The sequence below is a fragment of the Jaculus jaculus genome, chromosome 4, assembly GCF_020740685.1.
Source record: "Jaculus jaculus isolate mJacJac1 chromosome 4, mJacJac1.mat.Y.cur, whole genome shotgun sequence".
Classification (NCBI taxonomy): domain Eukaryota; kingdom Metazoa; phylum Chordata; class Mammalia; order Rodentia; family Dipodidae; genus Jaculus; species Jaculus jaculus.
Window position 1 is genome coordinate 159,791,364 of NC_059105.1, and position 142,529 is coordinate 159,933,892.

At 43.2% G+C, this 142,529-nt stretch overlaps 5 protein-coding genes, 1 non-coding gene and 1 pseudogene across 8 annotated transcripts in view; 4 read left to right on the plus strand and 3 right to left on the minus strand.

Moving 5' to 3' along the window:
* The window catches only part of Kpna1 (karyopherin subunit alpha 1), a 58,520-nt gene extending 12,046 nt beyond the window's left edge, over positions 1 to 46,474 (plus strand). For all 3 annotated transcript variants that reach the window (XM_045147097.1, XM_045147098.1, XM_045147099.1), the window contains exons 2-14: positions 3,863 to 3,996; positions 10,858 to 10,965; positions 14,864 to 14,963; positions 18,086 to 18,180; positions 26,068 to 26,199; positions 28,093 to 28,181; positions 28,465 to 28,564; positions 29,532 to 29,695; positions 31,826 to 31,904; positions 37,191 to 37,316; positions 39,371 to 39,498; positions 42,164 to 42,342; positions 42,664 to 46,474. In XM_045147097.1, coding sequence (XP_045003032.1) covers positions 3,868 to 3,996; positions 10,858 to 10,965; positions 14,864 to 14,963; positions 18,086 to 18,180; positions 26,068 to 26,199; positions 28,093 to 28,181; positions 28,465 to 28,564; positions 29,532 to 29,695; positions 31,826 to 31,904; positions 37,191 to 37,316; positions 39,371 to 39,498; positions 42,164 to 42,342; positions 42,664 to 42,851 — 1,617 coding nt within the window. In that variant the 5' untranslated portion in view covers positions 3,863 to 3,867 and the 3' untranslated portion in view covers positions 42,852 to 46,474. The remainder of the gene's footprint in view (positions 1 to 3,862; positions 3,997 to 10,857; positions 10,966 to 14,863; positions 14,964 to 18,085; positions 18,181 to 26,067; positions 26,200 to 28,092; positions 28,182 to 28,464; positions 28,565 to 29,531; positions 29,696 to 31,825; positions 31,905 to 37,190; positions 37,317 to 39,370; positions 39,499 to 42,163; positions 42,343 to 42,663) is intronic.
* On the minus strand, positions 30,400 to 30,507 carry LOC123460448. The gene has a single exon (XR_006637009.1). It is a non-coding gene; the product is annotated as a U6 spliceosomal RNA (small nuclear RNA).
* On the plus strand, positions 31,616 to 31,756 carry LOC123460563 (annotated as a pseudogene).
* A 4,477-nt stretch (positions 46,475 to 50,951) lies between the features above and the next one.
* On the plus strand, positions 50,952 to 53,073 carry Wdr5b (WD repeat domain 5B). Its single transcript, XM_004666838.2, has one exon. The coding sequence runs from the start codon at positions 51,032 to 51,034 to the stop codon at positions 52,022 to 52,024; it is 993 nt and encodes a 330-aa protein (XP_004666895.2). The 5' UTR covers positions 50,952 to 51,031; the 3' UTR covers positions 52,025 to 53,073.
* A 3,588-nt stretch (positions 53,074 to 56,661) lies between these two features.
* Positions 56,662 to 82,680, minus strand: Fam162a (family with sequence similarity 162 member A). The gene is made up of 5 exons (XM_045148135.1): positions 82,556 to 82,680; positions 67,149 to 67,271; positions 61,710 to 61,818; positions 58,264 to 58,372; positions 56,662 to 56,916 (listed from the first exon to the last, which is right to left on the minus strand). Exons 1-5 carry the CDS (start codon positions 82,587 to 82,589, stop codon positions 56,821 to 56,823), a joined length of 471 nt encoding a protein of 156 aa, XP_045004070.1. The 5' UTR covers positions 82,590 to 82,680; the 3' UTR covers positions 56,662 to 56,820.
* A 1,692-nt stretch (positions 82,681 to 84,372) lies between these two features.
* Mix23 (mitochondrial matrix import factor 23) lies at positions 84,373 to 114,370 on the plus strand. The gene is made up of 5 exons (XM_045148136.1): positions 84,373 to 84,503; positions 99,844 to 99,969; positions 103,626 to 103,772; positions 112,405 to 112,464; positions 114,080 to 114,370. Exons 1-5 carry the CDS (start codon positions 84,453 to 84,455, stop codon positions 114,128 to 114,130), a joined length of 435 nt encoding a protein of 144 aa, XP_045004071.1. The 5' UTR covers positions 84,373 to 84,452; the 3' UTR covers positions 114,131 to 114,370.
* A 7,872-nt stretch (positions 114,371 to 122,242) lies between these two features.
* Positions 122,243 to 142,298, minus strand: Csta (cystatin A). The gene is made up of 3 exons (XM_045146665.1): positions 142,176 to 142,298; positions 126,020 to 126,121; positions 122,243 to 122,371 (listed from the first exon to the last, which is right to left on the minus strand). The coding sequence occupies exons 1-3, from the start codon at positions 142,239 to 142,241 to the stop codon at positions 122,243 to 122,245; spliced, it is 297 nt and encodes a 98-aa protein (XP_045002600.1). The 5' UTR covers positions 142,242 to 142,298.
* Between the last annotated feature and the right edge of the window lie 231 nt (positions 142,299 to 142,529).

The window sequence follows — 142,529 nt, forward strand, 5'->3', positions numbered from 1 at the left end:
GACAGAGAAAAAGCACTTGACAAAATTCATTATGTTTTAGTAATAAAGTCACTCAATTAGGAATAGAAGGGGCCAGGTGTGGTGGCATATGCCTTTAATCCTAACAGAGGTAGGAGGATTGCTGTGAGTTCGAGGCCACCCTGAGACTACATAGTGAATTCCAGGTCAGCCTGAGTTAGCGAGACCCTACCTTGAAAAACAACAACAACGAAAAGGAATAGAAGGGAATGTCTTCAAGATAAGTTATACCCATGAAAAACTCATACAAGGTAACATTATGCTTATTGGTAAATGGTTGCCTTTCTTGAATAATGTAAAATATGACAAAGATGTCTGTTCACTTTTGTTTAGCTTTATAATAAAGATTTTTCACCAGGAAATTAAGCAGAAATAAAGTAAATAACATTAAGATTATTAAGTACAAGGGCTGGGGTATTAGCTTAGTTGGTAAAGTTCTTAGCTTATAAGTGTGAAGACCTGAATTTGTTCTCCAGAGTGCCACTAAAAAGTAGCTGTGCTGGGCGTGGTGGCGCACGCCTTTTAATTAATCTCAGTACTTGTGAGGCACAGGTAGGAGGATCACTGTGAGTTTGAGGCCACCCTGAGACTACATAGTGAGTTTCAGGTCAGCCTGGGCTAGAGTGAGACCCTCCCTTGAAAAGCCAAAAAGAAAAAAAATTAATGGGGGGGGGGGCTGAAAAGATGGATTAGCAGTTAAGACACTTGCCTGTGAAGCATAAAGTTCCAGGTTCGATTCTCCAGGGCCCACGTAAGCCAGATGCACAAGCTGGTACATGCATCTGATATTTATTTGCAATGGCTATCTGCCTCTCTCATTCTATAAAATAAATAATAAAATGAAATTGACTATTTGCTTTTAAAAAAAAAAAAAAGCAAAAGAAAAAAAATACCCTAGCTGAGGCTGGGCATGGTGGCTCATGTCTTTAATCCCAGCACTCAGGAGGTTGAGGTAGGAGGATCAATGTGAGTTTGAGGTCAGCCTGAGATTACATAGTGAATTCCAGGTCAGCCTGGCCTACAAAAAAGGGGGAAGAAAATGCTGGCAAATTCACTTGTAATCCCAGAACTAGGGAGATGGAGACAGGCTGATCCCTGGGACTTGCCAGTAAATTTCAGACCATTGAGAAGCCCTGCTTCCGCAAAGAGCTAGCCCCTGAAGGAATGATACCTGTAGTTGTCCGTTGCTCCCCACGTGTGTGCACATGTGAATATCACACACACACACACACACGAGTAAGTACAAAGTAAAGCTACCTGTATGTGAAATGATCTTGTATATCTACTAAAAGAGGCCAACACCAATACCCAAATGAGATTGGAGAACATAAATTCAATATATATATTTACATATGAATCATTTGGGGGCTAGAGAGATGGCTTAGCAGTTAAGGTGCTTGCCTGCAGTGCCTAACAACCCTGGTTCGATTACCCAGTACCCAAGTAAAGCCAAATGTACAAAGAGGTACGTGCATATAGAGTTTGTTTGCAGTGGGCAGGGGCCCTTGTGCACCTATTCTGTGCCCCCACTTTCTCCTTGCAAATAATTACACTCCCCCAATCATTTGAAGCTTGGTGTGGTGGTGCACACCTGTTATTGTAGGTTTGGGGAAGTAGAGGCAGAAGGATTGAGAGTTTGAGGTCAGCCTTGGCTACATACCCTATTTTAAAGTAAAACAAACAAAATTCTAGGCTAGAGAGGTGGCTCAGTTGTTAAGGTACTTGCCCCAGCTTTTTGAGTGCTGGGATTAATGGTGTGCACTCACCACGTCTAGCAGGTTTTATATTTTAATAAAACTATGAAAATGACCATTTAAAACTTTATATATATTTTGGGGGATTTTAAAAATTAATTCTTTTTGAGGTAGGGCTCTAGCCCAGGCCGAACTGGAATTCACTATGTAGTTTCAGGCTGGCCTCGAGCTCACGGTGATCCTGTTAACCTCTTCCTCCAGAGTTCTGGGATTAAAGGCGTGTGCCACCACTCCCTGCTAAAAATATATTTTTTAAATATATTTTTAGTATTTTTTGTTCATTTTTAATTTATTTATTTGAGAGTGACAGACACAGAGAGAAAGACAGATAGAGGGAGAGAGAGAGAGAATGGGCGCGCCAGGGCTTCCAGTCCCTGCAAACGAACTCCAGACACGTGCGCCCCCTTGTGCATCTGGCTAATGTGGGACCTGGGGAACCGAGCCTTGAACCGGGGTCCTTAGGCTTCACAGGCAAGCGCTTAACCGCTAAGCCATCTCTCCAGCCCTTAAATATATTTTTAAAAATATTTATTTATTGGAGAGAGAGAGGGAGGGAGAAAAAGGCAAATAGAGAGAATGGTGCACCAGGACCTCCAGTCCCTACAAACTCCATAATCATGCTCCATCCACCATGTGCATCTGGCTCACATGTGTCCTGCGGAATTAAACCTGGGTTATTAGGCTTCACGGGCAAGAGCCGTCACTCTCTCCAGTCCTGAAGATATTTATTTATTTGCAAGCAATGAGAGGTAAAAGAGAAACAGAATAGGCATGCCATGGCCTCCAGCTGTTGCAAACAAATTCCAGACACTTGTCTTGTGCATCTGGCTCTCTATGGGAACTGAGGAATTGAACTGGGAGTCCTTAGGCTTTGCAAGCAAGAGCTGTAACTGCTGAGCCATCTTTCCAGGCCCTGTTTAAAACTCTTTCTTTATTCACAGCTTCCCTAAGTGTAGACAACAATGATAATTCCCACCTTCACTCCATTCTCCACCTCTCAAATCCACTACAGCCCTCCTTTCCAATTTCTCTCTTATTTTGATGACATCATCTTTCCCTCCTATTCAGGTCTTGTGTTGGTAGTGTCAGGCACTGCGAGCTCATGATATCAGGGGTATTCTGCATAGGTCTTTCCAGCATTCTGACAGCTAGTTGCAGGGAGGAGGTTTCTAGCTCAGCTCCAGCTTGGTTTCTCAGTGACCTGCAGTCCAAGCACATAGAATCTTCAGCAATAGGAGGGTCTTACCATCTATTTCCTGTGGGCAACCAAGTGACTTTGCAATGGGTTGTAATGATTTTGGGGAACATCAGGCACTTCCCTGGCCAACAGTTCATTGGAAGATATCCCTGGTACTGATAAAAAAACCATTTTTTGTAAAATATATTTTACTATTTTATTTGAGAGCTTGTTTGGAGGTTCTAGCAGGGGAGTGCAGCTAACTCATGCACCCTTGACCGAAGACTGGTGCTCTGTTCGGGGAAGGTGGTCCTCTTTAACATGGAGCGGTGAGGGAGGGCGGGTCAGCCCCCTAGCCAGCCGGATAAGCCAGATCAGCCCTGACGGTCAGTGGTGTGACAATCAGATTGCCCTCACATCTGTTATTTTATTTGTAAGCAGAGAGAGAAAGAGAATTGAGTGCACTAGGGCCTCTTGGCACTGCAAATGAATTCCAGATGCATGGACAACTTTGTGTATCTGGCTTTACATGAATACTGGGGAATTGAACCCAGGCCATGAGGCTTTGCAAGCAAGCACCTTTAACCATTGAGCAGTCTCTCCAGCCTGGGCATATATATAAGACCGAGCTTGCAGAATAACAGAATTCTTTTTATTTATTTTTTAAATTTTATTTATTTATTTATTTGAGAGAGTAAGAGAGAGAAAGAGAGAAAGAATGGACGTGTCAGGGCCTCCAGCCACTGCAAACAAACTCTAGACACATGTGCCACCTTATGTATCTGGCTTATGTGGGTCCTGGAGAGTTGAACCAAGGTCCTTTGGCTTTACAAGGCAAGCGCCTTAACTGCTAAGCCATCTCTCCAGCCCAACAGAATTCTTTAAAGCAAACATGTTCTTTCTGCTCCTTTAGAAATCATGACCACTCCAGGAAAAGAAAATTTTCGCCTAAAAAGTTACAAGAACAAATCTCTGAATCCTGATGAGATGCGCAGGAGGAGGGAGGAGGAAGGACTGCAGTTAAGGAAGCAGAAAAGAGAAGAGCAAGTAAGTCCATTATCTTTGTTCTTTTGTTTGTTTTTGTCTGAGGCCAGGTATTACTCTATTCTGGACCTGGAATTTACTTTATAACCCCAGGCTGTGATCCTCACAGTGAGCCTTCTACTGTAGCCCCACATTTTATTGTATGAGGCAGGGTCTCAACTTTAGCCCAGGCTGACCTGAAACTCAACTCTGTAGTTCCTGAATGACCTTGAACTCACAGTGATATTTATACCTCTGCTGGGATTAACAACATGCATCACTATGTCTGGTTTATCCTGTTTTTGTTTTTGTTTTTGTTTTTTTTTTTTTTTGAAGATTCTGAGGGACTGGTTGAGGAGCCACTTCTATTTTTTTGTTGTTGTTGTTTATTTTTATTTATTGATTTGAGAGCAGCAGACCACAGAGAGAGAATGGGCATGCCAAGGCCTCCAGCCACTGCAAATGAAGTCCAGACTCATGCTCCACCTTGTGCATCTGGTTTACGTGGGTCTTGGGTAATCAAGGCTCGAACTGGGGTCTTTAGGGTTCACAGGCAAGCACATAAACCATCTCTCCAGCCTGACTTACACTGTTTTAACTGATTTTCAGTCACTGTTTTGAATTTGCCTAAACCCAAGTGGGTTTATATGAGAGAAAGATACAGATAGAGAAGGAATGGGCTTGCTAGGGCCTTTTAGCCTCTGCCACCTATGTATCTGGCTTACGTGGGGAATTGAACCTAGGTGCTTAGGCTTTGCAGGCAAGTTTCTTAATCGCTAAGCCTTCTCTCCAGCCCAAGACTTTTTTCCCCCCCCAAGATAGCATCTCTCTCCAGCTCAGGCTGACCTGGAATTCACTGTGTAGTCTCAGGGTGGCCTTGAACTCATGGCAGTCCTCCTACCTCTGCCTCCCAAGTGCTGGGATTAAAGCCAAGACTTTTATTTTTGCTGAAAGAGAACCTTTTGAACTTGGAATGATCATATCATTTAACTCCCACTCCATAAAGGAAGGAGCCAGAACTCTTCAGGTCTGAGAAATAAGGCAATATGCTTTATGTAATTTCATATGTTTTGTTTTGTATGCAGGGAGCTGGTAAAACTAATCAGGCTTCCTAAGAGTGATACTGGATTTTGGGGTTCAGGAGGGCTCCCCCAAATTTATGAGCCCCAAGTTTAGGTTTTGGCCTACCTTTAACAAAACAATTGATAAAGACAAACTCAAGAAGGATACATTATTAAGTTTATTTTGGGAGAAACCACAAATTGTGGGGCTTAAGGGGGAAATCAAAAATTGTGGAGCTTATTTAAGGAAGGTTGTGATCTAGGAAGGCCAGAGCAGAGTCACAAACATGTGGGAAACACACACTCATGTGGAGACACTGCGTAGTCTATAAGATACATTTAAGAGAAATTGAGGTTTTTGGAAAGAAAACTGGAGTAGAGCTGCAAGCACATGGAGGGAGTTAAACCGAGGCTTTCAAGGAAAGATGTAGGTAGAGCTATGAGTACGTGGAGGGGCCGTTAAGAGGGTAGACAGTGAGGCTCAAGGGAAAATACCAAAGCAGAGACCAAGAAATTCAGAGGTGAAATGAGTGATGAAGAAAGCTACCCTCACAGCTTCCCTGACTATAAACAAATCACACAAGTAGCACACCTAGAGTTAACGAAAGCACCCAGTGATAGATCTGGCGTGTGTCGGGGAAATGCACATGTGGTAGATTCAGAGACCAGAGGGAAATCACAATACATGTAATAAGAGTGAGAAGTTATACCAAACTATCGAGCAGAGGCATACAGAAGAGTTCCCCAGACCAAGAAATACTGTTAAGCTCAACCCTCCACCCAGCCAAGCTCAGTGAGGGGGAAGCCAGACTCACATGAATCCCTGAGGCTCAAGTGAAGGCAGGCAGAGCAGAGCAGCCTTTATAGGCAAGGGGAAGACCTGTCTGGATCCCACAGCCAGCCCACCTGAGCCAACGCACTAGGCTATGGCAGAAGGGGGCACTGTAGACCAATCTGTCAGACAGGAGTTACATGTCTGCCAAGTGTTTCCTTCCTGTGCCAGGGTGGGGTGGCATCTCCTGGTTCTCTCTGGGCCTCAGTCTCTAATTGAAACTGTCTATAAGAAGCTGATAAACTAGCCTTGTCAGTGTTTCCCAAAAGTAGTAGATTTGTATTTCCTATAAGTTAACTTGACTGATGAAGCATATTGTGTATAAATAGGATAGTCTACAAATGATGACTTTGGGAAATTTTGTTTTTTTTTCCTCTTTTTGGTTTTTTTCAAGGTAAGATCTCACTCTAGGTCAAGCTGACCTGGAATTCACTGTCATCTCAGGGTAGTCTCGAACTCATGGCAATCCTCCTACCTTTGCCTCCCGAGTGCTGGGATTAAAGGTGTGTGCCACCAGGCCCAGCTAAAACATACTGTTTTACAGTAATTTTTAAAATTTATTCATGAAAGAGAGACAATGATTGATTGATTGAATGAACAAATGAATATATGGGCATGCCAGGGCCTCTTGCCATGGCAAACAAACTCCAGACACACATGCCACACTTAGGGCATCTGGTTTTTTGTGGGTACTGGCAATCAAACCCAGGCTATCAGGCTTCTCAAGCAAGTGCCTTTAATTGCTGAGTCATCTTTCCAGCCCATATTTTGTTGCAAAAAAAATGACTTTACAGATTTGTTTTTATAGTTGTGTGTATGTACATATGGGTGTGCCAGGCACTCTTGCTATTAACCAAATATTAGACAACTTGTGTGACTTTCTGTGTCTGGCTTGCCTGGGTTGTTGAATTGAACACTGGGCTGGCAGACTTTGCAAGAAAGCATCTTAACAGGGCTAGAGTGATGGCTTAGTGGTAAGGTGCTTACCTGTGAAGTCTAAGGACCTAGGTTTGATACCTCAGAACCCATGTAAGCCACTTGCACATTTTGGCACATGTAACTGGAGTTCATTCGCAGTGGCTAGAGGCGGTGGCATGCCATTTTTAACCCTTCTCATAAATAAAAAAAAAAAATTTAAAAAGAAAAAAAGAACCCCTTAACAGCTGATTTATCTTCTCCAGCTCCCTATATTTCCTAGTAATGTATGTACGATATTGTGTGTCATTTTCAAATCCTATTGATGTTCTCTTGTGGTTGGTATAGAGTTTAGTTCTTACTCCACTCTTTGCATTCATTGATCTGAGTACTATGGTTAACGCACATGCGCGTGTGCATGCACACACACTCTCACACATTTGCATAGCTGCATAATAAGGTGAATAGCACACTACAGTTGCATTTCCTTTAAGATACTTTGTGTTTCCTGGAGTTGTTTCATTTCTTTTTTTTTTTCTTCTTTTTTTTTTGTTTTTTTTTTTGAGGTAGGGTCTCACTCTGGCTCAGGCTAACCTGGAATTCACTATGTAGTCTCAGGGTGGCCTCGAACTCACGGCAATCCTCCTACCTCTGCCTCCCGAGTGCTGGGATTAAAGGCGTGCGCCACCACGCCCGGCTTTCATTTCTTAACTGTTTGGCTTTCTGACATTATTCATTCCCTCTTGTAGTGAGCTGCCTTCTTTTTTTTTTTTTTAACTTCAGCTAATGTTTTTGGTCTAGTTTCCCATTTGTAACCTTATTGGTGAGTTCCTGTATTTTTTTTTATTTGGCTGGACATGGTGGTGCATGCTTTTGATCCTAGTATGTGCAGTGTAAACCAGAGACCCTGGCTAAACAAGGTGAAATGCGAGAACTGACACTTGTGCTTTTTCTGTGACGTCCACACCTTGGTACATGTACGTTTGCACACTCCCTCACACCCAGTCCAAAGAAAGGGACACATTCATGGAGACTTTTTTTTTTTTACATTTTATTTTTAATTACATGACCAACCTTAAGTTTTGCATACTATATGAAATGTAGGTTGTTACGTATATATACACACATGAGGCAAGATAACAACAGTGAAGAGAAAGGAATCTCTCACTCTGGAGTCTTGTCAGAGACTCTCCCCAGCTGGGAATTGAAAACACTTCTATGGAGGTTGCCAACATGAAGATAATGTTTCTTTATGGATGTATGTACGTAGGTATGTGTGTGTGTTTGTACACATGTGTAGGCATATATATTCAAATACAAATGTTAAAATAGCTATGAATTATGCCTAAGGTCTAAGCGTAGATAGACGTTCTCATGGAGACTTTTTTTTAAAGAAGTAAGCTGGGCATGGTTGTATACTTCTTTATTCCCATCTCTAGGGAGGCAGAAGCAGGAGAATCACTGAGTTCAAGGCCAACCTGGGACTACAGAGTGAGTTCCAGGTCAGCCTGGGCTAGAGTGAAAACAAGCAACAACAGCAGCAACAAAAAAAGCCCCTCTCCTCCTCCTTTAAGTTTGAACAAACTTACCAAGCTTAGAGAAAATGTTATCTGAAAGGTTAAGAGGAACAGTGTCTGGCATTTGCATGGAACTGAGAAAGATTAATCCGGACATGGTGGCATGCATAGACCTATGAGCCCGACACTCCGGGGCCTGCAGGGTCTTGTTGCAAGTTGAAGGCCATCCTGGTTACTTAGTAGTAGTACCAGGCTAGCTTGCGCTACACATAGCAAGACTTGAAAAATCAAATGGGCTGGGGAGCTGGTTCAGCATTAAAGGTGCTTTATTGCAAGCTTGCTGCTAGAGTTAAGTTATCCAAGATCTGTGTGGAGCCTGATACAAAGCTCATCTCTAATCCCAGAACCCTACGACAATGAGAGGCATAGTCAGAACAACTTGGAAGCTTGCAGGTCCACTAGCCTTGATTCATAGACACAGTAGAAAAAACAAGGGTGACCCTGTCTTACCAAGCTTGAGAAGAAAAACACTCTGAGGTGGTTCTCAAATCTTGTACATGTGCAACAAAAATATATCCAAAACAGAATCACTGAGAAACAAACACTAGGTCCAAAAGGATCAAATGATTTCAGTGTTTAGCTGAATTCCAGAACATAGCTCAAGACTACTGACAGGCATACAGAAATATCTGATATCATCATAAAAAAATATAAAGGCAAGAAAATGCAACCCATAGCTGGGAGTGGTGGTGCACACCTTTAATCTCAGCACTCAGGAGGCAGAGGTAGGAAGATCACCATGAGTTCAAGGCCAGCCTGAGACTGCATATGCATTCCAGGTCAGTTTGGGCTTAAGTGAAACCCTACCTGGAAAAACCAGAAAAAAAAAAAAAAAATGCAACCCATCACGAGAGTGGTCATTTGAAGCTGGCACAGAACTTACATTTAGCAAAAGAATGACAACAAAATGGTTATCCTTTCCATATGGAAAAGAATCAAATTGAAGTTCTGGAGTTGAAAACTGATGTTTAAGATGAAAAATAGACTCAGTAGTAAGTTAGAAAACATAGAAATAAAAGTTAATGAACTTAAAGGCATGGGAATAGAAAGTATTACAATGAAGAAAAAAGGTACAAGAACACCCACCATACATCTTAAATAAGCTGAATGTTTGAACAGTTGGAGTTTGTAAAGAATTGGGGATAGAAGAGAAATACAAAAAGAAATGCTACCCGGGCCTCAGGTAGATTGCTTAGTGCAAAAGGTACAAGGCTTAGGGGGTGATCCTTACCACCCCGGAATGAAAATAAGCCATTGACAACTTTTCAGGTGCTACATGGTACCACTTTGCATCCTCCTTAGGTGGAGCCTGGGGAATTGGTCCCTGGTCTGACAACAGACTTTGCAAGCAAGTACCTTTAACCACTGATCTATCTCTATAGCTCCAGATTGTAGTTTCTATGAGTTCCCTTTCAGAAGAGAAATTCTGGTTTCTTTTGCCTGTCTTGGAGAAGAACTTTAAGACCAGAAAGCAGCATTGGTAAAAGTAATACTTTTTTTTTTTTTTTTTTTTCTTGAGGTAGGGTTTCACTCTAGTCCAGGCTGACCTGGAAGTCACTGTGTAGTCAGTCTTAGGGTGGCCTTGAACCCATGGTGATCCTTCTGTCTCTACCTCCAGAATGCTGGGATCAAAGGCGTGTCTCCCCACGCCTGGCTATTTGCTTTTTAAAATATATTCATATACTTTTATACATTTATGTATGTATTTATGAAACACAGAGAAGAAGAGGTAGGAATAGGCTCCCCAATACCCTGTTGTTGTTTTTTTTTTTTTTATTGTTTGTTTTCATGGTAGGGTCTCACTCTAGCTCAGGCTGACGTGGACTTCAGTATGTATAGTCTCAGGGTGGCCTTGAATTCACAGCAGTCTTCCTATCTCTGCCTCTCCAGTGCTGGGATTAAAAGTATGTGCCATTATGTCTGTCCTTATTCTCCCCTGACTATTTTGGTGCAGATTTCATTCTTGGTTGGTTGTTTTGTTTTGTTTTTACCCGTGTTGTTGTTGTTTTGTTGTGTGTGTGTGGGCGTCAGCTGCTTGCTGTAGCCCATTCTGACCTGGAATTCACTATGTAGTCTCAGGGTGGCCTCAAACTCACAGCAGTCTTCCTATCTCTGCCTCTCCAGTGCTGGGATTAAAGGTGTGCGCCACCACGCCTGGCTCTTGGTGTCTATTTCATACAAAGAGATGAAGTAATGGGCAAGCACGTCCAGGTCCTTTTTCCATCTGTACAGTTTTTTTTTAATGTCATACTGTATCAGTTTTAGTGAACTCTTCATTAAGTTATATGTCTTCATATATTGGTTATACATGTTGTGATAATTTATGCGATTATGAAACTGGAGAGGTCTGACAATGTTTTGCAAGGAAACAATTAAGGCAGCACAAGTTTTGGGATTTGTAAGATGAGTTTGGAAGAGCTCTATCCCTTAGTCTTCTAAATTGGATGCTGAATTCCCTTGTATTAGAATTGTATCACTAATGGTCTTTTTTACTTTTCAGTTATTCAAACGAAGAAATGTTGCTACAGCAGAAGAAGAAACAGAAGAAGAAGTTATGTCAGATGGGGGCTTTCACGAAGCCCAGACTAATAACATGGAGATGGCACCAGTAAGTGAGATAGTAAAAAGAGCTTTTTTCTGGTGTGTTGGTGAAAATATAAGAGAATGGAATGCTTTCTTGTCATTTCCCACCACCCCAGTTTTTCTTTTTTCTCGAGGCAGGGTGTCACTGTAGCCCAGGGTGACCTTGAACTCACTCTGTAGCTCCAAGGGTAGCCTTGAAGCTATGGCAGTCCTCATACATCTTCCTCCCAAGTGCTGGGATTAAGGGCATGTGCCACTGGGCAGAGTGGATTAGGGTTGCTGGCCCTGGTTGGTAGTGCATGCCTGTAATCCCTGTACTAGGCAGTCAGAACTAGGAGGGTAACAAGTAAGAGGCCTGCCTGGTCCTTTGTACAATGTCTTATAAAGAATATATGTATTGATACAAAAGTTATGCTTTATTTAAGTGGAACTGATATGCTTGGATTTCTCATGTATTCTAATTATAACATAGTTTAAGTTGATTATATGCATTTATGAAAATGTTTCCCCCTCCTTTTCCTGTGTAGAGGGTGGCATATGATGCACTGAATTTTGTAGCTGTTTTTTTGGGGAGGGGTGGAGGGGTCAAGGTATGATGTCACTGTAGCCCAGGCTGACCTGGAACTTACTATATAGTCTCAGGTTGGCCTGGAACTCATTGCAATCCTCCTACCTCAGCCTCCTGAGTGCTGCGATTAAAGGCTTATACCACCACACCTGGAAAATTGACATTCTTGCTAAACTTAGAACTGTGGGTTCCATGATAGAGAGTTCAAGCTCCGCGTTCTGATAAACACTTCTTGGGAGCAGATAGGAATGGATTTAGAAATAGTGAGGAGTTTAAGTTCCCTCTTGTTAGTTGGTAGGGATGGAAACTAGGAAGAAGTGATTTAGTCACTAAGATGAAGGAACTCTGAATAAAGAGGAGCTTAGTTGTCCATGAGATAACTGTGCTCGAGTTTGCCACTGAAGACTGGGTAGTGATACACTAGCCCAGTTACATCTTCTGTTGTGCAAAAATCAAACCTTCAAATAAATATAAATAAGAAATTTGAAATAACTAAATTTAAGGGATGAAAAAGTGCGGATTGTAATACTGCCTTCTGTCATAAAACAAATTCAAATTGTACCCATACCATGGAGTAAGCTCAATGCCAATCACTATTTGGAATATGTACTATCTTAATAAGGTGGGAAAATGAGATAGAAAAGCCACCAGGCCTGGCTTTGTGGACTACTAGTCACATATAGAGGGGCTGGAGAGATGGCTTAGTCGTTAAGGCATTTGCCTGCAAAGCCAAAGGACCCAGGTTCAGTTCCCTAGGACCTAAGTAAGCCAGATGCACAAGTATCTGGAGTTAGTTTGCAGTGGCTAGAGACCCAGGTGTGCTTATTCTCTGTCTGTCTGTCTGTCTGTCTTCTCTCCTCCCCCCCCCCCCCCCCCCCGCTTGCAAATAAATAAAAGTCTTTAGAGAAACAGAACCGATGAGAGTGGGGATTTTCAGGGTGCTGGCTCTAGTGTAGTGGGTAGGAAAAGTTGGCAATATAATCTGGTATAGGTTGATATTGTAGTCTGAAGGCTGAATTCCCTTTTCTTCTATCCAGGACACTGGCCTTTGCTCTCAAGAATTAAGTCAACTCATATTTTAACTCAAATGCACTGATTCCATGTAGTGTCGGACGACAATCTACTCCTTGTCTGTGAGGCATCCATATATATCTTATTCCATACTCAGTCTCAAAGACAACAAAATTGTGCCTTCACCTAAAATGTCACAGCTTGCCTACATATAAATAAAATTTAAACAGCTCTTTCCCTAGGAGAGGGTGCAGGCATCCTTGGATATTTAATCCTCTTATTGATTCCTGCAATGTAAATGCCATGATATGAACCTGTATAGCGTATATGATAGAGGACTTGAGAGGAAAGAAGAAAAGTTGCTTATCATTTGCACTAGTACATTTACTAGCATGTACACATGGGGGGTGCATCTGTTTGTGTGTTGTGTGTGTGTGTGTGTGTGTGTGTGTGTGTGTGTGTGTATAGACATTTATAGACGTCGCTTAGATACCTTTGTTCATTGAGGAGTTAGCTTTGTAGTGTTGAAAATGTTGCGTGGAAGAGAGACAGGCAGCATGGGCTGAGCAGGGCCTTCAGCTGCTGCAGGTGGACTCCCGCTACATGAGCTACTTTGTGCGCTTGCCTTTTATGTGGGTCCTGGGGAATCAAATTTGGGTTATTAGGCTCTGTAGGCAAGGTCATTAACTGCTAAGCCATTTCTCCAGCCACAATCTATCTCATTGACTGTAACCTTTCTCTTTATTGATTGATTTGAGAGAGAAAGAAAGACACAGAGAGAGAATGAATGGACCTCTAGCTGTTGTAAATGAACTCCAGACATGTGCCACCTTGTGCATCTGGTTTACGTGGGTCTTGGGGAATTGAGCCCTTGCTAGGGGTCCTTTGGCATTGTAGGCAACTGCCTTAATGGCTAAGCCATCTCTCCAGCCTAACTGTAACCTTTCTTAATGTAGGATCTTTTTGGGTTTTTTTTTTTTTGCATTTTTCTTTTTCAGTGTAGGGTCTCGCTGTAGCGCAGGCTGACCTGGAATTCACTATGTAGTCTCAGGGTGGCCTGGAACTCATGGCGATCCTACCTTTGCCTCCCCAGTGTGGGATTAAATATGTGTGACACCACGCCTGGCCTTAATGTAGAATATTAATTTCCTTGTGATGAATGATAGTGATAACTTGGAAATAAAGTTCTGTTTGTGTGTGTGCATGCATGCGTGCATGCACGCGTTTGTGTATACACTTGGTTTCTTGCTACTGCTGATACCTGTCCAGTTTTACATGGGCTGCTGGGAAATTGAACCCCGGCTCGCAGGCTTTGCAAGCAGATACCTGGAAATAGAAGCAGTTCTAATAAAGTAAGAAGATAGTGAGAAACTGAAAAGACAGCAAGAAAATAAGGATTCAGCTATTGGATTGAATGTGGCTGTAATCTGTGATTTATGCTAGGATCACCATCTATATCTTTAGCAATTGTTAGTTGGGCATCTACTTTGGGACTTTAGGAAGACTGCTGTGAGTTTGAGGCCACCCTCAGACTAGTGAATTCCAGGTCAGCCTGAGCTAGAGTGAGACCCTACCTTGAAAAAACAACAAAAAAAGAAATGTTGGTGGTACATTACTAATGTGCGCAGTTTTCTTGTATCAAGTAAAATAAAGTAAAAACAAATAAGTGGTCTGGAATGTGGGATCATGGACGCATGTGCCACTATGTCCAATTTTACGTGGGAATCATTTTGAAGGTCGTGGGGCCAGCTAGTCTGGCATGAAGACTGTCTCAAGAAAAGGAGCCATCACCAGTCCTGTCTCAAAAGAAGGAACTGCCTGTCATTGTCACACAGGTCTTTGATTGTAGCACTCTTGAGGTTTAGGTAGGAGGATCACCATGAGCTCCAGGAGAGCCTTGATTACTGAGAGAGTTCCGGGTCGTCCTAGGGCTAGAGTGAGACCCTGCTTCCAAAAAAAAAAAAAAAGAAAGAAAGAAAGAAAGAAATATTAATATGTAATTATTAATTATGGAATTTGGAGGTCCATGACTTCCACATGCACACACAAATGCACACACCTAAACTTTTATTTTTTTATTTATTTATTTATTTTTTTGGTTTTTCGAGGTAGGGTCTCACTCTGGTCCAGGCTGACCTGGAATTAACTCTGTAGTCTCAGGGTGGCCTTGAACTCACGGCGATCCTCCTACCTCTGCCTCCCGAGTGCTGGGATTAAAGGCGTGCGCCACCACGCCCGGCAAACTTTTGAAGATCTATCATTAAAATGTGGACATACTTGCTATCTTTGCTTTTCTCTAAGTTAAGGCTAATACTGTGTTCTGTTTTATTTTTGTTTGATTCAGGGTGGTGTCATTACTTCTGACATGATTGAAATGATATTTTCCAATAGTCCAGAACAACAGCTTTCTGCAACACAGAAATTCAGAAAATTGCTTTCAAAAGGTAAGTTCTGAATACATTGAGTTTATTATTTCTGCATGAACTATTTCTTTTCCATAATCTTTAAAATATATAACTTAATTTATTTACTTGAGTGAGGAAAGAGAGAGGCAGATGGGGGTTTGGAGGATAGAGATGGGCCCACCCAGACCTCTAGCTGCTGCAAACAAACTCCAGATGCTTGTACCACCTTGTGCATCTGGCTTACATGGGTACTGGGGAGTCAAGCCTGGGTCCTTTGGCTTTGCAGGCAAACGCCTTAAACACTAAGCCATCTCTCCAGCCCGTAATCTTTTTTCTTTTTAAAATACCTTCGAGTAATTTGTGGAGTGTGTTTTACTAGTCTAAAATGTGAATTAGCTGGGTGTGGTATCACACGCCTTTAATTTGTGCACTTGGGAGGCAGAGGTAGGAGGATCGCTGTGAGTTTGAGGCCACCCTGAAATTATATAGTGAATTCCAGATCAGCCTAGAGTGAACAACAACAATAACAAAAAGTGAATTTTGCAGGCTTGTGTAGTTGTGAGCACTACCCTTTTATTTTCTGTTTTATTTATGGAATCTTACCATGACCAGAAAGGCACAATATTTTGTGGGCTTTCATATAAGGAACCTTATGTGGGCTAGGGAGATGGCTCAGCAGTTAATGATACTTACAGGCAAAGTCGGCCAGCCTAGGTTCAGTACCTCAATATCTACCTAAAGCCAAATGCCAAAAGTGGTGCATGCATCTGGAGTTCTTTTTGCAGTTACAAGAATCCTTGGCACACCTGTACTTGGTCACTTTGTCTCTCTGAAATAAGTAACACAATATATAAGAAAGAGACCTTATAGTGTGATTGATATGGAGAAATTCCAAAAACTTGCTTGAAAGAGCAGCCATCATTTATTTATTTGTTTGTTTATTTTTTCACATAGGGTCTTGCTCTAGCCCACTCTGAACGAAACTCACTATGTAGTCCCAAGGTGACCTCAAACTCACAGCTATCCTTCTATCTCTGCCTCCCAAGTGCTGAGATTAAAACTGTGGGCTACCATGTCTGGCCCAGCTAATATTGGTGGTTGGAAAGAAAAAAATATTTCCTGGGCTGGAGGAATGGCTTAGCAGTTAAGGCACTTGCCTGCAAAGTCAAAGGACCCAGGTTCGATTACTCAGGACCTGTGTAAGTAAGATGCACAAGGTGGTACGTGTATCTGGAATTTGTTTGTATGGCTGGAAGCCATAGCACACTCATTCTGTCTCTCTCAAATAAATAAAATTTAAAAATAGGGCTGGAGGAATGGCTTAGCAGTTAAGGAGTTTGCCTGCAAAGTCGAAGGACCCTGGTTTGATTCCCCAGGACCCACGTTAGCCAGATGTACAAGAGGGTGCATGCATCTGGAGTTAGTTTGCAGTGGCTGGAGGCCCTGGTGAACCCATTCTCCTCTTCTCTCTCTGTCTGTCAAATAAATAAAAATAAATACATAAATTAATTTAAAAAAAAACGGGAGAGAAGTAAAGACAACTGAACATTACACAGGCACCATGAAGAGATGGAAGAGTAAAATAAAAATATTTATATATTTCTTGAAGTTTACTGGAATAAATACCACCATACCACAAAAATTGTCTGTTGCATGAGAACTTACTATTCTGTGTTCATTGTCCCTTTTCAGCAAGCTGAGCCTAATGATTTTCTCGTAAGTGTGGCTTTCTAAGCAACCTGAACCACTTTTGATGTGTTTTTTTTTTTTAAACAAGGTCTCACTTTAGGCTCACCTGGGACTGTATAGCCCAAATCTCTACCAAAATTATTACTCTGATTATCTAACACTTACTGTACTCACCAAATAAGCACTTATTGAAAGAACATTATAAAATCTTAAAAGAATTATGTTAATTTGAGAAGTAAATCTTCAAATTTTTTCTGGCATCTTATTATTACCACATGGTATTAAATTCTGCAATTCAGTTTCTCTAGGCAGTATATATAGGCTATAGCAGACAGACTGAATGCTCCTGTACTGAAAATTTGGCCAGAATAAAGTACTAATAATGGTTGTCTTTGGATATTTTACCCCTCTTTCTCAGTTTTCTAATCAGAGGTCGTGGGTTCTTTTTTTTTTTTTTTTCCATGTAGGGTCTCACTCTATCCCACGCTGACCTGGAATTCATTATGTAGCATCAGGGTGGCCCCAAACTCAAGGTGATCCTCCTATCTCAGACCTCTGCCTTCAGAGTGCTGGGCTTAAAAGGCGTGCACCACCACACCAGGCTAGTAGTTTTCATTTTAAAACTTATCGGGCTGGAGGTGTAATTCAGTAATGGTAGCATTATTTACTCACGTCCCAGATATAGTCATACACACAGACACACAGCCTACCCTGAGGAATTCTGCCCTTTATTTTCATATTAAATATTTTTATAAACATACAATATTTTCATACTGTAGTTACTTTCTTGTTGCTGGGATGAACACCTGACCAGAAGCAGCTTCTGGGAGGAAGGGGTTCATTTCAGGCTGACAATTCAGGGGAGGCTTCATCATGGTGGAAGAAGGTGGCACACTTCCATAGATCCATAGCAGAGAGACATCACCAAACAACCAGCAAACACCAAAAATCAGAGCTCAAAACCTGCTCTCTGCACACCTTTGGGCTGGACTAAAGATCTGTCCCCAGTGATACCTCCTCCAGTAGGCTGCTCAAGACATAAGGAAGCCTACGGCTGGAGAGATGGCTTAGCAGTTAGAGTGCTTGTCTGCGAAGTCCAAGGACCTAGGTTGGATTCCCCAGTAGCCCCACAAGCCAGATTTACAAGGTGGTGTGGAGTTTGTTTGCAGTAGCTATAGGCCTTGGCATGCCCATTCTGTCTCTCTCACACACAAATAAATTTTTTTTTAAATGGAAGCTTAATCAAAAATACCTCAGATTATGTGGGACATATATTTGCATTCAAACCACCTCATCTTAGTGTGAAATATTTCAAACTGTTCTCAAAAAAGCCAAACTCAAACCTTATTCGGGGGAGGTATAGATTTTCAGTGTGAAAGCTGATTAAGGGAAGGTTATTATGAAGTAATTGTGATAAAGTGTTTACCTCCAAAATAAAACAAATTTTTTCTTTCATTTTATGTGGAAAACAGAACCTAATCCTCCTATTGATGAAGTAATCAGCACACCAGGAGTTGTGGCCAGGTTTGTGGAGTTCCTCAAACGCAAAGAGAATTGTACTCTGCAGGTACGGAAATTTCTATTGCTTGACTCATAATTTACTTCTTTGAAAGTTTTGTATATATGAATTTACTTACTTCATTTAGATAAAGGTATTTTTGTTCTTAATGATATTCTTCCACCTATCTTGTAAGCTGTTTCATAACTTTGTTAACATACAGACCTTGCTTATACTCTCCAAAATTATGTCATGAATCATTTAAAGCTTTTTATGATTATTGTAGGTAATACCTAATAGAAAAATGTTATACTAACAGAATTGTTCTAAATGGATGTTTATGTGGGCTGAGTACAGTGTTTAAGAAAATTAATTATTTTTGTTGGCTTATTTGTTTTCGAGATAGTGTCTCACTCTAGCTTAGGATGTCTTAGAATTCACTATTTAATCTCAGGGTGGCCTCAACTTCTATCTCAGCTTCCCAAGTGCTGGGATAAGGTGTGCGCCCGGCAAAGTGCAGTTCTTTTAAGGAGTTATTGCACTTGTTGGCTTTCTCAGAAGGCTGTAACATGGGCCAGATCAGTTACTGAGTGATTCTTTGATCTCAATACAGTTGATGAGTCCGGATGTGGTGGTGTATGCCTTTAATTTTAGCACTCAGGAGGCCAAGATAGGATTGCTGTGACTTGGAGGCCAGCCTGAGACTACATAGTGAATTCCAGGTCAGCCTGGCTAGAGTGAGACCCTACCTCAAAAACAACAACAACAAAAAAAGCTGATGAGGATAACTCAGGAATCTATGTGCTTTCAGTTTAGTGTTTTACTACATAGGGAATTTAAAAGTAAATAAAGATTATAGCCTGGATAGGATAAATAGCTCAGTAAGCCCATTGCCAACTGACTAACATGCTTCAAATACTTTTTCTTCAAATACTTTTTTTCTGAATTAAGTTGGATTTTTACTAATATTAATATTTTTCAGTAGCTATACTTCCATGTACCAAACTAATTTAGTATCTGAATCTCTAACAAATACCTCTGTTCAGACCTTTTTGCGATACCCTGCAACTGTAGAGTTTGGTTAGATCACAAGTAGATCATGAGATGGGATTATTTGCGAATTACACATTAACTCCCCTTTGTTTATTCTTTCTTTAAGCTTGTGTCATGTAAGGACAGGGGATTTTTATCAATGATAATGCCTGCCCCTAGGCTCCTTACTGTCCAGGTCATTGTAGATTATTTGTAAGTCTTTCTTCTTTGTCTTGATATTTTTCTCTCCTTTGCTCCTACCCATCTTTTTCTTTCTTACACATCTATATTGCGGTGATGAGTTTCTTCCAGAGGAAAAGCAAGAAATCCAGAAAAGGTAGAGTACTTTGCTTTCCCATCAATTTTTCTTCTCCAGCTTGACAATTTACCAATCCCTGTGTTTATTTGAATTAAGATTCTGTTTTGCTGGCCGCGTCCTGGATTGTAATTCTGGTCCCCATTGTATGTCCAGAATGACCAAACCTGGAAGAGGGAAAAAAAAAAAAAAAAAACTTGAGCAAGGAAAGCAAGACATTTTCAGAGGGGGGAAAAAAAAAGGAAATCCAGACAACTAACACTGCAGAGAACAGAGCCTGAGCCCATAAGCAGTCTACCAAGAGACCAGAGGGACCAAATAAGGAGCCTTACTGCAGTTTATCATTTGAAATGCTTTGTAGGAAAAGGGAGGGAGGGACAATTACCATTGTTCATGATGAAGAAAAGGGTTGCTCTTGCTGACCAGTATCTGGGAACCAATGTAGTGAAGAGAACCTGATTGCACCCTGGATCCAGCAGGATTTACTAGGTGATCACAGGCATCCACTCCCTAATGCACTAATGAAAGAAGCCTTTATTAAGGGGGAAAGGTCACAGAATTGAGTTTTCTCCCTGTCTTTGTATGCTCCTGTGCTCTATGAGTACAGTATTTTCTTATACAGTGCCCATTCCTGGCTGACACTTGTTAATTCTGTGTCCTTTTTTGATTCAGTGCTCTGTTAGGGCCTAGATCTTAGTACATCTGAAGATGAAAGCCTTCAAAAATGACTAATTTGATTTTATCTAAATTTTCAGATTCCACCCTTGTCCAAATTAATAATTAGGCTGAAAGACTAAAAAATAATTCCGCTGGAAGGGACCACTTTGTATTTTTTTCACCTTAGCTGTTTTATAACTGAGAAAGTAATGAATACCCTGATGTCTACTTAGGCAGACCATAGCAGCCAGGAGACTTATGGCTCTGCTATGTCATCAGATTCTTACGTGTGCTCTGGGAAGCTGGAGGACATTCCTTCCTTTGTGTTTTTGGAGAGCACCAGAAAATAATGTAGCTCAGGTATACCCACCTGCTTACTGGAGATAAGAACAAAGCTGCTTTGGAATAGGGCTTTTGACATTTTTGTTCTGGAGAGACTCAATGCTGTATGGTACTAAGAAGAAATTTCTAGTGAGAATCTCAGCATTACCTGTTTATCTTCACACATTAGTGAGATATCTCAAATAAGGGTAAAAATGCCTGCTTAGTGAAGAGCATTTCTCAAGCTTAGTACCATACTTGGCATGAGACCAGTCTTCTTTTAAGTTATGTTCTCAGGGCCTATTTTGTTTGGTTCATTGAGTACAGGTCCAGCATCTTACACTGTCTTTGCAGTGCTAAGATGTTGTATTCACAACTTTTAAATTAAAAATTATAATAATAGAAATAACACATTATTTCCTGCTTCTAAACATTAGACAGATATCTGGCTTAGTTTTTCCTTTTCTTGTCTTTCTTGTCCCCTGTAAAAGCATAATGTGATAAACTGCAGTAAACCTTCCTCCTCCTCTCCCTTTTCTGATCGTCATTAATCTCTGCTTTTCCTGAAAGGTTGCTCAGATGAAGCAGGCACTGTTCTCTGCAGAGTTTGATATCTGGGTTTATTTTTCTGATGTGAGCCTTTTTTTTTTTTTTTTTTTTACTTGCTCTCCAGGTGAGCCTGGCATTTGCTAGGAACCAGAGTGGAACCGGCAAAGTGGCCAGCAACAGAGTCCTGATCCAAATGGAGAAAGGGAACCCAGGCGTACCTCAACCTGGAGTGGGAAACTTGATAGGAGGTCAGAAGTACTTCAGCTTTGCATTCTCATTTTCCTTATCAAGGAACTGAGCGCCAGAAGGTAGAGCCTCAGAAAAGGGGAGCTATAGGAAATGGTGCAGTTTAGCCGTAGCCTTATTTCTAGCAAGTTTGAGACAGTAAAAACTGAGTGGAGTGACCACGTGTAAGCAGCGCAGCTGCGTGAGAGGTTGTTCCCACGGTGCCTTGTTGGGACAGTGAGGAGTGCAGTCGTTTTAACCAAGGAGGAGGCATGACGAGAAAGTTGTAGTTTCTCTGGCCATTGTTAGATACCTGTGGTGTTAACATTTCTTACGTTACTTTCCTCCCTTCTCCCAAGTGGTTATTTTTTTCTTTTAATTTACATGATCCCTTAAGTTAATTGCTTAGTTCTGTATCTTTTTTTGTGTCACCATCATTTCTGGACATTGTAATCTCATAATTTTTTCTAGTATTCTCGAGTAGTCCCCAGGGCTGAAACAAGAAAGAGCAGGCTATGACTGTTAGGGAAGTGTAGCTCGCAGTGTAGACTGACGAAGGAAAGCAAGGCAGCAGAGCGCCGCTTGTAAAGAATGTGGCAGCGCGCTGAACACGCGCAGTAGCGGCCTTGTCCAGCTTTAGCAGAGCCCTACGGTAATGAGGGAGATTCGGCTTTTTATTTTTTAAATATTTCATGTATTTATTTGAGAGACAAGAGGTAGCGAAAGAGGCAGAGAGAGAGAGAATGGGCGTGCCAGGTCCTCGCCACTGCAAACAAACTCCAGACGTGTGCGCCCCCTTGTGCATCTGGCTTACGTGGGTCCTGGGGAATCAAACCAGGGTTCTTAGGCATTGCAGGCACACGCCTTAACCACTAAGCCCAAAATTCTGTTTTTTTTTTATTTTGGTTTTGGCTTTTTTGAGGAAGAGTCTCACTCTAGCCCAGGCTGACCTGGAATTCACTATGTAGTGTCAGGCTGGCCTCGAACTCACAGCAATCCTCCTACCTCTGCCTTCTGAGTGCTGGGGTTAAAGGCGTGCACCACCACACCGAACTTGAAATTCTGTTTTTCTTATTCCCGCTAAAACAGAGTAGCCTCGCTCACATGAAGCTTGATGAATGTCGCTGAAGTAATTGGTGCCTTCATGTTTTTGTATTCCAGTGTTTACTAATGCATAGTTAGGGTTGTGCCTTCAGAGGTGCTCTCCTTGCTTCTCTCCCTGACAATTTCAAAACTACATTTTGATTTTAGTTCTTTTTTGTTTGTTTGTTTTTGAGGTAGGGTCTTGCTGTAGGCCAGGCTGACCTGGAATTCACTATGTAGCTTCAGGTTGGCCTTGAATTCACACTGATCCTCCTACATGCTGGGATTAAAGGCATGCTCCACCATGTCCGCCTTGGTTTTAGTGTTTTCATTTTATAGCGTGTCATCATGATGATACTCAGTTCTTGGTGATAAACAGCCCTCGCACATTAAGTTTTGGCTAAAGTATATTAGCTTCTAATTTTTCCTTTCCCATGTTAAGCAGTTACTAACTTTTCTAGTTATTATTGTTCTGTTTCTCTATTTTCTTCATTTGAGTAGACTCTGTAGTCTGCTGTCATTTTCTCTGAGACCTTTTGTGATAAACTCAGCCAGCATTTTTTTTTTTTAATTTTTATTAACATTTTCCATGATTATAAAATATATCCCATGGTAATTCCCTCCCTCCCCACCCCCACACTTTCCCTTTGAAATTCCATTCTCCATCATACTACCTCCCCATCACAATCATTGTACTTACATATATACAATATCAACCTATTCAGTACCCTCCTCCCTTCCTTTCTCCACCCTTTATGTCTCCTTTTCAACTTACTGTCAGCCAGCATTTTGAACACTGGCACCATTTACTGTTCAAAAGTTTTTCCCCTACTATCACTGTAATTCTTTATTCAGGTTACTGTGAAAACTCACTACTATCCTTTTCTCTTGCTTATGTATCCTTACATGACTTTTTCATTCAAAATACTTATTTTTCTTTTAGATGTTTTTCAAGGCAGGGTCTCACTTCCATCCAGTTTGATTTGGAGCTCACGCTGTAACCCCAGGCTGGCGTCAAACTCACAGCAGTCCCCTTATCTCTACACCACACCTAGCTCCAAATAGTGCTCACACCGTTTCACTTCTTCTGTCTTGACCTCTGTAGTGTCAGGTGAAAGTCTCTCTCGTCTGTGGTGCTCGTCATTTGGCACTCTCCAGTGCTGTGACCTCCAGGTACCCTGGCAAACAGTTACACCTGTCTCTGTCACCCTTCGTTATGGGCTTCTCTCAGCTTCACCTTGTTGGTTTTCTCCTGTGAATTTGCTGCCTTTCATACAGCTTTGACTTGTGCTGATCAGATTGCTCATTTTTTTTTTTTATGTTTCTCTACCCCAATGGTGGTTGGCTTAGTTTTTCTATAATATTTGCCATGTAAAAAATCACAAATATGTATTGGGGATTGCATGATGTTGAGCTCTTCTAACCTCTGCACTTACATATTGCACTTCTGGGTTGATAATGGATAAAAATTTTCACTGTTAAGCTAGGTTGCAAACAATGGCATAAGTATTATCTAGATTATTTTTATCCACATTGTCAAGACTTCAAGTACATTTTTTGATGGTCAAAATGTTATAGTCACTCTCCCCCCAACACCCCTTTGTATGTGCTTCATTAAAGGATAATGAAATGACAGAATGGGAGAAGGAGTTAACCTAAACGTTAGCTAAGAACTCTTGACTAAATGGAACATAAGCTTTTATTCTTGGATTTCTCAATATTAAGCTAAAGAAAAGGTTCCTGTTGGGCTGGGGAGATAGCTTAGTGGTTAAGAGCTTGCTTGTGAAGCCTAAGGACACCAGTTCGAGGCTCAACTCCTCAGGTCCCACATTAGCCAGATGCACAAGGGGGCACTCGCGTCTGGAGTTTGTTTGCAGTGACTGGAGGCCCTGGGGTGGCCATTTTCTCTCTCTCTCTGCCTCTTTCTCTGTCGTTCTCAAATAAATGAATGAAAAAAAAAGAAAAGGTTCCTGTTAATAATTAGTAACATGCCCTATTTTTTTGTTTGCTGTAATTTTCTTCATATAGTCTATTACTGCTGCAGTGCCTGCTCAGCCTTTCTTCAATTAACCTTTTCTTTGTTTCCTCCCTTTTTTTAAAAAAATTATTTACTTATTTGAGAGCGACAGACACAGAGAGAAAGACAGATAGAGGGAGAGAGAGAGAATGGGCGCGCCAGGGCTTCCAGCCTCTGCAAACGAACTCCAGACGCATGCGCCCCCTTGTGCATCTGGCTAACGTGGGACCTGGGGAAGCGAGCCTCGAACTGGGGTCCTTAGGCTTCACAGGCAAGCACTTAACCGCTAAGCCATCTCTCCAGCCCTTTCCTCCCCCCCCTTTTTTTTTTTTGTGGGCAAAAGAGGTTTATTTTGGCTTACAGGCTCGAGGGGAAGCTCCATGATAGCAGGGGAAAACAATGGCACGAGCAGAAGGTGGACATCACCCCCTGACCAACATAAGGAGGACCATAGAAACAGGAGATTGTGCCAAACACTGGCATGGTGAAACTGGATATAACACCCATAAGCTCACCCTGAACAATACACTACCTCCAGGAAGCATTAATTTCCAATTGCCATCAGCTGGGGAACCTAGCATCCAGAACACCTAAGTTTAGGATTCCTCCCTTTTTTTGACAGAGCATTCAAAAAGCTTATCTTTTAAAGTTTTTTTTTTCTTGATTTATTTTTTTTAATTTATTTATTAGAGATAGAGAGAATGGGTGTGCCAGGGCCTCTAGCCCATTGCAAACGAACTCCAGATACATGCACAACCATGTGCATCTGGCTTACATGAGACCTGAAGACTTGAACCTTGGTCCTTAGGCTTCGCAGGCATGAGCCTTAACTGCTAAACCATCTCTCCAGCCCCAAAAACTTATCTTTAAAAGGACCTTAGTTTGCCTCCTAGCCGTTCATTATTAGCTGCTCTTATATGACTTAATTTATTTTGGCTCATTTAATACTTAAAATAGTTGTTTCCTTTTCATTGATACTACATTGTATATGTTTTATACTAACATCCTCTATTCATTTTGTTAGTCCCTTAAAAATTATTGTATTCTTAGAAATAGGTCATGGACATTATACAAGGCCAAAGGAACATGGATTGTCCATTGAAAATATTCTTTTTTAACTTTTCGTTTATTTATTTGAGAGTGACACGGGGGGCGGGGGAGAGAATGGGTGTGCCAGAGCCTTTAGTCACTACAGATGAACTCCAGACGCGTGCGCCCCTTTGTGCATCTGGCTGACGTGGGTCCTGGGGAATTGAGCCTCAAACCGGGGTCCTTAGGCTTCACAGGCAGATGCTTAACAGCAATCTCTCCAACCTGGAAGTAATTCTTTATCATTTCCCAGTTATCTGGACCCCTACATAAATAGTGGTACTTTCTGTCCAGAGAATATCTGTGCAATAATAATAAGTTAATTCATTTATTCTTGTTCAGTCTTCATTAATATGGTACGGTACCATGTTATATACATTGGCTCTTTTTTTAATGGTTCTTTTCATTTAAATCATTATATCCCAGATTATGGAACACTTTTTTTTTTTAATGGATTCATGTTCATTCTACCTTGTCTGAAGTCTTAGACACTGAATATTCCTCAAGGATGGGGAATTTCTTCCGAGAATTCTTTTAAAATTAATATGGTGTTTGGCTGATAAGCAAATATTGATCTTAGGTACTTCCTTATATGCAGAAAACTTTATTATTATAAGTAAACCTTTCAATTCTAGTAAAATAATGAAAATTGTTTTTATTTTCATAGTTTGAATCAGCTTGGGTACTGACAAATATTGCTTCAGGAAATTCTCTTCAGACCCGGATTGTAATTCAGGCAGGAGCAGTACCCATCTTCATAGAGTTGCTCAGCTCAGAGTTTGAAGATGTCCAGGAACAGGTAAAAAATTACCATAAATAACGAGAAGCAGATGAAATTTCTTCTTCAGTCATATTTGGAACCTGAGTTTTAAACATGGGAATTTTATAATCCATAGCTTGTCTCAGGTGTTAGAAGTATAAATTTAACCAAAACAGAAAAAGGTTTAATGAAATAATTCATTTATTTAGTCACAGTTCCTTGTAGGCATTTAATTTTTTTTTCTTTTTGAAAATGGGTAGGCCTGAGTGTCTAGCCACTGCACATTTACTCCAGACGCATGTACCACCTTGTGCATCTGGCATTATGTGGGTACTGAGGAGCTGAACCTTGGTCCTTAGGCTTTTTAGGCAAGTGCCTGAACCCCTGAGCCATCTCTCTAGTCCCCACAGCCACTTACAGTTTATTTTTTCCTCCCAGCCCTGGAGTGCTACATTTTCAAAAAAACTTTCTTTCTTTCATCTGCCTCTTATTAATATATTTGTAATCAGAGAGAGAGAGAAAGAACAGGCATACCAGGTCTCTTGTTACTGCAAAGGAATTGCAGATGTATGCATGTGACATTGTGCACCTTGCTTTACATGCTGTGGCAGACAGCTTAGATGAATTTCCAGACCAGACACAGTTATGGAATAAGGGATTTATTGAAGCTTACAGATCTAGGGGAAGTTCCATAATGGCAGAAGAAGCTGGCCCTGCTTTCACAGGTCCAAACAGAGAGAGAAGCTACAAGTGATATCACTCAGCACACTTCATGAAGTCCAGGTGAAACTAAGGTACACTTTGTGTATCTTTAGATTGGAATTTCAAACCCACTACCACACCATTTGCCCTGCAACCCTCCTCCAGCCAGGTGGCTGCAGATCCAAACTACAAACTAATAAAACACTGAATATATTGGGGGCCATGTACTCAAACTACCATACATAGGCACTGGGGAATTGAACCCAGGCTGTTAGGCTCTGCAAGCAATCACCTTAACTGCAGAGCTATCTCTCCAGCCCAGTCCTTCAGTTCTTACCTTACATAAGTATTCTTTCTCTTTATCTCTTTTCTCTTTACCTCCCTCCCTTCCTTCTTCCTTTCTCTTTTTTTATTGAGGTAGAGTATAACTCTAGCCCAGGCTGTCCTAGAAAACTCTATAGTTGCAGACAGGCCTCAAATTTACAGGGATCTTTCTAACTGCCTCCTTAGTGTTGGGATTAAAGGTGTACACCACCACACCTGACCTTATAGCTATATTTTTATTTATTCTTTATTTTTAAATTATTTTCAAGGAGGGAGGGAGGGAGGAGAGAGCGTGTGCCAGGATTTATAGCCTCTAAACAAAACTCCAGATGCATGTGCCACTTTGTGCTTACTGGCTTCATAGTACTGGGGAATTGAACCTAAGGCTTTGCAGTCAAGTACCCTAACAGCTGAGCCATTTCTCTAGCCACTAGCTGTACTTTTATAACTCTGGGTGCATGTATGTATGTGTATATATATGTGTGTGTGTGTGTTTCCTTGTATTTTATAGAAGTATTTTACTATTTGAGAGAAAGAGGCTGAGGGGGGGAGGAAAATATGGGTATGCCAGGATGTCTAGCCACTGCAAATGAACTCTAGATGCATGTGCCACCTTGTTCACCTGGCCCCTCTTTGTATTAATCTCTAGTGTTACTATTGGAGTATTCATTGCTATTTCAGAAAAAGATAGCAAACTTAAGTTTTTTATTACTGCCAGCCTTAGCAAATCTGTAAGGACAAATTGCTATGAAATAAGTTTGATTTTTTTTTTCTTTTATGGTTTTATTGAGGTATAATTGACATAAATTGCTTATAAAGTGTTACTTTGGTATGCTACCATATTTTAAAAGGTACTATGAATAAATTAAATTATAAAATTGTCATTAATGAATAATTGTTTCATAGGCAGTCTGGGCTCTTGGCAACATTGCTGGAGATAGTACCATGTGCCGGGACTATGTATTAGACTGCAATATCCTCCCCCCTCTTTTGCAGTAAGTTTTTCGTTTTCTTGTTTTTGAAAGTAATAAAGCTATGGGAAATATTATCATTGAAAGTTGATTTGGGTTTCCTTTCTTGTTAACTTGTTAAATTATTTCTGCAAGCAAGTGACCTATTTTACTACAACACAAAAATTCTGAATTAGTTGTTTGGAATTAGTAATGTATTATTGTCCTACAAAAAAGTCTCCTTTAGTAATCTTAATTTAGCATCTATCTTATGTGATCAGAGAACTATTATTTTATTTAATTTACCTTTGGAACATTATACTTACAGGTTATTTTCAAAGCAAAATCGCTTGACTATGACACGGAATGCAGTATGGGCGTTATCTAATCTCTGTAGAGGGAAAAGTCCACCTCCAGAATTTGCAAAGGTAAACACTATGCTTGTGGGAAATTGGCAGGGGAAAAAAAAAGCAAACTTTTTTTCTTTTAAGAGAAAGCAAGAGGGAGAGAATTGTCATGCCAGGGCCTCAGTTACTAGTTGAACTCCACATGTGCCACCTATTGGGCATGTATAACTTTGCGCTTGCCTCACCTTTGTGCATCTGGCCTATGTGGGATCTGAAGAGAGTTCAAACATTGGTTCTTAGGTTTTGCAGGCAGGTGACTTAACCACTAAGCAATTTCTCCAGCCCTTTTTTGTTTGTTTGTTTACAAGTTTGTTTTGTTTTTGAGGTTAGGGTCTCACTATAGCCCAGCATGATCCTCCTACTTTTGCCTCCCAAGTTCTGGGATTAAAGGTGTGCACCACCATGCCCCGATAAAAATACTCTTACAATGTTCATGGAAAGATAGTTGTATTTATTTATTTGCAAGTAGACAGAGACAGAATGGGTACACCAGGGTCTTTCAGCTGCTGCAAACAAACTCCAAATGGGTGTGCATTAGGCTTTGCAGGCTAGCGCCTTAACTGCTGAGCTGTTGGCTCAACCCTGGAAAGATACTTTGTAATAAAGTTTTTTTTTAGAGTTAGAAATTGTACTGGTTTGCAGAGAGTGGACTTTTGATAGTTTGCTTTCAGTTTCATTATCCATCAAAAGTTCCATATTAATCCTAGAGCCTTTGCTCTTTTTTTTTGAGAGAGAGAAAGATAGATGAGAGAGAATGGGCTTGCTGGGCCTCCAGTCCCTGCAAATGAACTCCAGATGCATGTGCCACCTTGTGCATCTGGCTTATGTGGGTCCTGGGGAATTGAACCTGTTTGGTTTTCGGAGGTAGGGTCACACTCTAGTACAGTTTGACCTTCTGAGTGTGCTGGGATTAAAGGTTTGCACCACTGAACCTCGCTCACTTTTCTTTTTTGATTCTGTTGAATTTATAGCCATTTTTCTTTTATAGGTTTCTCCCTGCCTGAATGTCCTTTCCTGGTTGCTGTTTGTGAGTGATACCGATGTACTGGCTGATGCTTGTTGGGCCCTTTCCTATCTATCAGATGGCCCCAACGATAAGATCCAAGCAGTCATCGATGCAGGAGTATGCAGGAGGCTTGTGGAGCTATTGATGTAAGTTACCTTTTAAGAGAGTACATCTGATTTCCATCTAGTTTCTTTTTTTGGTTTTTCGAAGTAAGGTCTTGCTATAGCCCAGGCTGACTTGGAACTCATATGAAGTCTCAGATGCCCTTAGACTACATGGTGATCTTCCTGCCTCTACCTCCTGAGTGCTGGGATTAAAGGTGTGTGTCACCACACCCAACAAATATATATGTTATTTTGTTTATTTGTTTGCTTTTTAGGCAAGCCCAACAGACTAGACTTTTTTAATGCAAGACAGAATTGGTACACCAGGGCCTCAGCCACTGTAATTGAATTCCAGATGCATGTGCCACCTTTTCGTTTGTCATTTGAGAACTCCTCCTTCATTTGCTGTTCTCAGGCCTTCAGCAGAAATATTTGAAAACTTTGTTCTGTTAATTCTAGCCTGCACTGGATGACTCAATTAGCCACTGGAGATCAGAAAACCTGTTGCCATGAAAGGGTTATTTATTTTTCTTATTTAGAATTTTGCATATTGTTTTACTATTTATAATGGCCAGTGATGATAGTGTAAAAGATTTGCTCACAGCATAAATAATTTGAGACTATATTAATCAAACTAAATTAATACTTTCAAGAAAATGACTGCTATAATGAAGTGGTACAATTACAAGCCACATGGAAATAATCTTTTGTATCCTTTATTTGACAGATTATCAAATGAATTTTTTAAAATAATGGCATGCTTCACAAATTTACGTGTCGTCCTTGTACAGGAGCCATTGCTTAGCTTTTGTGTATTATTCCAATTTTAGTATATGTGCTGCAAATTTGAGCACCAAATCTTTAAAAATGTGTGTGTGTGTGTGTAATTTCTTAAATTTATTCTTTTTTTTGGCGGGGGTGGGGAGAATGGGCGCACTGGGCCCTCTGTCCACTGCAAACAAACTCCAGACGCATGTGTCCCCTAGTGCAACTGGCTAATGTGGGTCCTGGGGAATCAAACCTGAGTCCTTTGGCTTTGCTGGCAAATGCTTAACCATTGAGCCATCCCTCCAGCCCAAATCTTAAAAGTTTTAAGTGTGTTCACCCTTCTGAGAGAAGAGGGCCTTTATAGGAAAGCTAAAGGATCATGACTTATTAGTAGTTAATTTCTGTCTTGAAACAGATAAAACAAGCCTTGTGGAATTTTTTTTGGTCAGTGAGACAGCTTTCCAGGTGTGGTAGAGTTGAGTATTTGAGATGTGAGTTCTTTCATGTTTAAGTTCAACTGTTGACATGTTTCATTCTGTTTACATTAGATTGACTTTTTCATTGTGTAAAAATATTTTCTATTCCTCTTCATAATCTGAGTAACCGTAGAAGACCAGGCAGGAGGATAATAAAGCCTCTGCTAAAAGGTGGGAGGGAAAAAAATGGAATCTAAAGTTCTCCAGAGTTATGGGAAAAAATACTAGGAAAGAATGGCTATTTGTTATGTTTTTCCCTCTTAAAAAGTAAAGGAAAGACTGGGCATGGTGTTGTGTGCCTTTAGTATCAGCACTCGGGCGGCAGAGGTAGGAAGATCGCCTTGAGTTTGAGGCCACCCTGAGACTACAGGGTGAATTCCAGGTTAGCCTGGGCTAGAGTGAGACCCTTCCTCGAAAAAATGCAACAGCCAGGCATGGTGGAACGTGCCTTTAATCTCAGCACTCAGGAGGCAGAGGTAGGAGAATTGCCATGAGTTCAAGATGACCCTGAGACTACATAGTGAATTCCAGGTCAGCCTAGGCTAGAGTGAGACTCTACCTTGAAAAACCAAAAGAGAGAGAGAAATTAATGGGTATTAAACCATGTATCATGGTTGATTTCTGTTAATAACCATAATCCTAAGGTACCTTTCTGTACTAAAATCTTGTCAGAACATTCCTGTTTTGGATTTTAGCTCTTAAGAAAAGAGTAGGATTGATTCTCACCTGGCAGGGGAGACCCATGATCATAAAGGTGGTTTCCCCAGGGTGAGGCTTATCCATTGCACTCTGAGCGTGCTGACCCTGCAGTCTCCCCCACTGTGGAGATTCATCTGCATAACTTGTGCTGGTGGGCCTTAAAAAGAAAAAGGAGAGAGAGACTATGGATGGAACTCTTGGCTATAACATTTCTTTTTTGCGGTTGCAGGCATAATGATTATAAAGTGGTTTCTCCTGCTTTACGGGCTGTGGGAAACATTGTCACAGGCGATGATATTCAGACACAGGTATGGATAAGTAGAATTTTGTTCACACACAGTACTCTGAACTTCATGAGCATGTTTCTGTTACATTAAATTCCACATTCAGGATAACTGACGCTTTGTTTCACCAATATATGTTAATCTTAATACCTTCTGTTTCTCTTTGTTGACCTATTGTAGCAATTTTGATAAGACTTTTTTGGAGGGTGGGCCCTTCCGAGGTCGGGTCTCACTGTAGCTCAGGCTGACCTGGAATTCACTTTGTAGTCTCAAGGTGGCCTTGTACTCACGATGATCCTCCTATCTCTGCCTCCTCAGTGCTGGGATTAAAGATGTGCGCCACCAGGCCTGGTTCATGACAGACTTTTTACTTGGGTCAAACAAATTTGTTTTCTCTTATGTTCCTCCCTTGCTTGCTCCCTCCCTCTTTCCCCTCTTCATCCTTTTCCTCATTTCTGCCCTCTATCTCATTTGCCCTTTCTATTCCCGTGTATGTGTTCATATGTTAGTATGGGTGTATGTGGCCCATACAGCTTGGATGGAGGTCAGAGGACACTTTCAAACCCCCCTTGTCTGCTTACCTTGTTTGAAGCAAGGTTTCTCTTGATCTTGTTCTGCTGCTGCTGTTTTGCTGTGCTCACTGAAACCTAGGAAGCTTTCCTGTCTCCGCCTCATATCTTGGGATCCTAGTGCTGGGGCTCCAGCAGTCTGCCACAACTTCTGGCTGTTTACGTGGAGTTTGTAGCCGTTCCCTTCACCTTGCTGGGACAAAGTGTCTAACCTAAAGCGGCTTGTGAGGGGAAAGGATTTATTTCAGGCTTGCAGTTTCGAGGAAAGTGGCTCACCTCCTCAAACATCTGAAACAGAGAACAGTAAATATGTCCTGGCTTTGAAGAGTCCAGTAGACTAGACTCCTCAACCCCTACATGCACCCTCAGCACTGCTTCTAAGCAGGCTCCACTCCTGAACACGCGCAGCTGTCCACTGAGTGGGAAGCGTAATCAAAAATGCCTGAAGGCCACGCCTTTATCCCAGCGCCCTGTAGGCCGAGGTGGGAGGGTTGGAGGTTCTGAGGATCGCAGTTGAGTTTGAGGCCAGTGTGGGACTACACAGTGGGTTCCAGGTCAACCTGAGATAGAGTGAGACCCTATTTTGGGGAGAGGGGAACACACAAAGTAACTAATAGTGATGCTCTTTGAGGAGAGTTGTCAAGAGAGGTATAGGAAAGGGATGGGCGTTTTCTTAACTGTGCAGTTCTTTATGTGTTCTGAATTTTTGAGTCATACTAGTTGATTTACTTTGATGCCTAGTATGTGTTAGGTCCTTGGTTCAGTTCCTGCCGCCACACAAGAAGATGCTTCTCTCTTTTCTCCCACACGTTTGTTCTGTGTTTTTGCCTTGCTTGTTTCTTAAGTACCTCTGAGCCTCCTCCGCTCTGAGCTGCAGCACCTTTGCATGGCACACCTGCCTTGCCCCCGTCCCGCCCACCGCCGCTTCAGTGTGTACGCCGCGCCAGCAGTGGCTTCTATTCTGTCTTTGTGTTGCTGCCCTTTTCTTTGTGAAACTGTGTTCCAAGCCTCCTCCTTTTATCAGCACTAACTATAATGAATTGTAATTAGTGAGTCCTTAGGTGCATTAATTGTCCTGAAAGTCACTGACAGAATGTCTAACAAAAATATTTTCAAGGAGAACAAGTTACCCTCCCTTCCCCCGTTCAGGTGGTTTCATCTGTGGTTGTTTGGTGCTATGTTCTGGGCCCAGTGTGAGGCAGAGCGTTACAGGAGCATCTTTACCTTATGTCCAGGAAGCAGAGAGAAGAGCAGAATGGAGACCCAGTGTAACCTTTAAAGACATACTTCTGTGAGTTCTAGACCATTCTGCCTCAGAGAAGAGGGAAGGGAAATAGAGAGGGAGAGATTGATTATTGGAGGGAATGAAGTTGGTGTTTTGTTTTGTTTTAGAGGGATTATAATAGAGCCACATCCCAGTGGAATGAAGGGCCAGAACCTAAGGTCAAGTCCCATGTCTTACTAGTTTGTAAGATGTTTCACCTTGCTTGTATCTGCTTGTCTTATAATTTGTCTTCTAACCTTCACAAAGCAAGTTCCAAGTCTTGATTTTTTTTTCTTTCCATCTATAACTGTTCTCTTATCTATTTACACTTGAAACATGACAGTCATATCTGGGTTTTCTTTTCTTTTTTTTAAATTTTTTGTTGTTATTTATTTACTTGAGAGCGACAGACAGAGAGAATGCGCACCCCAGGGTCTCTGGCCACTGCAAACGAACTCCAGATGCATGCGCCTCCTTGTGCATCTGGCTTACGTGGGTCCTGGGGAATGGAGCCTCGAACCAGGGTCCTTAGGCTTCACAGGCAAGCGCCTAACCACTAAGCCATCTCTCCAGCCCAAATAAGCAGGCTAACCTGGAATTCACTGTGTAGTACCAGGGTGGCCTCAAACTCACAGTGATCCTCCTACCTCTGCCTCCCGAGTGCTGGGATTAAAGGCGTGCGCCACCACACCCGGCTTTCATATCTGGTTTTTCCTCCCACACAGTGTATAGTACGTTACCAAGTGTTAATGATTCTCATTGTTGTGTTTATGTAGAAATATTTTTTATTTGGTTCCTGTCTTCTCACCCACAGTGGTTTTCGCTGATCCTCCTGATGTATCATCCTACTCTGTTTACTTCTGTTTGTTTTTTCCCGGGCAGATACACAGAAACACATATTCACCTGATCTGGCAGCAGTAGACTGAGGATTGGGTTCTGTGCACATCTAGTTTGGTGACCAATGGATATACTGTGGTTATTTCCAGAAGCACAACTCAGTTTCCTCTTAGTAATAGTGAGCTTCTGTAGTGTCTACAGTAATGCACCCTGAAACAGATTTCTCCCTCAAAATTTTAGTCTCATTGTTCTTTTTGTTTTGCTTTTTACCAAAGCCAAGGTTTCACTCTGGTCCAGGCTGCCTTTGAAATCTCTACCCCAGGCTATCATCAAACTCACAGATCCTCCAACTTCTGCTTTTAGAGTGCTAGGATTTGAGGTGTGCGCCAACATGCCTAGCATAAATTTAAACTTGAATACTCTTTTTTTCCCCCCATGTATTATCTTTAAATTTCTAACATTTATTTTCAAAACTATTTTTGTGACATCTTTTAGCTTTTTGTCAGGCTTGTTTTGGCTCTCCTTAAATTTTTTTTTCTTAAGGTGGGAAGAGGGTGCATGCTTTTAGTCCCAACCCTTGGGAATTAGTGGTAAAAGGATCTCTGAGTTTCAGGACATTCTGAGACTTCTGACTGAATTCCAGGTCAGCCTGGAACCTCAAAAAAGTTTTTTTTTTTTTTTCCTTAATATTCATTTTATTTTATTTTATTTTTTTGCACGCATAGACAGGGAGGGAGTGGGTGTGGTGAGCATGGGCCCTAGGCTCATTTTTCAAACCTAACAATGCTCTATGATGTAGTTAACAAACAACACATACTTAAGTGCTTCATAGAATACAAAGAATAAAAAATAAAAATACACAACATATGGAGCTGGGCATAGTGGTGCACACCTTTAATCCCAGCACTCAGTAGGCAGAAGTAGGATGGCCATGGGTTCAAGGCCACCCTGAGACTGGCTTCATAGTGAATTCTAGGTCAGGCTGGGCTAGTGTGAGACCCTACCTCAAAACAAACAAAAACAGAAAAAGACAGTATATAACCAACTATCAAACCTACAAAGGCTGAATTAAGATGAGTACACATGGGAAAGCAAATCCAATTAATACTGATAATAATCCCAGATCCTGGAGTATAAGTGACTTCATTTTCCTGTTTGTTAAATTTTCTAAAATGAAAAAATATTTGAGTGCTGGAGAGATTGCACAGTGGTTAAAGCATTTGCTTACAAAGCTTGACAGCCTGGGTTTGCTCCCTTAGTACTCACATAAAGCCAGAGGCGGAGTGACATCTGGAGTTTGTTTGCAATGGTTAGAGGCTATGGCATGAGCGCTCACTCTCTCTCTCCCCGCCCTCCGCGTCTCTCCCTCCCTCCCTCCCTCCCTCCCTCTCTACCTAACAAATAAACTAAAATTATTTAAGGAAAAAAAAAAGAGTCTACTCTTCACTTTCTGGTCTCTGGTTATATTTACCTATCCAGAAGACTTAGCTGTAGGGATAGGAAGTTTAATCAGAAATTATGTTCTCATTACTAATATTATTATAGGTGTGTTTTATTGGATTTTCAGCATCACTATACTGGTCATGTTGGTTGCAAGTTTGAATTACAGATGTGGACCACTGCATCTGTCTCATTAGCTCTTTTTTTTTTTTTTTTTTTTTTTGATTTTTTGAGGTAGTGTCTCATTCTGGTCTAGGCTGACCTGCAATTAACTATATGTAGTCCCAGGCTGGCCTTGAACTCACAGTGATCCTCCTAAGTGCTGGGATTAAAAGTGTGCGCCATCACACCGTGGCATCATTGCCATATTTCATGAAGTACAATTTTAGCCTGTGTATACAGTGAAACTGGTTTGATAATCTTAGAAACCAGTTTGCTCTAAGTAGCACTAAATACTATTTTGGAGTGGGGCAGGTTTTCACTGTATCTCAGGCTGACCTAGAAGTCACTCTGTAGCCCCACATAGCTTCAGACTTACAGCAGTCCTACATCAGCCTCTTCCCTTCCCTTCCCAAGTGTTGGGATTAGAGGTCCACTTCCATACCTGGCTTCTAAATTTCTTTTCTTTTTTTTCGAGGTAGGGTCTCACTCTGGCCCTGGCTGACCTGGAATTTACTATGTAGTCTCAGGTGGCCTTGAACTCACGATAATTCTCCTACCTCTGCCTCTGGAGTGCTGGGATTAAAGGCGTATGCCACCATACCTGGAAAGACTAAATTTTTTTTAAGTATTTATAGGTGGGTGTGGTGGGTCACACCTTTAATCCCAGCACTTGGGAGGCAGAAGTAGGATCACCATGAGTTTGAGGCCAACCTGAAACTACCTCAAAAAACCAAAACAGTTATATTTGTGTGTCTGGGTATGGGATTGCCAGGTCTTCAAGCAAGCACCTTTAACTGCTGAGCCATCTCTGTAACTCCCCAGAGTACTTTTTTTCTGTACATAAAGTTATTTTCTAATTTTGAAAGATTTTTTTCTCTGCATTTTTCCTAAAATAAATTCTTTGATTTAAAGATTTGCTTATTACTTGTAAGGTGGGCAGAGGAAGGTCCAGGAGTTCAAGACCAGCTTGGGCAAAAAATTAAAATAAATTGAATTGAACCTTGTACTAAACAGGACATTTGAATGTTTTCTTGTAGGTAATTTTGAATTGCTCAGCTCTTCAGAGTTTATTACATTTGCTCAGTAGCCCAAAGGAATCGATCAAAAAGGAAGCATGTTGGACAATATCTAATATCACTGCTGGAAATAGGGCCCAGATCCAGGTGATGTCATTGTACCTGTCTTTCTATTTGTGTAATGATATAATTTTTGTTTTTTTTGTCAGCCCTTAAAATATGTATTATCTTGAGTTTGCAATTTCAAAATGTTCTGATGGACTTTATGCTAAATCAAGTAAACAATTTTTCGTGGGACCCATATGTTAGATTGCTTTTTTTTTTTCCTTGTGAGCCTTTGGAGGTGTGTTTTTCTTTTAAACAACTATCTGCCTTTTTGCTTTTGCCCTTCTGTCCATGGGAAACTTAGCCAAGTGGAAGGCAAACAGTTGGCCCGTCCATTATTAAGGATGGAATAGCAGCTTAGAAAACAGAGAATTCAAGCATAAGCATAAAATTTTAAAAATATTTTATTTCTTTATTGGGGGAGAGAGAGGGAGGCACATATAGAGAAAATGGATTTTCCAGGGCCTTCAGCTACTGCAAATGAACCCCAGACACATGTGCCACCTTGTGCATCTGGCTTATGTATGTCCTGGGGAATTGAACCTTGGTCCTTTGGCTTTTTGGACAAGCACCCTAGCCCCTAAACCATATCTCCAGCCTAATATATATACATATACATATACATATACATACACACACACACACACACACACTTATAAATTTTTTGTGCATTTTTATTTATTTATTTGAGAGTGACAGAGAATGGGCACAACAGGGCCTCCAGCTACTGCAAATGAACTCCAGATGCGTGATCCCCCTTATGCATTGGCTATCATGGGTCCTGGGGAATCGAGCCTCGTTTACAGGCAAGAAGCTTAACCGCTAAGCCATCTCTCCAGCCACAGCCCAATATTGTTATTTCTTTCTTTCTTTCTTTATTTGGGTACACCAGGGCCTCCTGCCACCACAAACTCCAGATGCATGCATCATTTTGTTTCTGGCATTATGTGGGGACTCCATTCTAGGCCAGCAGGCTTTACAGACGAGCACCTTTTACCAGTGAGCCACCTTCCCAGTCCAGTATAAGATTTTTTAAAGATCATGTGTTAGCTAACTTTTTGGGATAGACAAAAGCAACTTAAGGAAGAAAGAATGGGTTATTTTTGCTTAGTCCATTGTGATGGGAAGGGGGAGGTGTGACACAGAGAGGGGTGAATACTGCTCCTTAGTTTGCTTTCTTTCTTTCTTTCTTTCTTTTTTTTTTTTTTGATTGATAACATAGTTTTTTTGAGGTAGGGGCTCACTCTAGCCCAGGGTGACCTGGAATTCACTATATAGTTCTAGGGTGGCCTTGAACTCACAGTGATCCTCCTACCTCTGCCTCCCAAGTGCTTGGGTTAAAGGTATGCACCTCAGTCCTGGCTACTGTATTATTTTTATTCAATCTAGCACCCTAGCCCCTGTAATGATAGCCCCTGCAGTTGAAGGTGGATCCTCCCACCTCATATAACCTAAACCAGAAACTTCCACAGACATTCCCCAAGGTACTAAACCTTATCATGAAGACAAGATTATCTTAAATGATGAGACTGGGATGCAGATAAATTTGCTCAAGGATATCTCCAGGAAATGACAGGCTCTTTCTGTCAGTGAACTTTGCTGGATTCTTTCATTGGCATAACAGAGTTCTTAAGCAGAAAAGCATGACAGGACATCCCTAAACAGCTGACTTAGGGACTGATATTTACAGTCTTTGCCATTTGTCCTGAACCCATGAGACTCAGCTGTGGTTGATTGCTTGCCACAGTCACCCTGTAATGTAGAACTTCTCGTTTTCCTGATAAAGGAAATATACCGATCCATGTTGGGTTCCCGAGCCAATATATAAAATGGCAAAAAATAACATGAGTGTTAGTATGTAAGTGGGATTGAGTGAAAGTATGTCATCCAATTAATGAGGAATTCTGATAGGCACATTGGGAAGTGGGTAGCTTAAAATAGGATGGTGGTAATGATTCTAAAAGATAGGAAAAGGTAATCTGAGGTATTTACAGTGATAAGGAGGTATGTCATTAGTGTAGATGAAAGTTCAAATGGAATATTTTAATCTTATTTCTTTTTCCATTGAAAAAAATTTTTTTTTTTTAAAATTTTAGACTGTGATAGATGCCAACATTTTCCCAGCACTTATTAGTATATTGCAAACTGCTGAGTTTCGGACAAGAAAAGAAGCTGCTTGGGCCGTCACAAATGCGACCTCTGGAGGGTCAGCGGAACAGATCAAGTAAGTGCTAGATAGCCACGTAGCATCTTGCAATTTAAATGCAAAATGACCATCTAACGTCTCTTCCCCAATATAAAGTAGTAAGGTGAGAGATTATTGGCTGTTTAATTTAGCCCTTTAGGTAATGTTCTGATATACTCAAATATACATCGGTTCACTCTTCCGCTCTCCCCCCACCCCGTGTGTGTGTGTGTGTGTGTGTGTGTCTATGTCTGTCTTTGCAAGGATAGAGAGAGAATGGGTGCACCAGGGCCTTTTGACACACTGTAAAGGAACTGCAGATGCATGTGCCGTTTTATGCATCTGGCTTTACATGGGTATTAGGGAATCAAACCCAGAACTTCGTGCTTTGCAAGCAATTGTCTTAACTGCTGAGCCATCTGTCCAGCCCCAATTTCTTCTATTTTAGGTGTGTTTCTCCCCTCTGCCTGCTCCCCCCCCCCCCCCCGGGGTTTGTTTGGCTACTTTTTTGAGGTAGGGTTGCGCTAGCCCAAGCTGACTTGAAATTCACTCTGTAGTCTCAGGATGGCCTCAAACTCACAGCTATCCTCCCACCTCTGCCTCCCAAATCAACAAATGAAGCTCATGTAGATGTTTTTCCTGGTATCTTACGAGTTTTGTAGTTTTGCATGTTGTATTTTAGGGTTTTGACCTCTGAATTAGTTTTTGTTTTATGTTTTATATTTGGTTCTTTAAGAGTGTCTCAATGTGAGGCTGGGCGTGGTGGCACATGCCTTTTATCCCATCACTTGGGAGGCAGAGGTAGGAGGATCACCAAGAGTTCGAGTCCAGCCTGAGACAACATAGTGAGTTTCCAGGTCAGCTTGGGCTAGTGTGAAACCCTACCTCGAAAAACAAAACAACAAAAAATAAATAAATTAGGGCTGGAGGGATGGCTTAGCAGTTAAGGTGTTTGCCTGCAAAGCCAAAAGACCCAGGTTTGATTCCCCAGGACCCATGTTAGCCAGATGCACAAGGGAACGCACTTATTCTCTCACTCTCTCAAATAAATAAATAAATAAATAAATAAATAAATAAATAAATAAATAAGAAAAGAATGTCTCACTCTGAAGCCTAGGGTAGCCCAAATCCCAATAAGGCAGTTCTTTTCTCCATTAAACTTCATTTGCTCTTTTGCCAAAGATAGGTTAATTACATTTTTATGAGTGGGTTTCTGGGCTATTTGTTTTATTTTTCCAGTATTGTACTGTCTTGATTAGTGTTACTTTATTATCTTAAGATCAGGTAATATCACCTTCCAGCTTTGTATTTCAGTATTTCATTAGCATTTTTGGATTTTTTGGCTTTTCATATAAACTTCAGAGTTAGTTTTTTGGGATTCATAAAACATCATCCTGAGAGTTCTAAGCGGTGGCACACACCTGTAGTCTCAGCAGTTAGGAGGCTAAAGTAGGACTGCCATGAGTTTGAGGCCAGTCTGGTTCTACATAGTGAGTTTCAGGTCATCCTGGCCTAGAGTGAAATCAGACCTCAAAAAAAAAAAAGGTGGGGCTGAAGGGATGGCTTAGCATTTGAGGCATTTGCCTACAAAGCCAAAGGACCCAAGTTCTATTCCCCAGGACCCATGTTAGCCAGATACACAAGGGGGCACACACATCTGGAGTTTGTTTGCAGTGGCTGGAGGCCAAATAAAACATTTGTTTTTTAAAAAAAGTATGGGACTGGAGAGATGGCCCAGCATTTAAGGCACTTGCCTGCAAAACCTAACGACCTGGCTTCAGTTCCCCAGTATCCACATAAAACCAGATGCACAAAGTAGTGCATGTATCTGGAGTTCATTTGCAATGGCTAGAGGCCCTGGTGCACCCATGCCCCCCTTCCTTGCAAATAAATAAAGTAGTTTAAAATATATTGGTTAGTGATAACCCTCTATTATAAGTAAGATATTAGATTATATGTCCTCTGATGGAGATATATTTCTTTCCTTAGTTTTTGGTGGGGAGAAGGGGTGATTCGAGTTAGCGTCTCATTCTAGCCCAGGCTGACCTGGCACTCACTGTAGTTCTAGGCTGGCTTTGACCTCATAGTGATCCTCCTACCTTTTCTTCCTGAGTGCTGGGGCCTGCACCATCACACCCGGCCTAGAAATGTATTTCTATGTTTAATTTATTTTGAGAGCAGCAGTAATAGTAAGTTCCAAAATGACACTATTCACACACAAATATACATACATACATACAATTCAGCTAGATCCCCTATATCTTTTTTTCAGAAACAACTTGAGAATGATATGACTATTTGCTATAAATATGATTTAGTAATGTTTCATTTCCACTGCAATTAATCCTAATTACATACCTGAATTAAAATTAAAATACAGGCTGAGGAGATGGCTCAGCAATTAAAAATGCTTGCTTGCAAGTAAATGTCAGATGGTTGCACAAATTTTTTGTATCTGGGTTAAGTGGGTGTCTTGGGAATTGAACCCCAGCCAATAGGCTGTGCAAGGGTTTACCTTTAGCCACTTGATCCATCTTTTCAGCCCCAGCCCCCTTGGTGAATTCTTTTGAACCTATATTACGATAAAGTTCTATAGTTGACTTGGTGTCTATTTTATTTATTTAACTTGCAAGGTGACTCTTTCAGACTTTCATAAAGTTTAACAAATTTTACATGACTGAAGCTGTTCTTTATGTTACTTCAGGTACTTGGTAGAACTGGGTTGCATCAAGCCGCTTTGTGATCTCCTCACAGTCATGGACTCCAAGATTGTACAGGTTGCCCTTAATGGCTTAGAAAACATCCTGAGGCTTGGAGAACAAGAAGCCAAAAGAAATGGCACTGGCATTAACCCCTATTGTGCTTTGATTGAAGAAGCTTATGGTAAGACACGTCTACAGAAGCAGCTTATGGATAAGATAAATTAGGCTAGAGCCCAGTGCAGGCGTTAGTATTAGGCAGAGAATGATAACGGTGACTGTTTACAGAAACTGCTACTTCTGCAGAGTAGATGTTGCTTGCGTATATATTTGAGATGCCAGTTTATAATACTAGCCTTCAGATGTAATTCCAACATTCACTTGTGTACTAATATAAAGCATGGGCTTTATAAGTGCAAATCTTTGTTTACAATAAGGGAGAAGACATGCAAAATATGGCTCATCAGAATTTTCAGTTACAACTTCCCTCTATTCTTTCTTTTAGGTCTAGATAAAATTGAATTTCTACAGAGTCATGAAAACCAGGAGATCTACCAGAAGGCCTTTGATCTTATTGAGCATTACTTTGGGACCGAAGATGAGGACAGCAGCATTGCACCCCAGGTTGACCTTAGCCAGCAGCAGTACATCTTCCAGCAGTGTGAGGCTCCTATGGAAGGTTTCCAGCTTTGAAGCAATATTCTGTTTTCCTGTTCCTGTGTCACACCAGGCTACCCAGTTGAGTCCTCTTGTGGAGCCCAAAGTCCTCATGGAGCTAATTTCTCAAATGTTTTCCATAATACTGTTTGCGCTCGTTTGCTTGCCTTGCGCACCTGCTCTCTTACACACATCTGGAAAACCTCTGGCTCTCTATGGTGGAATACCCTTGTAATAGAAGGGTAACCAGAACGGCCCACTCATGGAAAAATCCCTAAGCTTTGGAGATCCGCATTTATATTAGAGTCATGGGAATATACACATATTAATGTGGCTCCCTTTTTTGTGGGGGAAAAAAGAGGACTCCTCCTCATTCCCTTTAAGTGGGGAAAACTAATGACATTAAAAGATAAAACTAAACCTTTATCTTGGATTTCACACAACTACTTGCAACAAGGGAGATGTTTAGACTTGTGTATACTTCTGAGTACCTTTCATGAGTTCTTCCACAGTGAACCCTTGGATTACCTGGTGGCATTTTCTAGCCAGATTTGCATTAATCCTTCCTGATACCGGATGGTTTTCTTTACTCTATTGGAGCCATTCTTCAGGTGTTAAAGTTAAACCATCCACTCCCTCACCTTCAGCCTTCAGTGAATGTGCTTTCTAGTTGTCAGGAATGCTGAAGAAGTAACACTTTGACTCTCACACGTGATACTGGCTTGCAGATTCCCTAAAATCCGAACGGGGAGGAGCACATAGTAATTTCTATGGTTTTTTGCTTCTCTTGGGTTTTCTGTATCTTAGTTTTGGAAGTGGTTCAGTTCCAATGCTGGTATGAAGATTTAAAGTCCTTATTGAAACCATATCCTGTAATTCAATAAAAAGAGTAAGAAGAAAACCAGACCCTTCACTTTCCCCAGATTCTACCAGTGTGACTAGAGGTTATGTTTCTGCATTATAACAGATGTTCAGGCTTTGTGGTCCTGACCAAGGTCCTTGGTAAATTGGAGTTCACCTTAGGTGCTTTTCCTCTTTGTGACTGGCAGGTAACATGTTTTAAAGGTAACTGAGGGATTTTCTTCCTTGGTCATGTGCAACTTGGTCCTGGTGTATCCATGATCTTTGTAATGTAGCATCTTCCTCTTCAATATGACCTGCTAAACAATCAGGGCAGTGGTCTTTTTCTGATAACCTCAGTGCCCCCTAGTCATTTTATTTCATCTCCTCCTAGCGCCCTACCTCCCCCTAGTCAAAAGTGTCCACCTCCTGGCGCACTTAATGATGACTGCAATCTGTACCTGCAAGTGGCGCTTCCAGTGCTGTGTTCGCTGATCCACACTTGTGCTTGGACTAGAACGGGAAAGAAAAAAATTAATTGCCAAGAGAACTGCAAATGAGTTCAATACGACTTCTTGGTGCTAGTTGGCCATCTTGGCTCAATGTTGGGACACAATATCAGAGAAGATTTTTTTTGATGCTGTTCCGTTCAAAGTGAATTCTGAAGGAAGAGTTGCTCCATTCTGTTTCAGAGTATACCCTTTAAAACCTCTTCTAGAATTCTTTATAACCCCAAAGTGTAAAACTATTTGGAAGTTGCCCCTGACAAGCTATTACACATCTCTGGCAAATCCTGCTGAATGGAAGGATATTCAGAGCTTTCATACCTCATCGTGATGTTATTTACGCAGCCAACTTATATGACCTGATTTACTTTTAAAAATCCACCTCTCTCAAATTAGAAAGATTCAGAGACAAAGGACATTGATCAGCCAAGAGTGTGATGCGTTCCTCGCCTCTAGTCTCTAATTGTTTCTGTGCTCTGAGATGGATACCGTCTGATGTCTGTTGTTGATGGAGCAGCCACTACAAAAACTAGTCCACTCCCGTCTGTCCTGTTAACTTTCTAGTGCTGCTTTGTGCTGAGAGACCTGTTAGTTTACTGCACTTGACTTGTACAAGACTGATTCTTTGTAATTTTAGGACAAATTAGGTAGTTAATTTAAAGAACTTTCAATGTTGCCTTTACATCACATAAAAATACATCTTCTTTCAGAAGGGTAATAGAAGCACTGATTCATAGTAAAACTTTTGTTTTTAGCTTTGATCTTTTTGTGGCTGATTTTTTTTAATTGTAAATTACTGGTAATACGCTATTTCTATAGAATGTTTTAAATTATGTACCTTCTATTGGATAGATAAAATCTTACCATCTTATAAACCAGTTTGAATGGAGAGAAATATTAAGCACACAGAGTTGTCTCCCTATGTTAGTGAGAGCATACAGTTAGAATTTTTGCTAGCAATTTAAGGTGTGTCAATGAATTAAAATCCATTTAAACAGCCTCATCTATTTTGTCTCAAATGGAAGAATTTTTCTTGCTCCTAACCCTAGAACTTCATGAACCCTAGTATCTGAACTTGAACTTTTAAATAATGATTTTTAAAATGTAAAGTTGGAATTGGCTTAAGTTAAATCACAGCATAATTCAGATGTCCTGGAGCTCAACATTGATAAAGCAGACTTTTTTCAACAAAAAAAGACACAAAACTACATTAGAAGTGGCTTTTTTTTTTGGCTTCTTTTTTTTTGTTTGTTTTGTTTTCTGAGGTAAGGTCTCTAGCTCAGCCTGACCTGGAATTCACTCTGTATTCTCAGACTGGCCTTGAACTCACGGTGATCCTCCTACCTCTGCCTCCCAAGTGCTAGGATTAAAGGCATGTGCCACCACTCCTGGCTCAGAAGTGGCATTTTTAGGGAGAAACTGCAAAACCTATTTTATTCTTTTGCCTGGTAGAATCTACTAATTTACTGTCAAACTATTGAATATTTTCATCAGAAAGATGTTACTCATAAAAGGAAATTAATTAAAACAGGTAAATTCTGGTGGTTTTTGTATACTGATCAGGGAGAAAGTGGATTTTTCTATTTGTTTTTCTTCTTTCTGTCTGTCTTTTTTGTTGTTGTTTGTTTTTCGGGGTAGGGTCTTGTTCTAGCCCAGGCTGATCTGGAATTCACTATGAAGTCTCAGGTTGGCTTTGAACTCATGGCAATCCTCCTACCTCTGCCTCCCGAGTGCTGGGATTAAAGGCACATACCACCACACCTGGTTTTCTTTTGTAATCCCTTCCTCCAAACTTAAATTCTTTGCACAGTAAACACAGCATTCAGAAGATTTAAAACGTAAAGGTACCTGGTATTTCAATGACTAGCTGGTAAATATGGTTGGGTGGAGAAATGCCACAGAAGGTAAAGATAATGGCAATGCAGGAAAGAGAAGACAGAGTTCCCTGTGGAACACTGTATGTCCCTAATCAAGTCCATTTTTGTATTGCCTTCAACAGCAGTGCTATTTTGGAAACTGTTGTCCCAGGGTTTTTTTTTTCCTTCCAGATAAAGTTGATGAATGGGCTTGTGGGTGGTTTTCACCCTTACTGTCTCAGAAGAAAAATTAGCACCTATCCCATAATAAATCTGAATTATTCCAAGTTGCTGCTGTTTATGCCTACAAAAAAATCTGTGAGTATATCAATTAAACTGTCAACCAAGACTCTCTGTTGTACATGACCACCTACTGGCAACTTTGATTTTATTTCTCTAGTGTTCAATAAACATTTCAGCTGTTTGAGTCCCAAACTTGGGGCTGCATTGTAAACAAGGTTTTCCTTGGATTATGAGATGTTTCTTTCTGATTGATTTTATGAAAATTGTCACATCAATTAGAAGCTGTTTTTAGGGATTGAATCTCTCTATTTAAATTTGAAACTGTTGTCTAAGGGTGGTATTCAGTAAAAAAAAGGGACTTTGAGTGAGGGGTATTTGCTTCCTACTTGCACACTGTATGCTACCTCTTACGGTCCAAAATGTGCTCATTTGCAGTGATGAGGGCTTATGTATGGAAGTTGCACATCTCAGCATTTTGACATAGTAAATTAATAGGGCCCCTCTCCTCCTTTGTGAGGTAAACAGAGTAAAAATCTGTCCAGTTGAATATTTTTGGGTTACCTTTCCTTGTTTTCCAAAGCTATAGAAAGGTAAAGTATTTGGAGACCAGATGTGACTCTATTGATTGTGACACGAACAATATTCTATCACATTATTTTTAGGGAAGGTTATGAGAATGTGTACTAGGCATCAATAATGTCTGATAAAGTATTTATATTAGTTACAAGTATTAAAGTACTGTTGAACATAAAATTCACCTATTTGAGGAAGAAAGAATTAAAGGCTATTAATGGAAAAGAAGTACTGTTTTCAATTAGGGTGGACATATTTGTTTTCCTATAGGTGAAATAAAAGAACTTGTCTTTATTTAGTGTCTATTAATGTAGATGTATTTGGCTAAGCGCTCTCCCTTGTTCCCAATTCTTCAGATGCTATTCCAGGTAGGTAATTATCACCGTAATGGAGATAAGGCAAACTTCTTATGAGAAGGCCACAGTCCACTAGGCGTGGCGGTGCATGCCTTTAATCCCAGCACTCAGGAGGCAGAGGTTGGGTGGTTGTGAGTTTGAGACCAGCCTGATACTACATAGTGAGTTCCAGGTTGGCCTGGGCTACAGTCAGATCCTACCTCACAAACAGCAAGTGCAAATAGTGCCAGACGTGGTAGTGTGTGCCTGTAATCCTGTCACCTGGAGGCAGAGAGGAACGCTGTGAGGTCAAGGCCAGCCTGGAACTCCCGAGTTGGTGCCAGGTCAATCTGGGATTGAAAAAACAAAAAATAATCCATTTGAGTTTAGGAACCGTTGTTGTTAAACTCATAGAAACAGGCTTTCATTCAAATGAAACCACATAAGGTACTGTCGGAAAAGGAAACTCTGGAATGAGTGAGTTGCTTTCTTGGGAAGCTGTGTCGTGGATGGGAACTTAGCACAGCCTACTTCTTCCTAAAGGAGTATTGTCCCACAGACATTTACTGTATTTGTTGTTGGGTGTTTCTGTTTACCTCAAGTCAGCTTTGCCAATCCGCGTCCTTTTTTCAAAGGGTTCTGACCCTTAGATATAGAATGGCCCTGATGATTCTTTGTATTTGAATGCAGTCTATCAAGCTTTGGTAAGTGCCTTGCATGTACTGATATTTTCAATGAATAATAAAATATACATTTATGTGATAGGAAAGGGTACTTGATTATGAAGGAAAATTCAAAGGAATCCCTTCATGCTGTTTGAAACCAGGATTAACAACTATTAAAGCAAAATGTCTAAACATCTAAGTGTTTCATGTACACACAAGGACCTTACATGTTCTGAAGGAAACGTTGTTATAGCAGAAGTTACTTCAAATAAAATAACTCTTGAAACCTGCTGGGGATATTCTGAAGGCTAAAACATAATCAGTATAATGTGTTTGATACTTGCTAGCAAAACCCATTTTTTCTGGTCTAGCTTAAAGTTAAAAAGTTGTGGTAAGGCCGGACAGATGACTCAGCAGTTAAGAACTTTGCCTGCAAAGCCTAGTGACCCAGGTTGGACTTCCCAGTACCCATGTGAGACAGATGTGTGAGGTGGAGCGTGTGTCTGGAGTTTGCAGTGGCTGGAAGCACTGATGTGCCATTTTCTCTCGTAAGTAGCAGGTGGTTAGGCTTGTTGGGGTTTTCCGTATTGACATGAGAACATCTATCTATCCCTGAAGTAAGTGATTATTATAAGTAGAAACAAAAAGATGGTGTGTTTCTTCACTCTATGACTCCTTCCCTCCCCATCTCTCTGTGACCAGGTATTTATTTCTAAAGAAGAAAAGATTGTAGCCTCATGTTTCTGTAGGCTGTGGCTTGTGGTACAGAATTATTGTTCTTAGAAATATAATGCATAGATGGGGTGATTGTTGCCCCTGACTCCCCAACATTTTGAAATTTCAAATCAGTATATGGTCTTTGTGATCATGAATGTTTGCAGAAAATTGAAGTTAAGCTTTACAGTTCTTTGTCCACATGGACTTAGCCAGTGGAGTCCAGAGAGGGTCTGATAACAGGAGTATGTAGAGGGTAAGGAGGAAGTCAAGCCCCCAAACTCCCTCCCCCCCCCCCCCAGGACCGGTTTTGAGAGGCCTGGGCTGTCAACTGTCAAAGTGAGTGTTTCCAAGGCTATTATTTGAGGGTGTGTGTGTATGCATGTATGTAGAGGTAGTAGGTTGTCCTGCTTTAGGTCAGGCTGACCTGGAACTCACTTTGTAGTCTCTTAACTGGTCTCTAACTCAGCATCCTGCCATCTCTGGCTCCCAAATCCTAGGATTAAAGGTGTGCACCACCACACCTGGCTCTAATGAATCTTGCTCTTGGAAGTTAGCAGTGACTATTCACTTGATAAGGACTGGTTTAAGTTTGTGGATTAATTAACTACTATGCTAATTTACCCCATTTGCATTTTTTTTAATTATTAGAGAAAGAGGCAGAGAAAGAATGGGCACCCCAGGGCCTGCAGCCACTGCAAACTCCTCCCTTGTGCATCTGGCTTACGTGGGACCTGGGGAATTGAACCAGGATCCTTTGGCTTTGTAGGCAAGAGCCTTAACCGCTAAGCCATCTCTTAAGTCCTCTCCACCATTTGCTTTTTTAAAATGTTCCAGTTTTATCGGGCATGGTGGCTTATGTCTTTAATCCCAGCACTCAGGAGGCAGAGGTAGGAGAATCACTGAGTTCGAGGAAATAAATGTACCAGTTTTAAGTGCTTCTGTCTGGTCACCCCATGTTCAGCCTATTTAGATTCTCAATTGTATTTGGCAGTCAAGAGTTGGATTAAGTGAGTTAAGACAATGTAGGAATAACATCCGCTGAAAAATGTGTGTGTACATCCCCAAGATGGTGAAATTTCTTTTTTTTTTTTTTTTTTTTTTTTTGGTCTTTTGAGGTAGGGTTTCACTCTAGCTTGGGCTGACCTGGAATTCACTCTGTAGTCTCAGGGTGGTCTCGAACTCGTGGTTATCCTACCTCTGCCTCCCGAGTGCTGGGATTAAAGGCGTGCGCCACCACGCCCAGCCAACTTTCATTCTTAAAGTGTAGCTGAAGACCTACATTTGCATTCCCAGTACCCATGTAGAAAGTCAGGTTCGTCAAGTAATGGCACCCCTGGGGCTTGCTAGTCAGTCTGGCTGGATGTGTTAGCCCTAAGTTCAATGACCCTGTCTCAAAAAATTAAAAAACAACCATAAACAATTGAAGACACCCAAATGTCTTCTGTTGTCTTCATAGGCACATGCACGCTCCCCTGAATGCTCCAATATCTATAGAAACTATACTGAAGTCCATTTTTAATATTTGAGAGAGGATAGGCCCTGCAAGGCCTCCAGCCACTACAAACTCCAGATGCATGCGCCACTTTGTGCAGGTGGCTTGTGTGGGTCCTGGGGAATTGAACCTGGGTCCTCAGGCAAGCCATCTCTGCAGCCTCAAGTTGGCGATAGAGCATGGGCGTGCCAGGGCCTCCAGAGACATGAGGGTTTGTAAGCCTGGGGACACTCGGAAACGCTGCGGGGGTGCGCGCCTGTGGTCCGTGCTTATCTCCTATGGAAGCTTGAACCATAATGCTTTCAGGCAGGTTTGCTGAAATCTCCAGCCCCGGGTAACACTCGCTTTCAAAGACAAGCGTACGTTATTTAATTCTTCCCAAACGTCTTCAAGAACATTTTCCACAAGTCTTCCAGTCTGAGCCGGGTTCTGTCCCGCAGGCGCCTGGCTGTCCATGGAAGGGCTGGGGAAAACAGCCTTGGAGCCCCACGCCCATGGAATCGCTAGGCTGAGCCCAGGGTTTGCGCATAAAGGAACACCTGGAGGGGACGGTGGGGCTCCAGACGGCGCGCCTTCTCTGCGCAGGCGCGGCTCCGCAACTGCCATTGGTCGCCGGCCCTCCCCGCTTCGCACATGCGCTCCGCGGCCCTGACTTCCGTTTCCGGCCGCTGCCTGCGCAGGTTTTTGTCGGTGCTCGTGAAGTCTGTTGAGGTGGTGGTTTGGGTCCCCCCTCCTCACTCCCAGGAGGTCCTCGTCCCGTGTCGGGTGTTCTCGATTCCCAGACACCGCGCGGCCGGGGGAGGGCCGTGCACTGGAGGCCCGGTCCCCACGCGGACAGCCCACGGCGCCCCGGGCCCGCTGTGGTTGCACGCTCCAGGGGTGGGCGTGGGTGGGTGCGCGAGCCGTGCTGCGCGTTCGGGAGCATCCAGATGACGGGTGCCACAGCAAAACGCGGGTGGCTTTGAACCACTGCGCGGTGCCCAGCTACCATGGCCGCCCCGGATCCGGGAGACTCCGGGGCGCAGCAGGCCCTCTCTGCCTCTGCCAGGCAGCTCCAGCCAGCTCGTGAAATGCCCAATTATGCCCTCCAGTTTACTCTGGTGGGGCACACGGAAGCAGTATCGTCAGTTAAGTTTAGTCCTAGCGGAGAGTGGCTAGCAAGCTCCTCTGCTGATAAACTGATTATAATTTGGGGAGCATATGATGGAAGATACGAGAAAACGCTACATGGTCACAATCTGGAGATATCAGATGTTGCCTGGTCATCAGACTCCAGCTGCCTTGTTTCTGCCTCAGACGATAAAACTCTTAAGATATGGGATGTGAGAGCTGGAAAATGCTTGAAAACACTAAGGGGGCATAGTAATTTCGTCTTCTGTTGTAATTTCAATCCACCGTCCAACCTCGTCGTATCCGGTTCCTTTGATGAGAGTGTGAAAATATGGGAAGTGAAAACGGGAACGTGCCTGAAGACTTTGTTGGCTCATTCTGACCCAATTACTGCTGTGCATTTTAACTGTAGTGGGTCCTTGATAGTGTCGGGTAGCTACGATGGTCTTTGTAGAATCTGGGACGCTACATCAGGACAGTGTTTAAGAACACTTGGTAACGATGAGAACCCTCCTATTTCCTTTGTAAACTTTTCGCCAAATGGGAAGTATATTCTCATTGCAACTTTGGACAATACCCTTACGCTGTGGGATTACAGCAGAGGCAGATGCCTGAAGACATACACAGGTCATAAGAATGAAAAATACTGCATATTTGCCAATTTTTCGGTTACTGGTGGAAAGTGGATTGTGTCGGGTTCAGAGGATAACCTTGTTTACATTTGGAATCTTCGGACTAAAGAGATTGTTCAGAAATTACAAGGCCATACAGATGTTGTGATCTCAGCAGCATGTCATCCTACAAAAAACATCATTGCGTCAGCAGCATTAGAAAATGATAAAACAATTAAACTGTGGATGAGTAGCTACTGAACTCTGGAAACCAGCTGGTAAAGCCAAGATAGCAAGAAAAAAAAAATTGAGATATTTGAAAAGTTGATTTCATTGAATTTCTGCATGTTTTTGTATTTCTTTTAAAGTGACCTTCAATTGTAAGAATTTTGAAACATACATTTGCAAAATTAAGACAGTTGTAAAAGCGAGTGGAGCATCGGTAGCTTCCAGCTCCTAATCTGGAGGCCTGTTGTCTCTTAGGATTCTCATGTGTTTCTTCCTGGACAATTCCCCATCCTGTTCCATTTAATGACTCCTATTCATCTTTATAGCTCTGGGTTTTTCTGCAGAGAAAGGACTCAAATATTTGAAGTATAATGAATAATTTCAGTCCTAACTTGTAACATATTTATTTTTTCAAGGTAGGGTCTTACGCTATCCCAGGCTTGCCTTAAACTCACAGCGATCCTACCTCTGTCTCCAGAGTGTTGGGATTAAAGGCATGTGCCACCATCATGCATGGCTCCAAATACATGTTAGTAATGAGTTCTGCAAACTATCATATTAAAAGTTATCTGGGCTGGAGAGATGACTTAGCGGTTAAGCACTTGCCTATGAAGCCTAAGGACCCTGGTTCGAGGCTTGATTCTCCAGGACCCACGTTAGCCAGATGCACAAGGGGCGCATGCGTCTGGAGTTCATTTGCAGTGGCCAGAAGCCTTGGTGGGCCCATTCTCACTCCCTCTATCTGCCTCTTTCTCTGTCACTTTCAAATAAATAAAAATGAACAACAACAACAAAAAAGTTATCTAGCCCTAGCCTCACATGCTAACTTTATTTACACACAGAGATAAAAGCCAGAGAGATGGCTTAGTGGTTAAGGCATTTGCCTGTGAAGCTAATGGACCCAGGTTCAATTCCCTGGTACTCACATGAGCTAGATGCTGAAGGTAGCACATGCATATAGTTAGTTTATGGTATAAAGTATCAGACAAAAAAAATATAGACAGTGCTTTCTGCCCACTATACTTACAGAGACCTAAAAACCATGCCAAAATGTAAAATAAAATCTAGACTTTAAGAAATAACTGAGTTCTGGATAAATTGCTTAATGGTTAAGGCACTTACCTGCAAAGTCAAAGGACTCAGGTTTGATTCCCCAAGACCCACATAAGCCAGATGCACAAGGTGCTGCATGTGTGTGGAGTTCGTTTGCAGCAGCTGGAGGCCCTGGAACACCATTCTTACTCTCATCTGCCTCTCTGTATCTCTCAAATAAATGCATAATACAAAAAAAAAAAAAAAAAACTGCAAAAGAGTGAGAAGGGCTGGAGAGATGGCTTAGCAGTTAAGGTGTTTGCCTGCAAAGCCAAAGGACCCAGGTTCGATTCCCCAGGACCCATGTTAGCCAGATGCACAAAGGGGGTGCATGCATCTGGAGTTCATTTGCAGGGGCTGAAGGCCCTGCTGTGCCCATTCATTCTCCCTCTCTCTCCATCTTTCTCTGTCAAATATATGAAAAGAGAGAGAGAAGAAAAAAACAAACTGGCCAGGAATGGTGGCACACATCTTTGGAAGGCAGAGGTAGGGCTGATGTGAGTTTGAGGCCACCCTGAGACTACACATTGAATTCCAGGTCAGCCTGGGTTAGAGTGAGACCCTAGCTCACAAAACAAAAACAAAAATCCCTCAGGTTTAGAATTTAGAAAACCAAGGAGATAATTTCCTTTTGGTCCTAGAGTATTTAATGCTAATCAGGGTGCTGATGGGACTGGAGCAAAGAGAGAAACTGGGAGGAGGCAGAGTTGCCTGAAGAGAGGGCTTTGAAGGTGTCCTAGGGAGATGGGCTGGGGAGGTTAGTGTAGTGGGGCCCTGTACGGGTTGTCTAGTGTTTCACATGGAGATAAGAAATCATGTTGGAGCCACGATGTTACAATCTTAGAGAGGGGGCTTTGGATCTCCCAGGTGTTAGCTCCAATGGAGAGCTGTTTTCCTTCCAGACAGGTGAAGGAGGGTGTAGGAAATACCGCAATAGCTGTTGCTTCCACTGTGGAGTCTGGGTTTATTTGCAGGGAGGAGAGGAGCTCCGAGAGGGACAGTAACACCACAGTAATATAACTGAAAGCAACCAGGGCAAAAGTGCCTTCCTGCTGCTTTTATTATAGTGCTATTAAGTCTCATCTGCTTGGCAAATTCTGAGGACTAAATTGGAATTACTAGTAGGGAGCCGGGTGTGGTGGTGCACACCTTTCATCCCAGCACTCAGGAGGCAGAGGTAGGAGAGTCACTGTGAGTTCGAAGCCATCCTGATACTACATAGTGGATTCCAGGTCAGCCTGAGCTAGTGAGACCCCACCTTGAAAAACAAAACAAGAACAACAAAAAAGAATTAGTAGGGTATGATTACTAAGATGGTAGAGTATTTTGGAAGATGTATAATCAGTTAGGGGCATGCCTGAGATTCTTTTATTTATCTTTTTTTCTTTTTTTGATGTAATCTAATTCTGGTCCGGGCTTAGCTTGGAATTAACTATATAGTCTCAGGGTAGCCTCGAACTCATAGCGATCCTCCTACCTCTGCCTCCTGAGTGCTAGGATTAAAGGTGTGCAATGCACCACCATGCCTGACTCGAGATTCTTTTATTTTTATTTATTGAGAGAGAAAGAGGGAGATAATGGGCACAGCAGGGTGTCTAGCTGCTGCAAAGGAACTCCAGATGCATGTACCAACTGCATCTGGCTTACATGGGTTATGGGGAATTGAACCTGGGTCCTTTGGCTTTGCAGGCAAGCACCTTAACCGCTAAGCCATCTCTCCAACCCTGAAATTCTTTGTGTATGTGAGTGCAAGTGTGTGTGTGTCATGGTGTGCATGTGGAGGTCAGGATGGAAGGTGTTGGTCTTCACCCTCCACCCTGTTTGAGGCAGGGTCTTTTGTGAGCTACTGCATTCAGCAGGCTGACTGGTCAGCAAGCTTCTAGTCTCACTGCAGGAGCACTGGGAATACAGACAGGCCTCCCTGTTGCTGTGTCCAGCTTTATGTGGGATCTGGCAATCCAAACTCAGATCCTCATGCTTGTGAGGTGAATACTTCTCCCACTGAGTCTTTCCCCAGCCCAAGAAACTTAAATTTAGCCCATAAAGAAATAGCCACTGAAGCTGGGTGTGGCAGCACATTCCTTTAATCCCAGCAGTAGGGAGGCGGAGGTAGGAGGATCTCTCTTGAGTTCAAGGCTAGCCTGAGACTACATAGTGAATTCCAGGTCAGCCTGGGCTAGAATGAGACCCTACCTCGAAAAGCCAAAAAATAAATAAATAAATGTATGTTACTGAATAGAAAATGAGGGGCTGGAGAGATGGTGCAGTGGTTAAAGGTGAATGCTAACCTGTGGACCTGACTGAATTCCCCCCATCAATCTATGTAGCCAGATGAGTGTTTGAAGTGTCTCGAGACACTGACAAAGTGCCCCCCGCTCCCACAAACACACACAAGCACACACAACACCCAGCATGCAAATTAAGTGAATAAAAAATTTAAAACCACATACAAATAAATTTGAAAAATTACAATGAAAAAATGTAAATTCTTACTGTATGTTAAAAATCACGAGCTTTGGTGTAATGAAACTTTTATTACAATAAATCTACAAGGTACAACACTTTCAAATGCTCCTTAGTAGTTAAAAATAGCATTACTTTATGAAACAAGGTTCCTTTTTTAAAAAGTACATTAGACTTTAGCCATATTTAAAACACTGAAGTAGAGAGGCATTCCAAAATAACCAAGAAAACTTAAGTTTCTAAAACATATAGGATACAATGCATTGTGATAATAAATTTGCAAGTGGTAAAAAAATCAAAGAATTTGATGCATAAAGGGAATCTAAGGTGACACTCTAGGACACATGTGAAGCCACAGGGAAACTACTGTGCTCTGTTTTACCAAGTGTTTTATTCGAGTTCCCAGACAGCCTCTTAAATCGTGGTCATAATGCAGGAGAGCTAATGTGTTGTGATGGCTGTAATGATATGTCAATCTGGTTAACACCAGTGAGAATACGCGCAAAGTTTATTAACGGAAGCCAGCATGCCCACCTAAATAAAACTACTTGACGGCACAAAGTGAAAGCTAGAAATGAAGTCCACACTAGGTGTAAATGCTTAGCTTTCATACTGGAGTATACTGGAGAGAGTTCATAAACTGAATCTTCTGGAACTAGGAGGTGACAGCCAGCCCTAGCAACTCCATGAGGAATGACCAGCCCCTGGCCAGCTTACTCTCAACACTTAGCATCATTTCAAAAGCCGCTTTCCAGCTACTGACATGCTAAAAAACACTACTGTGCGGAATGGCTGCTTTTGGCACCCTCTAGGGAGCCAGTCTCCCCAAAGGTACTAAGGCATTTGGAATGCTGGCTTCTAAGGTGTACTCTGGCAGTTTACTGAGTTGGTCTTCCTCATCAGAACAAATAGTACACAGAAGAGATGGAGACCAAGAAACTCCTGTGGTATGTGAAGAGACAGCAACCTTGGTAATATGAATACAAGTTAGATAAGGTATCCGATTCGCTAAAAAAAAGTTAAAATTGAAATTAGTTGTTTCATTTTTTACTTTCTCCACACAGCTGGGAGGCTACATTTCACTTGGATGAAAGCCATAAGACAAAGACAAGTCATTCATTCTTCTTGAAGACAATTTATTTCTCCACAGCGGAAAGAAGGAAATGGCATTAAGTTTGTGCAAAACATGTTTGTGGTGTAAATCTCACACCACATCCTCCGTTTAATACAGGCTTGTTGTTGCTGCATATTCCTGGACTGAAATCTAGATCCTTCTACTCTGCCTTGGCCTTCATCATAGCTGCTTCCTCTCTCAGACGAGCTTTCTTTTCTAAGTTCAAGCTGGTTAAAGACTCGTTTCTCTTAGCAGCCTAAAATGAAACACATTTGAAGAGACGATTGGTTATCCATGCCAGATTGGGGAGGGGTCATCAGCTTGCACTGAGGACCGCAGTCTACCTAGAACATGGCAGGCACGAAGTGGCAGCATGCTAGCTTCCTGAACGTGGCTCTTCCACGTCCTCTGCCACGCTGAGCTCCAGGAGCATCCAAGCGCAGAAGTGCTTTCTCCTTTCTCTTCCTTTATGGCCCTTGTTCGGAATGCTCAGCCTCTCGTCTTCCCTCCTACTTTATGCCCTGGTATTTCCCCTTTCCTCTCTTGCCTTTACCCTGCTCTTTTAGACTAAAGATCTTTTCATTTCCGTTTGTTTCTGCTTTCTCAACTAGTGTTCATACCAAAAACATTCAACTCTGAAGCCGGGCGTGGTGGCGCACGCCTTTAATCCCAGCACTCGGGAGGAAGAGGTAGGAGGATTGCCATGAGTTCGAGGCCACCCTGAGAATTCCAGGTCAGCCTGGGCTAGAGTGAGACCTTACCTCGAAAAACCAAAAATCATTCAACTTTGGGAATTTCAGACTTTACCAAAAATATTACTACTGATGGCTTCGAGAAGTATCTACCTCACAACTCTACTCTTTGAGAGTGAACAGCAGTGAGGGAGGCAACCACTGTCTTCTCTTGCTTCCCTCTGCATGAACTTTAATTTTCTATGAAGCTTATATAAACAGACCAGTTTCCAAATTTGAATGTCGAGGTATGAAACTATCACCCACATAAATGAGTATTTTCTTTATGTGTATTATTTCATATATGATGAATTAGGAAGATGAGAATGAGGTATGGGGAAGGCAATGGTGAGAAACACACACTGATATCTATCTTCTGTTTCATACTAAGATTCAAAAGTTCTTTGGTTATTGCTGGGTGTGGTGGCCCACGCCTTTAATCCCAGCACTTGGGAGGCAGAGGTAGGAGGATTGCCACAAGTTCAAGGCCACACTGAGACTACATAGTGAATCCAAGGTCAGCCTGAGCTAGAGTGAGACCCTACCTCGAAAAAACCAAAAAAAAAAAAAAAAAAAGAAAGTAGTAGTAGTTCTTTGGTTATTAAATATGTCAGTGTCACAGTTATATTCATATTATTTATAATATCTGTGATAAAACTTTCCATCTAACATAAAACTAATTTAGTGCCCAAACTAAGTTTTGCTTTTTCTCTTCAGGCATGACATCTTAGGTTCACTTCTCTTATTTCCTATCATTTGTCATGTAGGAAACAGGCTGCTATTCTCAGACAATAAATATAACAGCCAATCACTGCTTTCCTTCATCTCCTCAGCGGAACACATGGCAGAGACAGAGGAGACCCCACTCTCACCTTCTTGCCCTCGATGACCATCAGGATACACCCCACCACTGTGAGGGCGATCATTATGTAGCTGACCTTCACCCGGACCTTGTTCTTCGCAGCATCAAGCATCTCGAACCTGGTCATGCAATGGGACAAACGTCATTAAACCTGCAGGTTAAAAAGCCCATGTGTCACAACCCGGAAGTGTGCGGATGCTTACAGGTCTGAAAGCCTGGGGACCTCACACCTTTCTAGAGAGGATGTTCTCTGGAGAAGCCATATTCTCAACACCCCCCTCTCCTCACCCCCATTTTTGGAGATAAGGTCTTTTTTGTTTTGTTTTTAGAGAGAACCTTTGTTTTTTTTTTAAAGTCTTTATTTTTTTATTAAAAAGATGCAAATTATATATGTGTGTACACACACACACACACACACACACACACACAGAGACAGAGAAAAGGAGAGACAGAATGGGGACACCAGGGCCTCCAGCCACTGCAAATGAATTTTAGACACATGCGCCACCTTGTGCATCTGGCTAACATGGGTACCAGGGAATCGAACCTGGGTCCTCAGGCTTCACAGGCAATTGCCTTAACTGCTAATCCATATCTCTAGCCCCTGAGAAAAGATCTTGCTATGTAGCCCAGTCTGGCCATGGGCCTTCCATTCCTCCTGCCTCAGCCTCCAAAATGCTGGGATTACAGAAATGCACCAACAATGCTTAGCTAGCTCCCATTTTATTTATATATAACAAGATGGAACAAATTTAAAGTAGTAAAAAATGTGAAAGTTGGGCCAAGAACAATAATAGAAGACATATTGATCCTCATCTGTTATGGTGGGCATCAATGTCAGTTTCTCGGTTTCTAGCAAACTATGTTACTTCTCCACGAGGTTCTTAAGTAGAAGACATTAAGTGATATAGTGACTGATTGCCTTAAGAGCATCATTAACCCTAATAACTGCCCTGACAAGAGACACTTACTACTAGGAGCGTCTCAATCCCAACGGGGGTTGAACACAGGATTTCGCCTATGCCAGTCAAGCACTCTACCACTGACCTAAATCCCGAGCCCTGCTCTGGGCTTCTTAGGTTGCAACAGCACAATTCAGAAAGAAAACAAACAGGAGAATAATGTGCTATACATAACCCAGCTCTTTGTGCTCTGTCTTGAACCGGGAAAGAGCTGAGAATATCTGAGCCAGTGAAAAGATCCTTTGGGCAATCAATGTTAACCTTTTTTTTTTTTTTTAAATATATATTTTTTTTTATTTGAGAGCGACAGACACAGAGAGAAAGACAGATAGAGGGAGAGAGAGAGAATGGGCACGCCAGGGCTTCCAGCCTCTGCAAACGAACTCCAGATGCGTGTGCCCCCTTGTGCATCTGGCTAACGTGGGACCTGGGGAACCGAGCCTCGAACCGGGGTCCTTAGGCTTCACAGGCAAGCGCTTAACCGCTAAGCCATCTCTCCAGCCCCAATGTTAACCTTTTTAAAAAATATTTTTACATATGTATTTGCAGTTAGAAAGAATAAGAGAGAGGAGAGAGGACATGGGCATGCTAGGGCCTTCTGCAAATAAACTCCAGATGCACATGTTACTTTGTGCATCTGCTTTATGTGGGTACTGGAGCATCAAACCCAAGCTGTCAGACTTTGCAAGCAAGCATCTTTAACAGCTGAGCCACTTCTCCAGCCCCTAAATGTTAAATTTCTTAGTTCATGTTTTGCTAAAACTGAATGTCAACAAACGAGCATCTGCTCTTTGGCAAATGCCCAGAATGTGGCTTCTCTCCACTGACTGTAGACCCATGTATCTTGGCAGACAAAGGCTTGATTATCTTTTGCAGGTGAAAGCAAAGAGGAATCTAAGTGGAAGGCCACTCTGTTGGTGATTCTGTAGGTGGAGAATGGGTTTGGCTTTGTTTTGTTTATTTATTCATTTGGAGGTAGGGTCTCACTGTAGCCCAGGCTGACTTGGAATTCACTCTGTAGTTTCAAGCCAGCCTTGAACTCACAGCGATCTTCCTACCTCTGCCTCCCAAATGCTGGGATTAAAGGCGTGCGCCACCACACCTGGTTTGGGTTGTGGCTCTAATACCAGGGTGCCTGGTAGAGCCTCACAATAGGACAAGTGCAGTCCTAGTGAGGGCCAGCATAAACTTATGGCCTCCTGAACAGACATACACATAGCAAATGATTATCTCCAGAGGGGATTGGAATGCTTTTTACTTTTTTCCCCAGATATTTAACCATATTACTTTACAAATCAGCAGGAGGGCTGGGGAGGTAGCTCAATGGATAAACTACTTGCCCAGGCATGAAGACCACACCAAATGCTGGAGGAGGGCCTGATATGCCAGTGTTAAGAGGCTGAGACGGATCCCTGGGGCTTGCACCTGGCTAGTCTACCTTAACTGATGAACTCTAGGTTCACTGTTGAGATCCCTTCTCAAAGAATACGGTAGAGAGAAGTAGAGAAATACACCTAACACCAACCTCTGGCCTCCACACCTACCTGTATCCAGACACAGGAATATGCACACACATGTACACAATACACAACAGGCAAGTGAAGCAGGGCCAACTTAGAAATACCAGCAGCAGGCTGGAGAGATGGCTCAGTGGTTGAGGCGCCTACCTGCAAAGCCCAAGGACCCACATAAAGCCAGATGCACAAAGTGGTGCATGTGTCTGGAGTTAGTTTGCAGTGGCTAGAGGCCTCGGAACACCCATTCTCTCTGTCTCTTAAATAAATAAATAAACAATACCAGCATCAAGATAAACAGCTGCCCAGCAAAGACACCACAGGGTGACTTGCTATGAAATGTTTTGGGCTTGAGGAGATCTTGGAAATGAAGACAAGCAGACAAGGAAAGGTGCCCACAGCACTCTGCACAGCTGTCCACCCCAACATAACACCAGCTTGTCACTATATATGCCCAGCTTAAAAATACAATAAAAAGGCTAGAGGGATGGCTTAGCAGTTAAAGTGCTTGCCTGCAAAGCCAAGGGACCCAGGTTCAATTCTCCAAAACCCATGTAAGCCAGATGTACAAGGGGGCGCAGACATCTGGAGTTCCTTTACAGTGGCTGGAGGCCCTGGCATGCCCATTCTCTCTCTCCTCTCTCTCTCCCTGCTTTCAAATAAATAAAATAAGAATTTAAAACAATACAATTAGAAAGTGAACATTGTTTTGTCACATTTCTGTACTGGGAAATGAAGCCAGACCACAACTGACTTCAGATAGCTCTTCAGTGGTCACTAAGTGACATTAATAAGTGAAAGGTTTTCCAGCACCATTTGCGTTCAGGGTACTTGTCAAAGCTGAAACAGTTAAGAGAAATGAAAAATGTTTCCAAATTTGGTTGAAAAGTTTTGGATAGAACTCAAAGGAACACAGCTTTTCCTTTCAAACAGATCAGTGGAGAATAAAGGCTGCTTCTAACTCTGAGGCCAGCACTCACGAGATCGTCTCTGGGATTTCTTCCTCCTTTTTGAAGCGCCCTGACCATATCAGGATCTTCTTCTCCCAGTCCGTGGGTTTGTGTAAGGGCACTCGATGGCTGTATGTGTCTGTGAGAGAAACCAGACAAGAAACCTTGAGATTGTAACTTTCAAATTTAGCTATGGAAACAAAATTAAAAAAAAAAAAGTTTAAGCCTTTAAGCTTAAACAGAAATACTAAAAATTCAAATCCAATGAAGAGCTTTATGTTTATGTGAGTGGAACTTCACAGGATGCCTTGTTTTCTTTCTTTCTTTCTTTCTTTTTTTTTGAGGTAGGTTCTCACTTTAGCTCAGGCTAACCTGGAATTCCACCAGGCTGAGTGGAAGGAAGACTTTAAGCAGGGAGTGGAGGGCACAGCAGGCCAAACTTCCAAATGGGACTATAATATACAGGTGTGGTGATATGCTCTGAACCAAATTACAGCAGCGGAGAGAGAGGAGGTCACTAAGGATGACTGCTCAGGCAAAGGAGGAGGAATGTGCAAGAACCTCAGAATTGGAGGGCTGAGTCACCAGCAGCGCGGCTAGCCAAAGTATTGCAAGTGGCAGTCAGGGAGGGAAAGAGCTCGAATGTCCTTTCAGATCTGTGGAGTGCAAAGGGCACGTGCTCCACCTGGGCAGGTTTCACTAGTAAAGAGGAAGTGAGGACAAATGCCAGCCCAAAGGGCAAGCCACTGAGGGTGGGCAGGAAGGGCAGGGCCAAGCCCCGGGCATGACCTCAGAACCCAGACAGGAGAGAGCATTAGCAGAGGGGAACGGAGCATGCCGAAGAGACGGATGGATGGGAAAAGTACCACAGACTGCACGGGAGAAAGAACCAGAGGCGAGGGGATCCCAGGATGCTGGAATTACACTGGAACCTTACATGATTGCAACCCAACTGCACGTCTCTACTGTAGACACATCACCCCCTTGACTGTTTCTATACATCACATCCCTTCACAATGCCTTTGCTCTCCCTTCACTAGAAGACAATAGCAAGAGCTGCAGGAAAGTCTCTAAGGTAGGAGCAGAGCTTTCAAGTTCAGAAGCTGCTGTTCATATTGTTGTCATTTCATTTTTCTAGTACTTGGTACAGCCTCATTCCCCAATTTTTTAAATTTTTTTTTAATTTTTTTTATTTATTTGAGAGCGACAGACACAGAGAGAAAGACAGATAGAGGGAGAGAGAGAGAATGGGCGCGCCAGGGCTTCCAGCCTCTGCAAACGAACTCCAGACGCGTGCGTCCCCTTGTGCATCTGGCTAACGTGGGACCTGGGGAACTGAGCCTCGAACCGGGGTCCTTAGGCTTCACAGGCAAGCGCTTAACCGCTAAGCCATCTCTCCAGCCCCCCCAATTTTTTAAAAAATATTTTTTTGGTGTTTATTTTATTTACTTATTTTAGAGCAACAGAGAAAGAGGCAGAAAGAGAGAGAATGGGTGCGCCTGGGTCTCCAGCCGCTGCAAACGAACTCCCGACACGTGTTCCCCTTTGTGCATCTGACTAACGTGGGTCCTGGGGAATCGAGCCTTGAACCGGGGTCCTCAAGCTTCACAGGCAAGTGCTTAACCGCTAAGGCATTTCTCCGGCCCACCCCAATTATCTTTTTTTTTTCAAGGTAAGGTCTCGCTCTAGTCCAGGCTGACCTGGAATCACCATGCCCGGCTGGGTTACATATTATCAAAAATTGGGGCTGTACATGGTGGCACATGCCTTTCATCCCAGCACTTGGGAAGCAGGGGTAGTTGGATTGCCGTGAGTTCAAGGCCACCCTGAGACGACAGAGTGAATTCCAGGTCAGCCTGGACTAGAGCGAGACCTTACCTCGAAAAAAAAAGAAAACAAATATATATCCCATTAAAGATAATTCAGAAGCCAGGCATGGTGGCAAGTGCCTGTAATACCCACTTTTGGGGTAGTAGGGAGGCCGGAGGATTATGAGTTTGAGGCCAGCCTTAGCTACATACTGAGTTAGGAATCAGCCTGGGATATAAGACACTGTCTCAAACAAAACAACCCTTAATCCTATTATCACAGGTGATTGTATGTTTTATTTTATTTATTTGGGGGAGGGGAAAGAGAGGATAGAATGGGTACACCAGGGCTTACTGCAAACTCCAGAAGCATGCTCCCCCTTTTGCATCTGGCTTATATGGGTCCTGGGGAATCGAATCAGGGTCCTTAGGCCATTTCCCCAGCCTGACTGTATGTTTTAATTTTGGTGTCATCCCTCCTTTTTATCCCTGTGAGCATGACCATGTGTGTTTTAATATTTTATATTCTGCTTCACTCATTAATGTATAACCTTTTCCAGAATACCACATGGTGTTTACAAGTAACATTTCCAACATATCCTAAGTATCTAATATGATATCATAATATCATACAAGTGTTATGCCCAGATCACAAAGTCCCCAAAGACCACGGAGAGTCAGACACGTATGCAATAGCAAAGAGCTTTATTTCGGGCTTAAGCTCGGGCTCTTGACTTCACCAAGGCAGTGGATCCATACAAGAGCCCTGAACAGCAGGGGGCAGGTTTAAAAAAATGTTTTTATTTGTATTTATTTATTTGAGAGCAACAGACAGAGAGAAAGAGGCAGACCTAGAGAAAGAATGGGCATGCCAGGGCCTCCAGCCAACTGCATACAAACTCCAGATGCGTGTGCCCCCTTGTGCATCTGGCTTTCCTGGGTCCTGGGGAATAGAGCCTTGAACCGGGGTCCTTAGGCTTCACAGGCAAGCACTTAACCGCTAAGCCATCTCTCCAGCCCGGAGGCAGGTTTTTTTATAGGGATTTGAACAAAGAAGTAGACAGAGGTGGGAGAATGGTTACATGATTGATTGAATTAAGCAATAATTGCACTTGTATTTTTCTGATAGGCTTACAATACTGATGGGCAAAGCTGGTTAGCAGGGGGCTAGGGGAATTCCAGGCAGATTAGGTACCTTTATTGTAACTGGCTATGTGTATCTGAGGAACTTTAAACAAACTTATTTTAAGCAAACTTATCTATGGCCACAGGAACGCATGGTGCAGACAGTCTATTTCCCCTTATCAGGAAACTGACCTTGCTGGGAAGCAGAAACTTAGGCCTATTGATGATTCTGAGGCTTATTATGGCTTCCTGAGTCCTTCACAAGCTGGGATGCTAGGGCTTAAGTTACACTCCTTCTCACTGTGATGAGTGACACGTGTGTAGTTAGGGATGCACACCAGACATGAAGCCGTGCTGAGGCCAGAGCTAAGGCCTGATTATATTTCACCCAAAACATAAGTTCTTTTTCCTTACTTATCTTTAAACATTTAAAAATATATTTATTTATTTGAGAGGGGGAAGCAGATAGAATGAGAGAATGGGTGCTTCAGGGCCTCCAGCCACTGCAACTCCAGACGCATGCGCCACCTTGTGCATCTGGTTTATGTGGGTCCTGGGGAATCAAACCTGGGTCAGTAGGCTTTGCAGGTAAGTGCCTTAACACCTAAGCCATATATCCAGCCCCCCCAATTTTTTTATTTATTCCAGGCATGATGACACATGCCTTTAATTCCAGCACTCAGGAGACAGAGGTAGGTGGATTGCCATGTACGAGGCCACCCTGAGACTACATAGTGAATCCAGGTCAGCCTGAGTCAAAGTGAAACCCTACCTCAAACCAACCAAAAAAAAAAAAAAAAAAATTAATACATTTGCAAGCAGGGCTGGAGAGATGGCTTAGCAGTTAAGGCATTTGCCTACAAAGCCAAAGGACCTCAGTTCAATGCCCCAGGACCCAAGTAAGCCAGATGCACAAGGGGGTGCATGCATCAGGAGTCTGTTTGCAGTGGCTGGAGGCCCTGTGTGCCCAATGTCTCTCTCCCTCTCTCTCTGCCTTTTTCTCTCCCAAATAAATAAATAAATAAAATTAAATTTAAAAAAATTATTTGCAAGCAGAGAGGAAGAAGACATAGATGAGAGACAGAGAAAATAGGTACACCTGGGCCTCTAGCCACTGCAAACGAACTCCAGATGCCTGTGCTACTTTGTACACCTGACTTTACTTGGGTACTGGGGAATTGAACTCAGGTTGTTAGGCTTTGTAGGCAAGTGCCTTAATTGCAGGGCCATGCCTCCAGCTCTATTTTTGAACATTGTATTGATAACTTCCATAAATAAAAAATATATAACATGATCATAACCCCCTCCCACCTCTCTTTTCTTCCTCCTAATGCCCCCCAAATTCATTCTTTCCATCTAGTCTGTTCTATTTTGATGCCACCATTTTTCCCCCCTTGTTTAAAGGTAGGGTCTCACTCTAGCCCAGGCTGACCTGGAATTCGCTATGTAATCTCAGGTTGGCCTCAAACTGATGGACATCATCCTACCTCTGCCTCCTGAGTACTGGGATTAAAGGTGTGTGCTACCACGCCCAGTTTATTCTTTCCTATTAAAACATATCTTTGTAGTTACTTAACAGATAATTTCTAAGCCAGATATTGTGGCTCACACCTTTAATCCCAGAACTTGAGAGGGAGGCAGAGGTAGGAGGACTGGATGATTGCCATGAGTTCAGGGCTACCCTGAGACTACTTAGTGAAATCCAAGTCAGCCTGGGCTAGAGCAAGACCCTTCCTAAAAAGAAAAAAAAAGGACCAGCTGTGAGAGGACTTTAACATGACAGAGTGTGGTAATGCATGCTTCTGATCCCAGCATTTAGGAGACTGAAGGATGAGGATCCCACTGAATTGGAGGCCAGCCTTGGACTACGGAGCTCTAGGTCAGCCTGGTACTACTGTGAGACCCTGTCTTAAAGCAAAATAAAACACCAAAAAATCATTAACTGGACACGTGGCACACCCTTTCTTTAATCCCAGTATTCAGGAGGCAGAGGTAGAAGGATCATTGTGAGTTTGAGCCTAGTCTGGGACTACAGAGTGAGTTCCAGGTTAGCCTGGACTAGAGTGATGCCCTCAAAAAACAAACAAACAAACAAACAACAACAAAAAAAAACCAGGGCTGGAGAGATGGCTTAGAGGTTAAGGTGCTTGCTTGTGAAGCCTAAAGACCCTAGGTTCCATACCCCAGAAACCCACACAAGCCAGATGGACATGGTGGCGGATGCGTCTGGAGTTCATTTGCAGTGGCTAGTGGCCCTGGCATGCCCATTCTCTCTTTCATTCTCATATATAAGTAAATAAAAATAAAATATAAAACAGAACAAAGAAAAGAAAGAAAAAGCTCGAGTCCAACCCTCCAGGCAAGCAGAGATAAAAGTGGAAGGGGGAAATGCAGAAACCACTGCATGTGAGCGAGTCCATGTATGCACTGGGTGCACTGGAGAATCCCCGTGCCCATCTGACAGGCTCTTGATTCCAGGTTCTCCCATTCTTCAGGAGTACAGATTGTATAAATGGAAAATGCAGTAAAAACTTACGGGTTGTAGTTTTGGGACTTTCTTGTGGTTTGGTACAAAATCCATTTATTGCCTTCAAATCCGAATTTCTGGTGTACCTTAGAGACGAAGACGCATTTCTTTCATACAGCCTAAAACAATTTCCTATAAAAGAGAGAAAAGTATTTTAGAAAGAGAGAAAATTAAGATATTTTCTCGGGCTGGGGAGATGGCTTAGTGGTTAAGGCATTTGTCTGTGAAGCCTAAGGACCCTGGTTCAATTCCCCAGGACCCACGTAAGCTAGATGCACAAGGGGGCTCATGCGTCTCGAGTTCATTTGCAGTGGCTGGAGGCTCTGGTACGCCCATTCTCTTTCTGTCTTCCTCACCCCCTGCCTTTCTCTCAAATAAATAAATAAAATAAAGGCATGAACTACCATTCCTGCCTTAAAAAGAAAAAAAAAAAAAAAAAAAAGCCAGGCGTGGTGGTGCACGCCTTTAATCCTAGCACTGGGAGGCAAAGATAGGAGGATCGCTGAGAGTTCGAGGCCACCTTGAGACTACATCGTGAATTCCAAGTCAGCCTGAGCCAGAGTGAGACCCTACCTCGGAAAACAAAAAAAATTTCTCAAGCTGAGAAATGTCTGCAAGTAGCTCAGTGTGATGGTGCACGCCTGTAATCCCAGCACTTGAGAGGTAGAGGCAACACAGAAATGCCTGTAAGGGGCTGGAGAGATGGCTTAGTGGTTAAGTGCTTGCCTGTGAAGGCAAAGGACCCCAGTTCAAGGCTTGATTCCCCAGTGCCCACGTAAGCCAGATGCACGAGGTAGCGCATGTATCTGGAGTTTGTTTGCAGTGGTTGGAGGCCCTGGCGCACCCATTCTCTCTCCCTTCTGCCTCTTTTTGTCTCTGTCTGTAGCTGTCAAATAAATAAATAAATAAATAACCAAGAAAAATCAGCTCATTGATAAAATAAGAAGCTCATTTAAAAATATACTGAGTGGAGGAGGCCACTGGAGGAATGGCTTAGTTTAGTGGGTAAGGCGTTTGCCTGCAAAGCCAAAGGACCCAGGTTCCATTTCCCCAGAACCCATGTTAGCCAGATGCACAAGGGGGCGTATGCGTCTGGAGTTTGCAGTGGCTGGAGGCCCTGCAAACCATTCTCTCTCTGTGTCAAATAAGTAAATAAAAACATTTAATAAAAAAATATATACTAGAGGGCTGAAGAGATGGTTCTGTGGTTAAAGGGGCTTGCTTGCAATGTCTGACGAGTGTAGGGCCAGATGCACAAACATTTGCAGTGGCTGGAGGCCCTGGCGCACCCATTCTCGCCGCCTCTCTCTTTCTCTTCTCTCTCTCTGCTTGTGGGGGGAAAAAACATACAAAACAGCCCTTTAACCCTCTGGCTGCAAATGCAGCCTGTCTGTCGCTGGCTGACTAGCTTGCATCCCCAGAGCCCTAGCAGGAAGTGGAGATAATCCCACAGCTGTCCCTCAGGCTCTGACAGACAAACTGCTGGCTACTTCTAAAAGTAGAGGTTCTCAGGGCTCAGTGTGTATCAGGACTTGTGACACACACCAGCGGACCCACCACCTGCCAGAGTTTCTCACGAAGTAGGTGTGAGTGCAGCCTGAGGGTCTATGGTTCTAACAGTATCTCGGGAGTGTGAACCAGTTTGGTGGTGGGGGGGGGGCTCAACCTGACAACCAGTGTCATCTAAGTATTATTGTTAGCCTGTGGCTGTAGGTGATAAACAGGGGTGACACTGGATCAGGTACCAGCTCCTCTTCTGGCCATCCCTTTCCCTAGGAATTCTCTTCAACCCCAGAACAGGCCACAGATGGAGGCAGAGATGCCTTTCATATTTATTTATTTATTTTCAGGCAGAGAGAGACAGACACGGGGGTCGGGGGGGGGGCACAGAATGGGCACACCAGGGCCTCCAGCCACTGCAAACGAACTCCACATACATGTACCGCCTTGTGCATCTGGCTTCATGTGGGCACTGGGCTTAACGGCTGAGCCATCTTTCTAGTCCTGAGATGCTTTTTAAAAGATATTTTATTTGAGCCGGGTATGGTGGTGCATGCCTTTAATCCCAGCACTCAGGAGGTAGAGGTAGGAGGATCGCCGTGAGTTCAAGGCCACCCTGAGACTACACAGTGAATTCCAGGTCAGCCTGGGCTAAAGCAAGACCCTACCTTGGAAAACAAAAACAACCCCCCCAAAAAAACCCAAAACAACAAAAAAGATATTTTATTTATTTACTTGAGACAGACAGAGAAAGAGGCAGAGAGAAAATGGGCATGCCAGGGCCTCTAGGCACTGCAAATGAAGTCCAGACACATGTGACACCTTGTACATATGACTTATGTGGGTATTGGGAAATTGAACCTGGGTTGTTAGGCTTTTCAGGCAAATGCCTTAGCTGCTAAGCCATCCCTCCAGCCCTAATTTTTATTTTTGTCTGAATCCTGGCCCCCATGGCTTACTAGCTGTTTAATTGCAGGTATATTTAACTTCTCTGTCCTCCATTTTTCTTATCAATTAATGAAGAGCAGTAATGATATTAAAAAGCACCCACCTCAGATGTGAAGAGTTCCTGAAATATTATCTGCTGTTTATAATACATTACATAGCCATGTAACGATTTGTATGTATGTAATAACAGTGGCTAATATTTATGTGACATTGGCATTGCAAATCTATAAATGAAATATATGCCAGTCTCAGGAGTTAAATGTGGCATGTCTATGTAAATAGAGATAAAGAGAAAACTGAAAACGCCTCTGGGAGATAGGGGAAGATGTAGTGCAATTTTATTTTATTTGTATATTTACTCATGGGGGGAGAAAGGGAGAGAATGAATGGGTGTGCCAGGGCCTCTAGCCACTGCAAACGAACTCCAGATACATACCATCTCTTGCATATGACTTTACGTGGGTACTGGGGAATCGAATCTCGATCCTTAGGCTTTGCAGGCAAGCGCTTTAACCTCTGAGCAATCCCTCTGGCCCAGATGAAAAAATTTCTAAGTGCTCAGCAGCCCCAGAAGAATGATTTAAGTAATAATAACAATTACATTTTTTTGTGGAAGTTGGCACTCATTCCCACCCAGAGCTCACTTAGAATAGAGTGACCCTTCGAATGTGACACCAACTTCTGGATCTGCGTACATGTTCATGAGCCTGAACGCCACGTGGATGACAGCCATGCTTGCTACAGCACTCCAAATCCAAGTGATCGTGCTGTGCCAATCACTGGCTCTGGGTATTGTGGCTATTCTTGCTCCTCCACAGATGAGAATCCTCTCATCTGCCACCCGCTCCCAAGAAGCTTTGCCAAGCAGGCAGAGTAGCTTGGGGAGGAAAAACAAAAACGTAGCAATGTTGTTTTAGGAAGACAAATCTTGAGTGTATACCGGGTGAGGTGGTGCACGCCTTCAATCCCAGCACTAGGCAGGCAGAGATAGAAGGACCACGGTGAGTTCAAGGCCAGCCTGGGCTAGAATGAGACCTAACCTTGGGAAAACCTAAATATATAAATAAAATCTTGAGCACAGGCAGCAAGACAGGCCTGAGGTGAAGGACGAAACAGGAAACAGCAAGGCCACCCTTGAGATTCTACATTGAAACAGCCCCCCCACAAAAAAGGGGGGGCTGGAGGGATAGCTTAGCCGTTAAGAAGTTTGCCTGCAAAGCCAAAGGACCCTGGTTCAATTTCCCAGGACCCACGTAAGCCAGATGCATGGGGTGGGGGGCGGCGCATGTGTCTGGAGTTCGCTTGCAGTGGCTGGAGGCTCTGGCACGCCCATTCTCTCTCTCTCTGTCAAATAAAAATAAAAATAAAAATAAAAAATAAATAAATTATGGGAAATAGGACAGCTGTGATCATGAAAACCCAGGCAACGTGAAACAAAACAGGAGTGGAAATAAACAGGGCAGACTGACACTGAGTTTTATAGGCTGGCTGAACTCCTAATCACCATTTGCAACATTACTTCTATGGGAAAAACTTCCTAAGTTAAAAAAAAAAAAAACAAAAACAAAAACAAAGAGGGCTGAGGAAATGGCTTTGTGGTTAAAGCATCTGCCTGCGAAGCCTAAGGACCCCCAGGACCGATGTAAGCCAGATGCACAAGGGGGTGCATGCATCTGGAATTCATTTGCAGTGGCTGGAGGCCCTGGCATGCCCATTCTCTCTGCCTCTTCCTTTCTCTCTCTCTCAAATAAATAAAACATTAAAAACAAAAAAGAAGAAGAAAAAACACTTGGGAGGCCACACTGAGACTGCATAGTGAATTCCAGGTCGGCCTGGACTAGAGTGAGATCTTACCTTGACAAAACCAAAAAAAAAGAAAAAAAAAACTTCAAGCTTGTCAACTTTTGGAACCTAGCCAGTTTCTAAGTTGAGGAGAGACTTATGCAAAAATGTCTTATTGTCTACTAGAATTGGGTGTTCAAACTATAGTGAGACAGGCCATTCATTACCTGGTAACCTTTCCTCTCCCTCCAGCCCACTCCTGACAATGGATGTTTGAAATTCCTTAAGACTTAGCTGTTGACCCTCACTTTAAGACCAAAAGACAAAACAAAACAAACAAACAAACAAAAAGCCCATGCTTCCTACTTCCATATGTTTTCCCATCGTTCTCTGCAAGTGCAGAACGAGCCCTTCTTTCTCTGATCTGTGAACCTTCCGTCCGTGATGCTCTGAGACACTGCCAAACCATCACGACCTCTACTTCCTTAGAGTCCACTGCCTTTTCCCTGCCAAACTCCAGCAACCCCTAAATCATAAAAGTAATTCTTCTTTTTAAATTTTTTTTTGTTTATTTTTACTTATTTGAGAGCGACAGAGAGAGAGAGAGAGAGAGAGAGAGAGAGAGAGAGAGAGAGGGGCAGATAGAGCGAGAGAATGGGCGTGCCAGGGCCTCCAGCCTCTGCAAACGAACTCCAGACGCGTGCGCCCCCTTGTGCATCTGGCTAACATGGGACCTGGGGAACCGAGCCTTGAACCGGGGTCCTTAGGCTTCACAGGCAAGCGCTTAACTGCTTAACTGGCGCGCCCATTCTCTCTCTCCCTCTATCTGTCTTTCTCTCTGTGTCTGTCGCTCTCAAATAAATAAAAAAAAAATTTAAAAAAAAAAAGAAAAAAGAAAGAAAAGACAAACCACAAAGTAAAACAAAACAAAACAAACAAACAAACAAACAAAAAAGTAACTGTTGATCTGGAGAGATGATTTAGTAGTTAAGGTGCTTGCCTGTTAAACCTAAGGACCCAGGTTTGATTACCCCAGAACCCATCTAAGCCAGATACACTTGGTGGCTCCTTTTTCCTCTTTCTGTCAAATAAATTATAATTAATTCTTGTTCATTATAGAACATTGGGAGGTGTTAGAAAAAGGCATAATGTAGAAAATAAGAGCACTTCTAAACCACAGTTCCCAAGGATACTTTGGTGTATTTCCTTTCAGATTTTCCCCTATTCTCAAACAAAACATGTATTTTTTCATAATCAGATACTGCATCTGGCTTATGGCATGGATATTTTCAGATATTAAAAATCCTTCTGGGGTTGGAGAGATGGCTTAGCAGTTAAGGCATTTGCCTGCAAAGAGCCTAAGGACCCAGGTTTGATTCTCCAGGTCCCACATAAGCCAGATGCACATGGTGGTGCATGCATCTGAATTTCGTTTGCAGCGGCTAGAGGCCCTGGCGTGCCCATTCTCACTCCCTCTTTCTCTCTCTCTCGCTTGCTCTATCTCTAATAAATGAATAAAAATGTCAAAAAAGATCCTTTTGGTGTATTGGGCTCTGTGGCATACACCTTTAATCCCCCAGCACAAGAGAAGCCAAGGTAGGAGGATCGCTGTGAGCTGGAGGCCAGCCTGAGACTACATAGTGAAAAGTCAGCCTGGGCTAGAGGGAAACCCTACCTGAAAAAAAGGGAAAAAGGGGCTGGAGAGATGGCTTAGCAGTTAAGGCACATGCCTGCAAAGCCTAAGGACTCAGGTTAGATTCTCCAGGACCCACGTAAGCCAGATGCACAAGGAGGTGCATGCATCTGGAGTTTCTTTGCAGTGGCTAGAGGCCCTAGCATGCCCATTCTCTCTCTCTCAAATAAATAAATAAACCTTAAAAAAAAAAAAAAGGAAAAAAAGTAGGGCACGGTGGCACACGCCTTTAATCCCAGCACTTGGAGGGCAGAGGTAGGGGGATCACTGTAAGTTCAAGTCCACCCTGAGATTACCCAGTGAATTCCAGGTCAACCTGGGCTAGAGCGAGAGACCCTACCTCGAAAACCCAAAAATAAAATAAGAAAAAGAGGGCTGGAGAGATGGCTTAGCGGTTAAGCGCTTGCCTGTGAAGCCTAAGGACCCTGGTTCGAGGCTTGATTCCCCAGGATCCACGTTAGCCAGATGCACAAGGGGGCACACACATCTGGAGTTCGTTTGCAGTGGCTGGAGGCCCTGGCGCACCCATTCTCTCTCTCTGTCACTCTCAAATAAATAAACAACAAAAAAAAATAAGAAAAAATAAGAAAAAGAAAGAAAACTGCTTTCCAGTAGCAATGGATAAGTTTCACAGGTAGATGGCAAATTTCCTGTCATGTCACAGCAACACTGAAGGTCCTATTATCTTGGACAAACAATTTGCTTGTTTTCAACAGGCTCTGTAAGTCTCCCTCTCATAGGTCAAATGATTGACTAAGTAGCAAATACTAGTACCTTCACTTCATTACCGACTTTATTTCACTTGTGTTTGTCTTCCAAGCAGCTTGCTGAATCATTTTACTAACCCTGCCTAGTCGTACAAACATAGTTAGCCTATTTTATTCTTCCCACCTCTGGGTTTTTTTTTAAATTTTTTATCTTTTAGGTTTTTGAGGTAGGGTTTCTCTCGAGCCCAGGCTGACCTGGGATTCACTATGGAGTCTCAGGGTGGCCTCGAACTCATGGCGATTCTCCAACCTCTGCCGCCTCCTGAGTGCTGGGATTAAAGACGTGAGCCACCACGTCTGGCTTCTTCCCACTTTTGTGACCATTTGATTGATTAATCTATCTCATCCTTCTACAAGATCTCAATCCTACATTAAAAAATATTTTTGGGCTGGAGAGATGGCTTATAGGTTAAGACATTTGCTTGCAAAGCCAAAGGATCCAGGTTTGATTCCCCAGAACCCACGTAAGCACAAGGAGGCGCATGCCTCTGGAGCTTGTTGGCAGTGGCTGAAGGCCCTGGTGTGCCCATTCTCTCTCTCTCTGCTTCTTTCTTGGTATCATATAAATAAATAAAATATTGAAAAATATTTTTAAAGGTGAAAGCTTTGTTCATTTTATTCATCTCTCCAGCCCTCAATCCTACATTATACACCACATTCTCTTCTGTTGCCTTCAATTTTTTCTTCTTTTTTGTGCGTGTGTAGTATGCATGATATATGCACCTGTGTGCAAATGCACGTGTCATACACACAGACCAAATCATCTGGTTCAAATTCTTCCTAAGTCTAGCCAGGTGTGGTGGCATATGCCTTTAGTCCCAACATTTGGGAGGCTGAGGTAGAAGGATCACTGTGAATTTGAGGCCTGCCTCAAACTATATAGTGAATTCCAGACTACACAGTGAATTCCATGTCAGCCTGGACTGGAGCAAGACCCTACCTGGGAAAAAGAAATCTTTAGAAATTCAATACTTTCTCTATGACCTCGTTTTTTTAAAAATTATTATTATTAGTTTTGTACTCAGGGAATACCGTCAAGTTGGTACCATTGTTAGCCCTCCTCCCTGTCCTCCCCTCTCCACAGGGACCCTCCGAATTGAGGAATATGGATTGTGCACTGTGGGGTTAGCCATCAGTTATAGGTAGGAAGCAATGTCTCTGTGTATAATGACCCAACGTGTGGCTCTGACATTCTTTTATTACCTCGTTTAAAAATTGGGCTGGAGAGATGGCTTAGCGGTTAAGCGCTTGCCTGTGAAGCTGAAGGACCCCGATTAGAGGCTCGATTCTCCAGGACCCATGTTAGCCAGATGCACAGGGGGGCGCACGCATCTGGAGTTCGTTGCAGTGGCTGGAGGCCCTGGACTCTCTATCTCTATCTGCCTCCTTCTGTCTCTGTCACTCTCAAATAAATAAATAAAAATGAACAAAAAAATTTTTTAAATATATGTATATAATAAATAAATGAATATATAAATAATATATATATATATATATATATATATATATATATATATACACATTTATTTATTTGAGAGACAGACACACAATATGGGCATTTCAGGGCCTCGTGCTTCTGCAAACAATGTATGAACACATGGACCACTTTGTGGGCCTGTCTTTATGTGGGTACTCGGGAACCGAACCTGGACTAGCAGGCTTCTTAAGCAAGTTCCTGTCACTGCTGAGCCATTATCTCCCCAGCCTTCTCCCATTACCACTTGATCCAAATGAAAAGTAGGGCTGGAGAGAAGGGTCAGTGATCAAAGGCACTTGCTTCAAACCTGCCCCAGTTCAATTCCCCAGGACCACACACAGTGTCCCACATGCCTGTAATCCCAATGTACCTACAGCAATGGGAGGTGTTGCCAAGAGAATCGGCTGGAGAGCCGCAGTGGCAGAACAAACTGCATCAAGGAGACGAGAGGAGGAGGGCTGGAGTTGGCTTAGTGGTTGAGGTGCTTGCCTACAAAGCCAAAGGACCTCGGTTTGGTTCCCCAGGACCCACGTAAGCCAGATGCACAAGGGGCGCATGGAGTTCATTTGCAATGGCTGGAGGCCCTGGCATGCCCATTCTCTCTCCCAAATAAATAAATAAATAAAGTTTAAATTTAAAAAAAAAAAAAGATGATTGGGCTGGAGAGATGGCTTAGCAGTTAAGCGCTTGCCTGTGAAGCCTAAGGACCCAGGTTCGAGGCTCGGTTCCCCAGGTCCCACGTTGGCCAGATGCACAAGGGGGCGCACGCGTCTGGAGTTCGTTTGCAGAGGCTGGAAGCCCTGGCGCGCCCATTCTCTCTCTCTCCCTCTGTCTGTCTTTCTCTCTGTGTCTGTCGCTCTCAAATAAATAAATAAAAAGTGAACAAAAATATATTAAAAAAAAAAGATGAGAGGAGAAATACCTCAAAATTGTCCTTTGAGCTCCACTCACACACAAGTGTAAATAATAAAAACAGAAAATAAGATCAAATAAACTCAAAAGTAATCCAAGTTCCTCTGTCTTTTCCCTCATACTTCTCCAGATTCATCACAACCCCGTCTTGCTCATGTCATTCTCGTTCACTTAACCTACACAACTTTTCCTTCCTGTAGAAGTCAGTAGTTGTGGTGGTTTGAATGGGAAATGTCCCCCAAAGCCTCCTGTGTTTTGGACAGTTGGTCCCCAGATGGTGGCAGTTTGGACAGGTTGCGGAGTCTTTGGGGGACAGAGCCTGGTTAGAAGGGGTGTGCTACTGAGGGTAGACCTTGAAGGCTCTCAAATAAATAAATAAAAATAAACAACAAGGGCTGGAGAGATGGCTTAGCGCCTAAGCGCTTGCCTGTGAAGCCTAAGGACCCCGGTTCGAGGCTCGATTTCCCAGGTCCCACATTAGCCAGATGCACAAGGGGGCGCACGCGTCTGGAGTTCGTTAGCAGTGGCTGGAAGCCCTGGAGCGCCCATTCTCTCTCTCTCTGTCTCTTTCTCTCTCTGTCACACTCAAATAAATAAATAAAAATGAATTAAAAAATTTAAAAAAATAAACAACAAAAAAAATTAAAAAAAGAGCCCCTCTACTTGTGAGCTCCTTCATCTATAAATATTAAGGGACTAAAAGTACATGACTTCTTAATTATCTCTGACTTTAGTGCTCGGGGGCATGGATTAAACAATGATTAGCCCAGTCCATTGCATTTGTAATAATGCAAATAATAAATTTACAGTAAACTCTGACAAGTCAAAGGAATGAATATACATACATATAAATATTCACAGTGATCCTCCTACCTCTACCTCCCGAGTTCTGGGACTAAAGGTGTGTGCCAACATGTCTGGCTCAATGGAGTTTAATCCCAGCACTCGTGAGGCAGAGGCAAGAGGAATTGCTATGAGTTCCAGGTCAGCCTGGGGTTAGAGTGAGACCCTATCTCAAGAAAAACAACTACAAAACAAAACAAAATCTCTTCTGAAGGTGTAAAGAAATTTTCTGGTACAGCCATTCCGTTCTTTCTTATTTTATTTTGTTTTATTTTTTAAAAAAAAGTTACACATAAGAGTTCTGGGCCGGGCGTGGTGGCGCACGCCTTTAATCCCAGCACTCGGGAGGCAGAGGTAGGAGGATCACTGTGAGTTCGAGGCCACCCTGAGACTCCATAGTGAATTCCAGGTCAGCCTGGGCTAGAGTGAGACCCTACCTCGGAGGAAAAAAAAAAAGAGTTCTGGGGTTTTGCAGCCTAGATGTCCCTCAACTGATGAGTGGATAATGAAGATGTGGCACATTTATACAATGGAGTTCTACTCAGCGGCAAAGAAAAATGAAGTTATGAAATTTGTAGATAAATGGATGGACCTGGAAAGGATTATACTAAGTGAGGTAACCCAGGCCCAGAAAGCCAAGTGCCACATGTTCTCTCTCATATGTGGATCCTAGCTACAGATGACTGGGCTTCTGCGTGAGAAGGAAAATACTTAGTAGCAGAGGCCAGTAAGTTAAAAAGGAGACATAAAGGGAAGAGAAAGGAAGAGAGGAGGATACTTAATAGGTTGATATTGTATATATGTAAATACAATGATTGAGATGGGGAGGTAATATGATGGAGAATGGAATTTCAAAGGGGAAAGTGTCAGGGGGGAGGGAGGGAATTACCATGGGATTTTTTTTATAATCATGGAAAATGTTAATAAAAATTTAAAAATTAAAAAAAAAAAACTAGAAAAAAAAAGAGTTCTGGGGTTTTGGCATTTCAGAGTCACACACCCTCCAGAACACCTTGGTCTGTGAGCTACCAGGAAACAAGAGTACCAGGGTATGCTGGCCACGTCACTGTGCCAGCCAGGATGCCCTTCTGTGTTCCACATCAGAAACAAGCAGGATTGCGGAGGCACAGAAGGGAACAGAGGAGGCTGTCTTGGCCCAGGGCCGTACCTCCCAGCTCTGCAAATACCCGGAGATGTTTGGGGCCCAGGTCCACATGTGATGGGAAGGGACAGATGAAAGGAAAGAAAGGTGGACCAGTTGAGGGCAATTCGAAGAAGGCTCAACCAGCCTCAGAAACTCCAGTCCAGGGCTGAAGACATAGCTCAGCTGTTAGTGCACTTGTATGCAAAGCCTAATGACCCGGGTTTGATCCCCCAGTACCCATGTGGAGCCTACTGAACAAAGTGGCACACACATCTTCAGTTCCTTTGCAGTGGCTAGAAGCCCTGGTACACCCATTGTCTCTCAGTGTCTGTCTCTCCCTTTGGTGGATTTTTTGTTGTTGTTTGTTTTTGTTTTTGAGACAGAGAGGGAGGGAGAGAGAATGGGTGCACCAGGGCCTCTAGCCACTGCAACTGAACTCCAGAAGTACGTGCCACCTTGTGCATCTGGCTTACTTGGGACATGGAGAATCAAACTTGGGTCCTTTGACTTCACAGGCACGTAACTTAACTGCTAAGCCACCTCTCCAGCCCCATTCTTTTGATCTGTCATCTAATGGAAAGATACAATTTCTTTAAAGCTGTGTCTATTTTAGACTCCTCTCAAAAGAAAGAGTTACTAAAATTCACTTTGAAGTAGCCTAATCCAATATATTTCCTAGTGTCTCTCCATCAAAAGAAAAAAAAAAAAAAGTAGCCAGCATGATGGCCCTCACCTTTAATCCTAGCACTCAGGAAACAGGGGTAGAAGGATCACCCTGAGCCCGCCTGAGGCCACCCTGAGACTACATAGTGAATTGAAGGTTAGCATGGGCTAAAGGGAGACCCTACTTCAAAATAAAAACCCAAACCACCAAAAAAAAAAAAAAAAAAAAAAAAAGTGTGCTGCCTAGCTAGTGTGTACTAGACACTGATAAAAGCATGAAAAATTTAGGAAAAGCAAAATCAAGCTAGTCTGCCACATAGAATTCCCAGTACTGTGGGTTAGACGCCATTAATTTCTAATTATCTGTATAAGTGCTTTTCAAGTCAAAAAACAAAAGCTGCTCTAAGAAATAAATACAAACCATGAACCTCTCTTGAAAATAGATATTTAACCATAAATCTGAATGCAGTGTCAGAGGCTCACACGACCTCTCACCTGCGGAGTTGTCCAAATAGCGAGCGTTAACAACCTTGACCTCCAAAACAATAAATTCAAGCTCATAAAAGCTTATATTGTTTGTTATGGGAGTATACCAAAGATTTCCAATGGAAGCAATTAAAAGTGCAGATCCATCCACTGCTAAAAGGATTAAGCACCGAGTACATGCAATTTCATTTACCTAGAGTACCTTATTCCAAGTAATCATCGGGACATAATTATGGCCTAATTATGTTTCTAACTGATCTACTATTCATTTGGTTAGTGTTGCTTATCAAATCAGTCTTTTTCTTAGAAAAAAATCCATTTACACATGACTGCGTATTTCCATTTCAAAAAACTAACCTGCATTTCATAACTTTCATTTTAATTTTAATAAGACCCAGTTGCCCATGACAATTACACATATTCCAGAGAGAAGCTTGGATAAGAGCAAAGAGGAGAAATGCCCCAGGCACAGGGCACTGCCTCCCCATGGCACTCACATTTTCTTTTCTTTTTTTTTGGGGGGGGGTTCAAGGTAGGGTCTCACTCTAGTCCAAGCTGACCTAGACTTCACTATGTAGTCTCAGGGTGGCCTCGAACTCCCGGCGATCCTCCTACCTCTGCCTCCGGAGTGCTGGGATTAAAGGCGACCGCCCCCGGCGGCACTCACGTTTTCTGACCAAGTGATCTTATCAAGTCATTTTGCTCTGTGACTTTTGTTTCTTTATTTATAAAAAGAGGAGAGGATAAGGCTCGCCTGACAGGGCTGCTGTGAGAATCAATCACATAATGTACGTGCGTGAACGTGCTCAGTAATAAAAAACAGGCAAAAGTAAATGACATCACCTAAATTGTTAACAAAACAGACGTTTCACAGATCTTTCGGAAAGATTTGCTCGTACAATATTCTTAGTGTGCTATTAAAATTTTCCTATTACAAGTATACTTTGTAAGTCTTGTTTCCAAGTAGTAAGTCACTTTCATACAACCTATATAAACGTGTGTGTTGTGGCTGGGTGGGGGTATGGTATGTGTATACCTGTACCCAGAGACCAGAGGAGAATATTGGGTGTCCCCACCTCCTTCTTCATCCCCCTGTTGAGATGGAGTCTCATTGATTCCAGAACTTTCCCATTTTCATGAGTTCCAGGAATTCTCCAGAATGGTCTGGGGTTACAGAAGTGCATGGCCGTGCCCTGTTATTTCCATGTGTTTTGGGGAATCAAACTCAGGCAATCTCAGGCCCTCTCAGACCCTCCCGTTCATACACACTGAGCCATTTCTTCAACCCTAATTTTTTTTTTTTTTTTTGAGGTAGGGTTGCTCTCTAGCTCAGGATGACCTCAAATTCACTATGTAGTTTCAGGCTGGACTCGAACTCATGGCGACCCTCCTACCTCTGCCTCCTGAGTGCTGGGATTAAAGGCATGCACCACCAGGGCTGGCAACTTGCTTTTTTTTTTTTTTTTCCAATTTTTTAAATTAACAACATCCATGATTATAAAAAATATCCCATGGTAATGCCCTCTCTCCCCCCACTTTCCCCTTTGAAACTCCATTCTCCATCATATCCCCTCCCCCTCTCAATCAGTCTCTCTCACTTGCTCTGTTGAAAATCCTTTATAATTCTTAATAAAACACACACACACACACACACAGATTTTAGTTGAATTCGGCCAAGACAAAAATCAAGTGAAACCAGTAATAGTATCAGGACGTTTTCTTTATTTAGCAGCGTTTGCCTTTAAGGGAGTAAGTTTCCAGCTGAAAATGTTTTCCTGTCTCTTTTCCAAAGGGACACTAAGATAAGCATCTAAAAATCTAATGTCTTCATTGGCTATGTGTCAACATTATGAAACTATTCCATATTTACTATCCTTTGCACATTTGCATTTTCCATAGCCAAGTTTAGGGTTAGTCTTCCTTTAAAAACTAAAGAATGTTTCATTTTTTTAAGTTTTATTTATTCCAGAGCGTGAGAGAGAGAATGGGCACGTTGGGGCCTACAGCTACTGCAAACGAACTCCAGACACATGGGCCACCCAGTGCATCTGGCTTACATGGGACCTGGGGAGTAGAACCAGAGTCCTTTGGCTTTGTAGGCAAAAAACCTTAACCGCTAAGCCATCCCTACAGCCCTAAAGAATGTTTAAAATAATTTGGTACCATGGAACAAAAGAACATTTCATCAAAATGTCATAAAAGATGATCAAAAGAGGGATGGAGAGATGGCTTAGCGGTTAAGGCATTTGCCTGCAAAGCCAAAGGACCCAGGTTCGATTCCCCAGGACCACCCCCCCTCCGTTAGCCAGATGCACAAGGCGGGGGGGGGGGGGGCGCCAGCATCTGGAGTTCATTTGCAGTGGCTGGAGGCCCTGATGCACCCATCCTCTCTCTCTGTCAAATAAGTAAGTAAAAAAAGAGTAACTACAAGATCCAACATCCACAGTGTGAGTTCCCAACTCCAATTATGCCAAAGCTCTCTTGATTTCCCCCAAGAAAAAAGGTGAATTAAGTTAATTAAAAAGGTGAAAAGGTGAATTAAGTTCTTATTACCTGACTCCAAAATACCCATCACACAAATATTTTCAGAGGAAACAAGCTACAGAACTTGCATTTCAGTAACACTACGCCCGCATACACACAACCCCCCCCCAAGAAATTCTAAGCACTTAACTGTGGAGCTGTTCAAAAGCAATGTGACCCTGATCGTAAGTCAACTGCTAATATTCCGTGAGCTCTTAGGTCCCTCACTGACCAAACACTTCAATGGTGGGAAGCCGCACACCCACTTTTTGTGTTTGCTTTTTTTTTTCTTCTTTTTTCCAGAGGGGGCAGCGATAAACTCAACTGGAGTAACGGATGGCGCACGGTGGAAAGCAAGCCGCAGAAGATACGGGGCCAGCAGGTGCTCAAGAGGAAGGCCGGGGACAGGGTGGAGGGATGGACACCATCCAAGAGCCCCTCGAGCCGGTGGGCAATGGGTGTTAGCAGAGCCAGGCGCGAGGGCATCAGGCCGCACCCCCCTCTCCCTCCCCCAGTGTCCCCTTCCACTAGGCCAGGGATCCGGGGGACCGAGCCGAGCACCTCCGGAGGCCCAGTCCAGCCGCAGGATCGCGTCCCCGTCCCGGCCCCCTCCTCCGATCGCAGCGGCCGAGCCGCTCGCCCTTCCGTCCCCCAGCCCCGCCCCGCCCCGCGTCTCACCGGCCACCAGGCGCAGGCCGCGGAGGATCCCCATGGCTGTGCGTGCACTCGGCCGACGCGCGGGCGCACCAGGTCCGCAGCCGTGGCGCCGCCGCTCAAAGTCATCGGGCCGCAGGCGTGGGAAGGACGCGGGCGGGGCGGGGCGCGGTGGGCGGAGCTGGGCGTGGTGGGCGGGGCGCGGCGCGGTGGGCGGGGCCAGGCCCGTGCGTGACGCACCGGGCGTGAGGGACGTGCGCGACGCGCCGCCGGAGCCCGGGCTTGGCGCCCGCCCGGGCCTGCCGTGCGCCCCGAGCTCGGCCTGATGTCTGCGTAGCCTCGTTAACGCGGTAGAAAAAAAAAAAAAACGATAAAAAAGTGATCACGAACGAACCGCGGAACGTTTACGTCCTGAAATGCAACTGTGCAGCTAAGCCAGTATCGCAGCTTACTGTAATAATTCCAGTGTCTTCGCAGTTGCCAAGCCTTTAATTCTGAAATCACAACTGTTGCACTCAGGTCCCAGGGTTTTTTGCTGGCTTTTGGGGACATTCCGTCAGGAAAACGTGGGAAGTGAACATGTTTGTTTGTTTTTTTTTTTTCCCCGGCTTAGCTGTTTTTATTTTTATTTATTTATTTAATTTTGCTTTTTCGAGGTAGGGCCTCGTTCTAGCCCTGGCTGACCCGGAATTCACTATGTAGTCTCAGGGTGGCCACGAACTCACAGTGATCCTTCTACCTCTGCCTCCTGAGTGCTGTGTTGTTTTTTTTTTTTTCTATAAAATATTTTATTTATTTATTTGAGAGAGAGGGAAAGACGGACAGTGCCTTAACCGCTAAGCCATCTCTCCAGCCCCAGCTTAACAAATTTTATTATTTATGGGAAAGAGAATGGGCACAGCAGGGCTTCCAACCACTGCTAACGAGCTCCACATGCATGTGCCACCTTATCTGGGTCCTGGGGAATCGAACCTGGACCTGGCTTTGCAGGCAAGTGCCTTAACTGCTGAGTCACCTCTCCAGCCCACACTTAACTATTTTTTAAACAATTTTTTTTATTTGTGTGTGTGAGAGAGACAGACAGAGAAAGAGGCAGATAGAATGGTTACACCCGGGCCTACAGCCACTGCAAACAAACTCCATATGCATGCCCCACTTTGTGCTGCTGGCTTATGTGGGTACTGGGGAATTGAACCTGGGTCCTTAGGCTTCTCAGGCAAGCACCTGGATGGCTAAGCCATCTCTTCAGCCCTGGTTTAACTATTTTTGAAGAAATCACTCCTACCACTTGCCTATCCACACCTCCAGGAAGGCCCTTGTTTTTTGTCTTCTTAGTGGTAGATAATCCCTAATGAACTCATGTTCCTCTGCTCTGGGGATGGAGACTGCTCAATGGAGCTCAAAAATTAAAAACAGATCACTTTCTTAGGATTCCTCTGGAAGAGAATGGTTGGCGTGACCAGGAGACCACCCTTTATTTTACTATTTTATTATTATCTTTTTTGTTTGTTTTGTTTTTCGAGGTTGAATTTCACTGTAGCTCAGGCTGACGTGGAATTCACTATGCCGTCTCAGGGTGGCCTCGAACTCACGGCGATCCTTTTACCTCTGCCTCCCAAGCGCTGAGATTAAACACGTGTGCCACAACGCCCTGCTTGAGATCACCCTTTTGGCAAGATAGGACTGGAGTAAAGGATCCCTTCAAGTTCTGACAATTTGCTCCACTGCTGTCTGGGGAAGGGAAGGAGAGCACCTTACTAAGGACAGCGAGGGGACAGTGTTGGGGGGGGGGGAGCAGGCCTCGAAGTAGGAAAGTCTCGCAGTCAGCGCCCTAGCGCAGACTATTTATGGTCAGGCAGCACCGCGGACACCTCTGCTCCTCGGTGATTGGCCAGCAGCGGGGTCCTCGCGTTCGTCCAATATGGCGGCGCCCAGTGGCGGTGTGAACTGTGAGGAGTTCGCCGAGTTCCAGGTAATGAGGTATTCCTCGTGTGCGCGGGCTTGTCCTCCTTTTTGTCCCCCGATCCTTCTCCTTATTCTGGCCTGGGAGGGAGTACAAACAAGTTGTGGAAGAAAGCAGGCGATCCGAGGTTCCCACCCCCCCCCTTTTTTTTTTTGGAGTCATTGGAGGTCATGGGGTGGGGGGGGACGAAGGGGTGGCCTTGGGCAGCGAGGTGACTCCGTGCGGGAGTCACAACTCCCCTTTGTCACCCCGTCGCCCGGCTCGCTCGGCCAGGGCACGGCCAGTCAGTGTGGGGTGGGGAGGTCACAATCTTAAGCAGTGTTTTGAGCACAGTCCCCAGCTTCTGCCATTCCTCTCCCAGCTTCGGCACACTATCCTATTTTTAAAAAATACATTTTTATTTACTTGAGAGAGAGAGAAGGGGAATGAGCACGCCAAGGACCTCCAGCTGTTGCATATAAACTCCAGTTGCATGCGCCGCCTTGTGCCTCTGGCTTACCTGGGTCTTGGGGTAATTGAACCTGGGTCCTTTGATTTTTGCAGGTGCCTTAACCGCTAAATCATCTCTCTCCAATCTCTGTACACTACTTTTGTGAGGCAGAATGTTTGGAAGCTTGCAGGGAGGATTCCAATGCCTGTAATGGTGCTTTTTCTTTCCTGAGGTTTACAGGATATGTAGCATTTAAAGAAAAAAAAATATTTTTAATATTAAAAATACCAGGCCGTGTGTGGTGGTGCACGCCTTTAACCGCAGCACTAGGGAGGCTGAGGGGAGGATCGCCCACTCTTGAGTCCGGGAGACCCAACCTGGAAAACAACAATAACAAAAACAGCAGTCTATTCCTATGGATTCAAGAATAAGGATTTGGGGGCCAGGCGTGGTGGTGCACACCTTTTGTCCCAGCACTCGGGAGGCAGAGGTAGGAGGATTACCGTGAGTTCAAGGCCACCCTGAGACTACATAGTGAATTCCAGGTCAGCCTGAGCCAGAGTGAGACCCTGCCTCAAAAAAAAAAAAAAAAAAAAAAGGATTTGATTTGGGTCTGGAGAGATGGCTCATTGGTTAAAGGTGCTTGCTTGCAAAACCTTATTGCCCAGGTTTGATTCCCAAGTACTCATGTAAAACCATATGCACAAAGTGACACAGACATGCGGAGTTACATTTGCAGCTGCTGGAGTCCCTGGTGTGCCCACTCTCTCTCCACTCTATCCCTCCCTGCTTGCAAATAAATAAATAAATAATAAAAAAGAAAAAGGATTTGGATTTTCATCAACTTGCTATGTAAGTTAGTTGTTCCCATATCTATCTATCTGCCTGCCTACCTACCTACCTACCTCTTTCTCTGTCACTTTCAAATAAATAAGTAAAAATTTAAAAAATTTTTAAAAAGGAGTTAGGTTTAAAGCCAGGCGGGCGTGGGGGTGCACACCTTTAATCCCAGCACTCCCAAGGCAGAAATAGGAGTAAGCTGCTCTGAGACTGCATAGTGAATTTCAGGTCAGCCTGGGCTAGAGTGAGACCCTACTTGGGGTGGCGGGGGAAGTTACGTTTAAAGCTCACGACCTTAGCTGGGCGTGGTGATGTACACCTTTAATCTCAGCGCTCAGAAGTCCCTAAATTCCTGGCCATCTGAGACTACACAGTGAATTCTAGGTCAGCCTGAGCTAGAGTAAGACCCTATACCTCAAAAAAAAAAAACAAAAAAAAAAAACCAAAAAGTAAAAATTGAAAAGTCATGACCTTTAAAAACTTTCTTTTTTAACTAAAGATACTAAAACTTTGTTTCATGTGTCCTTGACCTGTCAGAAGTAATCTTTATACTTTGAACAATTTGTAGGTAGTCCTTTTGTTGTTGCTGTTTAAATTGTTTCTGGAAGCAGGGTCACACTCCGGATTCCAGGCTGATCTGGAATTTACTCTGTAGACTCAGGCTTGCCTCAACTCACAGTGATCCTCTTACTTCAGCCTCCTGAGTGCTGGGATTAAAGTCGTGCTCCATCATGCCCCTTCAGGTTGTGGTATTCTTGAAGATACCCTTAACAGATGGTTTTATTTGGCAAACAGTATTTGGCCAAAGAAGTTAACGTGATTCCACCCTTATTTGAATCTGCTTCTCCTCATATTAGGTCAACCCAAGGGCAACCAAACTCAGATGTGCTTGAAGTGCCAAGTATACACAAATGCTTATGGAAAATTTTAATTGGATAGAACAAATTTGTTGAATTTCAGTATATTACATATTTAAGGTTAGTCAGCCCACTTGTAACCTTTGCCTTGTTAAACTATGACTTTATTTGAGTTAATGAGCTCATATAACAGAATACTGGTAGCTTTAACGTCTATGGAGAAGAGTAATGATTAGGGAGTTAGATATTCTGGGGTCTAATACTGCTTCTGCCATTAGGAGCTTCACAGTCTTTAATCACCAAACTCTTTAGGAGTTAACTTGGAACTGGAAAATAAGATTGTTATTAACATTTAAAAATGCTTCTAAGTCATGAGTGAAATTAGGGGGAACTTTTAGAAAGTTCCTGTAGGACCTTTCCAAATGCGGTACGATGGAGAATAACCTGAGTAAGATGGCAGAAGATCTGGTCTAGCCTTGGCATATTGCTTAACCTCCTTGTAAATGGGCTTTAACATCTCCCTGTCATTTTGGAGCTAAACAAGAACACAAGTGAAGGTTCAATTAAAAAATGTTCAATATTTAGTATAATATTTAGTTTTAAATTGGGCGAGGTGGTGCAAAGCATTGTAATCCCTGTGCTTTGAGGTGGAGGCAGGAGGCTCTGTAGAACACCCTTTTCTTTTCCTTCCCCCAAAAGGAAAGCATTTAAGTTTAGGTGGATTTGGTAGAATTATAAAACATGGCTCAGCAGTTAGGGTGCTTGCCTGCAAAGCTGAACAACCTAGGTTTGATTGCCCAGGACCCACGTAAAGCCAGATGCACATAGTGGCAAATGCATCTGGAGTATGTTTGCAGCAGCCAGAAGCCCTGGATTGCTTGCATGCACACATGTGTTTGCTCACTTTCTCCCTTCCTCTCCCCCTTGGAAATTTTAAAATATTCTAAAGCATGTCTGACTAGCATCCTCACAAATTATTAAAGTTTTTAATATCTATATATCCTAATTATGGAAAGCTTGGCACTGAATATCATAGATGTGAAATTGAAAGTCACGTTTTTTAAAGATTAATTGGAATAATTTTCAAAGTTAGGAAAGTGTTTAATACTACAGAGATGTTCAAAGAATTGTACAGTGTGCACTCTTGTAGCTGCCATCTTGATTCTGCAATCAGTGTTTTGCTGTTTTTGCTCTGATCATATATCTGTATGATCCATTTCTCATGCCATCCATTAGTCTACCTTTTAAATGAGGAGCCTTTTAATTGAGGGAGAGGTTCCTGCTAAGTTGTTACTTAATTTATTTTTTATTGACAACTTACATAATTTTAGAGAATAACCCATGGTAATTTCTTCCCTTCCCCCACTGTCCCCTTTGAAACTCCACTGTCCATCATACTCCTTACCTCTCAGTCTCTTTTAGTTTAATGTCATCATCTTTTCCTCCTGTTATGATGGTCTTGTGTAGGTAGTGTCAGGCGCTGTGAGGTCATGGATATCCAGGCCATTTTGTCTCTGGAGGAGCACATTGTAAGGAGTTCTACCCTTCCTTTGGCTCTGAATATTCTTTGCACCACCCCTTACTCAATAGACCCTGAGCCTTGGAAGGTGTGATAGAGATATTACAGTGCTGAGCACTCCTCTGTCACTTCTTAGCACCATGGTGCCTTCTGAGTCATCCCAAACTCACTGCCATCTGAAAAGAGAAGCTTCTCTAACCAAAAGTGAGAGTAGCATCAATAAATTGATAAGGGGCTGGAGAGATGGTTTAGCGGTTAAGCGCTTGCCTGTGAAGCCTAAGGACCCCGGTTCAAGGCTCGATTCCCCAGGACCCACATTAGCCAGATGCACAAGGGGGCGCACGCCTCTGGAGTTCATTTGCAGTGGCTGGAGGCCCTGGAACGCCCATTCTCTATCTATCCACCTACCTTTCTCTGTCACTCTCAAATAAATAAATAAAGAACAAAAAAACATTAAAAAATAAAAATAAAAATAAATGGGTATGAACATTAAGAGAAGTGCTTACTGGCAGTTTGATGAGCATGCTATATACATTTAGCCAGACACCAGTAGACATTACAGCCCCATAGCTCATGACTACCCCTGTTGTAGGTTTCAGTATCAAGGATGTATTCCCTCCCATGGAGCGGGCTTCCAGTCCAATTAGAGAGCAGTTGGTTTCTCCCATAACAGACATGCCACTATTGCACCCTTTGACTCATTTGGCCTGGCTGGCTAAATTTAAGGCTTGCAGTATCACTGTTGTGTATCTCCACTGGTGATTTCTCTCTCCCATTGAATTTCATGCAGTGTAGCTTTTTCTAGCTTTCTGTCAGCTGGTCTGCATGGAGGAGGTTATCAGCTCAGCTCCAACAGGATTTCTACTGACCTTGCAGCCCAAGTATGAGGAGTCTTCAGCAATAGGGTTTTGCCATCTATTCCTGGTGGGAAGCCAATAGCCTCGGCAATGGGCTGTAATGTTTTGGGGGTATCAGAGACCTCCCTGGCCAACAACTCACTGGAAGGTATCCTATTCCTGGCACTGAAAATTTTCTAGTAACTGTGGCTCCTGAGTGTTTCATTGTCCAGAAAAGTAGGTTTCCATATGATTTATTTATATCCTCTTAGATTTTGATTAGCCCTCCCCCCCTCTTTCCTTTACTCAGTCTCTTCCCCTGGCCTTTTTACCCCCATTAATCTGTTCTTCTACATATATATATATAGCTAGATAGATAGATATATATAGATATATATATATATATATATATATATATATATATATATATAATATAGTGCCATCCTATTAAGTCCCCCCCCCCCACCTTTCTGTTCCCTTTCTATCTTACTGGCCTGTGCTATTGAGTTTTATTCCTACTCACATAGAAATTCAATCATTTGTAGCTAGGATCCGCATATGAGAGAGAACATGTGACGTTTGGCTTTCTGGGCCTGGGTTACCTCACTAAGTATTATCCTTTCCAGATCCATTCGTTTTCCTGTGAATTTTATAATTTAATTTTTTTTTACTACTGAGTAGAACTCCATTGTGTAAATGTGCCACATGTTCATTATCTACTCATCAGTTGAGGAACATCTAGGCTGGTTCCATTTCCCAGCTATTGTGAATAGAGTGGCAGTAAACATGGTTGTGCAAGTATCTCTAAGGTAGTGAGACGAGTCCTTAGGATATATGCCTAGGAGTGGAATGGCTGGGTCATATGGTAAATCTATTTTTAGCTGTCTCAGGAACCTCAACAGTGATTTCCACAATGGCTGGACCAGATTACTTTCCCAGTATAGTATAGAAAGGTTCCTGTTTCTCTGCATCCTCACCAACATTTATGGTCATTTGTTTTCTTGATGGTAGCCATTCTAACAGGAGTGAGAAGGAATCTCAACATAATTTTTTTTTCAAGGTAGGGTTTCACTTTAGCCAAGACTGACTTGGAATTCACTATGTAGTCTCAGGGTGACCTTGAACTTGTGGCAGTCCTCCTACCTCTGCCTCCCGAGTGCTGAGATTAAAGGTGTGTGTCACCACAACCAACTCTCTCTCTATATGTATTATTTATGAAAGCATGGGTATGCCAAAGGCCTCTTGCTGCTGCAAATGAATTCTAGGCTCATGTGCAACTTTGTGAATCTAGCTTTATGTGGGTACTGGGGAATCGAACAAGGCCTCCAAGCTTTTGCAAGCAAATACCTTTTACTACTGAGCCATCTCTCCAGCCCATTTGTAGGTTCTGTTGGTAAGACTGCAGAAGTGATGGGCTCATTAATTAATTAATGAAGGTAAATTTTCCTTGCTATAGAAAGACCTTAATAGTATCCCCAAATTGTTTTATGTGGAGGTGTGCGACGATAGTAATTAAGATATGGTCCGTGTCCCACATTAAAAAATGGTTAAAGTTCAGCATCAATAAAAACTCTATCCCCACAGGCTGGAGAGATGGCTTAGTGTTAAAGCACTTGTCTGCAAAGCCTAAGGACCTAGGTTCGATTCATCAGAACCCACATAAGCCAGATACATATGGTGGCACATGCGTCTGGAGTTTGCTTGCAGTGGCTAGAGGCCCTGGAGTTCCCATTCTCTCCCGCCCTCTCTTTCTCTCATAAATACTTTTTTTTTCCCCCTTTGGGTTTTTGAGGTAGGATGTCACTCTAGCTCAGGCTGACCTGGAATTCATTATGTAGTCTCAGGGTGGCCTTGAACTCACAGTGATCCTCCTACCTCTGCCTCCCAAGTGCTGGAATTAAAGACATGTGCCACCACGCCCGGGACTCAAATATTAAAAAAACAAAAAAACTCCAGCAAATATTAAGTTGCATAATCTTTGCCTGATTGCTGTATTGGGCTCCTGACCCTTTATGTATCTATATCTACTCTTGTTCAGCGCCCTGTGCGTCTCTCATCCCAGAATGGAGTTTTTTTTTGTTGTTATTGTTTTGTTTTTTAATGTAGGGTCACACTCTAGTCCAGGCTGACCTGGAATTCACTATGTAGTCTCAGGGTGGCCTCGAACTCACGGCAATCCTCCTACCTCTGCCTCCCGAGTGCTGGGATTAAAGGCGTGTGCTACTAAGCCTGGCATAGACTGACTTTTTTTTTCCAAGGTAGGGTCTTACTCTAGCCCAGGCTGGAATTCACTGTGTAGTCTCAGGGTGGCCTCGAACTCTCCACAGTCCTCCTAACCTCTGCCTCCTGAGTGATGGCATTAAAAGCATATGTCACCATGTCTGGTGCCTTGTTTCTTTAAATGCAGAAGTGTGAGAGAATTGTTGCACCAGGGCCTCCAGCCACTACCATCAAACTGCAGACACGTGTGCCTTCTTGTGCGCATGTGTGACCTTGCGTGTTTATGTCACTTTATGCATCTGGCGTATGTGGGACCTGGAGAGTAGAACATGATTCCTTAGGCTTCACAGGCAAGTGCCTGAACTGCCAGGCCATCTCTCCAGCCGTTATTTCCCCCTAATACATTCAATTGCTCTGGCTTCAAACCTAAAAGTCATCCTATTATTTTCCTCATGCTCTATCACCAGTTCATCCATTCCTGTTAGCTCTGTCTTTTAAATGTTTCTTGAATCCAACTACCTAGCTTTAATTATAGGGCCCCTGTTTGTATAGATCGCTGTAGGACATGGTTCTCCTAAATGGTTAATCTGTTTCTTTTCTGTTCTCCATATAATCAATTGGCAGAGTTACATTGTTAAACAGCTAATGTTATGTATTCTTTTATCTGATTTTTTTTTTTTATTATTTACTTGCAAGAGAGGCAGATAGAGAATGGACATGCCAGGGTCTTGACCACTGAAAACGAACTCCAGATGCATTTGCCTCGTGTGTATCTGGCTTTATGTGGGTACTGGGGAGTCAGTCCTGGGACCTGTGGCTTGTAGGCAAGCACCGTAAATGCCCAACCGTCTCTCCAGCCCGAAAGAAAAATTTTTCCCTTTATTTACTTATTTGATAGAGAAAGAGGGGAAGGGGGAGAGAGAGAGAGACAATGGGCATGCCAGGGCCTCCAGCCACTGCAGATGAATTCCACATGCGTGCGCCCCCTTGTGCAGCTGGCTAATATGGGTCCTGGAGTATTGAAGCTGGGTCCTTTGGCTTTGCAAGCAAATGCTTCAACAGCTAACCCATTCCCACAGACCCCCCCCCTTTTTTTTTTGAGGTAGGGTCTCATTCTGGCCCAGGCTGACCTGGAATTCACTATGTAGTCACAAGGTGGCCTTGAACTCATGGTGATCCTCCTATCTCTGCCTCCCAAGTGCTGGGATTAAAGGTGTGCATCACCACGCCCATCCAAAAGAAATTTTTATTTAAAAAAAATTTTTTTTGCTCATTTTTATTTATTTATTTGAGAGCGACAGACAGAAAGAGGCAGAGAGAGAGAGAGAGAATGGGTGGGTGCGACAGGGCCTCCAGCCAGTGCAAATGAACTCCAGACGCGTGTGCCCCCTTGTGCATCTGGCTAACATGGGTCCTGGGGAAGCGAGCCTCAAACAGGGGTCCTTATGCTCCACAGGCAAGCACTTAAGTGCTAAGCTATCTCTCCAGCCCCCTAAAAGAAATTTTTTTTTTTTTTTTTTTGGTTTTTCGAGGTAGGGTCTCACTCTTGTCCAGGCTGACCTGGAATTCACTATGGAGTCTCAGGGTGGCCTTGAACTCACGGCAATCCTCCTACCTCTGCCTCCCGAGTGCTGGGATTAAAGGCGTGCGCCACCACGCCCGGCTCAAGAAATCTTTTAAACAGGCCTTTAAAACAAAAATCATGTTATAGGGCTGGAGAGATGGCTTAGCAGTTAACGTGTTTGCCTGCAAAGCCAAAGGACCCAGCTTCATTTCCCCAGGACCCATGTAAGCTAGATGCACAAGGTAGTGGATGCATCTGGAGTTTGTTTACAGTGGTTGGAAACCCTGGCACATCCATCCTCTATCTTTCACGCACATACCCTCTCTCTCTCATAAATAAAATAATTTTGGAGGGGTTTCAAGGTAGGGTCTCGCTCTAGCTCTGGCTGACTTGGAATTTACTATGTAATCTCAAGTTGCCCTTGAACTCACGGCAATCCTCCTACCTCTGCCTTCTGAGTACTGTAATTAAAGGTGTGTACCACCATACCTGGCTAAAATAAATTTTCTTTTTTTTTGAGGTAGGGTCTTACTCTAGTCCAAGCTGACCTGGAATTCACTATGTAGTCCCAGGGTGGCCTCAAACTCATGGTGATCCACTTACCTCTGCCTCCCAAGTTCTGGGATTAAAGGCATGTGCCACCATGCCCGGCTTAAAATAATTTTTTTAAATTATGTTATAAAAGGTAAAGCTGGTGCTGGAGGCTTGGTGGTTAAAGCACATGTCTGTGAAGCCTAAGTACCCAAGTTCGATTCTGCAGGTCCCACATAAGCCAGATGCACATGGTGGCACGTGCATCTAGAATTCATTTTCACTGGCTAGACGCCCTAGCATGCCCGTTCTCTCTCTCCCTCCCTCTCTGTGTCTCAAATAAATAAAAATCAAATCTTAAAAAAAGTACTCCTTAAAAAAGTAGAAGGTAAAGCTGGCTTTGTTTGTTACTTTTTTTTTTTTTTTCCTGGAGATAGGATCTTGCTATAAAGTCTAGACTGGCCTCCAATTTGAGATCCTCCTGTCTTTTCCCCTGAGTTCTGGGATTAGGCATAGGCCACCACGCCCAGCTTCTCATGCTTTGACTTAGTGAGTACTGCCATCATTTAGAACTTATTACTCATGAACAATATATATCCTCCACTGTATAACATACTATTTCAAATAGTAGCTGGGCTTGGTAGTGCACGCCTTTAATCACAGCACTCGGGAGGCAGAGGTAGGAGGATTGTCGAGAGTTCGAGGCCACCCTGAGACTACATAGTGAATTCTAGGTCAGCCTGAGCTAGCGTGAGACCTTGAAAAACATAAACAAATAAATACATATATATATAAAATAGTAGTTGCCTAGTGAATATATGAGAATATCCTGTAATTCCAGTTCAGGGGCTGGAGGTACGGCTCAGCGGTTAAGGTACTTGTCTGCAAAACCTAATGGGTTTAATTCTCCAGTATCCATGTAAAGCCAGGTGCACAAAGAGGCACATGCGTCTGGAGTTTGTTTGCAGTGGCAGGAGGCCCCAGCATGTCCGTTCTCTCTAGTCAGTCTCTCTTTATCTCTCTCTCTCTGCTTACAAAGAAATAAACTATTTTTTTTTAAAAAGAATGCCAATTTACAGAGAATACTATCAAAAATGGAAAGATACAGGAAAAGGAGAAAAGTTAGTTTTTATGGTTAACCTCTGATTTGTTGGGACAAAACACCCAACCAAAAACAGCTAGTAGGAGGAAAAGGTTTATTTGGGGTTCCAGTCTTGAGAGGAAGCTTCATGATGGAAGCAGAAAGAATGGCATGGGCAGGGGCTAGGCGTCACTCCTTGCCACAGCAAGTCAGTAGCTGGGCTGTTGGGCTCTGGCAAGGAAGGGCTGGCTAGAACACCCTAAGACTACCTCTAGCAACACACCTTCTCCAGCAAGGCTCCAGGTCCCAATTTGTTACCACCTGGAGGTGAAGCATTAAAAGTACATGAGTTGGCCGGGCATAGTGGCACCCGCCTTTAATCCCACCACTATTGAGGCAGAGGTAGGAGCATCACCATGAGTTCAAGGCCACCCTGAGACTGCACAGCGAATTGCAGGTCAGTCTGGGCTAGAGTGAGACCCTACCTTGTAATACCAAAAAAAAAAAAAACATGAGCTGGGTTGGGCATGATGGTGCATACTTTTAATCCCAGCACTCAGGAGGCAGAGGTAGGATCATTGTGAACTCAAGAACTGCAGTGAGTTTCAGGTCAGCTAGGGCTAGAGTGAGAGCATACCTTAAAAAAAAAAAAACAAAAACGAGTCATGCTGGGCGTGGTGGCACACACCTTTAATCCCAGCACTCGGGAGGCAGAGGTAGGAGGATCGCTGTGAGTTCGAGGCCACCCTGAGACTCCATAGTGAATTCCAGGTCAGCCTGGGCTAGAGTGAGACCCTACATCAAAAACCAAAACAAACAAACAAACGAACGAGTCATGCATGGTGAATTCCAAGTCAGCCTTGGCTAGAGTGAGACCCTACCTCGAAAAACAAAACAAACAAAAAGCAAACATACATGACTTTATTGGGAATATTCAATTCAAACTACCACAGTAGTGAACTTTGTGTTGAACCTGCCATTTGCCTGTGTTTTGTCAGTCTGAATTATGGGCCTTCTGCAAGCTGTTTTGTTTCCTGATGAAAATCATGAGGCCATTAGATTCCGTGTTTTAAGGTTAATGAAATGATAGGAGCAGAATCTTGACCACAAATTTAGAGTAACAGGACTACGTTGTCACATTTGTAAGTGCTCCGTGGTACTGTCGCAAGGTAGAATATGTATGGAACTTATAAAAATGTCTTGGGGCTGGAGAGATGGCTCGGCAGTTAAATGCACTTGCTCAGCAAGTCTGCTGACCCAAGTTTGACCCCCAGCACCCATGTAAAGCCAGATACAAAATGACACACGTGTCTAATCCCAATGCACCAGTGCAGCGGGAGGCCAAGCCAGGAGGACCCTGAAGTTCACCAGCCAACTAGACTGGCTTTCCCAGCAGCAAGACCAGAGACCGGGTCTCAAGAGAGTGAAAGGAGAGGACAGGCACTGCGAGGTTGTCCACACATACATGTGCTTGCCCTGACACACACACACACACTCCTCTTCAAAAGGTCTTTAAGGAGGCGAGGAGTAGCTCAATGACTATTTGTCCAACATGCATAAGAACCAGAATTTCAACAGTACCACACACACACACAAGACCTCAAGGCATTTTTAGCAACAAAGCCAGATATTCAAGGTATAATGTCATAAAGCAAGGCTTTAAAAATGTTAATTGTTTAAAAATGAGTGCAAATTCCAGGTCAGCCTGGGCTAGAATGAGACCCTACCTTGAAAAAAAAAAATGAGTGCTTTCACTTTATAAAAAATAGTTAAACACTATAGAAACCTGTTATATTGATGATGGTTAATTTGAGTAATTTTTATTTTTTTTCTAAAATGAAGATAATACCCTAAATATAAAAAGCATGCGATACATGGTTGACAAAAGAAATTGGATGGTGACCAGGCTCGCCTTTAATCCCAGCACTAGGGAGGCAGAGATAGGAGGATCACCATGAGTTCGAGATCACCCTAACTCCATAGTGAATTCCAGGTCAGCCTGAGCTAGAGTGAGACCCTACCTTAAGAAAAGAAAAAGAAAGAAAGAAATTGGATGGTATGTTGAAGGAGGCAGTCAGAATGACTTTGAATACATGTTAATATATTGAATGCTAATTTGGAGGTTTTCACCAACAAGTGTCTTCCTAGTATAATATAATTGTGTTCTTGAAATTTTTTTCATTGATCATGGTTTTGAGGGGATGGGAGAATTGTAAATTTAAGACATAATTTAAAACGAGAAGGCTATGCTTCTAGAAATTCAACTGCAGGGTTTATGTTAGCTGAGGGTGAATATGGCCAATCACAGCTTTCATGTCGGGACAAGTGAAAAGAGTGCTTTCATCCCATTGTGGGGAGAAGGAACTTTGCCAGCTACACTCAGTAGTCTTTTGTCTGCGGGGAGGCAGTGCAGGGCGGGGAGCAGCCCCGGAGGGAACCCAGGGGCCCACAGGCCGGAGCAAGTGCCGAGTAAGTAAGTTCCGTTCAGCACTAATGCCTTTTGCTATTACTTTTCCTTGAATTGGGTTTTTGAGAGTTGGAGGCTGTATGAGGAACTCCAGAGCCTTAGAAATTGTGTGTCAGAGTTACTCAGAAAGCATTTTCTTTTCTTTTTCTTTTTTTAATTCTGCAAATGATCTCCAGACGCATGCGCTGCCTTTTACATCTGGCTTACTTGAGTCCTGAGGAATTGAACCTGAGTTCTTTGCAGGCAAGCGCTGTAACCGCTAAGCCATCTCTCCAGCCCAAAGCCCCCTTGTTTTTGAGACAAAGTCTCTAACCCTAATTTAAAAGGTACTCTTTAGCCCCAGGCTGGCCTTGAACTCAAGGCAGTCTTTCTACCTCAGCCTCCCTGCTATAGGGAATTTGGGTTCAGGGCTGGATGTGGTGGAGCACATTTTTAATCCCAGCACTCTGGAGGCACAGGTAGGAGGGTCACCATGTGTTCGAGGCCACCCTGAAACTACATAGTGAAATCCAGGTTGGCCTGAGCAAGAGTGAGACCTTACTTCAAAAAACCAAAATAATAATAATAAAAAGAAAATCTGGGTTCAAGTCAGCAGAAATCCAAGACTCACTATAGAGATAGAAAGTTATCTATTCACACTGGTGGGCTAAAATGAGCTTCGTGCTCTAAAATATCTTCTGCCTCGAATTATAATTCTGTGTCTTTCATAGGCTGTTTTACAGGCAGTCTGACATCATCTTGGATCTTTTACATCACTGGTGGGCTACAGATTTCTAAGACAATGTGTTTCAGAGGCAAAGTCGTGAGATTTTTTTAGTGATAAGCAGTTTGCAAAGCAGTAAGCTGTTAGCTTAAAGAGCGATCTAGGACTGTCCCTGATGATTATTTATTAAAAAATTAACTCTATCACACCCTCCAAGGCTCAGGGTCCATTGCAGAAGAGGTGCCAGAAAGAATGTAAGAGCCAAAGGAAGGGTAGGACTCCTTACAATGCAACTGCCCAGACAGAAATTGGCCTTGACCATGACCTTGCAGTGTCTAGCAGTACCTTCACAAGACCCTCGTAATAGGAGAAAAAGATGATGACATCAAAATAAAAGAGACTAACAAAGGGAGGGAGGGGATGTAATGGAGAGCGGAGTTGTGAAGGGGAAAGTGAGGGAGGGGAGGGAACTATCATAGCTTATTATCTGTAAGTACAGAAGTTGTCAATAAAAAAATTAAAAAGAAAAAAAATTAACTGGCCAGGCATGGTGGTGCACGCCTTTAATCCCAGCACTGAGGAGACAGAGGGAGGAGGTCACTGAATTCCAGACAAGCCTGAGACCACAGAGTGAATTCCAAGTTAGCCTGGGCTAGAGCAAAGCCCCATCTCGATAAAAATAATTTTCGTTTTTAAAGTTTAGGGCAGGAGAGATGGCTCAGTGGTTAAGGCACTTGCCTGCAGGGCCTAATAACCCAGGTTCGGTTCCCCAGTACCCTCCTAAAGCTGGATACACAGGTGATGGATGCATTTGGAGTTCCTTTGCTGAGGCAAGAGACCCTCACCTGCTCATTTTTTTTCCTCTCTCCCTTTCTCTCGTTGAAAATTAATAAACTTTCTTGTTGTTGTTTTTCCTTCAAATTTTTATTAACAACTTCCATGATTATAAAAAAATAATCCCATGGTAACACCCTCCATCCCCCCCTCCACTTTCCCCTTTGAAACTCCATTCTCCATCATATCCCCTCCCCACGAAAATTAATAAACTTTTTAAAAAAATAAGACAATAATTAAAAAAAGTTTTAGGGGCTGGAGAGATGGCTTCGAGGTTAAGCCCTTGGCTGTGAAGGCTAAGGACCCCAGCTCAAGGCTTTATTCCCCAGGACCCAGATGCATAAGATGGTGCATGCATCTGGAGTTGGTTTGCCGTAGCTGGATATCCTGGTGTGCCCATTCTCTCTCTCTGCCTGTTTCCTTCTCTGTCTTTCGCTCTCAAATAAATAAACAAAAATTACCAAAAATAAAGCCGGGTGTAGTGGCGCACACCTTTAATCCCAGCACTTGGGAGGCAGAGGTAGGAGAATCGTCATGAGTTTGAGGCCACCCTGAGACTACACAGTGAATTCCAGGTCAGCCTTGAGTTAGAGTGAGACCCTACCTCAAAAAGGAAAAAAAAAAAAAGAAACTTAAAAAACTTTAAGGGATCTGGTCAGTTGATCTTGGGGTGACTGCTGTAATTCAGATTTACCTATAGTTTATGGTCCCTTGTCTTGGTGCCTCTTGGACCCCCATCTTGTCATCTTTAGTTAACTCTATAGTTCCCAAGAACAGGGAAGTTCTTTAGCCTCCCTGGCTGCTGAACCTTGCTTCCCCTGCCTGTTTAGCAGTATAGGGAAGTGGTTTTAGAGAACCTTTTTTTTTTTTTTTTCTTTTTTCGAGTCAGGGTCTCACTCTAGCTCAGGCTGACCTGGAATTCACTATGTAGTCTTAGGGTGGCCTTGAACTCACGGCGATCCTCCTAGCTCTGCCTCCTAAGTGCTGGGATTTAAAGACGTGTGCTACCACACTGGTCTGAGAAGCTTTTTTTGTTCTTGGTTTTCGTCCAGATAGGTAGGTGGTTGTGGAGGATGTATGGTCTTCAATTCCAGGAGAACCCGTTTTTTGGCTGCGTGCTGGAATGGGGGGATCAGTTTGCTAAGTACCGTGCTATAAAGTGGGATCTAAATTGTGAAAGTCATGCTTGCTTCGGCAGCACATATACTAAATTGTGAAAGTCTTTAAGACAGTCATCGTTGAGTCATGGAGACAAGAGTCAGAACTCTGTTAGAATCACTATTGCAAATCCTCCCTGTCATTCTTTGGTGAAGACTTTTTTTTTTTTTATAATTGCGCTATGTTAAGCTTGCTTTCTTCACTAGTGAATTAGAGAGTTGTACAACATCCAAGACTTTTTTCTTAAATACTTAATTTTTATTACTTAATATTTTATTGAGATTATGTTCTTTTATTTTAAACGTGTAGGAAGTACTCAAGGTGATGCGGACAATTGATGACAGAATAGTACATGAATTAAACAGTACGGTTCCAACAGCTTCCTTTGCAGGGAAAATTGATGCCAGCCAAACCTGTAAACAACTTTATGAGTCTGTAAGTGGATCCTTTGAGTTTCTTGTCTGTGCTTTTTTAACTCCTTTCTTTGCAAGCCAATTAAATCAGTTGACATGTATCTAAACTCTGAAAATCAATTGACATCTTTGTGTTTCCTCGCCCATACCTGAGGGTGTAAAAAAATTTTGATCAGGTTTCTACAAACTATAAAGAACATTGTGATCTTACGCACAAATCTGTGAAGAGAAGGTTCTAAAGAGTAAGCAGGCAAACTTGTTTTCTTCAGTTACCAAGAATGGGAAGAGAAGCTTATGGTATGGAGGAGAAAGAAAACCACAGAAAAGTGTGCTTTCCTGGAGGTGTTCCCTCCTTTCATTCTCTCTTTGATTTCCAAAGGGAGAAGGAAATAATGACTGCTATGGCTTACATTCTTTCATTAAGTTGGAAGCTGACATTAAATGACCACTATTTTAAGCTCTACTACCACAAAGTTACTGTTTGGATTCCTAGTCATATAAAGAAGAAATTACTTAAAACCTAAAAGGCATTTCTGAACTATGGCCAAAGTTCATTTTGTGGATAAGTATATTCATAGCAATTAAGTTTAGGTCATTAACTGCTGATATTCTTGTTCTGCCATTATATTAAAGTATGTTGTTTGATTGAGCGATCAGATAAGTATTGAAGGTTTAGTAAATTGCAAGGTGAGGAATTTAATAAATAGAATCCAATATTTGGGAGTAGGGGGATAGGTAAGTCCAAGTCTTAATTTACGGTGAGGGTTTCTTCAGGTGTCTGTGGTTTAAGAGCTAGAAGAAGCCAGGCGTGGTGGTGCACACCTTTAATCCCAGCACTTGGGAGGCAGAGGTGGGAGGATCACCATGAGTTTGTGGCCACCCTGAGACTATGTACTTAATTCCAGGTCAGCCTGGACCAGAATGAGACTCTACCTTAAAAAACCACAGAAATAAAAATTTAAAAAAAAAGAGCTAAGGGAGGTAATTTGATGGAGAATGGAATTTCAAAGGGGAAAGTGTGGGGTGGGGGAGGGGGTATTAACTTGGGATATTTTTTATAATCATGGAAAATGTTAATAAAAATTGTGAAAAGATTAAAAAAAGAGCTAGAAGATACCCCCTTACTACATATTTACTTTTTTTACGCAGTTATTTCTGTTTATAATCTGCATAAGTGGGTGACCTTGAACATGATACACACACACATAAACTCCCTTTGATTCAGCTTCATGGTTATAGTGACTACCAAGTGTTTTGCGTGTTTCCTGCTGCTGTCTTTACTATACTTCAAGTAGCTTTGCTCCAGAGGCTGGTTGTGCAGAGCACCCAGCCAATAAGAGCCACTGACATGCTTGATGTCTTGCCAAGAAGTCTGAAATACGAAATAGCCAGGCCTGGTTGTGCATACCTGTAACCTCAGTACTCAAAAGTGTACTCAAATTTCCTCAAAAAGTAAAGTAGTTTTTAATGCGAATCCCTCTACTAGCGCATCTGTACTCCCTAAGATGTAAATCTTAGCTTTTCATTCTCGATTCTCAAGGGAAACATGCCCAGCGTTACTGAACACTAAGGTCTATGAGTCTGAAACAGTGCTGTGCCAATACAGATGATTATAATGCTATCAAATTTTGGTTGTGATTGTAGAATATACTTGAAACATGACCATTACACCTTGCCAACCAAGACAAAATATATTAAAACTTTTATTAGATGTGTTACACTGAAAAGGAGAATAATGAAATAATTCGTATCAGATATCTTTTCAGTAAACATTACAGATTGGTAGAAATCTGTGGTTTCTTTATCATTACTTACACTTTGAAAAAATTTAAAACTACTCCACCTTACAAAGTCAAATGTACCATGCTTTGTATTTCTTTACTGTAAGGAAGATACTTTACGTCTCGGAATTATAACCTCGTTCCCTTGTTGAGACTGAAGAGAGGAAGAAAAGCAGGAAGTGGCCCTGAGGGTAGATGTAGAATAGAGGGATGAATGGAGTGAGGATAGAGGGATGAGTAGAGTGAGGATAGAGGGATGAATGGAGTGAGGATAGAGGGATGAATGGAGTGAGGATAGAGGGATGAATGGAGTGAGGATAGAGGGATGAATGGAGTGAGGATAGAGGGATGAGTGGAGTGAGGATAGAGGGATGAGTGGAGTGAGGATAGAGGGATGAATGGAGTGAGGATAGAGGGATGAGTGGAGTGAGGATAGAGGGATGAGTGGAGTGAGGATAGAGGGATGAATGGAGTGAGGATAGAGGGATGAATGGAGTGAGGATAGAGGGATGAATGGAGTGAGGATAGAGGGATGAGTGGAGTGAGGATAGAGGGATGAATGGAGTGAGGATAGAGGGATGAATGGAGTGAGGATAGAGGGATGAGTGGAGTGAGGATAGAGGGATGAATGGAGTGAGAATAGAGGGATGAATGGAGTGAGGATAGAGGGATGAGTGGAGTGAGGATAGAGGGATGAATGGAGTGAGGATAGAGGGATGAATGGAGTGAGGATAGAGGGATGAATGGAGTGAGGATAGAGGGATGAATGGAGTGAGGATAGAGGGATGAGTGGAGTGAGGATAGAGGGATGAATGGAGTGAGGATAGAGGGATGAATGGAGTGAGGATAGAGGGATGAGTGGAGTGAGGATAGAGGGATGAATGGAGTGAGGATAGAGGGATGAGTGGAGTGAGGATAGAGGGATGGATGGAGTGAGGATAGAGGGATGAATGGAGTGAGGATAGAGGGATGAATGGAGTGAGGATAGAGGGATGAGTGAAGTGAGGATAGAGGGATGAATGGAGTGAGGATAGAGGGATGAGTGGAGTGAGGATAGAGGGATGAGTGGAGTGAGGAGAGAGGGATGAGTGGAGTGAGGAGAGAGGGATGAGTGGAGTGAGGATAGAGGGATGAGTGGAGTGAGGATAGAGGGATGAGTGGAGTGAGGATAGAGGGATGAGTGGAGTGAGGATAGAGGGATGAGTGGAGTGAGGATAGAGGGATGAGTGGAGTGAGGATAGAGGGATGAGTGGAGTGAGGAGAGAGGGATGAGTGGAGTGAGGAGAGAGGGATGAGTGGAGTGAGGATAGAGGGATGAATGGAGTGAGGATAGAGGGATGAATGGAGTGAGGATAGAGGGATGAGTGGAGTGAGGATAGAGGGATGAATGGAGTGAGGATAGAGGGATGAGTGGAGTGAGGATAGAGGGATGAGTGGAGTGAGGATAGAGGGATGAATGGAGTGAGGATAGAGGGATGAGTGGAGTGAGGATAGAGGGATGAGTGGAGTGAGGATAGAGGGATGAGTGGAGTGAGGATAGAGGGATGAGTGGAGTGAGGATAGAGGGATGAATGGAGTGAGGATAGAGGGATGAATGGAGTGAGGAAAGAGGGATGAATGGAGTGAGGATAGAGGGATGAATGGAGTGAGGAAAGCCACAGGCAGGATTGGACACTCAGCTGACAGGCCCTGCAGGGGTCTTTTACACCTCTGAAGCATTCCTCTTTGCTTTTAGGTGATTTAGCTGGGTCAACACAATTTTCTCTATAGATTCAATTTTTAAAAAAGAAATCAGACAGTTTTAAGTCCTAGAATTATTTTTAAGAATTTTTTTATCACTAACATGTCATAAACTAATGTGCTTTCTTTCCCCCTTTCCATCCCTGTATTCTTTTAGTTGATGGCAGCTCATGTCAGTAGGGACAGAGTTATAAAACACTGTATAGCCCAGACATCAGCAGTAGTACAAAACCTCCGAGAAGAAAGAGAAAAGAATTTGGATGATTTAACATTATTAAAGCAACTTAGAAAAGAACAAACAAAGGTAAGTTGATTAAATCTACATTCGTCAGGCAAAGGTTTCCAACCATAGCCTTCAAAATAAAGTCAAGTGCCAGGCATGGTGGCGCACGCTTTTAATCCCAGCACTCGGGAGGCAGAGGTAGGAGGCTCACCATGAGTTCGTGGCCACCCTGAGACTGCATAGTTAATTCCAGGTCAGCCTGGACCAGAGTGAGACCCTACCTTGAGAAACAAAACAAAACAACAACAAAAAAGTATGGTGGAGAGCTAACTTAGTGATTAGGTTCAATTCCCCAGGACCCACATGAGCCAGATTCACAATGTGGTGCATGCATCTAGAGTTCATTTGTTTTGCAGCAGCTGGAGGCTCTATCTCCATCTGATTTTGTCTGTATTATCTCAAATAAATAAAAGTATTTATTTATTTGACAGAGGGAGAGAGAATGGGTGCATCAGGGATCCAGCCACTGCAAATGAGCTCCAGATGTGTGCCCCCTTGTGCTTCTGGTTTATGTGGGTCCTGGGGAATTGAACCTGGGTCCTTTGGCTTTGCAGACAAACACCTTAACTGCTAAGCCATCTGTTGCAGTCTGGTTCACATTGCTGGTAGAACTCACCCAACCAAGAGCAGCTTCTGAGAAAAAGAGATTTATTTTGGCTTACAGGCTCGAGGGGAAGCTCCACGATGGCAGAGTAAAACATTGCCATGAGCAGAAGGTGGGCATCACCCCCAGGCCAACATAAAGTAAACAGTAGCAACAGGAGTGTGCCAAACACTGGCAAGGGGAGACTGCCCCCAATAATACACCACCTCCAGAAGACGTTAATTCCCAACTGCCATCAGCTGGGGAGACTAGCATTCAGGACACCTAAGTTTATGGGGGACACCTGAACCAAACCACCACATTCTACCCCTGATCCCCATAAACTGATATCCAGACATGCTGTAAAATATAATGCATTCAGTCCAACTTTAAAAGTCCTCATAGTTTTTACAATTCCAATGATGTTCATACATCCCCATAATCCAAGGTCTTTTAACGGAGCCATAATACCAAAAAGTCCCCCCAAAACCCACAATGGCGCAGAATAAACATTCACACTGAGAAAGATGGCATTGAGCATAGCAAAGAAACATTCAACAAGATTTTAAACAGGGCAAATGCCATACTGTGTAGCTCCAAGTCCAACAACTCTAGTTAGTGAGAAATCTTCCAGTCCAATAAGTACTACCAGCAACAAATGTCTGGACTTCCAATTCTGCCCCTCCAGCTAGGCTACACACAGTCCTGGAAAACTTCATCGGGACCGGCAGCTTGCCTTAGCAGTCATCTTGTGGTCCCGGCATCTCCACTGGGTATCCACTGCAATCCACAGTTCATCCTCATGGCCCCATATGGTCTCCATTCAGGCATCCACCAAACCTGTCTCACTCTGCCCATAGTCATTTCCAAAACACAAGACCGTGTTGCAAACTCAGTGAACCTCTTTCCTGCATTTCGTATACTCCACAATACCTAGTAGGGTGCCAATTTGTTAATCCAGGGGGGAATAAAATAGACTTTGAAGAACAGGACACTCCTTAAGCACTCAGTCCCCTTCAAAAGAGTCTACATTCTTCCTGTTGCCTCAGTGCAGGTCAGCTGGCCCAATCTCAAAGGTTGTGACCTCTCAATTGCAGCTGAACAGGCAGCTATTCACCCAAAGAGTTTTCTTTCCGTGCCATATCCCTCTGCTCACACCAGTTCATTTTTACACAAAGCATCCCTGCACAACTTCTCAGGCACAAGAGCAAGTTTCTCACACAAACTGCTAGCCCAGTCCAGGCAAAGCTCTTTCTCCCCCTCATAAACCAAACCTCACAGTCCATAGTTCTTACTGCCTTCAGGCCTTTCAACTCTGACTAGAATAGTCCATCAAGCAGTACTTACAGCACTGCAAGGTGTCTCTTAGGCCAAGGTTTCAAATCCTTCCACATTCCTCTAGAAAATCAGCTCCAAGAGGCCAAAACCACACAGGTGTCTAGCAGCAACCCCACTCCTCAGTACCACTTTACTGTTGCAGTCAGGTTCACGTTGCTGGTAGAAATCTCCTAACCAAGAGCAGCTTCTGGGAAAAACCAAGAGCAGCTTCTGGCTTACAGGCTTGAGGGGAAGCTCCATGATGGCAGGGGGAAACGATGGCATGAGCAGAGGGTGGACATCACCCCCAGGCCAACATGTAGACAATAGCAACAAGCGAGTGTGCCAAACACTGGCAAGGGGAGACTAGCTATAACACCCATAAGCCCGCCCCCAGTAATACACCGCCTCCAGGACATGTTAATTCCCAACTGCCATCAGCTGGGGAGACTAGCATTCAGAACACCTAAGTTTATGGGGGACACCTGAATCAAACCCACCGCAGCCATCCCTCCAGCCCTAAAAACAAAATATATTTTAAGAAAGAAAGCATGGTAGGAAAAGATTGAGGAAAACACCTGACATCAGCTCTGGCATCCACATGCATGTGCACACATGTGCGTGCAATACACCCACCCAAACAAGAAGTCTGTTGAAGCCACGTGTATTGGCTCATGCTTGTAATTGAGACATGGGTGTTTGAAGCTAGCCAGGATCAGCCTGGCTAGGGTGAGACCGTGCCTCAAAAACAAACAGTAATACAGATGACTTAATTACAGTACATTAGTCTCTTCAGCTATAAAACCAGTACTAGCCGGGCGTGGTGGCGCACGCCTTTAATCCCAGCACTCGGGAGGCAGAGGTAGGAGGATCCCCATGAGTTCGAGGCCACCCTGAGACTCCATAGTGAATTCCAGGTCAGCCTGGGCTAGAGTGAGACCCCCCCTCAACCTCCCCCAAAGAAAAAAACCAAAGCAGTACTAGATATGCTAATACCCCATTAAAATTTATTGCCCTACTTAGTGGACATTGTTAAGGATCTTGGCTCTTTAGCTACCTTATTTATCCAGCATGCCTATAGTGCTTTTACTCTTAAGGAAAGGGCCAGTGTTACCCAGAAATATGTAAGAGCCTTATTTTCTTCCCTGATGTAGATAGGGTCTACGCCTCATCTGACTGTTGCCTATAGCCCTGTATGTGGTATAACAAGAAAACAATGGAGGCCAGGAGTGGAGGTACACATCTTTAATCCCAGCACTTGGGAGGCCAAGGCAGAAGGATTGCTGTGAGTTCGAGGCCAGCCTGAGACGACATAGTGAATTCAAGGTCAGCCTGGACTAGAGCAAGACCCTACCTTAAAAAAAAAACAAAAAAAACTAGAAGGAACAAAAAAGAAAAGAAAGCAATGGAAATATTTAGCCAGCAGTAGCCATTTTATCCTGGGGATTGGTTGGTTTTAGGCCCTTATTCACTTTCTTCCAAATATATTAAAGTAGGGCTAGAGGGATGGCTTAGCAGTTAAGGTGTTTGCCCACAAAGCCAAAAGACCCAGGTTCGATTCCCCAGGATCCATGTTAGCCAGATGCACAACGGGGTGCATGCGTCTGGAGTTTATTTGCAGTGGTTGGAGGCCCTGGTGTGCCCATTTTCTCTCCCCCACTCTCTTTCTGTCAAGTAAATAAATATTTTTAAAAACAAATATATTATGATGGAGAATGGAATTTCAAAGGGGAAAAGTGGGGGGGGGGATTACCATGGGATTTTTTTTTATAATCATGGAAAATGCTAATAAAAATTTAAAAATATATTAAAGTTCATGTATTTTCAAAAAGTCTCATATGTAAAATCTCATAATTTATTTTATTTACTTACCTTCCCTTACACTTATATTTTTGTTTATTTATTAAAGATAGAAAGATACGTACCAGGGCCTCCTGCCACCAGAAATGAACTCCAGGTGCATGCACCACTTTGCACATCTGGCTTTATATGGGAATTGAGCCCCGCCCCTCAGCCTTTGCAAGCAAGCACCTTTATCTCTCCAGACCCTCTTGTGGTTTTTTTGGGTTTGTTTGTTTTTTCGAGATAGAGTCTCACACTAGCCCAGGTTGACCTGGAATTCACTATGTCGTCTCAGGCTGAACTTGAACTCACAGTGATCCTTCTACCTCTGCCTCCTGAGTGCTGGAATTGAAGTTGGGCACCACCATGCCTGGCTTAGGTTTAACTCTTGATTTTGTGCAATTTCAAACTTAGAGGAGCCAAAGGACCCAGGTTCAATTCTCCAGGACCCACGTAAGCCAGATGCACAAGGGGCACATGCATCTGGAGTTCATTTGCAGTGGTTGGAGGTCCTGGCACGCCATTGTCTCTGTCTCTCACGCTCTCTGTCTTAAATAAACAAATAAATAATATGGGTATGAACATTCAGAGAAGGGCTTACTGTTGGGTGTGGTGGAGCACGCCTTTAATCCCAGCACTTGAGAGGCAGAGTTAGGAGGATCGCCATGAGTTCGAGGCCACCCTAAGACTACGTAATGAATTCCAGGTCAGTCTGAACTGGAGTGAAACCCTACCTCGAAAAACCAAAAAACAAAAGAGAGAGAGAGAGAGAAGTGCTTACTAGGCAGTTTGGTGAGCAGAGTATATACATTTAGCCAGACACCAGCAGTTACACTCCTAGGGCTCATGACTCCCCCTGTTATAGTTCTTGAGTGATTTTGAGAGTTTCTTGGATATATTTGTTATTTCTTTATAACTAGGATCTAGTTATTAAGTCTTATCTGTATTTAAGTGGCACCATAGATGACTCAGTTCCTGTGTGTCAGGTGCTTGAAAATCTAGTGTGCAATGGAATCATGATGTTTATAAAAGTAGGTGTGAGGGGACCAGGCGTGGTGGTGCACACCTTTAATCCCAGCACCTGAGGCTGAGGAAGGAGGATCACTGTGAGTTCAAGTTCATCCTGAGACGACATAGTGAATTCCAGATCAGCCTGGGCTGGCGCGAGACCAGGTCTGTGTGCCCATTTTTTAAGAGGTTGTAGGGTGTAGCAGGAAGTACAGCTACCAATACAGCCTTGACTGAAGAATCGTCTTCCTTTCCAGTTACACAGTTTAATCCATTAGCTCAGCTTCAGGAGAGACGCCCATGGAGCAGTGAGGGAGGGTCACAAATGTGGCAACCAGATCACCATCACAGCTTGGGTTTTTTTGTTTGTTTTGCTTTTAAATATTTTATTTGGGCTGGAGAGATGTCTTAGTGGTTTAGCGCTTGCCTGTGAAGCCTAAGGACCCCAGTTCGAAGCTCAGCTCCCCAGGACCCACGTGAGCCAGATGCACAATGGGATGCACGAGTCTGGAGTTCGTTTGCAGTGGCTGGAAGTCCTGGTGCGCCGATTCTCTCCCTCTCTCTCTCTCTCTCTCTCTCTCTCTCTCTCTCTCTCTCTCTCTGCCTCTTTCTCTGTCTGTCATTCTGAAATAAATAAATAAAAGAAACAAAAAAATATATTTTATTTATTTGTTTATTTGAGAGAGGGGCAGATAGAAAGGGAGAATGGGCGCGCCAGGACCTCTAGTCATTTCAGATGAACTCCAGACCATGCGTCACCTTGTGCATCTAGTTTACCTCGGTACTGGGAATTGAACCTGCGTCCTTAGGCTTTGCAGGCAAGCACCTTCACTGCTAAGCCATCTCCAGCCCTGACAAAAGATGCTGACCAGGGAAGCTGCTGGGCAGGACTGGGCAGAAACAGAAAAAAATCTCTGTTTGCAATTTAAGTCAGAGTAGAGTGACTTGGTAGTGGAAAGCAAAGTTCACAGTAACCCACTGAGTGTGAGTGATTGCACCAGAGTATTTACTCATCTCTCGTCTCTGCCCCTTTGCCCTTAGCGCCCTGAAAGAGTGCCAGGGTGCTGGCCACAGGGAGGGTTGTCAAGTGCAATCAGTGAGTTAAAGTCTGCTTTCCAGCCAATGATGTACAGGGCTGGAGGGCAAACATGGGCAGCATAGTGATAAGTGAAATGTGGATTATTTTCTTCCTCTTCAAAGTGTGTGTTGAAGATTATGGGATCAGGAAGAACTCTTCCTCCTCATTTTCTGTTTGAGGAAACTGAAACTTTGTTACTAATGGGCATTCTCAAAGTCACAGGGTGTAAAAGTAGAGAAGGTGGGACTTTAACCTAGCTCGTTTGGGTTCAGTCAGTTTTTTGTTTGTTTTTTTTTTTACATGAAGTGTGACTAATAGGCAAAGTCTGATCAATTTATACAGAGTTGCTAGTCTACAGATAGCCCTATTTTTGTTTTCTGAGGTAGGGTCTCACTGTAGCCCAGGCTGACCTGGAATTTGCTATGTAGTCTCAGAGTGACCTCGAACTCACAGCGCTCCTCGTACCTCTGCCTCCCGAGTGCTGGGATTAAAGGCGTGCACCACCACGCGCGGCAAAAGCCCCTGTTCTTTACGTGAATCCTTAATACAAAAATAAATAAATAGCCGGGCGTGGTGGCGCACGCCTTTAATCCCAGCACTCGGGAGGCAGAGGTAGGAGGATCGCTGTGAGTTCAAGGCCACCCTGAGACTCCATAGTGAAATCCAGGTCAGCCTGGGCTAGAGTGAGACCTTACCTCGAAAAACCAGAAAAACCAAAAAAAAAAAAAAAAAAATAAATAAATAAATAAATAAATAAAAACTCCCTGGCTGGATTTCATTTATAGTTGTTGTCACCTTATTAGTGGCCTTTGAGAGAAAATTGACCTGTTTAAGACCCACAGCCTCAGAGGTGGCAGTTAGTTTGTAGCACGGGAGGGATTATATTGGAAGTTTGCTCTAAGGTCTCCAGTGTTCTAAACAGAAAGGAACAGACGCAGAGCCTGTGAAGCAGGTCTGAGGAAGTACGTTAACTACTCTGAGACTTCTGTACAATGGGCTCAACCATAGCTTCCTACGTTTTCATTCTCGGAAAGGATTTGTTACATAATGCTTGCTAGATGGAGGTGCAGAGAAGCGGCTCCTTGCTCCTTGAGGAGCTGGGAATTGCATTGGTGTTTCTTTTGTCCCGCCACCCCCGAAAGGCAAGGGGTCAGGTGGGGAGCAGAGGACTCTCTCCCTTCCTCCACTGCTCTCTCCTTTTGGCTTCCTGGGCTCTCATGTAGCCCAGGCCCGTCTTCAAACAGCTCACTGTGCACACCTGACTTTAAACTCTGCATGGCCTCGATCTGTGGTTTATGTTTTACTACTGATATTCCTGAATGTCTTCAAGCTGTTTTCCTGCTCTAGCTAGCTTCTTTTTAATCCCTCTGATCAGATCCCTCTGCTCCATTACTTATTACAGTTCTGCCGTGTGAACCTTGCAGTAGAATCAGCTTATTTTCTGCTAGATACTTTGGTTGCCAGTTTTAAGGAAAGTTTAGAAAGGCATTTTATAGCCTCGGACTTTGGCTATGTTAATGGAGGTGTGGGAAACTTAATACCTTTTCTGAGTCACTTGAGCCTTATATATTCCTCTTCCTCTCTATTCCTCTGTGCTGTGTTTGTGAATCTGTAGTTGTATTATCAATTTCTAAAACTAGAATTGTTGGGTTCAAGAACATGTGACTGCATTTTAAAAAATGTTTTTCTTTGAAAGCAGAGAGATAGAAGAGATACAGAAAAAGAGAATGGGTGCACCAGGGCCTCTAGCTGCTGCAAACTCCAGGTGCATGTGCCACCTTGTGCATCTGGCTTTATGTTGGTACTAGGGAATCAAACCTAGGTCGTTAGGCTTCTTTTACTTATTTTATTTTTTTAAAATTTTATTTATTTATTTATTTGAGAGCGACAGACACAGAGAGAAAGACAGATAGAGGGAGAGAGAGAGAATGGGCGCGCCAGGGCTTCCAGCCTCTGCAAACGAACTCCAGATGCATGCGCCCCCTTGTGCATCTGGCTAACGTGGGACCTGGGGAACTGAGCCTCGAACTGGGGTCCTTAGGCTTCACAGGCAAGCGCTTAACCGCTAAGCCATCTCTCCAGTCCTACTTATTTTATTTTATTTTATTGGTTTTTTGAGGTAGGGTCTCACTCTAGTTCAGGCTGACCTGGAATTTGCTATGTAGTCTCAGGCTGGCCTTGAACTCATGGTGATCCTCCTACCTCTGCCTCCTGAGTGCTAACATGAAAGGTGTGCACCACCGCACCCGGCTGTCTTTTTGAATCTTGCCATGTTGCCTTCCATGGAAATCGCAGCAAGTCATACTCCTGCTAAAAATGTGTGTATGTTTTCCACACCCTTATGATTAGGTTTTAGTAGACACTCATTTTGTCATAATGGTTTAATTTGTACTATTTTATACCTGAATAAGATGAAACTTTGAAAATACATCTAGCAGCCATTTGTATTATTCTGTAAAATGCTGTATCATTGGGGGTTTTTGTTCATTATTTATTTATTTATTTGAAAGTGACACAGAGAGAGAGGGAGAGAAAGAGATAGAGAGAGAATGGGCACGCCAGGGCCTCCAGCCATTGCAAACGAACTCCAGACGCGTGCGCCCCCTTGTGCATCTGGCTAACGTGGGACCTGGGGAACTGAGCCTCGAACCGGGGTCCTTAGGCTTCACAGGCAAGCGCTTAACCGCTAAGCCATCTCTCCAGCCCTCATTGGGGGTTTTTAATGGTAAAGGTGACTGTTACGCGGCAAGGTTTGAGGAGCATGTGACAGCACGAAGTGAGAGTGGTTTCAGCGCATGACGTCGGTGATCTCTCCTTTCTTGCAGTTGAAATGGATGCAGTCAGAACTGAATGTTGAAGAAGTAGTAAACGACAGGAGCTGGAAGGTACGAACTAACGGCGAGGCGACAACCAAGGGAGGGGACAGAAAGCGCCGGCGGGCTCTGAGGAGAGCAGAGGTGGCTCCCCAGCAACCACCCGGGGGCTTCCCTTTTCTGTGGTGCCGCTCTGTTTACCGCTGTGTGGAAGCACAGCCGTTAGCTGTGGGGAGTCCATGACCTGCTACAGTAAAGAATCGTGCTGACTATGGGCACATTTGCTTTTGGATTTGTTTTTGTTGTTGTTGTTTTTAGGTAGGCTGTCACAGTAGCTCAGGCTGACCTGGAACTCATTCTGTAGCCCAGGCTGGCCTCCAACTCACAGTGATCCTCATACTTCAGCCTCCTGAGTACTGGGATTAAAGGCAGACATGCACCACCACGTCCGGCTTGATTGTTTTTTATATATGTGTATGTGTGTGTGTACATATATATATACATATATACTATATACATATATGTGTGTGTGTGTGTGTATAGTTAGTTTATTTTTCTTTATTTGAGAGTGACAGACAGAGAAAGGGAATGGGCACGCCAGGGCTTCCAGCCACTGCAAACGAACTCCAGACGCGTGCGCCCCCTTGTGCATCTGGCTAACATGGGTCTTGGGGAACCGAGCCTCGAACCAGGGTCCTTAGACTTCACAGTCAAGCGCTTAACCGCTAAGCCATCTCTCCAGCCCTGGATTGTTTTATTTATGAAATAGCGTCATATGTAGCTGAGAATGACCTTGATCTTTTATGCCTCCCACCTCCCCAATGCTACAATTACAGGTCAGCCTGAGTTAGAGTGAGACCCTCCCTCAAAAAAAATGTCTTGTGTCAATTTCCAAATGGCTACAATCTATTTTTTTTAATTTTTAAATTTTTGTATTTATTTATTTATTAGAGACAGAGAGAATGGGCGAACCAGGGCCTCTAGCCACTGCAAACAAACTCCAAACATATGTGCCACCGTGTACATCTGGCTTACGTGGGACCTGGAGAATTGAACCTGGGTCCTTAGGCTTTGCAGGCAAGCACCTTAACCACTAAGCCATCTCTTCAGCCCCCAAATGGCACAAATCTATTAAATCTGAAAGAATGCACTGATAATTCTGTTTGAGCTTTTGAGATGAATTAATGGAATGATGCTAAGCTAAGATAAAGTTAATTGAACCAAAACTAGCAATATCATTATTTTGTAATTGTCCCAATTAATAGTCATAGTTTTTAGGAAACAAGATGGACAAAATAAGTTTATGAATTCATACAATTAGCAAAAGAGGAGTCCAGCCAGCAAATATGACGGTAAAATCATCTTGTAGCCAGATGCACAAAGTGGCGCTTGCGTCTGAAGTTTGTCTGCCGTTTACAGCGGCTGTAGGCTCTGGTGCACCCAAGCTCTCTCTCTTCCCCTCCCCCTCCCTCCCTCCCTGCAAATAAATAAATCTTTAAAAATTGTATGTCAAGGCATTTTCTATACTTAGCATCTAATTTGACCTGCTGTGGAAACTCTTCTGTTTCCTAAATCTATTGACCTGGAACAAATGATAATGTCTTCCTAATTTGTCAATCTCCAATTGGATTCAGGCCTGTTTATACCAGATGTCTCAATAATTTGTGTTTCTATTTTAACATCGTAGGTGTTTAATGAACGCTGCCGGATTCACTTCAAGCCTCCGAAGAATGAATAAAGAGAGACTTTTTTTTTAAAGGACTGGGTCATCTCATCAGAGCTAAGCATGCCGGACATCAACAGGGTGGGCGTCCTAGGATAATTACTGAGCCAACAGTCCAAGACCTTTTGTTGATTTCAGCCCCACTTAGCCAAGACCTCAAGTCTAAGTAATTCTCATAATTATAAAATAATCAACTGCTATTTTATACTGATTGTGTAAAAAAAATGTTTTGTAACTATTAAAATAATTTTTTGACATGGTGTACATATTTATTTGGTGGCTTTGTAAGTTTAGATAGTAAGTTATAAGAGAATTTAGGCATAATTTCCATGTCTATATGATATCTTTTTGGTTCTTACAAATCACTTGGTATTGATGTGGACTTTTTTTAGTCATTGATGCTTATCCTTTTTATCATTGTGGGTTTACTACAAATTAGCAGTATTACAACTGAATTCTGTCCAAAGAAGCTCTCTTAGTACCTTAATTTATCTTGTTAAAGCCAGGCATAGTGGTGCGTGCCTTTAATCCCTGCATTTGGGAGGCTGAGACAGGATTGCCACAAGTTTGAGGCCAGATACAAAAACTCAGGTGGATTTTTTTGCATGGCCACTGAAGGAAAGCATAAAACAAATTTAGACTATTTCCTAATAAGGCAGGAGGGAGTTTAAATAATTGTGAATGATGTTTTTGGTTGCTTTTGCTTTTTGAGGTAGGGTCTCACTCTAGCCCAGGCTGACCTGGAATTCACTGTGTAGTCTCAGGGTGGCCTCGAAATCACAGCGATCCTTTTAACTCAGCCTCCCGAGTGCTGGGATTAAAGGCAGTGTAAGACCCTACCTTGAAAATAGCAGGAAAAAAAGGTGGTGATTTTAATGTAGTCATGTCAACAAAAATTTCCTCAGGGACAATGAAAAAGTTTTTCTGTGAAGTTGGAGAATAATAAAGTTTAGATAGAGTGAGATAAAAGACTAGGTGTAAGAATGGAAATAAAGTCACAGAGATCTTTGTGGTGCCATTCCTCAGAAGGACATTCTGATTCGTGGAGAAGAGTCTAATGGCCTTTATAGACTTTGAGGTCTGTCTGCCAAATGCCACCTAGCAAATCCATCTATGTTAGGATGCACATTCAAGCAATTATTGCAGTGAATCAGTGCAGTTTAATACATTTATGTGTATTGTGGCAAATGACATTTAAAACTTCAAATAGGAAGGAATTCATATTTTGTTCTTGAAGGCTAATTTGCTTGCTGAAGCTGTCTAATGTGTAATTACAGCCTTATAACGATTTGATTCTGTTTTTGGTTTTGCTTGACAGATTTAGGCACAGGGGAAGAAACGAGGCACATGTTCCAGGATGAATTTGACTTTTCTTGGGTAGAACAGAAGACAGCCATGGGAAGAAACACCCATGCTGTACATAGGCCAATTCTTCTAACCAGTATTTAAACGTTTATAAATTCTAAAGTTCTCAAAGAGTTTATAATTCGTAAAGGGAGACAATCGTAAAAGAGTTAAGTTATATGTATAAAACGATGAATGTGGGCTGGAGAGATGGCTTAGCGGTTAAGCGCTTGCCTGTGAAGCCTAAGGACCCCGGTTCGAGGCTCGGTTCCCCAGGTCCCACGTTAGCCAGATGCACAAGGGGGTGCACGCGTCTGGAGTTCGTTTGCAGTGGCTGGAAGCCCTGGCGCGCCCATTCTCTCTCTCTCCCTCTATCTGTCTTTCTCTCTGTGTCTGTCGCTCTCAGATAAATAAATTAAAAAATGAACAACAACAACAACAAAAAAAAAAACGATGAATGTAAGCCAAGCATGACAGCCCACTGCTTTAATCCCAGCACCCAGAAGGCAGGAATTTGAGGCCAGCCTGTGACTACGGAGTGAGTTACAGGTCAGCCTAAGCTAGGGTGAGATGCTGTCCTAGCAAAAGATAAATGTGATAAAATTCTTTGCAAAAAATATTAAATAGAGGGCTGGAGAGATAGCTTAGTGGTTGCCTGTGAAGCCTAAGGACCCCGGTTCAAGGCTGGATATCCCCAGGACTCAAGCAAGCCAGATGCATAAGGGGGTGTACGTGTCTGGAGTTTGCCTGCAGTGGCTGGAGGCCCTGGCACACCCATTCTCTCTCTCTCTCCATCTGCCTCTGTCTCTCTCAAATAAATACAAAAATAAACAAAAACATATTAAATAGAGCTGGAAGTTAGGAACTTCTGTGGAAAGTGGTGGATTACAAATGACTGTTCAGCTGACAGGAGAACATAGTGTCTGTGAAAAGCCTGTTAACTAGGCAGTGGAATTGTGCTCCAAAGTCGCCAGTTTTGGAAATTGAGTGATAGTCTTAATGTCCCACATGCTCAGGAATAACAGTAAACTGGAAAAGTGAACATTCTACCTAGAGTTAGATGATCTAATCAAACAAGATTACATGGGTTCCTTGTGATTTCGACATGTACTTAGCCTTGCCTTGGCTTTTAAATATTTATTTATTTGAGAGGGAGGGAGAATGGGCACACCAGGGCCTCTCAGCACTGCAAATGAATTCCAGATGTATGCGCCACTTTGTGCATCTGGCTTACGTGGGTCCTGGGGAATCGAACTTAGGTCCTTGAGTTTTGCAGGCAAACACCTTAACCGCTAAGCCATCTCTCTTGCCCAATCATGGCTTTTTTTTTTTTTTTAATGGCTTATTTGAGAACAGGGTCTTAGTATGTATTTCCCAGGCTGGCCTCACATTTGAGGACTGGGGTTCCAGGCATGCACATGTGTAGCCGTGCTTTTTAGTTTACTTTAAATTTTTATTTGCAATCAAAGAGAGACAAACACAGAAAGAGAGAGAATGGGAGCCCCAGGGCCTCGGGCCACTGCAAACAAACGCCAGATGTATGTGCTACTTTTTTCATTGGGAATTGAATCCCAGTCCTTGGGCTTTGCAGAAAAGCGCCTTAACCTCTAAGCCATCTATCTCTCCAGCCTTCTTTTTAGTTTCTTTTCAGGAATAAGCACTATGGTGAACCAAAGACAAAATTAGCTTTTTTTATTTGGGGTGGGCGGAGTTCAAGGTAAGGCCTTGCTCTAGCCCAGGCTGATATGGAATTCACCATGTAGTCTCAGGGTGGCCTCAAACTCAAAGCAGTCATCCTACCTGTGCCTCCCCAGTGCTGGGATTAAAGGTGTATGCGATCACATCCAGTTCTCCAAAAATTTAAGCTTTTTTTTTTTTTTTTTTAAAAAAACAGTGATCCTCCTACCTCTGCCTCACAAGTTTTTTTTTAAATTTATTTATTTGAGAGAGAGAATGGGTGCACCAGGGCCTCCAGTCACTGGAAATGAACTCCAGACACATGTGCCCCCTTGTGCTTCTGGCTCATGTGGGTCCTGGAGAATTGAACTGGGATCCTTTGGCTTTGTAGGCAAACGCCTTAACCAGTAAGCCATCTCTCCAGACTGAAAATTTAAGCTTAAAAAATGTTTTTGGAGTGGCTGAGAGTGAGTTTGAGGCCACCCTGAGGCTACATAGTTAATTCCAGGTCAGCCTGGACCAGAGTGAGACCCTACCTCAAAAAGACAAAAAGAAAAAGAAAAAAAAAAATTGGGGGTGGGGACTGGAGAGATGGCTTAGTGGTTCAGGCACTTGCCTTCAAAGCCTAAGGACCCAAGTGGGACCATTCTTTCCCTCCCATCTGTCTCAAATAAATAAATTTTAATTTTTTTTTTTTTTTTTTTGTGAGAGAGAAAGTGTGGGAATACCAGGGCCCTTTTCCCCTGCAAGCAAAGTCTGTGCATCTGGCTTTACGTGGGTACTGGGGCATGGCTCCTGTGCCAACAAGCTTTGCAAGCAAGTGCTTTTAACAAGTCATTTCACAGCCCAAAAATTTAAGTTCCAATTCCTGAGTTTTCTTTTGGACTTGATCATTTTTACATTCCTATCTTATTGCTCTTACCATATTATTTGTTTCGTTTTATCAAATTTAATGGCGTATCTACAGATGGCCCCTAATTTTTTTATAATACAACTTCCCAAGTAGTTGGGGATTTAAGCAAATGGCTCCTAGCTTTAGAATGTAGTGGCCAGCTGAGGACAGTCTGTGAAAGGGGAGGGGATTTGTCCTAGATGAACACGCATATGCCCCGATGTACCAAGAAGGGATAGCTAGGCCATCGGTGCTTAGTAATAACTGCTATAGATTGAATTATTCTACTTCAGATTTAAACACTAGTAAATAAAATCTGTCCTATTTAAAGCCCCTCAATAGCTTCTCATTGCCTTGAAGACAAGTATAGATTCCTTAAAATGGCTTATGAGATCCTTACTGCTCTAACTTCTCCCTCCCCACTCTGGTGCCCTCGATTTCCCAGAAATACTGATCTACTTTCTGCACCTAATGAAGACTCAGTGTCAAAGGCATTTCCTCCACCCCCCCATACAAAAAAAAAGGACCCAGAGTCTTCTTTTTTAAAGTTTCTTTTTAATTTTTTTTTAATTTTTATTTATTTATTTGAGAGCGACAGACATAGAGAGAAAGACAGATAGAGGGAGAGAGAGAGAATGGGCGCACCAGGGCTTCCAGCCTCTGCAAACGAACTCCAGACGCGTGCGCCCCCTTGTGCATCTGGCTAACGTGGGACCTGGGGAACCGAGTCTCAAACTGGGGTCCTTAGGCTTCACAGGCAAGCGCCTAACCGCTAAGCCATCTCTCCAGCCCTTCTTTTTTAAAGTTTTTATGTATTCGTTTGAGGCAGATAGAATGGGTGTTACCAGGGCCTCCAGACGTACTCCAGGCGCGTGTACCATCTTGTTCATCTGGCTTACATGAGTCCTGGGGAATTGAACCTGGGTCCTTAGGCTTAGCAAGCAAGCACCTCACTGTTAAGCCATCTCTCCAGCCTGTCTTTCCTCCCTCCCCCCAGGTAGGGTCTTGCTCTAGCCTAGGCTGACCTGGGATTCACTATGTAGCCTCAGGCTGGCCTCAAACTTGTAGCAATCTTCCTACCACTGCCTCCCTAGTGCTGGGACTGAAGGCGTGCGCCACCACACCTGGTTTCAGAGTCTCCTTTGGATTTAATTCTCTCTCGCTCTTCCTCCTGGCCAACTGCCTCCTATACTTCTTGTCCTACGTCTCACTTCTTTGGCAAGCCATCCCTGACCTCTCAAAAATGACTTGGGGTTCTTAGCATGGTGGCGCACGCCTTGAATCCCAGCACTTGGGAGGCAGAGGTAGGAGGATCGCTGAGTTCGAGGCCACCCTGAAATGGCATAGTTAATTCCAGGCCAGCCTGGGCCAGAGTGAGACATACCTGGAAAAGCCAAAAATAATTAATTAATAAATTGCGGTGGGGGGGGCAGTACTGGAAAGATGGCTCAGCAGTTAAGGCATTTGCCTGGGAAGTTTAAGGAAGGACCCAGGTTCAGTTCTCCCAAGTCCCGCATGAGCCAGATGGACATTGTGCATTGTGGCACATGTGTTCGGAGTTCGCTTGCAATGGCTAGAGGCCTTAGCATGCCCATTCTCTCTCTCTTCCTCTCTCTCTCTCTCTTCCTTTGTTTGTCTCTAATAAATAAAGGGAAAAAAAGTGAATTAAGGGGCTGGAGGAGTGGTTTTGGGATTAAGGTGCTTGCTTGGAAAGCCAAAGGACCATGGAAAATGTTAATAAAGATATAAATATTTTAAAAAATAAATGGGGGGGGTAGCTGGAGAGATAGCTTAGCAGTTACGGTACTTGCCTACAAAGACGAAGGACCCAGGTTCAATTCCCCAGGACCCACACAAGCCAGACCCACAAGGGGGTACACACATCTGGAGTTCGTTAGCAGTGGCTGGAGGCCCTGACGTACCCACTTTCTCTCCCTATTTCTTTCCTTCTGTCTCAAATAAATAAAATAAATTTTAAGAAATGAATTAGGGCTGGGTATGGTGGCCTGTGTCTTTAATCCCAGCATTAGGAAGCAGAGGTAGGAGGATCACCACAAGTTTGAGGTCACCCTGAGATTACATAGTGAATTCCAGATCAGCCTGAGCTAGAGCAAGACCCTACCTTGAAAAACCAACAAAAGAGAGAGAGAGAGAGCAAATGGTTAGGTTCAAGGGGAAAAAAAGAGGGAGAATATCAAAGCAGGACTGGAGGGATGGCTTAGCGGTTAAGGTGTTTGCTTGCAAAGCCAAAGGACCCAGGTTCGCTTCCCCATGACCCACGTTAGCCAGATGCACAGGGTGGTGCATGTGTCTGCAGTTCATTTATAGTGGCTGGAGGCACTGGTACGCCCATTCTCTTTCTCTCTCGCTCTCTCAAATAAATGAAAATAAAATAAAAAGATGCTTACCAGGTGGACAGGGCTCTCTTTAAGAAAAAGAAAGAAAAGAGCCGGGTGTGGTGGCGCACGCCTTTAATCCCAGCACTCAGGAGGCAGAGGTAGGAGGATTGCCATGAGTTCAAGGCCACCCTGAGATGACAGTTAATTCCAGGTCAGCCTGGACCAGAGTGAGAACCTACCTCGAAAAACAAACAAAAAAAAAAGAAAAGAGAAGAAAAAGTGAAGAAAATATCAAAGCAGGAGGGACTGAGAAATCCAGAGGAGAAATGACTAATAAAGAAACTTACAGCCGGGCGTGGTGGCGCACGCCTTTAATCCCAGCACTTGGGAGGCAGAGGTAGGAGGATTGCTGTGAGTTCGAGGCCACCCTGAGACTCCATAGTGAATTCCAGGTCAGCCTGGGCTAGAGTGAGACCCTACCTCGAAAAAAAAAAAAAAAAAAAGAAACTTACAAAGGCTGGCATGGTGGCACAGGCCTTTAATCCCAGCACTCAGAAGGCAGAGGTAGAAGAATTGCTGTGAGTTCAAGGCCACCCTGAGACTACAGAGTGAATTCCAGGTTAGCCTGGGCTAGAGTGAGACCCTACCTCAAAAACCCAAAAAAAGAAAAAAGAGGGCTGGAGAGATGGCTTAGCAGTTAAGCACTTGCCTATGTAGCCTAAGGACCCAGGTTTGAGGCTCCATTCCCCAGGACCCACATTAGCCAGATGCACGAGGGGGCGCATGCATCTGGAGTTTGTTTGCAGTGGCTGAAGCCCTGGTGCGCCCATTCTCTCTCTCTCTGTCTGCCTCTTTCTCTCTCTGTCTGTTGCTTTCAAATAAATAAATAAAAAAAAAAGAAAGTTATACTCAGGGGTATACTGAGTTTAAAGAAATTGCATAGGTAGCCAACCTAGAGTTACTGAGAGCACTCACGGGGTAGATCTGGGGGTCTAAGAAAAATATGCACGTGGTAGATTAGACACCAGAGGAAAATTGTGCATGTAATCAAAGCGAGAAGTTATTCCAAACTATAAAGCAGAGGCAAGCAGAAGAGTTTCCCCAAACCAAGAAACAGTATTATGCTCTCCCCACCGTCCACCTAGGCTGGGTGAGGGCAAAGCCAGACTCGTGTGTACCCCAGTGACCCTAGAAGAGAGGTAGGCAGAGCAGAACCAGAAAAGCTGAGCCCAGTGGGGCAGAGGTTGGATTCCAGAACCTAACCCACTTGAATGTTGGGCTGGGTGGGTTGGAAAAACTACAGGACACAAGAAGGTCACTTCACTGATAGCCACTGACCTGTGGTCACCGTGAAGTGCTACTAATCTTTTTAAAAAATATTTTACTTATTTATTTTTGAGAGAAAGTGGTAGAGAGAGAATGGGCATGCTAGGGCCTCTAGCCACTGCAAACGAACTCCAGACGCATGTGCCCCCTTGTGCATCTGGCTTACCTGGTCCTGGGGAATCGAACTGGGATTCTTTGGCTTTGCAGGCAAATGCCTTAACCACTAAGCCATCTCTCCAGTGCCTTACCTGGAATTTTTAAAGTAATCACACTGATTTTATAAAAGAAAAATGTAATACAGTTGAAGAAATAATTTATTGGAAGAATGGTTTTTTATTGATGTTTGCACCTCTTTATGATTAGAGAAAAGGAAGTAGACCACTTTTATTTCAGTTTTTTTCAAGGTAGGGTCTCACTGTAGCCCAGGCTAACCTGGAATTCACTATGTAGTCTCAGGGTGGCCTAGAACTCTTGGCGATCCTCCCACCTCTGCCTCCCCAGTGCTGGGATTAAAGGTGTGTGCTACCATGTCCAGCTTTTAGGTGTGTTCTAAAAGCCAGTCAGCTCATCATCCTTGGTTTTGTCAGCCTGGTAACCAGCAAGTACCAAATCCTCATTTTGTCCAGGAAGACCTTTGAATATTTTCAAGTGCATGTAACGTCCACCACCTATATTCACCTGAAAGATAGGAAGGAAGAAAAAGGAAATTATTCATGTGGGTCTACAACACATGAAAGGGCTACACACTTGTACAAACTTAAGCACAGTTCACCTTCCCGGAGCAGCGCATTAGCCCCAGGCAGCATCTGTGGAAGCTTCCAGAAACCAACTACCTTATTGTTTGAGAAGGAGCAAGCTAATGAAGCTAATGGCATGGCAGGAAGCTCATTTCCTAGATTTATCTTCTTCTTTTTTTTTTTTCTTCAAGGTAGGGTCTCACTGTAACCCAGGCTGACCTGGAGTTCACCATGTAGTCTCAGGGTGGCCTCGAACTCAACGGAGATCCTCCTACCTCTGCCTTCCAAGTGCTGGGATTAAAGATGTGCGCCACCACACCCCAGCTGTTATTATTGTTTTTACTGCAATTTGGTCACAAATGTCAATGCAGAGCAGACACAAGTACCAGCCTATATTTGTGGTCATTCTGTTTTCTTACTTTTAAATGTTTTTTTTTTTAATTTATTTGAGAGTGACAGACACAGAGAGAAAGACAGATAGAGAGAGAGAGAGAATGGGCACGCCAGGGCTTCCAGCCTCTGCAAACGAACTCCAGACACGTGCGCCCCCTTGTGCATCTGGCTAATGTGGGACCTGGGGAACAGAGCCTCGAACTGGGGTCCTTAGGCTTCACAGGCAAGCGCTTAACCGCTAAGCCATCTCTCCAGCCCTGTTTTCTTACTTTTAAACTGCAAATTTTTGTTGTTGTTTGCTCTACAGTTTGATAAGGATAAGAAAGAAATAAGGATTGCTTTAGAAAAATTTTTCTGTACAGTTCTCATACCTATTCTGTACTACAATCTACTTTATAAAACTGCCACTGAGTGGGCTGGAGAGATGGCTTAGTGGTTAAGCTCTTGCCTGTGAAGCCTAAGGACCCTGGTTCGAGGCTCAATTCCCCAGGACCCACATTAGCCAGATGCACAAGGGGGCGCACGCATCTGGAGTTCGTTTGCAGTGGCTGGAGGCCCTGGCATACCTATTCTCTTTCTCTCTCTCTCTCTTTGCCTCTTCCTCTCTCTATCTGTCACTCTCAAACAAATAAATAAAAACGACAAAAAAGTGCTTGTTTGCAAGGCCTGTTGGCTTAGGTTCAATTCCCCAATGCCCACATAAACCCAGATACACAAAGTGGTACATGCCTCTGGAATTTGTTTGCAGCGGTAAGAGGCCCTGTCATCCCTTTCTCTCTCTTTGTCCCTCTCTGTTTGCATATAAATAATAAATTTTATGTTTGCTTTTTTAAACAAAAACATTTATTTATTTATTTGCAAGTAGAGAGATAAGAGAGAGAATAAGAATAGGCATGCAAGGGCCTCCAGCCACTGCAAAAGAACTCCAGATGCATAAGCCACTTTGTGCATCTGGCTTTACGTGGGTTCTGGGGAATCAAGCTCAGGTCCTCATCCTCAGACTTTGCAAGAAAGTGCCTTTAACCTCTGAGCCATCTCTCCAGCCGTTGTTTGGTTTTGTGAAGTAGGATGTCACTCTAGCTCAGGCTGACCTGGACCTCATTATGTAGTCTCTGGCTGGCCTTGCACTTACAAAGATCCTCCTACCTTTACCTCCTGAGTGCTAGAATTAAAAGTGTGGGCTGGGGGCTGGGGAGATGGCTTAGCAGTTAAGGCACTTGCCTGTAAAGCCAAAGGATCTAGGTTCAAGTCCCCAGGACCCACATAAGCCAGATGCACATGGTGGCACATGCATCTGGAGTTTGTGTGCCCATTCTCTCTCACTCTCTTTCTCCCTCTTCCTCTCTCTCAAGTAAGTAAATAAAAAATTTTAAAAAAAAAAGTGTGGGTCAGGCCTTATGTGGTGGCACATGCCTTTAATCCTAGAACTCAGGAGGCAGAGGTAGGAGGATCACCGTGAGTTCAAGGCCACCCTGAGGTTACATAGTGAATTCCAGGTCAGTCTGAGCTAGAGTGAGACCCTACCTGGGAAGACCAAAAAAAAAAGGTGTGTGCCAGGTTTGGTGGTTAAGCCACATGCCTGTGAAACCTAAACCTAAGGATCCAGGTCCCATGTAAGCCAGATGTACATGGTGGCACATGCATCTGGAGTCCGTTTGTAGTGCCTAGAGGCCCTGGTGTGCCCATTCTCTCTCTCTGTCTCCCTAATAGATAAATAAAAATAAAATCTTTAAAAAAATGTGGGCCACTGCAGCTAGCAATACAAACATTTTTTTTTAAATTAAAACATAAGTAGTTGTTTGTTAAAAAGGAATAAATATCCAGGCATGGTGGTACATGTCTTTAATCCCAGCACTCGGGAGGCAGAGGGTTGCTGTGAGTTCAAGGTCACCCTGAGACTACACAGTGAATTCCAGGTGCACCTGGACTAGAGTAAGACACTACCTCAAGAAAAAAAAAAAAAAAAAAGAAAGAAAGAAAGGAAGGAAGGGAATAAATGACACTGTCTTAATCAAATGGCTAAGTATAGAGCTGGACATGGTGGTGCACACCTTTAATCCCAGCACTCGGGAGGCAGAGGTAGGAGGATCGCTGTGAGTTGGAGCCCAGCCTGAGAGTCCATAGTGAATTCCAGGTCAGCCTGGGCTAGAGTGAGACCCACCCTTGAAAAGAACCAAAAGCAATAGCTAAGTGCATTAGGTAAATACACCTGAATATCTGTTGTTTTTTAAAATCAATTATCTGTTTAATGTAAGAGTAACAGTGGCTTCTACTCATTGTCCACAGTTGACTTGTATTTGTTTCTTGAAAATATTTAAAGAACAAAAATATTTTCTTCCAATAGAACTCTGTTAGTATATTTTGGTATAGCTATAAGATTTATGTTAGGGAATAGAGAGGTGGCTTAGTGGTTAAGGCACTAGCTTCAGAAGCCCAAGGACCAAGTTCTATTCCCCAGGACCCACATAAGCCAGATGCACAAGGGGGCACATGCACCTGGGGTTCGTTTACAGTAGCTGGAGGCCCTGGCATACTCATTCTCTGTCTGTCTCACTTCTTTGTATCTCTCTGCTTGCAAATAACTAAAAAAAAATTTTTTTTATTAGAAAGCCTTTAATCTCAGCACTGTGAATTCAAGTCCAGCCTGAGACTACATAGTGAATTCCAAGTCAGCCTGGGCTAGAGTGAGAACTTGCCTTGAAAAACAAACAAACAAACAAACAAAAAAATCCAGAAGACATTAAGGCACAATTAGGGAAACTAGGAAGCATCACATCAAACAAGAAATACTATATATGTGTATATATAGTATATATATATATATATATAGATATGTGTGTGTGTATATATATATATATACTATATATATATATATACTATATATATATACTATATATATATACTATATATGTATATATGTGTATATATATATATGTATATATATACATATATATGTATATATGTATATATAGTGTGTATGTGTGTGTGTGTGTATATATATATATATATATATATATATATATATACATATATATATATGTATGTATGTATGTATGTATATATAGTCTCAGGGTGGCCTCGAACTCACAGCGATCCTTCTACCTATGCCTCCCAAGTGCTGGGATCAAAGGCATGTGCCACCACGCCCTGAGAAATACAATAATTTTGAATGCTAAAATGAATGTGGAATTCTAACCTTAACAAAGTAATTGACTCCTGCAACAACTTGAGTTTTATATGATTCAGCTTTGAATTCTTCGTAAGTCTCATTTGTTTTTGCTTCAAGCTGAGGTTTAACCTTAAAAAAAAAAAAGAAAAGAAGAAACATTATTAAAACTGTCTTGGACTCTTCCTATGAGATTTACAAATCTGGGACCTCATTTTGTAAAAGATCTCAAAGGTGCTAATGAAACTGGCTGTGGTGGCTCATGCCTACAATCCCAACATTTAGGAGGCTGACACGGGAGGATCACCATGAGTTTGAGGCTACCCTAGGCTACATAGTGAGTTCCAGGCCATCTTGGGCCTGGGCTGCAGAGTGAGACTCTTTTCTCAAAAAACAAATAATAATAATGATGATGTTTATATAATCTGCTTTTAGCCTTCCCATTGAAAACACACACACACATACACATTTTTGGGTCTTTTTGTTTGTTTGTTTGTTTTGTTTTGTTTTTTTAAGGTAGGGTCTCACCCTAGTCCAGGCTGACCTGGAATTCACTATGCAGTCTCAGGGTGGTCTTGAACTCATGGCGATCCTCCTACCTCTGCCTCCCCAGTGCTGGGATTAAAGGCGTGTACCACCATACCCAGCAATTTTTATTTTTTGAAATATTTTTATGTATTTATTTGCAAGCAGAGAAGAGAGGCAGACAGACAGAATGGGCATGCTAGGGCCTCCAGCCACTGCCAATGAACTCCAGATGCAAATGTCACTATGTGCATCTGGATTAACATGGGTCCTGGGGAATTGAACTCAGGCTGTTAGGCTTTGCAGGCAAGTGCCTTAACTCTTAAGCCATCTCTCCAGCCCTTAATGTTTGTTTGCAAGTAGACAGAGAGAGAGAGAGAGACAGACAGAATGCATGTGCCAGGGCCTCTAGCCATAGCAAACGAACTCCAGACGCATGTACCACCTTGTATATCTGGCTTGACGTGGGTACTAGGGAACCAAACCAGGCCCCCACTCTTGGGCTTTGCATACAAGTCCCTTTAATCACTGAGCCATCTCTTTAGCCCCATCATTCTAGATTTTTTTGTATATTCTACCTTGTTAAAATGTTTAAATTTGAACTGGGCATGGTGGTGGTGCATGCCTTTAATCCCAGCACTCGGTCCACAGAGGTAGGAGGATCGCCATGAGTTCGAGGCCACCCTGAGACTACATAGTGAATTCCAGGTCAGCCTGAGCCAGAGTGAGACCCTACCTCTAAGAACAACAACAACAAAAGGTTTTATATGTTTGCAAGCAGAGCAAGACACACACACACACACACACACACACACGGAGAGAATGGATGCACCAGGGCCTCCAACTGCTGAAAGTGAACTCCAGGTGTATTCACCAGCTTGTGCATCTGGCTTTACATGGGTGCTGGGGAATTGAACCCTAGTCATTAAGCTTTGTAGGCAAGAGCCCTAACTGCTGAACCATCTCTCTAGCCCTGTCATTCTACATTTATTTTTAGGTAGGGTCTTACTCAAACCCAAGCTGACCTGGAACTCACTATGTCGTCTCAGGGTGGCCTTGAACTCATGGCAATCCTCCTACCTCTGCCTCCCGAGTGCTGGGATTCAAGACATACGCCACCATGCCCTGCTAATTCTGTATTTTTTATACCACAAATTAATGTGTTCTTAGTACATTGACTCACAACTTACATTTTTCCTTACTGCTAGTATTGTGATTTCTAATTAGAATGTCTGCTAGGTTTCTCCACTGAAGCGTTATTAATTTTTGTGTATATCTATATATCTATTTCTATCTATCTGTGTGTATGTGTGTGTGTGTGTGTATGGGTGCATGTTTGTATGCATGTGGGCACTAATTTGGGGGGAGTGTACATGTACCTGTGTGTGCTTGTGTGGAGGTCAATGTTGGGGAGTCTTCCTCCATTGCACTCCACCCTATATATATATTTTTTAATATTTTGAGAGAGAGAGAATGAGCACAGCAGAGCCTTCAGCTACTGAAAACAAATTTCAGAAGTGTGCGCCACCTTGTACATCTGACTTACGTGGGACCTGGGGAATTGAACCTGGGTCCTTTGGCTTTGTAGGCAAGTGCCTTAACCACTAAGCCATCTCTCCAGCCTGCGACCCTATTCTTTAAGACATGGTGTCTTGCTGTACCTGGAGTTCACTGACGCACAGCTAGACTTGCTGTCCCCCATAAACTTAGGTGTTCTGAATGCTAGGTTCCCAGCTGATGGAGATTTGGGAATTAACACCTCCTAGAGGCAGTGTATTGTTGGGAGTGGGCTTATGGGTGTTATAGCCAGCTCCCCCTTGCTAGTGTTTGGCACACTCTCCTGTTCCTGTTGTCCACCTGATGTTGGCCAGGAGGTGATGTCCTCCTTCTGTTCATACCATCATTTTCCCCTGCCATCATGGAGCTTTCCCCTTGAGTCTATAAGCCAAAATAAACCTTTTTTTTCCCATAAGCTGCTCTTGGTCAGGTGATTTCTGCCAGCAATGTGAACCGGATTGCAACCGAGCTAATGAGCCCCAGGAGTTCCTTATCTCTACCTCCCCAGCCTTGAGATTACAGGTACAGGCCACAACACTTGGCATTTTGTTTATTTATTTTATTTTATTTGTTTCGAGGTAGGGTCTCACTCTAGTCTCAGGCTGGCCTTGAACTCACAGCAATCCTTCTACCTCTGCCTCTCAAGTGCTGGGATTGAAGGCGTGCACCACCATGCCCAGCTGGCATTAAAAAAATATATATTTAATTTTATTTATTTATTTGACAAAAACTGAGGGGGAGAGACAATGAGAGAATGGGCGTGCCAGGACCTCCAGTCATGGCAAATGAACTTCAGAGGCATGCGCCCCCTTGTGCATCTGGCTAACGTGGGTCCTGGGGAATCGAACCTGGGTCCTTTGCTTTGCAGGCAAACGTCTTAACCGCTAAGCCATTCCTCCAGCCCAACACTTGGCATTTTTACATGCGTGCTTAGGATCTAAACTCGGGTCTTCATGCTTGCATAGCAAGTGTTTTGCCCACTGAGCTATCCCTCACCCCCATAAAGTTATTATTTTACTCTCTGTAATTAATATAAATATTTTTTTGTTTTGTTTTTCGAGGTAAGGTCTTGCTCTAGCCTGGGGCCGACCTGAAATTCACTTTGTAGTCTCAGGGTGGCCTCGAACTCATAGCAATCCTCCTTCCTCTGCCTCCAGAGTGCTGGGATTAAAGATGTGCACCACCATGTCCAGCTTTCTAAGTATTTTTGATGTGTTATTGGTTGAATATAATGAGCCAGATATTGGGGACCAACTGTATATATTTCTCTTATTAAAATCTAATAGCCACGGGATAGATTAAGCTTTGTCCTTTCCTGTTGTAACTCCTTTCTCAAACATTGAGAAGAAAGCCTGGCTCTCATTATTCACAATGTACTTGCTTATTTGTTCAGTTCTAGTAGACACATAAAACGCTAAACTTCAGAAATGCTCATCCAAGGAAAATATCATGACATCAAAATAAAAGAGAGACTGATTGAGATGGGGAGGGGATATGATGGAGAATGGAATTTCAAAGGGGAAAGTGAGGGGAGGGAGGGTATTACCATGGGATATTTTTTTAATCATGGAAGTTGTTAATAAAAATTTGAAAAAAAAAAAGAAATGCTCATCTAAGTCCCTGTGAAAAATACATTCATAAGCCTGAGCATGTGATTTGTGTGTAGTTCTTAGAAAGATTCTGATTGCTTCAGGTACATACAGATAACGCAGAAAAATCCCTTTCTCAAACTAATCACGTACAAAATCCCTCTGGCTCCAGAGATGAAAATGCAGAGGGCCGTCGTTCTGTCTGTAGCAGAGGGTCGAGGCTTAGATGCTGGCATTGCTCAATCAGGCCTGAGAAAGGAGCTAGAGAGCCCCAAATTCAATATGTGAACTTGTACTGAACTTTCACCATCCACCTTTCATTTGCTCAGCTGGGCCTGATATGCTAGAATCTGCTATGATCTCTTTATTTTTAAATATTTTTATGTATTTATTTATTTGACAGAGAGAGAGGAGAGGGAAAGAATGGGCACACCAAGGCTTCCAGCCACTGCAAATGAACTCCAGACACATGTGCCCCCCCTTGTGCATCTGGCTTACGTGGGTCCTGGGGAATCGAACCTGAGTCCTTTGGCTTTGCAGGCAAATGCCTTAACCACTAAGCCATACCTTCAGCCCTGCTACGATCTCTTTGACTCAGTTTCTGCTAAAAGCCAAGCTCCAGGCTTCCGCCAGGGTGAAGAAAGGACAACGATTTGTGTTACAGGATGGGATGTAGTAGAAAAGAAGCCGAAAGCTCAGCTGACACGCGGAGTCACTGTAAGAGTTAACTGCTGAAGATCTGAACTTATCTTTGTTGGGTTCAGATGAAACATCCCAGGAAGGGTACAGAAGGCCAAAAGAAGAAAAAGACTATTTAAGCTAAAATGGAGTCAAATAGAGCTCCTGGTCAGGGTAACCCAACTCTAGAAATGATTGAAATGCATGTCTTACAAAATTGTTTTGAGGGCCTGGAGAGATGGTTAAGGTGCTTGCCTGCGAAGCTTAAGGACCCAGGTTCGACTCTGCAGATCCCATGTTAGCCAGATGCACAAAGGTGAGGCAAGCGCAAGGTTGCACATGCCCACTAGGTGGCGCAAGCATCTGGAATTAGATGGCAGTGGCTGAGGCCCTGGAGCGCTCTCTAAAATTAAAAAAAAAAAAAGCCGGGCGTGGTGGCGCACACCTTTAATCCCAGCACTCGGGAGGCAGAGGTAGGAGGATCGCAGTGAGTTCCAGGCCACCCTGAGACTCCATAGTGAATTCCAGGTCAGCGTGGACCAGAGTGAGACCCTACCTTGGAAAAAAAAATTTTTTTTAAATGGTTTAAATAACATGGACTACACAAGTCCACTCGGCTAATTGCCAAGTCCCACTTATGTAAAACACTCCTGCTCTCCTTACCCCCTCCTCACTGCTACAAACACTATAAAATGAAAGTAAAATCTCAGCCTGGAGCAGAGCTGCTTTTGAGAGCTATCTCAAGCTCTTTGGGCCACCAGGTTAAATAAACTCTTCTGCTTTCACTCATCCTGGCTTTGGAGTGATCTTTGCGGAGGAGGATGGTGGGGGAAGGAACTAGACATGGCCTAATTGTTGGTCATTGAGGTCTCCTTTCAGCCCCCCTTAGTTTTGGCCCCATGAGTCAATTGTGCCCTCTCTGTTCCTGGTGGCTCGCTGATGCTCAACCATTTTAAAACCTTCAACTTGCTCAGCTTCCCCTCTGGGCCGCTCGGTTGTTTTCTGTTGGTGGCCTCTTTCCCATCTTCCCACTTTCTTCTTGGTATCTCTGAGGGGGTGTTTGCTAATCTCCTGTTATTTTTATTTTTCGATTTTTCGAGGTTGGGTCTCACTCTAGTTCAGGCTGACCTGGAATTCACTATGGAGTCTCAGGGTGGCCTTGAACTCACGGCGATCCTTCAACCTCTGACTCCCAAGTGCTGGGATTAAGGATGTGTGCCACCATGTTTATTTATTCACTTGAGAGAGAGAGAGAGAGGGAGGGAGAGAGAGAGAAAGGGACAGATAGAGAGAATAGGCATTCCAGGACCTTCATCCGCTGCAAACAAACTCCACATGTTGTGCCCCCTTGTGCATCTGGCTTACGTGGTTCCTGGGGACTCAAACCCTGGTCCTTTAGCTTTGCAGGCAAACACCCTAACCACTAAGCCATCTCTCCAGCCCTTTTAAAATCATAAATCGTTATTTATTCATTTGAAAGGGAGAAAGAGGTAGATAGAGAAAGTTGAGCCGTGTATGGTGGCGCATGCATTTAGTCCCAGCACTCCAGAGGCAGAGGTCAGAGGATCACCATGAATTTGAGGCCACCCTGAGACTCCATAGTGAATTCCAGCTCAGCCTGAGCTCGAGTGAAACCCTACCTCAGAAACCACACACACACAAACACACACACACACGAAGATAAAGAACAGCTGGAAACAATGGTCAGGATCCCAGTGTGCACAGACAGGTCTACCTAGTTGCATGCTTAGCTTGCCACACCTAATGGTGGCTGCTAGGCCCCAGGACACATCCTTGGTCCCCATTCAGGGGGACAGAAGCGTGCCGAGAAGAGTACCAGGTAAATACATTTACTCCAGAGTTGTTCAGTCTTTTCTAGTTGCTGCAGAGTATAGACCTTGGCGAATTGTGTGTTTTCTTAGGAAGATTTGAGCCATGGGGCACCCAACTTCCAAGTGTTCCCACAGTCTGCAACCAACCTTCAGAAGTATTTGGGCTATGCATAACTCAGAGAGGAGTGGGTGAATGTGGCAAAGTGGCCATTGGGCCATTGTGGTGGTTTGAATGGAAATCTCCCAATAGTTTTTTTTTTTTTTGGGGGGGTGGTTGGGAGGGTTTCGAGGTAGGGTCTCATTCTGGTCCAGGCTGACCTGGAATTTACTCTGTAGTCTCAGGGTGGCCTCGAGCTCATGGTGATCCTCCTACCTCTGTCTCCTGAGTGCTGGGATTAAAGGCGTGCACCACCACGTTCCGCTAGATTCAAGCTTGTAAATTGGTGCTGGTGGATCTTAGGGTCTAGCCTTAAAGTGTGTGGGGGGGGATCTAAATTCCTGCCTAAGATGGCAGAATGCTTGAGTTCTACCTGGGGTTCCTGGAATGTGCTTGCTTGTGCTGAGGGGGATCTGGTGAAGGGGGCCAGCTTCTTCTGCCATTATGGAACTTCCCTGGGATCTGTAAATTTCGAGTAAATCGTGTTCCTCCCATAAACTGTATCTGGTTAGGAGGTTCATCCCAGCAATGTAAAGCTGTCTGCTATGGGCATATTTCAGGAAATTTTATACTAAGGAAGGAGAATTTGGGTAGCAGTGTGAAATGTTGATAAGGCTGGCTGGACATGTCTTTGGACATTTGTCGTGTGATATTGTGGCAGTCAGGTTTGCATCGCTGGCAGAAAACACCCAACCAAGAGCAGCTTGTGGGGGGGAAAGGTTATTTTGGCTTACAGACTCAAGGGGAAGCTCCATGATGGCAGGGGGAAATGATGGCATGAGCAGAGGGTGGACATCACCTCCTGACCAACATCAACTGGACAACAGCAACAGGAGAGTGTGCCAAACACTGGCAAGGGGACCCTGGCTATATCACTCATAAGCCCGCCCCCAACAATACACCGCCTCCAAGAGGGATTAATTCCCAAATCATCAGCTGGGGGCCTAAGTTCAGAATGCCTAAGTTTATGGGGGACACCTGAATCAAACCACCACAGATATGTTTTGAAGTAAGAAGAGGAAAAGCATACAGGATGCAAGAAAGGAAGTCATCTGGCTGGAGAGATGGTTTAGCAGTTAAGGCATTTGCCTGCAAAGCCAAAGGACCCAGGTTCGATTCCCCAGGACCCATGTTAGCCAGATGCACAAAGTGGATGCACGCGTCTGAAGTGTTTGCAGTGGCTGGAGACCCTGGAGCACCGACTCTTTCTCTCTCTCTCTCTTCCCCCTTTCCCCTTTGTCTGTCAAATAAATAAATAAATAAATAAAAATAAAATATTTTTTAAAAAAAGAAAGGATTACCATGGGATATTTTTTATAATCATGGAAGTTGTTAATAAAAACTTGAAAAAAAAAATAAAGAAAGGAAGTCATCTGTCTAAGAGAGGCTGGCTAAAGAAAGAGGGCAGGGGCTGGAGAGATGGCTTAGCGGTTAAGCGCTTGCCTGAGAAGCCTAAGGACCCCGGTTCGAGGCTCAGTTCCCCAGGTCCCACGTTAGCCAGATGCACAAGGGGGCGCACGCGTCTGGAGTTCGTTTGCAGTGGCTGGAGGTCCTGGCGCTCCCATTCTCTCTCTCTCTCTCTGCCTCTTTCTCTCTCTGTCGTTCTCAAATAAATAAATTAAATAAAAAAAAAAAAGAGGGCAGTCTAGGACTGGAGGGACTGAAAATAAATTGGGACATGTCCTCACCAGATACCAGCAACTTTCTGAGTAGGAACTAAGACATCCTGCTTGGGAGTGGGGGAACCATGGGGAACAGGATGTACTGAGAAAAGGAAGAAAGAGGAAATTCAGTCTCTAGCAAAGCAATAATAGCACTTAAAGGAGGCTTTGGTGTCCCCAGGGTCACCGCTGGGAATGTCGCATGCATTCATAACATTGGAATGGTGAGCAGAGTTCTCAGATTCTGGAGCAGAAGCTGAGGAGGAAGTAAGGACAGTGGGAAGGATCCCTAATTGAGGACTGGTATGTCAGCGCTTACAGGGTCATTCATGGGAGTCGGTAGAGGAGTGTACAAAACCACCCATCACGGATGAGTGACCGGGAAAGCCCAGGCGTGTTCGAATGAGGATAGGAGAGTAGCTGCCTTGGTGACCCCAATGTACCAGAGTGACAGGTTTTTCAGGGGTGGAAAAGTAGGGGAAGTGGAGAATGTGAATCTGTGGACGGGGTGAGTGGGAACCAGGGCATGCTAAAGCTCGGGGTGTGCCCAGGTGTGCTAGTGAGGTGTTTTTCCTGTGCAGTGGAAATCATGCTTTGTGTGTTTGCCAGGAATGGTACTCAGCAATCAGGTTTATGATGTAAGGGTGTGTGCATGCCCACGGTGCGCATTTGCATATGTAATTATAGCCCTCGTTTCTAAAAATAACTATTAGAATAACATTTCCTTCTTTTGCATAAACATACTCAGAATTCTCATCCATTGGTTATTTACAAGGAACGTAATGGATCAACAGCAATGATCAGGAGGCCACCTACTTACTTGGTCTTTCATTGCTCATTTTATAGTTTTTCAAGGATGAGACAATGTGCCTCAAGCGTCTATCTTATTTCCAATTTATTTTGTAAATTTTTCTAAGGGTAGGGGCTGTTTTATATCTTTAGCAACTCAGACACTATTTTCTACAGAATTGTTGTTTTCTGTATGTCAAGATCGACTTTTCTGTATGTGACAACTTGTCTTCCAAAATAGGAAAGACAGGTATAGCAAGATCTCTCAACTCAACAGAGAATTGGGGGCCCAGGGATGTCTTCTAAGCATGCTACTTTTAATCCAAGTACATGATGCCTCAAAAACTCAATTTTGGTTTGTTATGTTTCCTTCTGTCTTCAAACATGTTCACTTCGGGCTGGAGAGATGGCTTCTCAGTTAAGGCGTTTGCCTGAAAAGCCAAAGGACCCAGGTTCAATTCCCCAGGACCCATGTAAAGCCAAATGTACAAGGTGGCGTATGCATCTGGAGTTCATTTCCAGTGGCTGGAGGCCCTGGCATGCCCATTCTCTCTTTTTTTTCTCTCTCTCTCCCTCTCAGACTCTTTCCCTCTCTCTCTCTCTCTCAAGTAAATAAACCATTTTTTTTTTAATTTTTAAAAAATATTCACTTCTTCTTGATTCTAAAACCTTAGCTGGGCGTGGTGATGTTTGCCTTTAATCCCAGCACTCGGGAGGCAGAGGTAGGACCATTGCTGTGAGTTTGAGGCCACCCTGAGACTGCATAGTGAGTTCCAGGTCAGCCTGCGCTAGGTTACCTTGAAAAACCAAAAATAAATAAGTAAATAAATAAATAAATAAACCCTTCTTTCTCTGTGTTTTTTTTTTTTTTTTTCTGTCTTCTTTTTTGGCCTCAACTAACATCCCTCCTTTGCTTTGACATATAATTCCTGGGACGTGCATTATCGCTTTTCTAGGAGACTTCCCCCTTTCTGTGGGATGTTCTTTCAGTTGCTATTCCACTCAAAGGCTTTCTGGTAAGGATAGAAACAGCTGAGAGGCTCCAGATCCTCCAAGAGTGCTCACATTTAAATAGTGTATTAGAATAGAAATTATAGGGCTGGAGTGATGGCTTAGTGATTAAGGCGCTTGCCTGCAAAGCCAAAGGACCCAGGTTCAATTCCCCCAGGACCCATGTAAGCCAGATGCACGAGGTGGTACATGCCTCTGGAGTTTGTTTACAGAGGCTGAAGGCCCTGGTGTGACCATTCTCTCTCTCTCTTTCAAATAAATAAAAATAAGATAAATATTAAAAAAAATAGAAATTATAGCTAGGCATGGTGGCACTCAGGAGGCAGAGGTGGGAGGATGGCTGTGAGTTCGAGGCCAGCCTGAGACTACAGAGTGAATTCCAGGTCAGCCTGGGCTAGAGTGAGACGCTACCTTGAAAAGCCAAAAAAAAAAAAAAAAAAAAAAAAAAAAAAAAGGAAAAGAAATTGTTATTAAATTTTTAAGGAAGAAAGGCATAAAGCAAGTGACAAGTATGGAGGCCTTATCCAGGACTCCTTAAATCATTCAGGGGATGTGCTTACCATTTTCTGTGATCTTGGAGCAGTTGATTCAATTTCCTGACTTAGCAAGTGTTTTGACTTTATTTTATTTATTTATACTTTTGTTATGAGAGAAAAAGAGAGAAGGGACATACCAGGCCTCTATCCTCTGTAACAAACCAACTCCATACGTATGTGCTCCCTTGTACACCTGGCTTTATGCTGGTGCTGGGTAATCAGTCCTGGGTCGTTAGGCTTTGCAGGCAAGTGTCTTAACTGCTGAGCCATCTCTCTAGCCCCTGCAAGTGATTTTTTTTTTTTAAATAGCTCTTGGCTCTAAGACCACACTACTCTGAATAAACCCAAGCTCATCTCATAACTCTTGGGGTTGTTTGTAGGGGGAACGATAGAATCATTGATGGGAAAGCACTTCCTAAGCTACAGTTTACTGACCACTCCTATGTCCTAGCACTTAAGGGAATTGTACCCTAAGGCTATCTCCTGCTAGAGAGAGCAGATATGTAAGAGTTTGACATCTGAGGGGCTAAGCCATCACACTGAACTTGTTTACCTGGGAGTAAGGGCAGTTGACAGCAATCTCTAATGTCCTTTCTGGTCCCAAACCTACAACTAGGTTTTATTTTATATTATGTCCTAGATATCTTGACCTTCCTCCATAACTGTTAACTGGAGCCATGGCTGACAGCCCTAACATAACCCCTGTGGTATTTAGCTCAATGCTAAGCCCCCAGGAGACACTCAAGAAATGTCCACCGTAAAGTGGTTCATTAATATGCATCTCTCCTGGCAATTTAAACATGTGGTGAGAGCTTGCACAGAGAAGGCAAGTTTGACCACACTCACTCCCTTCAGAGTATTTCTCATACCCACAACAGGTTCTGTGTGTGCTGACGCTGTGTAGTGGACAGGACAGGAGTCAAAATTCTGGGGGCAGGCCTGGAGAAGATGGCTTAGCGGTTAAGGCGCTCGCCTGCAAAGCCAAAGGATTCAGGTTCGATTCCCCAGGCCCCACGTAAACCAGATGCACAAGGTGGCGCATGCATCTGGAGTTCGTTTGCTGTGGCTGGAGGCCCTGGTGCGCCCATTTTTTCCTCTCTCTCTCTCAAGTAAATAAATATATAAAATATATTTTTTAAAAATTCTGGCGGCATAGCCAGGCGTGGTGATGCACACCTTTAATCCCAGCAATCGGGAGTTAGAGGTAGGAGGATCACCATAAGTTCAAGGCTGCCCTGAGACTACATAGTGAATTCCAGGTCAGCCCGGACTAGAGCGAGACCCTACCTCAAAGAAACAAAGCAAAACCCCAAAAATCTGGAGGCAGGCGGCAGGCTAATTTCTCAACCAGGAGACTCTTAACCACTTTGAGTCTTGATTTCATCATCATCTGGAAACTGGATGTAATGCCCTACCTGCTTGCCCCGGAGTCATGAAGATTAAATGAGAGGTTAAATGGAGGTCAAGGCTTTTGAAACAGCAAAACTCCTCCTGGGGGGAGGCAGCCTTGGTAATATCATTTCTCATTCTACCTCTCTGACAAAGTTGAAGATGTGATAAGCAGAACGAACACATTTCCAAATTAATTTTATGACTGACAACGTGGTCCACAGATGGTGTTATTAACTATGTAAGGGTGGCCTTGAACTCACAGCAGTCCTCTTACCACTTCCTCCCAAGTGCTGGTGGTATTAAAGGCATGCGCCACCATGCCTGGATGTATTGCATATTTTATGAAGGGAATATACATGCAAAATATGACGGTAGGTTTGCAATTTGTTGCCTCATTGTCTTATATGATTCCTTCCTGTTTTTCTCTCTGAAATGCCATTCGATGACCCTGGCAAACCAGATCAGAATTTTTTGGGGGGAAGAGGGTGTTCAAGGTAAGGTTTCACTCCAGCCCAGGTTGACCTGGAACTCACTCTGTAGTCCCAGGCTGACCTCAAACTCACAAAGCTCATCCTACCTCAGCCTTACAGTGATGGGATTAAAGGTGTGCACCAACATGCCCAGCCAGATCAGATTTTTCTTTTAATATATATATTTATTCTTTTAATATATATATTTATTTATTTAAGAGTGACAGACACAGAGAGAAAGACAGATAGAGGGAGAGAGAGAGAGAATGGGCGCGCCAGGGCTTCCAGCCTCTGCAAACGAACTCCAGACGCGTGCGCCCCCTTGTGCATCTGGCTAACGTGGGACCTGGGGAACCGAGCCTCGAACCGGGGTCCTTAGGCTTCACAGGCAAGCGCTTAACCGCTAAGCCATCTCTCCAGCCCTCTTTTAATATATTTTATTTATTTATTTGAGAGGGAGAAAGAGGCAGAGAAAGAAAGAGAGAGAGAGAATGGACATGCCAGGACCTCCAGCCACTGCAAACAAACTCCAGATGCGTGGGCCACCTTCTGCGTCTGGTTTACATGGGTCCTGGAGAGTCAAACTGGGGTACTTCGGCTTTGCAGGCAAGAGCCTTAACCGCTAAGCCATCTCTCCAGCCCAGATCAGATGTTTTTAACTGTTGTTTTTTTTCTTTTTTCCTTTGGTTTTTTGAGGTAGGGTCTCACTCTAGCCCAGGCTGACCTAGAATTCACTAGGTAGTCTCAGGGTGGCCTCGAACTCATGGCGATCCTCCTACCTCTGCCTCCCAAGTGCTGAGATTAAAGGCGTGCGCCACCACGCCAGGCTCTGTTGTTTATTTTTTGAGATAGTCTTGCTACATAATGCTAGCTGGCCTCATACTCACTATGTAGCCCATGCTGCCTTCAAAGCCATGCCAATCCTCCTGCCTCAGCATCTCCTGACTGCTGGGATTATAGGCACATCAGACATGGTCAGATTTATGTAACAGAAGAGATGGATCCTTCATATTCAAAGCACTGAAGGATAATGTACCAGATGCCTGAAATTCAGTAAGAACTCATTGTTTAGAGCTAAATATTTCTCATTCAGCAGTTAGTAATAATAAATACTTCGGGGCTCTAATTTTTTAAATTAATTTACTTTTTTTTGTTGTTTTGTTTTTCATAGTAGGGTCTCACTTTAGCTCAAGCTGCCCTGGAATTCACTATGTAGTCTCAGGGTGGCCTCAAACTCACAGCAATCCTACCACCTCTGCCTCTCAAATGCTGAGATTAAAGGCATGCACCACCACACCTGTCTAATTTACTTATTTTCATTTGAAAGAGAAAGAGGGAGAGAGACAGAGAGAGAGAGAGAGAGAGAGAGAGAGAGAAATGAATGGGCCCTTCAAGGCCTCCAGCCACTGCAACCAAATTCCAGACATATGTGGTACCTTGTGCATGTGGCTTACGTGGGTCCTGGGGAATCGAACCTGGGCCCTTTGGCTTTGCAGGCAGGCGCCTTAACTGCTGAACCACCTCTCCAGGCCTGGGGCTTTTATTTTTGAAGACTGTAGTATTAAGTCATTACTTCTTTAGGATCATCAGATTGGTGGTCTCAAACTTTAATGTTTGAACATATTGCAAATTGGTCATATTCCCATGGGGTTATCCCCTTACGTCTGCTCCCCTCGCATGGAGTGTTGGTATTCCCTGTGGTGTTTAATGACTTTGCAAAGCTTATCATCTGATTAGCTAGAGTCATTATTTTCACTTATTTATTTGAGATAGGGAATGGGAGTGCCAAGGCCTCCAGCCACTACAAACGCACTCCAGATGTATGCGCTACCTTATTCAACTGGTTTATGTGGGTCTTGGGGAATTGAACTTGGGTCCTCCAGCTTTGGAGGCAAGTGCTTTATCCACTAAGCCATCTCTCCAGCCCAATTATTATTATTTTTTTGAAACAGAATCTTACTATGTTCCTCAGCATGGTCCCAACCTCATGGGCTCAAGAAGTCTTTCCGCTTTAGCCTTTCAAGTAGGTGGGGCAACAGGAGCATGCCACTCTGCCTGGCTAACATTTCATTTTTAAATTTAAAAGTTACTGAGCTGGGTATGGTGGCTCACACCTGTAATCCCAGGAATTGGGAGGCTGAGGTAAAAGGATCATGGCATGAGTTTGAGAAGTCAACCTGAGCTACAGAGTGCCAGGTCAGCCTAGGTAGAGTGAGACCCTGCCTCAGGAAGAAAAAACAAAAAAAGTGTGAAGGACAAGCTAATCGAAGGCCTGAGACTACATAGTGAATTCCAGATCAGCCTGGGCTAGAGTGAGACCCTGCCTTGAAATCCCCCTCCCCACATACCAAAAAAAAAAAAAAAAATACAATAAATTTTTATTATGTGGGTAATAGCTAATCAAACAACATTTAGAAAAATGTGCTATTTTGGCTGGATAGGATGGCATAAGCCTTTAATGGCAGCACTTGTAAGGCTGAGGTAAGGTGTGGCTGTGAGTTCAAGGCCAGCCTGGGACTCTTTAGTGAATTCCAGGTCAACCTGAGCTAAAGTGAGACCATACCTTGAAAAAACAAAAGAAAACAAAAAAAAGAAAGAAAGAAAGAAAGAAAGAAAGAAAGAGAGAAAGAAAGAAAGAGTGCTAATTTGCTAAAAACATTGAACTCTATTTTTTTTTTAAATTTTTATTTATTTATTTGAGAGCGACAGACACAGAGAGAAAGACAGATAGAGGGAGAGAGAGAGAATGGGCGCGCCAGGGCTTCCAGCCTCTGCAAACGAACTCCAGACGCGTGCGCCCCCTTGTGCATCTGGCTAACGTGGGACCTGGGGAACCGAGCCTCGAACTGGGGTCCTTAGGTTTCACAGGCAAGCGCTTAACCGCTAAGCCATCTCTCCAGCCCAGAACTCTATTTTTATTGTCATAAATTTGGTAGCCCATGGCATACTAGGATCATCATAGGCCATATTACTTCATTTCTCTAGCACATCATTCTCCAAGTACTAAAAGACAGGAATACTCTCTAGGCAAGTGTGAAGAAATTTTTTAAAATTATTTAAATATTTTATATTTATTTGAGAGAAAGAGGAAGGGGGAGAGAGAGACTGGGCACACAAATGAACTCCAGCTATGTGCACCATCATGTGCATCTGGCTTATGTGGGTCCTGGGGAATTGAACCTTGTTCCTTTGGCTTTGCAAGCAAGAGCCTTAACCCACTAAGCCATCTCTCCAGCCCCTGGAGAAAATTTTTAATTTTGACCATTATAATGCTGCTTTCCATTTAACCTCCTGCAGGGCGTTCAAAGTCTAGTTTATTAAATTGTTAGCAACCCTAGCTAGAACTTTACCACAAGTTAGCTTCAATTAGGGAGAGTGGAAAAGTTACGTGACTATTCTAAAATTCTAGGGCTCTTAGAATCTTATGCTTAAGTGGCAAGTTCAGAGATGATCCTATACAAATTCTTTGACAACTGGGGAAACTGAGGGTGCAACAGGTAACGTGATGTGGTCAAGGCTACTCTCAAAGTTTTGGGATTGATATAGATTCCCCTGAAATGCTCAGTATCCCATTATTAGCTGTATCAAAGCTTCAATAAACCAGGCATGGTGGAGCACACCTTTAATCCCAGCGCTCGGGAGGCAGAGGTAGGAGAATGGCCGTGAGTTCGAGGCCACCCTGAGACTACAGAGTTAATTCCAGGTCAGCCTGGACCAGAGTGAGACCCTACTTCGAAAAACCAAAAAAAAAAAAAAAAAAAAGCCTCAACAAAAGCTATACATTTCTACTGCTCTAATTTTCATGTTTGCCCATACCTTTAGCACAAGGCCAAATTATGAACCCAGACTTTCCTGGATCAAATATATATATACATATATATGTATATATATTTATATGTTATGTATATTATACACACACACACACACACACACACATTATATATATATACATATATATATATTTTTTTACCTGAATTGTATCAACTCACCGCATCGACAAGCTCCTGGATTTCTGGGGTGGCAGGTCTGGCCTCTGTCAAGCCTCCAGGAATCATCGTGGCGCTGGATTGCTTCCTTGCTGAGCAAGATGCTGGAATGAAGTGATCAGCCGAGTGTGGAGACTTAGGTTTTAAAGGTGTCCACAACACTCCACCTCTAGGATGTTTTCTTTTCCACAGTGAGTAAGGAGGCACCAGGGGGGAAAAATGAGTGTGGCCCCGGGCGAGTTTTGCTGCTTCCCTTAGAGGCGATGCTGAGTGCAGCCGGGGGAGAGTGGAGGGCTGGCGGGTGAGCGCATGGGGTGTGCATCCACGGGCCGCTTGCAGTCAGCACCCGAGTCCCTC

Coding starts and splice junctions, on each gene's coding strand:
- Wdr5b (XM_004666838.2), top strand. CDS start 51,032: ATGGCCGCCCCGGATCCGGGAGACTCCGGGGCGCAGCAGGCCCTCTCT.
- Fam162a (XM_045148135.1), bottom strand. CDS start 82,589: ATGGGGATCCTCCGCGGCCTGCGCCTGGTGGCCG. Junction 58,373..61,709: donor GAAATCCCAGAGACGATCTC/GTGAGTGCTGGC, acceptor TTGCATGACCAG/GTTCGAGATGCTTGATGCTG. Junction 56,917..58,263: donor TGGTCATCGAGGGCAAGAAG/GTGAGAGTGGGG, acceptor GTTTCATTTTAG/GCTGCTAAGAGAAACGAGTC.
- Mix23 (XM_045148136.1), top strand. CDS start 84,453: ATGGCGGCGCCCAGTGGCGGTGTGAACTGTGAGGAGTTCGCCGAGTTC. Junction 103,773..112,404: donor TTAGAAAAGAACAAACAAAG/GTAAGTTGATTA, acceptor CCTTTCTTGCAG/TTGAAATGGATGCAGTCAGA. Junction 112,465..114,079: donor TAAACGACAGGAGCTGGAAG/GTACGAACTAAC, acceptor TTAACATCGTAG/GTGTTTAATGAACGCTGCCG.
- Csta (XM_045146665.1), bottom strand. CDS start 142,241: ATGATTCCTGGAGGCTTGACAGAGGCCAGACCTGCCACCCCAGAAATC. Junction 126,122..142,175: donor TCCAGGAGCTTGTCGATGCG/GTGAGTTGATAC, acceptor TTTTTTTTTAAG/GTTAAACCTCAGCTTGAAGC. Junction 122,372..126,019: donor GAGTCAATTACTTTGTTAAG/GTTAGAATTCCA, acceptor CCTATCTTTCAG/GTGAATATAGGTGGTGGACG.